Source organism: Argiope bruennichi, chromosome 2 (genome assembly GCF_947563725.1).
Source record: "Argiope bruennichi chromosome 2, qqArgBrue1.1, whole genome shotgun sequence".
NCBI classification, from domain to species: domain Eukaryota; kingdom Metazoa; phylum Arthropoda; class Arachnida; order Araneae; family Araneidae; genus Argiope; species Argiope bruennichi.
Genome location: NC_079152.1, coordinates 53,962,458 through 54,106,636, shown reverse-complemented (window position 1 = coordinate 54,106,636; position 144,179 = coordinate 53,962,458). Strand labels below are relative to the sequence as shown.

The window sequence follows — 144,179 nt, the reverse complement described above, 5'->3', positions numbered from 1 at the left end:
AAACTACATTTTCAAAAAGAAAAAAAAACTATTGTAATTTATCTGAAAAATCAAAAAGCTATTTTACTGTACATTTGAAAAAAACTTCTAAATTGAAAATTCACATGGAACTGCAATTATTTACCTCACAATTTTCTTCTTTTCCTTATAGTAAGCCTTTGTTTTAAGATTTTCAAACTAATTATTACTAAAAATGATTCTACTTTTAATCATTTATTTACCATTCCTCTAAAAAAAATTTCAGCACGAATCCTTCATTTACTGACACTACTTTTCCACAAAAAAATATCCAGCTGGCCTCTATAAATTTTTCGAATACCCCTTCCCTTACATAAAATTGTGCACTGAGAATAAGATGGCGAATACATTGCATGATATTGGCGAACGATAGTTATAAAATAGTGATCTTTGGCACAAATTTGGCATTTTTACTGAATCTATATTGTGATCTTTGGCGATTAATCTCTGGCATTTACCGATAGGTAACCGAAAATCTAATAAGTGTTTCCAACTGATTGAAACCAAAATTTAAGACAGAACTAAAATTGTAGTCACAAAATCATTTACGAAATTTCATAAATTTCAGTCATTGCATTTACGAGTTAACGCGTTTACACGCCAGTGAAATTACAGTCCGGTGATAAAAAATCAACTCTTTGACGGATTTAATTCCAAATCTGATATGTATTTATATTTTATATGTTAAATATATATGCCAAATTTTATTCATCTAGCTCTCTTCGTTTTTGTAATTATCTTATCAAGTTATATTCGAATAGCCGTACAGGTAGATTTCTTCAACATGGATTTAGATCAAATAGAGATCTACAAAATCAGTCTAAAGATCATGAACAAAATTTCATCAGTCTAGCTCAAAACATTTTTGTGTTATTTTTGTCACAGACAGACGGACATAATGCCAAAAATATGCTGTTCGAACACATGGAGGTGTAAAATGTTAAGTTTTGTCAAACATTCAAATTTGGTTTTTTTTATTTTATTTTTTATGATTACAATACATTATCTATACTTCTTATGCGAGAAAGTAAAAAAGGGCGATTAAAAACGTTTTAGATTTCTCTAAATTAGTCCTTTTTTTTTACTGCTGGTGCAGAACGCTTGTGCTTGCGGTTACTATATCTGTGGTAGCTGTGGTTATAAATATTTTTTTTAAAAAATTCATCGTAATCGTGAGATAGTTTTTAACCCCTTGCCTGCCGGTGGCCTATATATACGTCTCACAGTTAACTATATACGTATATATACGTGGCACTGGGGACCGAATCTCGCAAGTTATCCTCGGCAGGTAAGGGTTTAAAAACTGATGAAATATTGTGTAAGATTAGATTATATTTCTTTCAAATTAAATATTTTTGTTTGTTTGTTTGTTTAACAGGTCAATGTGTAGTCTCAAAATATTAAACATTAATACCTAGACTTTAAGTTGAAATGATCGTCATTTTGATTTTTTTTTTTTTTTGAATTAATGTAAAGAATCTATGAGTAGTCTTTATTTTTTGATATTTTTTCTTTTAACATACTTATATATAAAAAAAGGAAATCTAAAATTGATTTTTCAAAGAAAAAAATCTTCAATATCACTTTATAGTTATCTTCATCTTGTTGTTTTTAACATATTTTTTTAAAAATTATTGCAATTTTTGATTTAATAATTTAAATTTAGATATGTTAATTATTAGCTATTATAAACTAATAGCTGTTAGAGCTTTTACTTTGGCGCTAATAGCTTAAGTGCAAATTGGCGAAGTTCACCGGTAAATGCCAAATCACTGAAGAGGCAGAACCAAAATAGCAGTTAAACATTTTGCAAATTGATAAAGAATTGTTTATTCGATATCAGGAAGAAGAACGCGAAGCTTATCGGAAAAGTGCATGTGGCTGAAAAATTTAAATTTAAAATAATTTTATCTTGAAATACTCACTCATAATGATTTTATTACAAGTTTCAATCATGTAATAAAATCATTATGAGTTAGTATTTCAAGATAAAAGTATTTCAAGATAATCATTATGAAATCTAGCTTTTATTTTCCTATGCTTCTTTTAATAATCTATACTTATAATAAAGCTCAATGTGTGTGTGTGTGTGTGTGTGTTGGCGCTCTACAGGTCAGGTCATTTGACATACACCTATCAATTTTGGTACATGTATACCTTAGAGGTAGGGAATGTGCACCTGGGGTTCCTTTTTTTGTAATTTTAATTAGAATTTTAATTATTAGTTAAAAACTAACTTTCCCGCCAAAAAAATCTTCCATTTTCCCCACCGCCAACTTTCAGTTATTTTTTTCTCCCAACAGAATTGAGGCTAGGGTTAACATTTTTCGGCGGATTATTTCAAACGATTCTGTTTATTTTCTTAATGTTTTATGCATTTAAAATTAAACATTGTTAATTAATCCATGTTTCACATTCATTCTGAAGTACTTTTGAATTAAAATAACACAGAATAAAGGAAATTAAAAATGTATAATCTGCATAGCGTTACCCCAACTGGCGTAGAAAAATTCACGCACTTGCGTTAACGTAACTGGCGAAGAAAATTCACGCATGCGCATTGTTTTCTGACTGTTGACATGGCAACCAACGGATGATTTAAATTATTTTTAGGTTAGTTGCATGCTTTTTTAAGTAAATTGTATTTATGTTAGTTACATATTTTTTGTATATGCTTATAGTTTTAAGTACATCGTTTTTTAAGTAGTTTTTTTTAACCTATTTTCAATGATTTAAATTATTTTTAGGTTAATTGGATGCTTTTGTAATTAAATTGTATTTATGTTAGTTATATACTTTTTTGTATATGCTTATAGTTTTAAGTACATCGTTTTTTAAGTATTTTTTTAAACCTGTTTTCGACCGATTATTTTAAACGATTCATTTTATTTTTTTAGTGTTTGATGCATTTAAAATGAAACATTGTTAATGAATCGATCTGTTCATGATGAATCTGAGAAATTTTTGTTGACAAATTCTTGAGATATTACATAAATTAAGAAAGATATTCTTTAGTGCCCATAAAGTCTAAACGCTCAGTGACTCTATTATCAGTAATCATAGTATTAAAAAAATGCTTTGTTTCAGTAAAAAATATTATTATATTAATTGCAGATTAATCATTTACACTTTAATTGAAAGCATAATTTCTACGAGGGGTAACAGAAAATTAGAGAGATACATATCAGGCTATGACTGAAGGCCCTTATAATATTATGAGTGAATTATACGCCTATCAAAATTTGAAGTTTTAAAATATTTTGCTGAAGAATCTATTAAAATTGGAATTGTGTAAAATATTTAATGGTACGACCGGAGTTTAACCTCCTGCTTGGAGCAATTTTTAAAAATCGCCAACAACGACCTTGCGAAATGTTCAAAAGCAAAGGAGCAGATGTTCAATTATAGTGCATAATAAAGATTGCCAGCTTTGGAGCGTTATCGCAACTTGGCGAAGAAGGGGGTTAAACTCTGGTTCAACCTATTTAATTATTAAAATTTAAACGAACATTAAGATTGGCGAACCGGCTGGTCGCCAAAGGCGGCTAGTATATACATAAGACGTATTATATGCCAAAAAAATCCTCCAGGAAATACATTGTATAATTTTTATATTCTTTGTAAAATATTTAATATTTTTTCAGCCTTTATTGATATGTTTGATAAAACAAATCTTACAAAGAACAAATGATACATTGACCATCTTTTCTTAAACAGCCGTAGTTGAAAGAGTTTCTAGGAAAAATGAATTAATTTTAAAAAAATGATCCTTTTTTATAATATTATAGATTTTTTACTGAGTTTTTTGCGACTTACGCATATTGGGGCCAGATTCGTATTCTAGAAGGAATCCTCTTCCGGCAGCCATGAAATCCGTTAGAAGGAGAAAGCGAATCTCGTTCTCTCCTTCGTTGGAAAGGATGGGTCTGGGGTTTTCGAAACCACTGAAAGAACCTATGACTGATTGCTTATCCTTACCATAGACATAGAGCTGGTCTGGAGGCTCCAAATCAAAATCTTTGAAAGTTATTTTGATTCGCTGAAAAAAAAGTTACAAGTATGGTTGTAAGATGGAGAACAAAACAAATCATTCAAATTTGCTTTCTCTAACTTAGGAATCTATATCTAGTTTTACACAAAAACAACTATTTATTTCAACATACGAAGGCTAATAGTAAAAACATCACAAAAAAATGCACATAAAAATTCTGTACGCAAATGAAATTGCAGTTAAAAGTCGAAAATATTAAATATGGCGAAAAAATTTTGTAACATAAGTTAGAAACAGCTTCCAAAAATATATTTAATTTTTTTAAGTTTAATATTTTTCGGTTAAAAAGAGTTTCTCGACCATTAATCAACAATGCAGTTGATTGTATTTTAGAATTATAACCAGATTAATTGCGTTTATTTTATGATTTTTAAAATTACTTTTCATAGAAGTTTTGTTCATTTTCTTATAGATGAAATTTTCTAATTCATTCTTTTCTATTCTCTTCAGATTTAATTAATAGTTATTATATGGCTAATAGATATAGTAATGACATAATTAAATTTATTACAGGCCAGAAAAATTTTAGAAATTCGAAGGCCAATTCTAAGTAGCCTTCTAAGATGAATTCTTAATGCCATGGCTACTTCCATTTTCCACCAATAAGTTTAATCATTAAATTCAAAACAATTTAGGAATAGATTGATTCTACAAATTAAGTATTTATAAAAAAGTATTTTAAGATATAAGTTTTATTTCGAGCTATTTAATCAATAAAATATTGAAGGCTGAAAAAATATATGAAAATTGAAGACAAAATATTTAAAGATATTTTTTTTTCTTGGAAGATGTAGATATTGTTACATTTTTTTTTCTTTGCATATCAAATTTTGCTTTTATTTATTTATTTGCATATCAAATTAAAAATGTTATTGTTTCAGAATATATAAGAGATAGGAATAATATGATATTGATATTGCATATATATTAATACTGATATTGCATTTTGCAATCGTCATAGAGTCGTATTTTTTAAAAATTTCCGTTATCATCTTTTTATCAACAGAAATATCAAACAAAAACTCAATAGTATCAAGACAAAAAAAAAGTTAAAGCATATAAGAGTGCTGACTGATTTTATACTGAAACATATTTTATTTCAACTTATTCAATAAATTTCATAGGAAAGCAATAATTTGTAAATTATTCCATTCTATTGAAACATGTAGTTATTTTTCATACACATAGTAATTTCATTAATGTTTTTAGTTTTTAACCTTCGAGGTGGCGTCAATTCTTACATCAGTTGTAAAATTTAAGATTTTGGAGGGAGCATTTTATGGTGGACACACCATCTTAAAATGCTTGAATTCTTCAAAGGTATTGACTTTTTAAAGAGTAACTTCAATCTTAAGACGATATATTACTGTAATATTTAATTTTGTTCTGTGTAATTTTCTTCTGGAAGTTTTTGCTAATTTCGGTCATCAAATCAACTTCTATCTCACACAGTGTATCAGAAATCTCAAACGGTACTTACCTCTCCTACTAAAGGATAGGATGTTGGGAATTCAAACAGTGAAAAACATGTTAATTTTTCTTTGAAGGATCCCAATATATCTATTAATAAGTTGTAATTATAGAAATTAATAAGTAATTTATTGTAATTTTTTAAGTTACCCTGGAACTCAGTCTCTGATATAGAACTCTTGCATATTAATAGAAAAAATGTAATATGAAATTAAGCAGAGAATCTACTCTTTTAATAGTCTAACAGCTAATTTCTGAACTAGTAGAGACAGGAATGTATTTGCAATTGAAAATCTGCTTTATATAAAAGTAATGTATTTCTGAACGTATTACGAATTTTAAATTTTTATAGTATCCCCATGGTTCTATCAGACATATTTAGAAAAAACTGTTTATATTCTACGAAATATAATCAAAACCCTCATTATTTTATGCCTAAAATTGACCAAGTTATAGTTGTTTAATTTAAAAGAGTGCCGTGCACAAATTTATTTTAAAGATAAATTTGAAAAAGAAACACAACAATATTTAATTTCAGTTTGCAAACGATCCTTTAAGATCTCTCCAGAAACACGCAATTTAGCAAAAAATTTGTCTAAAATAGTGATATTTTAACATTTCTAACTCTATCAGTTTTAGCCGCTTAAGAATGAAAGAATTATGTTTAAAATGTTACAGTGTCAATAATACAAGTTTTATGAAATATAATTGATAGATTAACTGATATAATGTTTTAAAAATCAGTTATTTGATCACAATGAGAGTGGACATTTTTTATATTTAAATTAGGCATTAAAAATTCATTAATACTTCAAAAAAACCTATTCATTAATACTTTTAAGATCGGGATTTTCATTTGCAAGATAATGACCAATATCATTCTACTTCAAATTTCAAAATTAAAAGAATGTATTATTATTATTTTGCTTCAAAAAAATATGAAAATTTCAAACATAGCTTTAAAATTTCTAGTATGTCACTATCGGAATTAAGTGATTAATGAATAAGTAAGAAGCTTAGAATCTTCCACCATTTCAATAATACTACAAAAGACTTTTTATTGCTAAAAAAATTAATTAAGTAATAAGTTTACTTACGGTGCCTTCTGGTGATCTTATTCTATATTCACACCATAATCCATTATGATACTGCCTCTTGCCATAGAAAGGACTTGACATAGTTCCTTTCACGGATGCATCGTATTCGTAGAGATCGTGGCATTGATATTCGTCTACATCAGCAGCTGCAGTTAATTGTTATATTAATTAATTAATTAATTAATTTTACATATTTTTTTTAATATACACAATATTGCATGATAAGTATTGAAAGTGGAAGGTTTAAGAAAAAAGTCCAGAAAAGCGTAGCTTTAACGGTCCTTAGAATTTACTTCTAAATTCTTAGTTTCAATCTTTAAAGAATTCTTTAATAAAAGTCTGATCAAGATATAAACATTTAAATATATTTTTATTATTTCTATCCAATAAAAATTTAAGTTTTTAAATTTGTACTGTTGATTAGAATGTGAAATTCAAAATTATGTTTGTTAATTCTATTTAATATGACCAAAAGTGCCATGATAGTGCCATGATAATAAAAAACTAGTATATGTAATCAAATATTTTATTTATTTAAAGAAAATTTTAGGCCAAAACAATTTCCTGAAAAAGATATAAATCTTTAATTATTGAAAATTTTTGAAAATTCAAAATAGTAATAATTTAGTACTTTAAAAAATATTTACAGTGCCTTACTTTTTTTTAAAAATTTATTTGGTTTCTTTAGTATTTTTCGTTTAATACCTCCTTCACATGTTTTTAAATATTTTACAAAGATTAATTGACGGTAAATGCAATTAAATAACTTATCTAAATTATAATATATTTTACTTACTTTAAAGAATGATTACATTCATCCCATACTTTGAATAATATAACTTTATTATTTCCTTATAAAAAATAAACGCTGAAATAGAATAAATCCGTAAAAGAGTTTTTAAATTAAACTAATTAAATTTTTTTTAAACGGAAAGATATCATTCTTACTTGCTATAGAGACCAGCAAAGCCAATGCTGTTGCAAAGCAGAAGATCCCCGACTCAAACATAACTGTTTGAATTTGTTCCAAGTTATGCTAGCCGAAGCAAATGATCTAGCGAGCTTTAAGAAAAAGTTGTGTACCAGGTGAACTTTTTCTCACAAGGATTTGATATTATTCAGAAATTCTACAGATGTCATTCCAAGGTTATATCAGAGCTCTATTACTCCAAGCTTCTCTTTAAATAGATAAAAATGTATGCTGAGGTTTGCATTTACATCAATCGTGTTTACCTTATCATTTAATTTTAAATGATCTTAACAACAAAGTTGAAGAAATATGATATCTTAACCAGCAATACATTTTTACAATAATAAATGCGTTAAGAATAAAATACGCTTAACTCTTCTGATAGTAAAGAACGCCACAGTAAATTTAAATCTTTGGAATTTTATTACAATTATTCTTTCTTTTTGTTCACTTACTACGAAGTTACATAGTTTAAACATTTAATCACGACTTTTCTCACTTAACTACTGATATAATCCAATGCATATGGCAATAATTTGTTTATTAAATATCACTTTATCCAATGAAATATTGATTCACACATTCGGAGTTATAAATTTTAACAAATGATAAAGATCTATATTGTTACAAATTATAAAATATTTTATTGAAAACAATATTTTCATTCCTTTGACCATCCAAAATTGTGATTCTGATTCACTTTTTCAAAGTTATTGGAATAATTTTGCAAATTCAAAGCTTCAAATGCCTTAGAATAAAATTCGTGAATTATATCTTTTATTTAATAAAATTGATCTAAAGTCAAACAGTTTGAAATGAAATCAACGATTTCTTTCTTGCTTTAAATTCTCCCACATTCAATAAAGCAGGAAATGGACACATATTTTTTTTACAACAGATTATTACTACCATTTGTGTTATTACTTATCACTTAAATTCTCACAGCCATCTTTAATGTATTTAGTTTCTCTTGTCTCAAACTTTACGAAGAATATGTTATTTCATACAACATTTACAAGTAGTATATTCTGAAGGAAATATTTTTGACTGCTTTACATACTAAACAAAAAGTTGCTAATTTCCGTTACTTTGTTAAAGAAAAGGGATTGATTAATTATTATTAAAGCTTATAAAAATGAAGCATTTCCTTCATTTGTGTTTATTTTAAATTTTAATTAGAGATATTTAGAAACATTTCACTAAGATTATGCACTTATAATATATTCAGAAAAATTACTTTTTTTATTATTAATACAAAAATTATCAGCAAATTTTTAAAATATCCCTGCTTTCTACCTCTTTTTTTTTTTTTTTTCACCCCACGAGAAAAGAAAAAAGGTCCCTTCTTTCTCCTTTCTTCATGGGAGGAAAAAGAGAAATATCTAAATAAACAAATTGAAAAATACAGTAATACATAACCATTACTTACAATTAACATAACCACCCTGGACTTCAACACACTTTTCCCAACGTTTCACAAGTTTTTCTATTCCATCGAAAAAACAGTTTTTAGGTTGTTATATGTAACCGGTTTTATACAGCATATATGACGTCTTCATTGATTTCAAATCTTCTTCCCAAAAACGCTTTTTTCAATGGTCTAAATATATGAAAATCGCTTGGATCCAGGTCTGAACTATATGGCGGGTTTTCCAGTACTTCGTATCCCAACTCTGTTGTTTTGGCCGCTCGTGGGCAGAATATGGCCTAGCGTTGTCTTGCTACAGGATGTCACCTTTTCCAGTTTTTCATGACATTTGATCTGATTCAATAGTTTGCAACTCATCCCAATAGTTCTCAATGCTCACAGTTTCGCTTATTGAGGTGAAATGAACGGCTACTACGCCTTCCATGCCTCAGTATAGTTTTAGTATTATTTTACTAGGTGATGGTTGATGTTTAAATTTCTCAACTTCTAGTGATGATAGTTGTTCCCGCAGGTTTAACACCTTCTGCAAACAAAACGTGAATCACTGCCCTCATTTCTTTCTTGGTGCAGATGAACAATGGAGCGTCCATATTTAACAGTCTAATACACTCCAACGACTAAGCGTAACTAAGAGGGACATGTTACATAGAAATGTTACCGACTACACTAATTCAGTATTGGATATTAGCAGTGTTACAAATCCTTGGAAAGAGAAATTGGAAAAGTCCCTTTAATTAAGCGCTTTCCTTCGTATAATTAATTTGTAGAATGCTTGATTTTTAAAAATATTTGTCGAATGTTTCGATTATCAGCATCATATAAGTCTGGTTTTAAGAATGTCAAATGTCCTCATGCTAAATTTATATTTTGTGGGATCGTGACATAAATATATTTAATGCAACCATCCATGTCCAAGTCTTCCTGGGGATTAGGTGACGTGCAAGGGCGAAAACACTTAAATTAGTTTAAAATTTCTTTTAAGAAAAATTTAAGAAGTTTTAAATAGTTGTTTTTATATAAAAATGAATAATCAAAACACTAGACATCGTATGAACAATCATGGCGCAGGTTTGTTATTTCAACTATCCAAGTTGATTATTTGGGTTTCTGTAATGATGAATATTTTCAGTTTAAAAAGTTGATCCCAACCTAAAATTATACTGTCGGCTGAAAACTGCAAAACTGCAATAAATATCAAAGTGTGCTTAAGTAAATTCTTATTTCGTGAAGTGTTTGTGATAAGTTATCTCTCACTGACTTGAATTTTTCTTATCTAAAAATTTACCCACTTTGAATTGAGATTATTTAAATCATTTTATGTCATGTTATAATTTGATATATGTTGAAAACTGAAAAATATTTTAATTCCTCATTGCATCAAAAGTAAAGTTCAGACGCACAAGAACGAAAAAAAGGAACGCTTACTTGGAATTACAAAACCATTACAATAATTTTTCAAAATGTAAATAAAATTCTTTTATAATCACTAAAAGATCACTTTATGACATTGTGATCTATCACATAAATTGAAAAAAAAAATCTTTTACGGATAAGTCACCTTGATTTTTCCTATGTACAAAGCATACATAGAAATAAGTCACCTTGGTTTTTCCTATGTACAAAGTATACATAGAGATAAGTGACCTTGGTTTTTCCTATGTACAAAGCATACATAGAGATAAGTCACCTTGGTTTTTCCTTTGTACAAAGCATACATAGAGATAAGTCACTTTTGGTTTTTCCTATGTACAAAGCATACATAGAGATAAGTCACCTTGGTCTTTCCTATGTACAAAGCATACGTATAGATAAGTCACCTTGGTTTTTCCTATGTACAAAGCATACATAGAGATAAGTCACCTTTGGTTTTTCCTATGTACAAAGCATACATAGACGTAAGTCACCTTGGTTTTTCCTATGTACAAAGCATACATAGAGATAACACATTAAATATCTAAAATTTAGACTTCAAGATTAAAATGAATATCCAAATTTTAAACTTCCCTGAAATTTAAAAAATAGAATCGTTTTTGAAATTGTGTCTGGATGCATGTAAATATAGGTATCAAAAACTATGGAAATAAATGAATGGCATATGGCACATTATCATTAAATTGAAAATTCAAATTTACATCAGTTTATTGACAAAAATCCTTTACAGAAGAACGTCTTCTTCGAAACTGACTCTCTTCACTACAATTCAAGACTAAAAGAAATGGAACTTCAATTAATATTATTTTTTTAATGAAGCCATGGACATTGAATAAAAATTTCACAATCATTTATCTGTGTATTTATTGCATTTATCTCATGATCAAAGTGAACAAAATTTTTTACATACATCTTTACTTTCTCTTATACGAAGCATAAAGAAAATATTGTATCAAAAAATTCTACAGAGGAAGTAAGAATCAAAAAATTCGAACTCGAGGTTGATGAAATTCTACGTTTCAGATCTCCTTCAGTCCGAGAAATAATTTTTGGTATTAAGATTATCTGCCTGTGAACATGATAACACAAAAACGCTTTGATCTAGATGGCTGGAATTTGGCACATGAAAGTACAAATAAATTTATTGAATTAGATTTCTATCAATATAGATTTCTATCTCTATTATATTTCTATAGATTTCTATCTATATTTCTATCTATTAGATTTCTATCTATATTATATTTCTGTAGATTTCTATCTATATTTCTATCTATTAGATTTCTATCATCATTATCATTCCATCTATTAGATTTCTACCATCATTATCATTCTATCTATTAGATTTCTATCATCATTATCATTCTATCTATTAGATTTCTGTCATTATTATCATTCTATTAGATTTTTATCATCATTATCATTCTATCTATTAGATTTCTATCATCATTATCATTCTATCTATTAGATTTCTATCATCATTATCATTCTATCTATTAGATTTCTATCATCATTTCTATCCAGATTTCTATTTCCATTCATAGAAAGTCTGGCTTGAAGTTCGAGTACACGTGAACTCAATAATCACAAAGCCCAATGAGAAAAGTATACAAAATTTGGTACACAGGATTAGCATCTGAAACATATATACTTAATTTTTAACTAAATCCGTCAAATGATTGACCGTCTGTCGGTCTGTATTTCCACATACATGTAAACACAATGACTTAAATCAATGAAATTCGGTATGTTATATTGTGACTACATCTGCAGTTTTGCATCAAATTTTAGTTTTAATCAGGCGGCAAAAATGCTTCCAAAATACATATTATCGCAATAGATTCAATAAAAATGCTATATCTCATTTCTATATAAATGCTAAATCTATATTTCATAACTATCGTTCACCAGTGGCATGTAATTTTTTGAGGCGTTATCCAAGTTCTACAATTTTATGCGGAAGAAGGGAGGTTGAAGAATATGCCAGAAAGTTTCGGAGAGACCAGTCCCATTGGTTAATTATTGCGCATATTTATGCATATTTTTTATTTCTTCCAATAAAAGTACTGAAAGTATTGCCTGTGCTTAAAATATATTGATTATAACTAAAAGGAAATAATAAAATAAAAAAAATTTCTTTTCTATGAGCTGGAAGGCCTTTCATCTAAATTACTATCTAGCAAAATAAATTGTCGATGTTAGAAAGATATCGCAATTATCGAAAACGCTTTAAATACAAAAGTAAACTTACTTAAGTACTTAATGAAGCGCTAATTCGGCTATTTGGATTTATTTTTTCTATCTTCAATATCAAGAAAATTATAGCGAAATGAAAATTTGAACCTCTTATATTCCCTCTCCTTCTTTGAGTTAGATGGCCATTTACGAACTCGTCCGAGATTTTTACATTTCTAACAATATAAACAATATTACCAAACAAAATTACTCCACTAATCCTGTTCACAACATAGGCAAAACATTATTCGCAATATTATATACATGAGAACCATTGCAATATGTAATCTTTCTATAAAAATCTACCTAATATGGAAATCAGAGAAAAAAACCAGACGTGATTTAGCTATTCAAATATAACCGCATATTTTTTATAGCGTTAATTTCTTTTTCTAAGTAATGGCTTCGCCATTAATAATTTTCAAAACATTAGAAATGGAAAAATAAAATTAACCAGAATTCAACGAAACATTAAGTATTGCATATAAAAAATAAAGAATCTCATTAATATCAATTGCACAATCATTTTTAATTTGTTTTAGTAATGAGAGGAGCAATAAGGATGATTTTAGAAGAACTTTTTAACTCAAAACTATTTATTATCAACGAACTATAAGATGCACGGATATTGATTCTATCGTTCAGACAGAAGTAAAAACATAATTATCATTTAATTCAATTTCCCTCCTGAAATGATAGTTTTATCAAAGTTATTTCTTCTATAACTGAATTATTTTATTCATACAGAATTTAATCATCGTTTCTTGAAAAAGGGAAAATTACTTTTTGCTTAGCATTCCTAATTTCTGTCACGATTTTAAAATAAAATAAGAATTATCAAGTATAAATTTTTTATTTTCAATGCATATTGAAAAAATATGGCTCTTATTCAATTGTCGAGAGAGAAAGTTTAAATTACATCAATCACTCAGTTTGTGGTACTTTTAATCTATAGCCGAGGTACAAAGCTCTTAATTAACTTTCATTTCCCATGTGTCTCGCTAGATGGCAGCATAATACTTAATAGTTCTGCTCCCATATTCGACCATTATGCTCATGAGCGAATATGGGAGCTCGAAACACAAAAAATTTTTCTGCAATTTTTTCATTCTAATTAAATATTTTTTTAAAATTTTATTTATTAATTTTTTGTAAAGAATGTTTTTTTCAGTCCATTTAATTTTAAGCAAGCGTTATCAGAGTATTTAAAATTTTGCGCTGCAAAAACAAGAAGTAAAGGTATATGTACAATTGTAGCAGTACTTTCTCATTACAATTCAATGCATCCCAAATAGAGTATTCAAAAATTAATTTTTTCATAAAAGAAAAATAATTGATTTAAATTATTTAATTATATTCGTGAATGAATCTTTCATAGTATAGAAATATATTATAGCAATTAATCAGTAAATAATATATATAATAGCATTTGCTATTATATATTACATTGCATTATACTCATATTTTATAATACATTTCATATATATAATACATTCAGCACATATTAAGATTTAATTCATACAGATTGTGCAACGATTAATCCTATTTCATTGTACAAATTTCGATACATCTGTTTTATATGGATTTAAGATAGATATTGAAATTAATCTAGAACAGAAGAGAGAAAAAGAAAAACATATTTTTCCTTCATTGGTTTATACAAGGAAATTTTGATAGAAATTTCTTCGACATGTGCCAATTTAGGCATCTTTTTAAAAATGTTGTAAGCATTAGGGCATTTTATTCCTCCTCTCAGGACCAGCTAAATTTAGTTTTATAAAAAAAAAAAAAAGTTAAAAATAATTAAATAAAAGGTGGAATTGGATCAGTAAATAAGAGAACATTTTAGAATGAAATTAATATGGGTTAAATTAAGATAAAATTAGGTAATTAATTAGAATTTAGATTAAGAGAGATTATTGCAAACACACACCTATATATGTGTGTGTGTTTGCAATAATCTCTCTTAATCTAAGTTAATACACACACACTACTACTACACACTAATACTACTAATACTACACACACACACACACACATATATATATATCATATATATATATATATATATCTGTGTGTGTGTGTGTGTGTGTGTGTGTGTGTGTGTGTGTGTGTGTGTGTGTGTGTGTGTGTGTGTGTGTGTGTGTGTGTGTGTGTGTGTGTTGAAGTGGTTTATATACTTAACTATTGCAATTTTTAACATTTATTAATTATTTTATTAATTGCAATTTTTAACATTTCCTTCCAGTTACAAATTTTTATTAAATATGGTACCCAAGTGCAGGGAAATATTTTGGTTTCTGTTGACGGTGGGGGAGGAGAAACCATAATCCGTTAGCTCAAACAGAATGGCAATCAAGACTAGCTGGCAATTTATTGTTAAAACTGTTCATTATACTGTTGTGCAAGATGGGACTAACGAACGAGTTTCTAAAAGTGAAACACTGCACATTTGTAGAAAGTTGCTATTGTTGCTTGACCTTTTATATGAAGAATGGATATTTTCCATTCTAAAATTTACAATTTTGAAAATTAACATTTCTATCCTAATTAAAGCAATATTCATCTGTGAAAAGTGCATTTATCAGAATAAAAGGTTTTGATTTCTCCTAAGATGGGGTTCGATTATAAAATTTTGATAATCTATCATACAGTTGTCCATGTAACTCTTGTACAAGTTCATTTACTTCCCAGATATTGTATGGATGCTAGTTATTACGTTAAAATTCTCTTTAGGCTTTCGGTTCTGGACTGTCGAGTTTTAGACCGATTTTTCGTATATTAGCATGAAGATAAAAAAAAAAATATTAATTTTTACATTTCCCATAAAACACCTCATCCAACCCGCTCCTGTGTGGGGAAGTAAAGATCCTGCTTCAGGATTCCTATTAAAATTTCTCAAATTTCTCTTGCCTTTTTTATAAAGTTAATGTTGCAGCTGACGATTTTACGCCTGATTAATAAATTTTCTCGATGATTACATGAGGTAATACTTGACATTCATTTATGTATGACAATTTTTCTTTATTGAATAAATGTGCACATCTGAAATATATGTTTTCTTCCAAATTTTCGGTCAGTCCTTCTGCATATAAAAATTGACATATTTCTGAAAATTTTGTATATGGAAATCTGAAATTTTATATGCCCATAAATGAATTAACGCTTTATTTTTTATTATCTCCTTCTACGGAATTTTCTGTACGGCATTTTGTAAAATTTTTATTATCTCTCTCAACAGAAGCCATTTTTTTTTCATATAACTTCTCATCTTATTTAATTAAACTTTGTAAATATATGCTTAAGTGCAATATTTAAGGAAATTAGAGCTTGTTTTTTATTTTGGGGACCCCCTATATAATATTTTTGATGTCAGTTTCCTTAAATAAAATATTACAATGCTTGAAATCTCTACAGTGTCGATATATATATATATATATATATATATATATTTAATTTAGATTGAGTAATCTGTAGCATCGAAAAATTAAAAAATCCCACGTTATTCGAAAAATTGCAGATTGTTCTAACCTATTTTTATAAATGGCAGGAAACTAATTTTTTTATATATATTATTAAAAAATTTTTTTGATAAGGATAGAAAGTTAACCCTTTGGGTACATTTGACATATTTGAACGTTCCGTATTTGTTTAAATATTTTTTTTTTATAATTCTAATTAGCTTACCTCAATATCATGTAGTAGTATATATTTTGAATAATAAGAAATAAATGAATTCTTACATAAAAGCTACTGCCTGCAAATGTTCAAAAAATTAAATGCGCTGCAAAAACAAAAGTCGTTTCAAATAAATGTGCAGTCAAAGGGTTAATTACACATTACGAATGGCAACTTAAATGTGTGTTTCAAATTTTAAAGCAGCTTTTCTCAGTAATAAATTTAAATATCCATTAACCATTAAAAATACAATGGACACCGCTTGTGGTGACCTCTATGTCTAAGCCAAAATGATCGCTACATTCGAATTCAGAACATCAAAAATCCTTTAAAAATAATAAAATTCGATACGAATAGAAAGACAGGAGAAAAAAAACATCACCCATTCATGTCTAAAAGGGTACATTGTGGACAGAATTGAAAAATATTTATACATATTTTATTTTTTAAACTTATTAAAATATTTTAAAAAGTTGTCTAGACTGTTAAAGTTATTAATATATAATGCATATTATTCATACATAATACACATTCATACATATTACAAAGAACAGAAAGGTTTAAGGAGTCTATAATATACGAGTTATATGACCATCAAAATTTGAAATTTAAAAATATTTCTTGAAGGAGCTATTGAGGGAGCAAATTACGTAAAATATTTAATTGAAAACTCCAGTGAGCATTAATTCCGAACAAGATGGTCGTAAAAGACGGTTAGTTTTTAATAAAAATATAATTTTTTGAGGTTCAAAATGGTGACGAAGCAGAAGTAGATTTTTTTTTCAGTAGTTATATTGAAAAAAAAAACACCTCAAAATCTTGTTTAATTGTAATTAATTAAAATTCTAATTGAACTTTCCAAAAAAATCTCCCCTTTGTGCACATTCCCTTTTTTCAAAATATCGTTCGAGTTTGTAGTTTTAAATCAAATGATGTGGTTTTTGGAGTTCCATCAAAGAGACGCATTCACTTTCCCCTTTATTATAGACTAGCCGCCTTTGGCGACCAGCCGGTTCGCCAATCTTAATGTTCGTTAAAATTTTAATAATTAAATATTTTATGCAATTCCAACTTTAATAGATTCTTCAGCAAAATATTTTAAAACTTCAAATTTTGATATTCATATAATTCACTCATAATATTATAAAGGCCTTCAGTCATAACGTAATATGTAACTCTCTAATTTTCTGTTACCTATCTTAGAATTTATGCTTTAAATTAAAATGGAAAGAATTAATCTGCAATTAATATAATAATATTTTTTACTGAAACAAAGCATTTTTTTATAATATGATTACTGATAACAGAGTCACTGAGCGTTTAAACTTTATGGGCACTAAAGAATATTTTTCTTAATTTATGTAATATCTCAAGAATTTGTCAACAAAATTTTCTCAGATTCATCATGAACAGATCGATTCATTAACAATGTTTAATTTTAAATGCATCAAACACTAAGAAAATAAAATGAATCGTTTAAAATAATCAGTCGAAAACAGGTTTAAAAAAACTACTTAAGAAATGATGTATTTAAAACTGTAAGCATATACAAAAAAATATATAACTAACATAAATACGATTTACTTACAAAAGCATGCAACTAACCTAAAAATAATTTAAATCATCCGTTGGTTGTCATGGAAACAGTCAGAAAACAATGCGCATGCGTGAATTTTCTTCGCCAGTTGGGTAACGCAAATGCGTGAATTTTTCTACGCCAGTTGGGGTAACGCTATTCAGATTATACATATTTAATTTCCTTTATTCTGTGTTATTTTAATTCAAAAGTACTTCAGAATGAATCTGAAACATGGATTAATTAACAATGTTTAATTTTAAATGCATAAAACATTAAGAAAATAAACAGAATCGTTTGAAATAATCCGCCGAAAAATGTTAACCCTAGCCTTATTACTGTTGGGAGAAAAAAAAGCTGAAGTCTTACTCATTTGGCGGTGGAGAAAATGGAAGATTTTTTTGGCGGAAAAGTTGGCGGTGGGGAAAATGGAAGATTCTTTTGGCGGGAAAGTTAGTTTTTAATTAATAATCAAAATTCTAATTAAAAATTCAAAAAAAAGGGACCCCAGGTGCACATTCCCGACCTCTAAGGTATACATGTACCAAATTTGGTAGCTGTATGTCAAATGACCTGGCCTGTAGAGCGCCAACACACACACACACACACATTGAGCTTTATTATAAGTATAGATTAGACACATGCATATATACTCCTGATTCCATCCATTACAGTTTAATTTCTTCACTTTTGCTCCAGCAAATTTCTAATCCAAGTAAATAAATTTAATCAGAATTTTAGTAGCCATTTAGGCCTAATGTTCAACTAATTTATCTCTGTTCAAGACTTATCAGTTACTAAAAAAAACTTGGGTGATTTGTTTAATTTGAATGTTTTTACTTATAAATTTCATTTTTTTTCAAAAAAAAAATTAATATGAGAAATAAATTGCAATTTCGCTTTAAAATAAAAAACGTGAAAAGTATTTTTGTATCAATATTGTTGTTGTTGTTGCTCGTGGCACTTGCCATAGACAAGCTCACCAGCGATTTTAAGCCGACTTTTAGCGTCCCTTGTTTCAGTAGCGCCATCCAGGACCAAGAGCATGTATTATCTATACATGCTTCACAGTCCTTTTCACAGGGGGGACTTCATTCTTACATTTCATTCACATTCACAGATCGTAATTTAGACCTGAATCAGAGAACGATCACCTATGATCCAATACCCTCAACATTATTCTCTCGACTTGGATAACTTTGCGGCTACAACAGATTTATCGTATCAATATTGCTAAATCAATTTATTATTCATTAATCGATTTATGTTTCGAATGTATCTCAATCCAAAGAGGGGGAAGCGCATTGCGGAATGTTCTTAATGGAATGTAAGGTGTGCGAGTCAGTTAAGAAAATTCATCTTTTGTAAATAACTAGGTTGACATGATATTTGCCTTTCAAAAACAAAGTGTTTGAAAAAGCGGTAATATAATAATGGTAATATTTTAAATTTCAAATAAAATATATTTTTTAATTTAAATATTTGTATTGATTTGTGCTGAGAAGTTTATTTAAGAACACATCATCCATGTACTGGATTTAGACATTTTTCATGAAGAATACTGGAGCTTCCGTATATCGTGAAATGATATTGGTAAAATTAATATACTACAATACTGTCCCATTCTATTGGACGCATATTCATTTCATGACTATTGAACGCTATTCCTCTTCCCACTCAAACAAATTTTTGAGTGGGAACTTAGAATGTTTCGCAGGAAACTTAGAATGTTTCGCAGTTTAGAAACAAAAGAAAATAAACCAATTGATTGGGACAAGTATGTACTTTCTCTATTTTTAGCGTATTCCATTTATGACTATTGAACACTATTCCTCTTCCCATTCGTTAGTGCCACATGGAAATAGAAAATAAATCAATTGATTTTAACAAGCATGTACTTTTAACATATTCCATTTATGACTATTGAACGCTATTCCTCTCCTCACTCGTAGGTGTCACATGGAAATAGAAGAAAATAAATCAATTGATTGGGACAAGTATGTACTTTCTCTATTTTTAGCGTATTCCATTTATGACTATTGAACACTATTCCTCTTCCCATTCGTTAGTGCCACATGGAAATAGAAAATAAATCAATTGATTTTAACAAGCATGTACTTTTAACGTATTCCATTTATGACTATTGAACGCTATTCCTCTCCTCACTCGTAGGTGTCACATGGAAATAGAAGAAAATAAACCAATTGATTGGGACAAGTATGTACTTTCTCTATTTTTAGCGTATTCCATTTATGACTATTGAACACTATTCCTCTTCCCATTCGTTAGTGCCACATGGAAATAGAAAATAAATCAATTGATTTTAACAAGCATGTACTTTTAACGTATTCCATTTATGACTATTGAACGCTATTCCTCTCCTCACTCGTAGGTGTCACATGGAAATAGAAGAAAATAAACCAATTGATTGGGACAAGTATGTACTTTCTCTATTTTTAGCGTATTCCATTTATGACTATTGAACACTATTCCTCTTCCCATTCGTTAGTGCCACATGGAAATAGAAAATAAATCAATTGATTTTAACAAGCATGTACTTTTAACGTATTCCATTTATGACTATTGAACGCTATTCCTCTCCTCACTCGTAGGTGTCACATGGAAATAGAAGAAAATAAACCAATTTGATTTTAACAAGTATCTTCTCTCTTTAAACATTTTAAACAGCTCCTAACTGTGCTAGGAGGCAAAACAAATTCCTTATATGTTTCGTGTTGTATTATATAAGCTTCAGTTAACCCTTCAGCTGCTTATCCCACGATTTCTGCGGGTTGGCAAAAAGCTCATTTTCTATTGCATCCCACGTTTTTCGCAGTTTAGAATGTTTATTTTTACGATAACAGATTTTTATTACATTATATTATTATAGTGTAACATAGTATCAGTTCACTTTGTTTGAAAAACATTTGAACGTATTTGCAAAGAACGCATCTAAATTGTGATTTTAAAATATTACGCAATCAGAGGGTTTTAAAGGGTTTTTAAGATAAAAGAAAAAAAAAATTGCAATGTCTTTGTTACGTACCACAACTATTCTTTGGCATAGGCGAAAGTAAAAGAACGAATACTTGCCTGGTTGCCAAGGTCATAGCAATGACGTCATAACCATGAGCAATCTATTTTTAATTTATCCCCTTACACATGCAATATCAATTTAATTTCCGTTGATTTTGTTAATTGTCCTAAAAAATTATGATAATTTTTTGTTGAACAGCCCTAATATATCATGTTGATATGAACTTCTTGATTATAGTTGCTATTAATAGCAATATCTGCCCTTAAAACATCTTGTTTCTCTATAGTCAACTCTTAGCTTTATATGAATACTGTTCAGTAATGCTTTTATTCTTAAAGTTTGTATTAGATGAATTGTATTAAATTATCTGTATCTTTTCAGTAGGACGTTTATGTTCTGCTTTTAAAATTCTTTTTTAGAAATCAGGAAAAAGTTGCTGAATCGAAATTCTGCTCTTGCTAAGGTAACCCAGTTAAATTGAAATGTCTCATAAATCAACAAGAATAATAAAAAAAAATTATATAATTGTATCATAACTAATTTACTTAAGTAATTACCATATTTCACTCGCTTATGGGTACTTAAAAATTTCGAAATAAAATTCTCTGAAAAATCGAAATCAAAAGCCTGCAGGATTTAAATGTATTGGTCACAACTTTTGAGACATGATTTTGATGAATTTATAATTATTATTAATTTACCCTCAATTTATAATTATTATTGAAGTTACCCTCAATTTACAACTATTTCATTCGATTTATTTTAACCACTCCAAAGAGAGTCGTATTTCTGTGCTTTTAATTTTTCCTTAATTTCAAATTATTCTATTTGAATTACTAAAAAAATCTGCGGGAAAAAATTCAGTCTAGAATTTTTCAGGCTCTAGTTTTACCTTACTCACTTAATTACTTTCAAACGATATTAACAAATTAAAAATATTTTAATTCCTTACATTTAAAAATTAATTATTTAAGAAATTCCAAGCTAAAAGATAAATTTCAGGCAAATAGAAAAGTAAGAAAACATGCACAACAATAAAGAAAAAAAATTATAAACTGAAGAAAACAATCCTATTTTAAAGCTTCCTTTTGCTACGGATTTTTTTCCTTCTACCAAGAGAAAAAAAAATCTAGAAAAGAAAAAGAATACATGTACTTGGTTTAATGTTTGCTTATTACAAGCTGGATACATTGTATTTTCATAGCGTTTATCTTAAAATGTTTTGGCACGATTTTTTTTCTTTGGCGCAATATATCATTATAATTAGAAAAATTACAATGGATTTCTCTATCAGTATTTATTTCTTATTTGAATTTCTCTATCAGTATCTAGAATTGAAATTAACTTTGTAGAATTGAAATTAAAAAAATGTTTTTTTTATATATGTGTTAAGATGTCTTAAAACAGAAGTCTATTTTTTTCTTCCCTTTTTTTTTAATTTTTAGATGCTAGTATAAAACAGAAGAATAATTAGAATTTTTAAAATTAGAAGAATAATTAAGAAATTTTAGAAGCAATTATAAATAATCATTATATTTAATATCTTTTAAGATATTGTAAACCACTTGGTTAAACACTTTAATCAAGCTGGCCTAATTCCAATGACATCGTAAAAATATGCTTTTTCTGTGTTTAATTTCGCCAATCTGTATGTTTAAATAAATTTTGGAGGTTTGTTGTCGAAATGAATTTAATTTAAATCTACCGAAATGAAATTAACTATTTGATACTTGTTATTAGATAGCAATGATGGCAATATTTTGTTTTAGAAATACATTAAATTATTATACAGTTTCTATCATGAAATGTTAATAACGTATACACTCGACTATAAATTGGCCTCTTCAATTCTTAAATATAACTCTAGAAGAAAATTATTATCCCTATGTATATAAAATCAATTTAAATATAATTCTAGAAAAATATTATTATTTCTACGAATATAAAATCACTTGTCTGAAACAATGTTGGAAAAGTTTTTGAAATCTAGGATTTAATTTTATTGCAATACAAATTATTTATTTTCCAGAGTTTTCAAAGTAGTATGGGATAAATCAATCATAGCCGAGTGGATTATAGAATCATGAAAAAAAAAATTCTGATATAAAGTTGAAAATATATTTTAAAAAGTGATGCCTTCAATTTTATGGATGACACAATAATGGTTCCTGAATATAAAACTTGAATATGAAAAAATCTACAATGACGAAATAAAAGTAATAAAGGATTCTCATTTTCGTTAAATATATGAAACTTCTGAATCTGAACAATTTTCATCATTTTCATCAATTTTCTTCAAAGATAGACAATATCCCTTTTTAATTGAGGTCTATGGAGGTCTAATTTTTTATTGTCTTCATAAAATCGTGATTATTACTGATAAGGAAAGGATATAATTATTTTTATCACTTATTGCATCAATCGACACTCTGTGCACATCTACCTTTCTGATTCATTTTTTAAAAATTCTGCTATATATATATATATATTACGTAATTTAATTCCTCAAGTAAATTGCGATGATAATAAGCAGAATCTTTCCTATAACTTTCAATAAGAGAAAATCTGCCACGATTTGATAAAACAATGAAAATTATGTGAATTTCATTACAACCATGAAAACTTCACTGGAATTTATGTAAAATAGAAATATTATTTAAAAAAAATGACGAAATCCAAGGAAAAATTTCCCGGCAACTAAATGGAACGCATTGTGAAAACAATTTTTTAAATAATTCTTTAATATTCTAATTAAAAATTCTTTTCCGATGTTATTAAATCTGAAAATATTTTTGTAAGAACTGTTAAATATGAAAAATAAAAAAATCGAGATAAAACTGCATTTTGGTATGAAATTCTATGAACAAAAATTATGTTCACAACAATAAACTTTATTATTTTGTATAAAAGTTTCTTTGAATATTTAATTTCAACTATCCAGTAGAAGACGAAACCAGGTTGATGGAAAGGGGAGGGGGGGGGGTGAAAGTGCGAAAGTTACGCACGATCATGTATATTTGATAAATTATTGTTCTTGGAAAACTCTGAAGAAATTTTTGGGTGGTTCATTCGCTAATCGTTTGAATACAAATAATTGAAAATTCACACTAAAAATTAAAAGTTTTTTTTTCTCAGCTTAGATGTTTTTATTTAGATGCAAAGGTACAGCACAATAATTTTTCATCTTGTAATGTGAGAGTTTTCTCTCTGTATATAAGCAACTATTATTTGTACTTTGAATAATTTCATTTTCTTTCAATTAGTTGTCTAACCATACATATTCATCAGTTTCCTGATCCAGTCTCCTTTGTCTGCAACTTTGGAATAGACGACTTTGGCGTTCGGCACGCCGCACAAACCGCTCATGAAGTTGCTGTGAGTTCCAAAGCTGGTAGCACCCATTACGAACCACTGTCCAGCAAGTTTGCACACCAATGGGCCGCCACTGTCACCCTGTAAAGAGTTGATAAATTAATTTAACGAAAACAATAACCAAGTGTTTAGAATCGGATTTGATTTCTCATAACTTTAATGAAGGATCATGACCTTATTTCAAATCTTTGAAAAACTAGGTTTTCTTATTAAAATCCCCCCTTTTTTTTTAGCCAAGCGGTAATCTTTTGATGATTTATCTGAAAAATGTATTTTTAGTATTTAATAAAGACATAGATTGCAGCACTATTATAATGTTTTTTTTAAATTTATATGTCCGTAACATCGTTTTCAGATAGAAAAATAAAAAGTTTGTGCCCGTGAAAGTGAAATGAGGAATATGATACTAAACGCGGCACAGTTGAGCAGTTGAAAATCAACAATAATTTAACTGTGTGTAATTTTTACCACAAAAATTTTAATCAATTGTAATCTGCCTCAGAGAGACTCTAGACTCGTTAACAGACTATTTATAATAATACGGCAACTAATTTTTGGACAAAACAATATTATAATTTAGTCCTTACTGTTTTCCGTTGATTTTTATTTCATAATTGTATTTATTACTCATTTTGAAAACTGCAGTTCTTTCAGCAATGCAAAGAACATTTTATCTTTGGTGTTTATTTGTTTATCTTTAGTCTCAAAATGGAGTAGAATTAGTTAAAATATTAGATATTTTGTTAAATATTTGATTTGACGATTAGTTCAAATATTTAATTTATGAAGAAACTATTTAAATGGAAGTGTTAGAATAGAATAAAATCGTATTGGTTCCAATATACATAAATACTAAAAAAATGACATTAATCTTACACTGCATAATTTTGTTATTTTTCCTTTCAAACATTACAGAATAACTCTATTTAAATCTAATAAAAGCACAAAAATTAATTTTAAAATTTTAATTTTGAATTAAAATTAGCAAATTGTTCATTAAATTCCTTTAATTAATTACTTTCGTACAAGTAAAAAAAATATATTAATTCAATATTTTTACAAATCAAATTACCTAATTGTTCAAAATTTATTAATAATAAAGTACTTTTTAAATAATTGTTTGTTAATATTCTAGAAATAATATTTTTATTTATAATTCATTGTTATAAAAATAATGGAATTATGAAATCAACATTTTTTTCCAAAATCAGTATCAAATGTAACATTACATATGGAATTAAAATTTAATCATATTGATTGAATAAAAAATAATGAAAAGTCTATAAATATATATAAATAGAGACATCGAGAACACACAAGTATACAAATTTTCTGTAGCCCAGCAGGAATTTAATGATAAATCATTTGCAAAATTCTATCTTTAAGTACAGTACACTCCCGAGTATCCGGTTCACGACTCTCCAGCCTAGTTTTCTTTTATTGTAATTAAATGAGGAAGGCAATGCGTCTATTAAGCCATACATTAAAAACTTTTTCAAAACCTAAAAACTGCAAGATTTGACTCTTATCTTAGGGTTACCTTTTCATATCTGTGTAATCATTTATCAATGAAAAATCAAATCAGTTTGAGTCAATTTTCTTAAGAATCAGACCTACGATTTACGTTAATGTTTTGTTTATGTTTCCTGCATTTAAGTCGGGTATTACAGAATTTATGTTAATATGTGAACATTTTATATCCTTTAACTTATTTTTTCTCTAATAAATTCTTGAAACGTGCAGTGCAGTATATAAACATATATAAACTACAAGTACAGAGACTTCTATTTTAACTCGACACGTCATTGAAAAATGCCTCTATGATTCAACGGTCCACGGCTGCATTCACATTGAGATAAATGGAAGGCATAGTACTGAGTAAGTGTTAAAATACTTTTTATAACAGTGAGTTTTTGGTATAAAAACTTTGCCTTCTGATATTGGTGGGCAAAGAAATGAATTCATACAATTCCGGTCTAATCGGCTTTTTTGTTATCCGGCCAGTCCTTCCGCCACGTTAGGCCGGATACTAGGGAGTGTACAGTATATGAAATCAGCAAGTTTTTAAAAAAAGTGGCAAATGTAAAACACTGAGTCTTAGAGAGAAAATATAGATCACTAAATGGTACAACACAAATATAAATCTATTTGTATAAGATTAGAATATATACATTTATATAGAAAGAAAGAAAGCTTACATGGCACGGAGAATTGTAAGTCTTTTCAACACAAATCTGTGTTTGTTCGTTGTGGGTGCAATTTTCTTTGTCAAGGATCACCTGTCGAGTCTGTTTGAGTTCATCTGAGAAACCAGACCCTAAAAATGAAACGGAAGCAGTCAATAAAATGCAGGGGAAAAAACTAAACTATCTTTAGTTGTAAGAGAGTAATTGATTACGTCTCCATACAATACTACAACGATTATCATGCATTATGGCTTTTTGGAGAAAAAAAGAATAACATTTTAAAATTATTTAATCTTTATATTACAGATGACTGAAATCATAAGGACCGCTCACTAGTTTTCTCGTGTTTCGCGTCCCATCTGTTACGGACCGCTCACGAGTTTTCTCGTGTTGCGCGTCCCGTCTGTATTGCTTCATAAATAACAAAGTTATGATGATTTTAGAACTTATAAAGTTTGTCCAACAACATGCGGTCCCAGCCGTATGCCTTACAGATTTCTTTGCTGTCCTTAATGTGTTAAAACAACTTTTAACGACTATCTATTGTCGGAGGATCTGGACGTTATTTTCCATCTTTCCCAGGTGTAATATTTCTTTAAAAACATAGCATTTCCATTTCCACATTATCCAAAAAGATAACATTGTAATAAAGAGAAATTTTCAAAATTTGTCACGTCAACAGTTTGTCATTATAAAAATAATTTAAAAATATTTTTAAATTGTTTTCTATATATTTAGAATGGTGTGCGTGCAGGTGAATGATTAGAGTTGTTGTTTAAAATTAAATTTATCTCTATCTCCATCCCCATTCGCTATTGCGTCTATTCTACCATCCCAGCTACTTCCACTCCAGCCGTAATGCTATTGAAATAATATTTTCACAGATTTATCTTTTATCTGAAGTAGGTCCTAAGCCCCTTTCGACGAGCTGTGGCCTTACGGAGTTGATCATAAATCTGCGAACTGACCGAATGTAGGACCAACCACGCCTGTTGGCTTTGGTCGGGAACTTCCTGCAAATTGTCGGTAAATTGAACAGACATCAAAGAATCCCGGAAAACCACTAGAGAGTGGGAAAAAGGCAAAATGTGACAAACTCAAGGCGGACATAGGTCGTCGGAAAGCGGCTTTAGAACCTAACAACTCCTCCTATCCATCCAGCCTCAGGGTCGTTCGATGCACCCATTTTCAACAAATCTATTTTGCTCTTGTTCGAATCAAAAACTCAATTACCCACATGTTCGCCTTTTACTTACCAGTTCTAAGAAAAGGGGCGATGCCTATAATGAGCCTCATTAGGCCTGAGGTGGGGGGGGGGTTCAATTTGAGTTCTCACTCCATTTCTCATGTTCCTCGCATACTTACCAAATCGTCCATCCAGACCCATTCACTATTAATCATCTAGATAATTGGATGCTAGTCACTACACATAGGATAATCAGAAAAGTATTCTCTATCGAATTTTATTCTATTTTCTCTGCGTATAACAACAACTTAACTATCCCTGCTTTCTTTTAATTCATTATAAATAACGACTATATATAATGTAATACCATAGGAAAAAGCATTAAATCTATTGCCAGAGCATTAATTGACATTCATATTGATTTTGCTGTGGAAGTCAATCCTCAGGATTTTTCCCAATATTTTAATGGAACAAGACATGAGCAAAAGTGGATTTCTAGTTTACTGCTCGTAAAGTAAGTACACGATAGCTGTAAAATAATTTCCCATGTTTGAAGGCATCTGCAGATGAAACTAATATGTGGAATGAAACCAAATTTCATGTGAACTAATTTCATGAAAACTAATGTGTGAAAACTTATCCCATATCCACACACACACACACACGAGCGCGCAAAATAGAGGTAAAAAAATAGGTTATTATTAGGATAGAAATCAACGCTAACGAAACAAAAACACTAAATTCAACGCTAACAACTGATGAGAAGAAAATCAATTATGCGAAAGTCCATTAATGTTCCAAGAGATAAAAAAAATGCTCATCAGAAATGAATTAACTTTCTGAAAATATTCTTTTATTGTAAGCATTAAACGAACAGGGAGACACATCAAATATGAGAATGAGAAGTACGGGGGTGTTGTGGTTGGCTATTGACATTCTAGAATATGTTGAAGTGGTGTAAGTTTGGTTAGACCCTATTGATGATGGTACAAACCCCCTAAGGGAAAGTCTGTACAGTGACTGATGATGGCATTTAGGATTCAAACATAGTTTCGTTCAGATCATTCAATTTTTCCGCATTCCTGAGTGCGGGAGAAAGTAACTAATTTTTGGTTATTATAAACATTAGGATTACATTTCTAGTGCACTGATCTTGCCTTTATATATAAAATCAGCAACTTTTATTATGGAGTTCATTTTACCATAAGTTTCATAGGCTGCAAATAAAATCTGACGTTATTCATTTCATTAGTTTTGACTGCTGATATCTTCGAACAAGTAAAGTTATTTTATGGCTACCTTTTATTATTGCTATAAATGAATATTTAGTGTTTATTCAAAAAATGTCAGGTGAATGAAATCGATGATGAAGTTGATGACAATGACTATGCCTACATGAGAGATTATGAGCTATGTCTACATCGGTGTCGAAACACAGGAGAGAATATGCAACGCTTCAAAAAGATTTGAACATTGATACGAAAGGCAGCATTTGCAGATATTTAAATTTTGCGGCATCAATCCATGGCATCTAGCATTAAGATATATAATGCACGAAATGTTTTGGTGTTTATCAATGAATTTTTCTCTTTAGCAAAAGCAAAAAGATTATTAAATAATGGAAAGGTATTGTATTTCAGCACCATAAAAATTATGACAAAAACACCTCAATTTTCTTCGCTAAATTTTTTTCAGTTTAGGCTGGCTTTTCCTAGTTTCTCTGATAAAAATTATGATGAAACTTTTTGATATCCAAATTTTCGATAGATTAGAATTTAGTTTGGTTATATTTATATCCTGCTTTGAAACAACATCAGGGCAACTTTTGGGATGAACTGTTTAATTTTTTCCCGTATTCAGAAATCAATGACGATACCTGAGCCGGCAAATCTCTTCCCAAACTTCTGCAATAACGGAAACGCATTTTACCTCGAAAAATATTACTAGAGCAGTGCCTGCTTACAAGAGTTTCATAGGTGAAATCGGGTTTTGAACAAGAAAATATACGATCAGTAAGTCTATACTTTATATAAGTCAATGTAATAATAGTAATTTACAGAAGGGAGAGCTGCTTCAAATTTCAAAATATTTAACTTCCTGCCATAATAGTCTTCATTTTGCTTCTGAAGGGAAAGTTACAATAAAAAATGATTATAATAATAAATAGGACAAAACAAGGAGATATACCCTTCAAAAGATCAAGTGAAAACACAAATATTATCTTCCCATGTCTTGAGACGATAGAAAGTGAGCATTCTGTTTCTTCGCCAAAATTTCCGTTTTAAAAGGTTATTTGAGATTTGATCTATCAGTAATTTAAAAGTTAATCAATTTGTCATGAAAGATATGAGTTATTTTCGTGACTTACCTCTGGTTTCGCCCCATCCAGTAGCATAACACTCCCATCCAGCCCTCGCATCCCATCCCAGGTGGGGCAAGCAAGCAGGCTGGATACCGTCGTTGTATGTAACGGGGGCATTCAGTTTTATCAATGTAATATCGTGATGTATTTGTCCTTTTCCTAACTGAAATGCAAGAAAAAAAGGGATTTAATTCCAATGATTCTTTTAAAGGCAGGACACCTAATTAGCACAGACAAGGGCTAACTCTAACGATTTTTGGAAAAATGCTTGTACTTTTAAGCGTATTTGCAATTTTTAGATTATAATAACTCCTTTTATTATTTATCTATACATTCATAATATGCATCAAGAAAAGATTTTACAGTTTCGTTGGTTTTAACACCAGACTTTTTTTTTCAAAAATTGTTTGCTGTTACAACTTGCTCCGGATATGGAGGAAATTTTAACAAACGAGAGGGAGATTGTAACAATAAAAACAACGATATTCAGAATTATTTTCTCACTGCCATTCTTTTATTAACTAAATTACATAAGTAATTTGGGAATTGATATCATTTAGTAAGGTAAGAAACTACCAATCCATAAATAAACAATGTGCAAAAACACCTATATAAATTTTCTGAATCTATATAATAAAATATAAAATATACATTGTATTAGAGACACAAATGAACTTAACCAAATTAAAATTAGAAATAAATATTAAGTTAACACCAAAGAATCAAAAAGAAAGATTAAATGAATCCGGCCCGAAGACTTTCTCAAGGGTCACCTTCAGGCAAAGATTCAAACCAGGGTATATATATAAGATATATATATTTTAGCAACAAACAATCTCATTAAAAACTTAACTATTAACGAATTTCTCAAAAACTTTTGCAATATAGAAGTTTTAATAAGAGAGGGTCTGTTTAATTTCTGACTTCCTCCAGTTTGTTAGCTTTGAGTTTTAACTGATAAGATGGCGCTTCAAGATGACGATGCATTATGACGAAACGTGGTAGGCATATATAGCTTTAAACGTGGAAAAATTAAAATTTAGTTTAGTTTAACGAAATGCATCTACAATAGCTAGTTTTAACCTCAAGTAGTTTTCTTCGGATTTGTACTTTCAATTTGTAAGTATTTAGCCTTTTGTTTATATTACTTTTTTGGTTCTATTTTCATGTATTTTGTGGTTTGATTTGCTGTGGTCTTATTTGGAATGTTTTTTGCAAATGTTTTTACTTGTTTTAATCTTGTGATACTAATTTTATCTCCAAAACCTCAATTTTCTGGGATTTTCGGGTCACGAGGGGTCAGTTTGTTGGACGAAAGTCAGACCCCTCACAGAAAAAATCCCTGGTTTGAATCCTTGCCTGAGGGTGACCCTTGAGAAAGTCTTCGGGCCGGATTCATTTAATCTTTCTTTTTGATTCTTTGGTGTTAACTTAATATTTATTTCTAATTTTAATTTGATTTAGTAAGGTAGTAATAAATAATATTAAATGGTTTACAGTAAAATTATTTAACCAATCATCATAAATGTCAGTCTTTATTAGAACTGCAGCTAACACAAGTAATTTATAAACTACTACTAAATTTTATTTACATTTTTGCAAATTCAACATTTAACTCATTTTCTGTAAATATATTTGCTGGTCAAGTTACCAGTTTGCCATGCCTAGGCTTGAGTCTGTGTGTTCCTAATTCAAACTCCAATGTCGCAAAAAAAAAAAAAATGAAAAAAGTTATGTATGCGGTCTTGTCTTGCACTAAATATTTCGTTGCTGAACGCCTCCCTCCTCAGCATGGTGCTCATGGGATACTAAGGCATGTCAGCCCAGACACCGTCCCAATCATTTGACCGCTAATGGAAATTACATGGCCTCTCCCAAAATAACACAAGCATTTCATTCATCATGGGGTGTTTATGTAATATGTTATAACATGATATATCGCCGAAGTTGCTGTACACATCTTTGAGAGCAAAACAAAACTTCATTTTTAGTATTTGAATGTTAGTTCGAAATCCTATTCTTCTCATTTTCCTTTATTTTTTTATTGGGATTTTTTTCCCTTAAACCTTCTTTCCTTTTCTACAAGCATTGTTTTCATATCTTATTAATTATATCTTTCCTTTTTCAGATAGATATAATTTCTTTTTCAGATATACAAGTCAGGAATAATTAATTTTTTAAAATTTTTATTATTATTATTATTAATTCAGCCACTATTAGATTTCTAGAGATCAAATCTTTGAAGGTGCATGTTAATATTTAAAGTAGAAACTTTAATTCCTGAATCAAATCAAATCGAGATTAATCTCGCAAACTGTAATATGTTACAACTTGCCCCATCGCAAAGTTTCGGACATTTTTGTTAATTCATAAGGAAAAAATATTGTAATTAGTAAAAGACAAAAAGCAATTATATGAAACTTAATACATATTCCATTGACTACCAATTCCAATGCTATAAATAACAATTAAAAACAATTTCAATTGAATAATATTTCATATGTTTCAAACATTTAGACAATTTCAACTGCAATTATTTTTTGTAGCAATATCAAAATTCGAATATTTATGGCGTTATAAGCAGATATATTCTATTAAAACACTAAAATAAAAATAATAATTCAAAAACTTTCATACGAAAAAAATATCTATAAATGAATTGAAAGCAAGAAAATATTTTATAATATTGATATAGCCCAGCTGTAACTAGTTGGTGGTTGTTATATAAAGGTAGTCTGATATCAAACGATTCTGTTTAGATAATTTAATTGATTGGCCTGTATCGAAGTTTGCCATATGTATAATCGATTTCAGCAATTTAATAAAGAGAAATAAGAGCAGAGGGAATACATCAACTTTAACACAATCCTATTCATTACAATCTTATTATTTTTTCCAAAATGCTCTACATTTCAGACTTTTAGGATTCAATAAATGCTTTCGTTTACATGAAACTGTACAGGATTATTTTAAATGAATATCAGGTCTGTTAAAACAAAACAAAACAAAACACGGTACAACCTTGTTGTTCATCGAAAATCAAAAATAACGATAGAAAGTTTAAATTCAGTTATAAATGCTCAATATGAACCCCTCAAAAAATACGAAGGATATCGAAGTAGTGCAGCAACTTATCCCACAATTTTTTCTGCATGCTTGATGTAAAATTTTGAAAGATATGCGTGTATTGCAATACACGCATACCTTTTTTTTCTGGGCTACATTAAACAGTAGGTGTTTGTTCTCTCGCCACCAAATGACTTTGATAAACGTAAGGCATGCATATTTGCAGTCTTTCAAAGCATTACATCTGAGATACTGAAAGTGTATTTGGCGTTATCATACCGTCTTGATGTCACTCGTGTTTTTGGAAGCGTTTATAATGAATATTTATAACTATTAAATTTAAATTTTCAACTGTTACTTGTAGTTTCTGATGAACAATAAGATTTCTCTTGTCAAAAGTTGGATTTTCATTTATAATCATATTGCAATTTAGCCGCCATCTCGTCAGAGACATACTATATCTTAGAACTTACATCGTCTCCTTCCAAGTCAGGGTAAGAAATGATTCTCTCGGCGATTCTTGTTACTTGGTACTTGGTTTTGTTGAATTTGTTGTGACTTCCGAACACGAGTCTAATTGAAGATGGATAAGGAGAACTAGGAAAAAGGGAAAATTATATTATTCTGCATGTTTTTTCATAGTTCAGATACAAATACAATTATTCTATATCTCCCAAAGCTTAATTCATTTGCAATTTTTACCCATCTGCCTGTTTGTGCTGTAATAGAGTATAGAAATTTCCCACATTATCACCTTGATAAAATTATTTTGATGATAATCAATCAAAATGATAATGTGGATCAATGATAACTGTCGACCTTTCATGTCTCTCTTCGGTCACTTTTAACATTCCATTTCAAGAAGTTATTGTCTGTAAATAGATAGCCATTTCAGAAATTCACGAAATATTAAATAATTTATTTCATCAAATTATAGAAAATTTTTTTAATTCGGTATTTCTTAAATTACATACTAAGCTAATAATTTAATATACTATTGGTACATTGTGTCTTTGATACCAAGTCCAAATCACAAATTCAAAAACAAACCCAGAATCGAATATGGTGTCCTAATCTGACATTTAAAAGACCTGATATCTGCATATGTATGGCAATTATCTAACTAAAATGTTTCCAAATTTGACTTGTCTGTTTTCTTAATTTGAGAGAAAATAATTCAACAATTAAATTTGGATTGACAGAATATTAAAAAAAGAGAAAAAAGAATTGCAATTCCAGAAACACAATTTATGTAGTAAGACTAGTCTATGCACATGATATTTTGGAAAATAAAATATGAATAAATAAATAAACAAATATTTAATGATGAATTCATTCACACAGTATGTACAGATGGAAAAACGTATGGTACGTACAGATGGAAAAACGTATGGTATGTACAGATGAAGAAACGTATGGTACGTACAAATGAAAAAATGTATGGTATGTACAGATGAGCAAACGTATGGCATATGCAAATATTAAAATTTAAATGAGAAATAATTAAAAGTGTTAGAAAAGTCTTATGAACCTTCATTTCTTGAAAGTAAAAATATTTTAAATGAAATATTCATTACTAAAAGCATCAAAGCATAAATTGCAGCAAATGCATTTTTTTAACTAACCCTCCGGAGAAGAGGAGGAGAAAATCTGAAGACGCTTTCTCGATTCCGAGATCGGAAGCTCATGCATTTCAGAAAACTCATATACAGCGAAACTTTATTTAAGATCATATTAAGTAAAAGAAAATTAATACTAAAACATTTAGGTTATTATCATGGGAGAACATGATGATGTTTTAGTTTGAGGTTTTTGAGGCCACAAATTGCAAAGACAAAAAATTGGCGAATTATCACTTTTGAATGCAGCAATTTTTCGCTTTTAGGGTTATTAGAAAATGATAAAAAAGTTTGTCATATCTAACGACTTATCGCCAACAAAAAGTTACAACTTGACTCGAATGTCCACCATGTACCCGATTCTCCTGTCTTGCCAATAAAGGGAAGGGCCGTAACAAATTATCGCCTGAAAAAGCACAAAGAGGAAAACGGAAAACGACACGAAAAAGCGAGGGGAGGTATCGAAAGTTGGGTGTATATATATAAATATATATTATAACGATAATAATAATATAATTTTTTAAACTTTCATTTTTAATTTTTCTATCTGACGAAAAAAGCTTTGGAGCCCGAAAGCTTTTGAGATGACAAAAGAAAAGAAAAAAAAAGGAAGAAAAGAACTAAAAAAAAAACCATCGCTTTTTTAAAAATTAATGATTGCGCAATACAATAGTCAAGTGATCATTCCAGACCCGTTTAAACCAGACTTTCGCAACAAAATCTTTTTCTGGCCTTGAGAAAATGTTTTGGAGCACTCAACCACTTTTGAGAAAAACTATCGACGCATATGTAATCTGATACAGTGATTGTTTCAAACCAGTTTAAACTGGTTAATGATTTGAATTAATTAAGACAAACAATGACTTAAAAATAATAATGTTCTCACATGATAACTTGAAATTTGGGATAGCAGATTTCAATTTATTTTAATATATTTTTGACAAGCGGAAATGATTGAAACAAAATGATATTCTAAAACACTGCATGATAGGTTCATATTTTGATTCTTAATTTTGCATTATTTTAAATCATAACATTTCACTGTAGTAAAATTGTAAGGAATGAAAGAATTCTATATGCATCAGAACGTGGTTTAATTTTTGCTCTTACTTTCCAAAACAATGAGCAGCACTAACAACCCACTGTGGGCTGATGAGGGTACCTCCACAAAAGTGGCCGTTCGGTTCGATGTGAGCTCGTTGGATGGAGACTTGCCACGGCCAGCTGTTGGGCACAGCAACTTCGCCACCAACCACCCGGTCTGGGCCACCGTAAATTGTGTGAGGTTTTATAGGAGTTTTTCCACAGTCGTCGGAGAGTGCAGAGGCTGCTTTACCTACTCAAAACAAGGGGACGGGGAGTAAGCAATAACCTGAAATACCCGAAATCTTTGAGAGTCGATGGTTAAAATTTAGGTTCTTAAGACATTTCAGAAATGCTTCATATAGAACAATGGAAACTACATAAATCAATTCTGATTCGTTTTCAATTTGCAGCTAAGGTAAAAGACTTCTTTTATTAATAGCCTATCTATGCTATCATTCATCATGTATGCAGATATTTCTTATCACGTAAGCTCTAAAATGTCTCGACTTGCTTTAAATAATTTGTTAGCGCTCTCAGTCAAAAAGTATTTTTAAACAGTGGGGGTGGTCACCCCAAAACTTTCTCGCATATTCTCTCGTAAACTTGTAGTGCCAGAGAGCGTTTTACATGGCATTGGTATATAATAGTATTAACTTTTGCCTAAATATAGCATTTTTGCTGATTCTAACATGTCATCCTTGGTGAGTTTTTTGATGGTGACTCCTTGGCATTCCGTTAAAAGTATCCAAAAAACCGAATTTGTGTTTTAGATGCATTTTTTTCAACCGACTGAAATAAAAAAAAATTGACCTTAAATTACACTTGTAGTCACAAAATTCCACACCAAATTTGATATATTTAAGTCATTGTGTTTTTGAATGATCACGTTTATATGTTTCTGAAAGTACATACCGACTGACAGACAACCCGGAGTTGGATCTGTCTCACTATTTGATAATGTCTTGACTATGGATATTATATATGATTACCGAATTTTATCGATCTTGCTCCTTTAGTTTTCTAATTATCGTGTTAACTTACATTCGAACAACCAGACAGACGGACTTCCTCTGAGCCGATTTTATTCGAAGTTCGACAGAAACCTGCAAATTCGGTGAAAAGACTGTTATACCAAATTTCAACCTTCTAGCTCAAAGTGTTTTTAAGTTATCTTTGTTACAGACAGACAGATGGGCGGACATTTTCCAAAAATATATTTTTCCAATTCAGGAAAGTATAAAATGTGGAGATTTGTCAAAATCTCAAGTTCGAATTTTGGAACGATAACTATAATTTTTTATATACTACGTATACGAGTATATAAAAAGTATATAAAGTAAAAAATGTATAACCTATTTCCTAATCATTGCCTTAAAGGATTATTTAATGATTGGACTTGTTTCTGGATGTTCATTTTTAGAAAATTCGGAGGCACTAATGCGATACATTGCTAAGCAAGACATTGCCAAGTCATTAAAATAGCAACCAGCTTAGTGGATGAAATTTGGTATATGATTTAATTGCTAAAATAATAAATATGTAATAAATATTAGCATTAATTTGTTTTAAATATTTGAAAAAGGCTAAAAGAAAAATTATTATAAACCAATTTTAATTGTTTAATAATTTTCTGTTAGTCGAATTCATTGATTTTGTGTCAATTCATTGATTTTGTAAATTTGTTTCAAAAGCTAAAATTATCTTATTTGCCGGCAGCCGTTTGGTACCTACCACAGTCTTCTTCGTCAGTGCCGTCACCACAATCATCCACATTGTCGCATCTTTTGTCTTGATGGTAGCAATTTCGATTGTGGCAAATTCCTTCATCCGCCTTGCATAAATCTAAACACAAGAATGATGTTACATCAATACTGAGATCAATAACTAAAAATTAGAATTTTATTGGCAAAAAATAAGCTTCGCAAAATAAGAAAATAAAGACAATAGGCAAGAAATACTGGATGCAAAAAGGATAGAGAAAAAAGAGGGGGAAGAAAATAATTAAAATAAAGAAAAAAAATTAAGAAGAGAATTAATGAAGGGCGAGGGAGAAAAACAGGAAAAAAATGTAAATGTAAAAGAAGGAATGGAATAAAAATGTTAACTTTAATAATTATGGGGTTATGTTCCTTGCTCGTTTTCGTTCGCTTATCTGATGTTGTCCGATACTGTACGAGATGTCCATCAATTCTAGTTAGCAAGTTTTAACACCACTAGCCATTTGTTCAATGCTGGAAACTTAATCTTTCCATAACCAGAACATACATTTTCGAATTGTCCTGTTTCCGATTCAAAACTTAAACCTCTCAATGAGAACATTATTTGATCATATCTCCAATATTTAAATATTGTTTCAATTTTTCACGTTTTGCCGCCAACGTAGCAGTTTCATGATCAGCCTTTCATTCGAAATTGATAGATTCCCGCTTGGTCTTTCGTTGCATTTTTTCTCTCATTCATCTGGTATCACTGGAATCTCTATTACTATTTTTTGAAAAAAAAATGAAAGGGTAGCACGTGTATTGCTTCGATATTCAGACGATTGCTAGCCAAGAGATGAAAAAGTTCTGTTCCTTGAAAAAGGTAAATAAGCCGAAAGGTTATTCATCAGTGTTGCCACAAACGGTGCGTCTAAAATAGAATTAACAAATAATATTGTTTTAAATTCATTTACTGTGAATTTGGTGTTAGTTACAACTTTACTTTTCCTTTTTTGTCGTCATTTCACCATCAAGTGCAATATAAATGCTTAATATGAGCTGATAATAATTTTCTTTAAATATTTCAAATAATGCTAGCCAAACAAATTTCAAATGTCATGGGTCGGGTGACTTATGTATTATCAATCACAAAGCGAATAGAACACAGTATTTACATAAAAAGAAATTTATATAATATTTAGTTGGATAGAAAAAAAAGAAATATAATAAAAAAGAAAACGAATTGACTCCATTATTGTTAAAAATTCAAAAGGTGGTTTAGACCAAAGCAGAGCACATAACAATAAAATATTAAGCGACTTAGACAACAGTAACGTTTACTAAACCGTGATCAGATTCTTGAGGGGCTAGGGTAAATTGCAAAGTTCGTTTACAATAAATTGAATAGCAAAAAGTCTTTCGAACAAAATGTAAAAAATTATTTTGTTATTACGTGAAGCAACTTAATAACCAAGGATGGATGCATCAACGACTTCTTATTTTTGAATCTCAGTCAGTAAATATGAAAGTATTTGAAAATTATTTAAATAATATAATACATATAATTTAAATCCAAAACAATCAATAAATGGGGGAAGCAAAAGATCTTTTAGTATTCATACTTGAGCAGTTTTAATTTTTAACACTGATAATGCCTGAAATTTAGCTACCAAATTTTTCAGAATACTCTAAAAGGCAGAATATTGTACTTAAATCTATCAAATTTGACACGTATTTTCTGCTTGGGCAGCAAGTTCTCTTTAAGAAATTAATTTACGAATTTTAATTAGATTTTCATTTAAAAATTAATTGAAATTTTTAAACTTTCCTCAATTATTTCGAAATAAATTATAGCACAAAAACTGTTCCCAAACCACTTTAAAATTTAAAAAAAATAGATTTCAAGTATGTCCATTTTATTATTGTCTTATTTAAATTATTTTTCTTAATAAATTTTGGATATATTCTAAATATATTTTACAGAAATATTTTTATTGATTTAATTACAGCATTTATACCACCACGCAATATAACAATATAAAATAGATTTTTTTGTACCCGCTATCGTTGAGATAATTACGTTTGAACTTTTAAAAATAATCTAAAAAAAGAAGTCTAAAACATTATTGATTTCGGTCTTGAGACTCGAATCTTCTTTTAATTTTTTTAAAGATTGCATCTTCTTTCACTTAAGAGTGCTCTTTTCCAAAAATAGAAAATAAAAAATACCTTATTCATATTTCAAAATACTACATAACGATAGATTTATTTTACGTAGCACACTACACTTAGAAAAGATGTCAGGTGTTTGTACACAAGCTTTAACGGTGTACTAAAAATCGTTATATAAGTTATTCCTTGAATGACGTCAAGAGATAGAACTTTCCTAGGTATAAGAAGCCTAGATGTAATAGCCTATAATATTTATTTCACCAAATTGCTATTTAAAGTAACATAATTTATAATTATTAATAATCATACAGACATTATTAATATCAATTTTTCATTTTTCATTCAAAGAATTTAAAAATTAACACTTATTTATAATACTGTCACGAGCATCAGTTTTATTAGCAAAGTAGATTTATTTACAAAACGCAGAGAAAGGAAAAAAATTGCAGCTGATCTTGAAAGACCATAATTCATAGAACTAAAGCACGTGTTTCTATTTATATGTTACAGAAGCTTCTACAAGTGGAATCGTTTTGATTTAAAGATAGCTGATTCCAGTAATAAAAAGTCTTAAAACGCATGATTTTAAATCTACAGTTTTATTCCTTTTACGTTAAAGTGGCTAGGCTTTTTTTAAATGTGGAAATACTGATAAAAATGATATTAAGTTCAACCAGAAATAGGTTTATAATAAGATTGTATCAGTTATATTTATAGTCAAAAAATAAAAATAAGATTTGATGTTGATTTAAACCACCTTTCAAAACATAGCATCAGGATAATATTTTTGGATGGATTCAAATTATTTTTTTAATGTACTTATGATTGATTATAGCACTTTAAATGTGTATATAGAAACATGTGCTTAATATGGTTTCTACGTGTGTATATATATAAATGAAATTATTAAAGCAATGAAAAATAATGTAGAATATGCTTACAAATATTTTTTTTTAATTTTGAAATTAAAAAAGAATGCGTAACAGAGATAAGGGCAGAGAGTATAAAATTGATTTAATGAAGTCAATTTCATACTAAAAGTAAAATTTTTGAATTTTTAAATGGTGTAAAGACAGATTTTATTCGATTATAATCTCTGAGGCTATTTAAGAAATTAAAATGCGATTGATTTTTAATTGAAAATCTTAATAAATGTTTGAAAAATGCCTTCCTTACTGTGCACTTTCGTCCCAAGAAGTAACTACTCACTACTTTCGATAGCTCTAAGCCCAGTAACGTGTATATATTTTTCATAGATCTCTCGGTGATTCATTTTATTCACCATACGTTTGGCGCAGAATAGCCACTTTTGGCTTTTGTGCCATTCAACTCCAACTGTCTAACTGTCATTCATTTGGTAAGGTTTTTCCATGTTGCTTGAATAGAAGTCTTACAAAACAGTTTTGCAGTTTCCGAATAGTATGCCATTCTTTAAACTTTGCAATGTTAAAAAAAATAACATGACTCTGTGTCTGGTATATAGCGCTTAGTGAATACTTTGCTCCATTTCTTATCTTTCTCCTAAAATATTTAGAATTATGCTTTGAAATGATGACTTGAAATGATTTTCTTTTCATGATAATCACTGCTACTGCGTGACTAAGTATTTGATACAGAATAAACAATTTGCTACTCTAACTCTTTCACAATTTAGAATACACAATACGACTTCAATTTTCCAGGTTAATCGGAACCAGATACGATCCAGATTATCGAATATCCAAATAAAATCTTATTTCTTAACAAAGAAAAAAAGATATTTACTTAGATATGTTAATTTTATGACTACATTTACATTTTAATTATTTAAAATGTACTTAATTAATTACTTAAAAGTTAAATACTTAAACTGTTGTTTACTTACATTAAAATATTGCTGTTAGAACATATTTTTCAAGCATGCGATCGAATTTCAATTTTTCAGATTAATCAGGACCAGATCCGACCTGGATTTTGGAATATCCCGCCCCAATAAAAAGAAAAGAATAATAGAAGGGAAAAAACCTTAGAGGATAAGGGAACGAAATTTGCCCATAGCATATTAACCTTCCATTGGGCGCAACTAATCTGTGAGATGAAGTCACGAGTGAGATGAAGGCACGAAAAAAGTGTTTTGGAACAATTTCATGATTTGTTCAAATTTAGCAATAAAAACAGCAAAGAAAAATTAAAATGTTATTTAAATGCCTAAATATACTCAAATGTAAGTGAAAAGTTCTTTTTAATATGTTTTTTTTCAACATACATTCAAAAATTGCATTAAGTGAGTGCATTAATCTCTTAGATGAATTGTGCCCGATCGTGTTAGGATTTGCATTGCGCCCGACGGAAGATTAATTTAATGATTACAAAAACCACGTTGTTTACATTTTATATATTCACATATCTTATCAAAACATCATTCCTAAAATATATCAAGCATATAAATATAAGAACTCCAACTTGTCAAATTAATAGGGATCTTCTGTTCATGACCGAATTCAGTTCGATGACCAAGTATTCCAATAATTTGATGACGGAAAGGAAAAGAAGTTTTATTTTGAGGAGAGGCGAGAGATTTAAGCAAAATCTGTGTTGTTTACATTTTTTCTTCGTATATAGATATCAAAGATATCGAAGTTAGTTATTTCTTGTCTTTATTCTAAGGGCTTTTTTCTTGCCCTCAAACTATTCGGATAATCGGCAGTCCGACATCCGAAATTTGGATAATCAGAACTCTACTGTACATTATTGCTCCACTGTCATCACCATATTTCAAATGAAGTAAGTGTGTTCATAAAGCGTCGGTGAAAAGTAATCAATAATCACAGAACCTTTCAAGACTGCAACCTCCCACGCAGAGGGACACAAATCCTTAATTAATTCGATGTCGCGAACAAAGGGGGTGAAGGGAGGGTGAGTCACAGTTTGCTTACCTAGATCAGGCCCCGATTCGTACTGCAGGCGGAACCCCCTACCCCCCACCATGAAATCGGTCTGGAACAACAGTCGAATCTCACTCTCGTCCTCGTGCGACATGATGGGATTTGGAATGATCTGGCCGCAAAAGATCGCCAGCACGCTCTCTTTCTCTTTACCGTACACGACCAGCTTGTCCGTGCCGCAGCTCTCGGTGGGATCGATGTCCATGTCTTTGAATGTTAATTTGATGCGCTGCAAAAGAAATGAACAGAATTTAATCATTTATGTATATGGAATCTTTATTTACAGCAAATTTTACAGTATAGCCGGCTTAGTGTTTACAGACTGATTTCAATAAATTATTTTATATAGTGGCACATATTTAATACATCATTCTTGTTTGTGCGCTATTTTCCGTTGATTTGATATCATTCCGATTCATGCAATATTCAAACCAAGGGGAGTTGCCTTTCTTGCATACTCTTTTATAAAAGTGAACCCCACCTCTCTCCACCATCGCGTAAAATTGTGGATATTTTATAAGACCCCAAGTGTTCAGATTTTTATTTTCTCACATGAAAGTTATGTAAATTATTGCATAGTAAAGAAATTCGGTACATGTGTATGAATTGCATGGTATGAGCGTCAATACCATGCAAATAATGCACGTAAACCAGTTTTCACGTGTACCGATATGTGAATATTGAATAGGGCCATTAATGCCGCAAGTGTTCAGATTTTTATTTCCTCACATGAGAGTTATGTAAATTGTTGCATAGTAAAGAAACCCGATACATGTATATGAATTGCATGGTATGGGAGAACAATACCATGCAAATAATGCACGTGAACCGGTTTTCACGTATACCGATATGTGAATATTGAATAGGGCCATTAATGCCGCAAGTGTTCAGATTTTTATTTCCTCACATGAGAGTTATGTAAATTATTGCATAGTAAAGAAACCCGGTACATGTGTATGAATTGCATGGTATGGGCGACAATACCATGCAATTAATACACGTGAACCGGTTTTCACGTGAACTGATATGTGAATATTGAATAGTGCCGTTAATGCCACAAGTGTTCAGATTTTTATTTCCTCACATGAGAGTTATGTAAATTATTGCATAGTAAAGAAGCCCGGTACACGTGTATTCATTGCATGGTACTGGTGAACAATACTTACAAAATATTAATCTTTGATGTGATTCTGTTGTTTTTAATTAATTTGGCATGCGATCTTTGGCTATTTTATAAGGCTATTAAATGCTATTTGTGGATAATACACAAGAACCAAAAATTGTTTGAATAGGGCCATTGTATTCGGGTGCCTTTCTTTAAGACCGATTGAAAACAAAATTTGACACATAACTACAACTGAAGTCACGAGATCACATACCAAATTTAAATTATTTAATTTAATTATATTTATTCATTTGAATACATATGAAAGCACAAAACAACGATGAGCTATTCCTTCGTCAGATTTGGTTGAAAGCTTAATAAGAATCTACGCATTAGATACTAAAATAGGAACCAAATTTTATCTGTTCATCTTTTACGTTTTAGTTACGGTATGCATTTGTCCTCAGACACGGGGGCAGACAGATTTTTTTCTGAATGGATTTCGTTCAAAATCGAATAAAAATCTACAAATTCAGTGTCTTCAAGTTCACATACCAAATTTCATTTGTCTCGCTCAAAACGTTTGTGAGTTATCATTTTCACAGGCAAACATAAGTCCAAAAATGTGTATTTCGGATTCAGGATAATCTAAAAAGCGGAGAAATATCAAAATGTTTTGTTTTCGAATGTTTTTGATAATTCCAATGCTTTATATATTTCGTACGGGAGAGAGTAAAAATCATCATAATATCGCAGGTAGTCGACGGTGTGACACGGAGAATCGGGAAAGCAAAATATTTAAGGATATAAATTTAATAATTAACTATAATGGTTAATTGTTTGTTTGTTTCTTATGGCACTTGCCACTGACAAGCCCACTGTTACGAAGACAGCGATTTAAGCCTGAGGGGGAACGTCTCTTATTTTTTATAGCAGCGCCAACTAGGGCCAAGAGTACGACTTTGCCACTCACGCATCACTCATTCGCTTGCACAACCCCTTTTTACAGGAGGGCACATTCACACATCTCACAGATAGAACAACAGAAGAAGAACCATGCCCAAACCGGGACTCGAACCCGGGACGCCCAGATCACGGGGAAGACGCACTACCTCTATGCCAGGACGCCGGCATAATGGTTAATAATATTTTAAAATGATAATGAAATCTTATTAAAATTATTATACAGAAGAAAAAAATCAATTTAATATTTTTTTAATCATATAAAGAAATTAAACGGCATTAAAATAATTAGTATTATTAAATCAAGGAATTGATGTAAAATCATGAACAAAATATATATTTGAAGAAATAAATCGCTAAATGAAAAATGAAATAACGATACTTTAATTTCAAATTACTAACACAGAAAGATTTCCTACAATTTTTGGAATATTTTTATTACTTTTATATATTTTTTAAAAACGTACATAGGTACATAGATTACTTAATAAATAAAAAGGTAATTACTTAATAAAAATCCAAAAGGTTCTCCATGGGATTAAAATGTAGACATTTAAGAGGTCAGTTAAATACTTTCACACGAATAATTTCAAACCTTTATTTTGTTCAATACGAAAAGCGAAAGGGTTCAGAACAAGTAATGTAATTCCTACAATTATTCAATTAAGGCTGCATGAACAAATTAGTCTAAGATGATGAAAGTGAGTTTTCATGCAACATAATTTCTGTACAGATATTTAGGTGTACCTCCGAGTCCATATAAGTGCCTATGAAAACAAGAGTCATTTCTTCACCAAAACTTCTCCACTCCAGATTTAGATTATAAAAATACCTATTCTCTCTCATGTATATTAAACCAGAAAAAAAGCATAAATTAAACAGGACTTTTACCAGAATAAATAAGACCCAACTGTTTAATATTATAACGCCAAAATCTAAACGTTTTCGTTATTTTTTTTCTATTTATTGCATTTACTGTTACATCATTTAGTGACAAATATCAATAACTATTCAATTTTCAAACGTTTAAGTTACCGAACTACTTTATCAAGAAAACACGTGAATCAAAAAGGTAACATGAATTAGGTGAAAAAGTAGGCGATGCGTTTGGCTCGACCGTTGCCTTTCATTCATTGTTTGCCCTGAGGATATTTTTTGTTGATAACAAGGCAAATTACATCTTTCTTGTACGATATTCATGAAAGACGACCTCTTTCTACCTCGCTGTTGTATGTTCCGCATATAAAGCATTCAGTTAATTAATTAACGGTTTTGAGTCTGCTTCATCTTTCTGCTGTAACAAGGAAACACCAACTATGTTTCTTGAACAAACATCTTTCTCTGTTTAACAATAAAGTTTTATTTCTGCTTCATATTTTAAAAATTCTAGATTTTGATTCACCGTAAAAGCTTTTATTCATTTATCTAGTAGAATTTATAATGAGCTATGATCCCAGCCACACATTTATCTGCTTTTGGTATCTAAGTAAACATATCTGGCAACAGACAGTTAAATGCGCATTTAATAAAATAGATTTAGTTCCTGATTGACGCTTATCTTGTTTATCTTGTATTTAATAACTTACAAAGTTATTAAAATATATAACAAGAAAAATGTTATTGTTTGAATTTTTAGATTCTTTTTAGTTTGAAATGCTGACTTTCAGATCTTTTCAATTTCGATTTTTAAATGTTTTCCCTCCTGAACTCAATACTTTGTCCAAGATTCTCGATTAAAGTTTCCAGAATAATTAATGACTATTAAAATGACCAGATGTTCTAAATTAGCCTGGACAGCCCCTGTGTTTTCTTTTTTAGATTTGAAAAACAGATTTCCCAACTTTTTTATTTTTACTCAAATAATCCCCTTCAAAAATTTGGCCTGTGTTTGATGGTTTAATTTTTAACAAATAGTTTTCTGAAAAATTGTCTTTTCTAGTATTTCTATCATATATCTTGCCACTTATTTCAGTAAGTAATACCAGTTTAATATCCTTAATCTTTTAGTAATTATTTATTTCTGTTATTTCTTGGCTTCTATTTCATTAATATCGATTGCAATCGTGAATTAGGTCGCCACTGAATTGTGATTAATATCACGTCTTCTTTGAATATGTAGGACATTCCGAGTTGAATATTAGAAAAATAAACCGTTTCAGTCACGAAGAAAAATTCATGTCGAACTAATAAGACATGGATATATTTGTTATTATTATTAGATAAATTTGGTTAAGAAAAAAGTTAATTCAAAATATTTCGTAGAAATTTATCAAAATAGCTATAAATAATTTAATTGTATTCATTAACGTAAACGATTCTTCATTTTATGTATCGTTATATATTTTGCGTATAAGTAAAAAGAAATAAAACATTTTTGAGAAAAAAATTGTTTATCATTTAATATCATTAGAATTTAGCGTTTGTTCAATTTCCGTTTCGAGAGTATGAAGGAAGAAAAGTATGACGTCATACGTAACTCGGCTGAACGAACTTGCCAACTTGCATAAACTTATTTTATTAAAGAATTTATTATAGTTTATTAAAAAAATTTATTAAAGATAAATTTTTTTTATTTATTACAATCAACCCTAAAATTTTGCTAATATATATGATTTCTGAGGTGTACTATATTCTTGCCGGTCAAAACAAGTAAAAAGAATAACAAATAAAAACTTAAAAAAAAAAGAATAACAAACAAAGAATCGTAAAAACGAACAACATTATTACGATATAAAAACTGATGGCAATAACTTGTATTGATTCATTGACTGCAAAGTAAAAATAAATACGTCTATATAAATGAAACTGAAACACTAAATTTTTTTGCGATTGATAGAAATAACGAAGATGGATTAGTCGCCATCAATTAAATACGCGTTTTTATTAATTAAAAACTATGCTTCCATACAATTTGCACAGTATTACGCAAAAAATAGAATATCCCCCCCCCCCGAGATTTGTCTTGTAACTGAATTTACTACAACTGAAACACTGATTTTGAAAATTCTTCTGAATTATTCTATTATTTCAAAATAGATATAAAATCTGATTACTTAGTTTTTTACCATCGATAGAGGTTGTAATTCTCCGTTAAATATGGTCGTTTTAATATTCCATATTGTAAACATGTGTTTAAATTGCCATTTACACAAGTTTTTGTAAATATAAATTTTGAATTTTTCTTCGTACAATCTATACTACTATTATAAATGTGAAAGTTCGGATGGATGGATGTTTGTTAGTCAATCACGCCAGAACGGTAGAACTGAATTGGATGAAATTTAGCACAGAGATAGATTATAGTCTGGAATAGGACATAGGCTACTAATTATTCCGGTTAATTGAGTGGTTAATTTTTTTATTAATTAAAAACTAACTTTTTCTCCAAAAATCTGAGGCAAAATCCCGCCAAAAATGAGTAAGGCTTCAGTGTTTTTTGTTTGTTTTTCCATACTAATGAGGTTAAGCTTAATATATTTTAGACCGATTATTTCAAAGGTTTCTGTTTATTTTCATGGTGTTTGATGCATTTAAAATTAAACATTGTTAATTAATCGATCTTTTGTATTCATTCTGAAATACTTTTAAATTAAAATAAAACAGATTAAAGGAAATTAAAAAGTTCTAATCTGCATAGCGTTACTCCTACTGGCGTAGAAAATTCACGCATTTGCGTTACCCCAACTGGCATTGAAATTTCACGCATGCGCAATGTGTTCTGATTGTTGACAACTGTGTTTTCATTTTAATTAGAAGTTAACAAATTATGTTTATTATACTGTTGTAGCTATCTCAATCTCGATCGATAAATAAAATAGACTTGACTTGATTTTAAAGAAATACGGACTCGCGGTTTTGTTTTATTTCAGGTTACAATATAAATCAATTGTTTTTAGGTTAGTTGTGTGTTTTTGTAACTAAATTGTATTTATGTTAATTATATATTTTTCGCATATGCTTATAGTTAGTTATACAAGTTAATAGTATGGGACGAGTGCACAATGTCACACAAGCATGCATTAGAGGCGTTAAACCGCAGCCTGCTGGATATCCGCGGCAATCAGGCAGTAATAGACGGCTTTGGACTTTCGCAGGCGATTTTAGACAGACACTGCCGAGTGTTGATCAGACCGTCAGTTCTCATACATACATATTAAAATTTCCAAGCGAACGAAGTCGCGGGAAAAAGCTAGTTTTTAATAATTTATTGAAAAAATGCAGCTTTTTGTATTTTTCGAGTAATTTGGAATTTTTTGCGAAACTACAAAATATCAAAATTCTTTGGCGCAGTATTTTAGTCAGATCAATTAAAGTTACAAACGATTGAAAGATATTATATATCATGCACTAATATTATATAATATTATATTTTGCAATAATTTTAAATGTTTTTATTGTTGCGCATACAATGCTTTTACCATGTAGATCTCAAAGATTGAGACACAATCATTTTAATGTCAGCTATTATATAGTCTGTGTATTTTCTGTAGCGGTTCAAGGCCACATTTTCTACCGCGTTGCTGGTACCAAACAACTAATAACGAGGTAGAAAATGTGACCTTGAACCTCCTACATAAAATAAACAGACTATAATATGTTTCATGTTATAATTGCTACAACTTTTGCACTTAAATTTTGAAATATAGACAAGATTTTAATGGAAATTTTTTGGAACTTAATTAAATTGTAAATTTTTGGTTTGCAAAAAGAAAAAAAAAGACAAAATAATAATAATATATCGTTTTTAAAGTGGATTTATACTAAGCCAGTTATAAGACAGCTAGTAAGACAACGCATGCGCAAAAAGGAACATTTATGTTTGTCACAATTTCATAAGATAAATTCAGGCATTCCATGCTTGGCTATAAATTGCCATTTTGTTGCCCTCGAATTTTTCTTTTTCACTGCGTATCGTATTAAAATGATGGATATTTACACAAAGAAACAAAGTGGGAAAAAAATGTCAACATACGTAAATTTGGAAAATTATAGAAAAAAAAATGGTAAATAAAATGAAAAAATAACATAACCTTGGATCAGAAAGAACAAAGAGCAAAAAAATGTTGGAATTAATCTATCCGTGATCAATTTTCTCATGCAAAAAGAAGAAAAAAAAATGTTCAAACGCATGCACAGTAAAAAAAAATATAATACAACAGCATGTCCCGCTGGGACAAGTACTTGTCATGGACGGAACAAAATTTTTCAATCTTTCTACGCATGCGCTGCCTACTAGCCGTCTTATAGCTGACCGAATGTAAACTCATCTTTATTTCAAGCAACGTTGAATATATCAGCTAATAAATAAAATAAAAATAAATAAATAGCAAAGAAATGTAAATAATTAATAAAATAATAAGAATTAATAATAATTAATAAAATATTATATAGATAAAAAATAAAATAAATAATAAATCAATTAGTAACTAAATAATAAAAGGATAGATAATAAATAAACAAAAATAAATATATATTAATAAAACAAATAATTATAAAGCACTACAATAATTACAAGACAAAAATGAGCTGTGAAAAGAATTGTGAATTCGTTTGAATGATTCACCCCATATTTGTTAAATCCTTTCAACTGTTTATTATCTGCTTTACCAATGATAGAAAAAAAATTTTAGTCTTTCGAAATTAACAAAAATGCTCTTTAATGTTTCTAGACTGTTTATAGAATGAATTTTCTTTCATTCCAAAAAAAAAAAAATTAAAAATATTTAAAAAAATATTTTTAAAAAGTTTTAAAAATAGTATCTGAGATTTTTTCCATTAGAAGAAAATGATTAAAGAGTTCAGTAAGAAATCATAAAAGATAATAACTTATGTATTAAAATGAAGTATACAATACGTTCATTTAACTTACATGACCTTCTGGGGCTGTTATTTTATATTCGCACCACAGATTATCTGGATAAGAGCCTTTTCCATAGAAAGGGCTGGTGATTTCTCCAGGTACTTTTGCATCATATTCTTCTAAATCGTGACATTGAAAAGGCTCATCAACTGCTGCCGAAGCTAAAAGTAAAAACAAAATAATAAACGAAAAGGTTTCATTCACAAATTAAAATTGGTGCACGCAAATTTTAGATTTCAGTTTACTGTCATGATTTTCAGTGGGCATTTAAAATGACCTCGAATTTAATAATCATATGCAAATTCATTTGCTGATTTTAATAAACTATCTAAAAGTAAAATACAGATAAGTTATCCTAGCTTAAACCGTTAATGATATCCGTTAACTTTCAAAACATTCTCTGGAGACAGTTCTTGAACACCTTGTATCCATATCTAAATTTATATTTTAATTTTTTTTTTTTTTTGCAATTCATTCACTAAGATTTATAACCGTAAACATTATCAAGTCGGTTTCCTCCAATTAGACTGATAATAAGATATAACATTAACCTACAAAAATTAACTTTTTTTGTCAGAAGATTACAAAATTTATGTAAGTTCTGAAGCCATCTCAAAAATAATGACTATTTCCTATATCGTGTAGTATTTTTTTTTTTTTTTCATATTTAAGAAACTAACAATAAATTCGAAATTCAAACATTTTTCAACATATTCGTATCTACAATTTACAGTTTATTACTTTGATAAAATTAAGCATAAATATATTAGGAAAAATAATATAAATTATAGTGAAGTCATACATCTGTTAATGTCAATGGGAATATTCAGATATTATTAATACTAACCGGTCATTATTAATAATTACCAAATAAGCCGGTTAAAGTAAATAATTTATGAGCATTTATCACATTAACCGTTATTATTAACAATAACCAATGAAATTTGGGCAATATCAGTTTTTCGCATTTGCATTGGCAACAGCTAGACAATATTCATTGATTGTTTATTTTACAAGTGAGGCTCCCAATTCTTTCGTTGTCAGTTTTTGGCGTTTATATTATTGTATCCGTCATTAAATCCATCCGTCTTTTTTATGCCTCAAAATATCTTTTTTTTTTCCTTCAAAAGATAGATAGTGGTATTGTTCAATGACTTATCTCCCCATCCCCCTCTCTCTCTCAAAAAAAAAGACGTGACTAATTAATTATGAAATAAAGAAAAAGTGGTTAGAAAAAAAATATCATAGAAAGTTTGTTGCTGTTGTTACTTATAGCACTTTACAAGCCTGCTGAAAGATCTGTCAGCGATTTCAGCCGATTGAGCGTCTCTTGTTTTTTCAGTATCGCCAGCTATGCCAAGAGTACGACTTAGCTACTTCATGCGTCACATTCGCTTGCACAACTCCTTTTTTCAGCTGGGGGGGGGGGCACATTCACTCGCCTCACAGATAGAATATAGAAGAAGAACCATGCCCGAACCGGGAAGCCCATATCACGGAAAAGACGCGCCACCCCCATGCCAGGATGCCGGCATAGAAAGTTTTAAAAAACGTATACAAAAAGGCACAACCATGTCCCAATTCTATATAAACCGTTTAATCACACTGGCCAAACTTCAGTGAGATCTATTAATAATAACCGGTTAAAGTGAGTAATTTGTGATATTTCTCACTTTGACCAAAAGAAGCGGTTATTATTAATACTGACTGGTTAGTATTAATAGTAAGCGATTATTCAAATTGACCGTAATATATATATATAATAAGAAATTTGGTTATAAAAATTAGACAAGTTTTCGCTAATCTAGGTCTTAAGTAAGAAATACAAAGATAGTAAATTAGAGAAATATACTAGATTGGATATCTAAAGATCAGGAGCGTTGCTTCGAAGGTGCGTTACCTTTTAAGGTTGTTTGATAGCACTCAGAAATTTAAATCCAAATTGGAAGATGATAAGGAATTTTTCATTATGATATAAAATATGGATTGGTGATGCTACAATAGCTTTTAATCTTTTCTCTAAGATTCAAATTTATCTATCATTGTCCAATATTAAAATTTTTTTTCCGATTACCCTCGGAGACCAATTCACATATTTCTGGAAGATAACACTTATTACAAAGAAAAAATGCTGCAATAAGGGATAAGAATTTAAAATTTAGTTATTTGAACTTTTTATAAATCACATACATGAAAATTCCGAAAAAATTTAGAGACAAAACAAATTTTATAAGGAGATAAGAAAAAAAAATTGAGACTATATTCATTTATATTGTTCAATAAAAAAGCTCCAACACTACATTATAAATTGATTTAAAATAAAATCGTTGCATCAATAACAACTGCAGTAGTGTTGCCACACCATCAAAAATACAAGATAAATCACATTATTTAACAAATGAAGATTTTGTGATATTTATTATAAGTAGAGTTTCATTTGAACTATTGAACACTTTCTTTAAAAATATATTTTTTATTTTTAATAAACTTACGGATTTGTTTCATTTATCACTGGTATCTATTTTTCAAAGTCAGTTGTAGAATTGAAAACCAGTATTTCAATTTATATGAAAATGTTTTAAATGCTATCATATTGGAGAAGAATGATATCGTTATTTTGTAATATATCAGTTACGATAAAACTAACTAAACCTTGTGTTATTGCTTAATTATGTTTTATAAAAACTATTTTAAACCACTATTATAATAAAATAAAAAGCAAGCATTTTAAACGTTTTGAAATATTTCCAATTTATTCTGCATTATTACTCATAAAAGACATTGTATGACTGTGCAGATTTTCTTAATCCTTGTAAAATCACTGCGTTTATTTAATATATTTTTAGACTTACCTTGTTGATGAAAGAGAAACAAAACAACAAAAACTGCCCTAAGAGCCATCTTTTGCCGAAAGAAAGTACAAATCTGGATACAACGTATCTTCTCCATAATCAATTTTTCTTTATTGATAACAATACTCTGCAAACAGATGTTATTACTCTCATTTCTCCTCCGATAACAATTTTTTACATCTGTCTGGAGTTTACCTGAACATTTAAAGCAGATTTTGTAAATATGCAAAATAATTCTTTTTTCTTATTGTGAAAATACCTGAGATAACCATATGTTCGAACGGATTCGCAACAGTCGCGGATTTCGCAAGTCAGCCCTGATTTTATAAGAAAGTATTAAGAAGATACAAATTTAATTTTATTACAGATTAATTACAATTACATTATGTCTGATAAAATTAGAAATTAAATTTTTACTTTTATAAGCTTCGCTTCAAGGTACATATCTACGCTGGGGATGGTACGCTTGTGATTTTTCATATTGTTAAATTGTTACATAAATTGAATGGGAAAAAAAAGCGTACAGAAGCAAAAATGTGTCAGATAATATCTAAACACAAAATGTTTTGAAAATTGAAATAAGTGTGTGTGTGTGTGTGTGTGTGTGTGTGTGTGTGTGTGTGTGTGTGTGTGTGTGTGTGTGTGTGTGTGCGTGTGTGCGTGTGTGCGTGTGTGTGTGTGTGTGTGTGTGTGTGTGTGTGTGTGTGTGTGTGTGTGTGTGTGTGTGTGTGTGTTTCTTAATACCAATTAGTATTAAAAAACAAAAACTTTCATGTTTAGGAAGTTTATTAAACAATTTCTTCAAAATTTTGAACATTCAAACTTATTTCTTTTATTAAAAAATAAGCTCCATTCTATAAAATTTTTAAATATTAAAATTCATTTGTATAGCATTCATAACATAAAATTTTCACTTTTTTTCCCCGCATTTCGAAGCATCAAAACGCTGTAATTTTTAATGAACAGAATGCTTATTCTGCTTTTCAGGAACTGTAGAACACATTGAGGAATTATTTTACAAAAGCTGAAAAAAAATTATTTCTGGTAATACAATGATAATCGATATTTCTGGTCATTAAACTTTCGATAGAAATCAGGAAAAAGTAGTATATATATGCGTGTTCTGGCACACCTTAAGAGCCATCAATAATTTTAAAATAACATCAAAATTTAGAGCAAAAATAGTGTAAAAAGGCCATAATTAGCACACCTTAAAATCCATCAATAATTTTAAAATAACCTCAAAATTTAGAGCAAAAATAGTGTAAAAAGGTCATAATTAGCACACCAAAATAACATCAATAATTTAAAGTATCAAGTCAAAATTTAGAGCAAAAATAGTGTAAAAAGGGCATAATTAGCACACCTTAAAAATCCATCAAATAACCTCAAAATTTAGAGCAAAAATAACATTAACAAATAACATCAATAATTTAAAGTATCAAGTCAAAATTTAGAGCAAAAATAGTGTAAAAAGGTCATAATAAAATAACATCAATAATTTAAAATATCAAGCCAAAACTTGGAAAAAGTTAACAAATTAACCGAAAGGCTATCGTCTTAAAATCAATATAAATTCATGCGTTGTTCACATTATTATACACATTAAAAGAAATAAAAATATAAGAATAAAAATATAAAAAAAGAAAAAATTATTCATAAATACTGCACGCACCCCATTGAAAGAAATCTTTATGTTCTGTTAAAGGTTCGCCGTTTAATTTTATACATTGAAATCTAAAACCATATCGATCTACTTCTGTTATTTTAACAATAAAAGGTTCACCATATTTACAAATAGGTGTTACAGTTATTACAGGATGAATTCTAAAAGTTTCTGTAAAACTAACGTTTATTCGATCACTAGTACAACTACCTGTTAATATCTTTGTTTGCTTACCACCCATTTATAAAGATTAAAAAAAAGAATTATTATTTATTCAAACACGTTCTTGCTATATACCATAATTTCATCCTTCTATAAAGTTTATTAAATTCTTCATCTGAAAGTTTCAGATTTCTCATAACTCTACAATCTGTTATTTTTTCAACATGTTTCATTATAAATTCAGAGGTTAAATTTTTCTGATATGAATAAATTTTATTCCAATTAACAGTTGTTTCTAGTTTTTCGATTATATTCATACTCATTTCATCTTGATACTGAGAAACTAAATCCATATCTAGTTTTCCAACATTTTCAAAAATAAATTTATCACTTAAAGTTTGATATTGTGAAATTGCAGGCCAGTGTACTTTATGATCATGCATTAAAATAAATTTTTCTGTTAATTTTTGAAATTTCGATATGATATCCCATTCAACTAAATGCTCATTTTCACTTATAAATTTTTCTGATAATTTTTGATAAGCTGATATATTTTTCCAATCAACTTTATCTTTGAACTCTAAAATGAAATTTTCTGATAATGTTTGATATCTAGAAATTAAATCCCATTTCACTTCATCTTTTAATTTTCTAATCAAACTTTCAGGCATACCACGTTCTTTTGAAACTTCATCCCAATTGACTTTTTCACTCATTTATTATAGGATGAAATTCTCTAATTAAATCTTCACTTAATTTTTACTTTATCTTGAAATTCTCTTATAAAGCTTCACTTAATTTTTGATGTTCTGATATAAGTTTCCAATCTACTTTATCTTGAAATATTCTTATGAAATCTTCACTTAATTCTTGTTTCCATGATATACCTTCCCAATCTACTTTATCTTGAAATATTATTATAAAATCTTCACTTAATTCTTGTTTCCATGATATATTACCCCAATCTACTTTATCTCGAAATTCTCTTATAAAATCTTCACTTAATTTTTGGTGATATGATATATTACCCCAATCTACTTTATTTCGAAATTCTCTTATAAAATCTTCACTTAATTTTTGATATTCTGATATATTACCCCAATCTACTTTATCTCGAAATTCTCTTATAAAATCTTCACTTAATTTTTGATATTCTGATATAAGTTTCCAATTAACTTTATATTGAAATTCTCTTATAAAATCTTCACTTAATTTTTGATATTCTGATATAAGTTTCCAATTAAATTTATCTTGAAATTCTCTTATAAAATCTTCACTTAATTTTTGTTTTATTGGTTTTATTAGCTTTGCTGCTAATATTCGTTTTTCTAAATAGTTAGATGAACTCATTTATTTAGAAAAATTTTATAAGTCGAAATCTAAAATAAAAAATCAAGTTTATCTTGAAATTCTCTAATGAAATCTTCACTTAATTCTCGATATTCTGATATATAATACCAATCTACTTTATCTTGAAATTCTCTTATAAAATCTTCACTTATTTTTTGATTTCGGGATATACACTTCCAATCTACTTTATCTTTAAATTCTCTAATAAAATCTTCACTTAATTTTCGATAAGCTGATATATCATACCAATATACTTGATCTTGAAATTCTCTTATAAAATCTTCACTTAATTTTTGTTTTACGGATATATAATACCATTCTACTAAATCTTTAAATTCTCTAATGAAATCTTCACTTAATTCTTGATATTCTGATATATAGTCCCAATTAACTTTATCTTGAAATTCTCTAATAAAATCTTCACTTATTTTTTGATTTCGGGATATACACTTCCAATCTACTTTATCTTTAAATTCTCTAATAAAATCTTCACTTAATTTTCGATATTTGGATATATAAAACCAATTCAAATCTAGATTTTTTGACTTTTCTGCTAATATTGGTTTTTTATAGTCTTTAAAATAGTTAGATGAACTCATTTATTTAGAAAAAAATTATAAATCAATTTCAGCTAATTTCTCAATATAAAGATAAGATTTCAATAACATATTAGACGTATCTTGATTATTATTAAATAATAGACGTATTATCAATTGAGAGTCAATTTTACCGTATGTTATAAAAATAATAGGATTTAATTTACCAATTTTGTCACCATATATCATATCAGTTGATTCATAATTTTCAATACTGATTGATATGTAAGGATTAAAATTAAATCTCTTTAAACAAAAGGTAATTTTTACCAGCATATCTTTCGTAAATCTCAGATCAGGAGTTAATAATGATGAAGTGAATTTATCAAAAACAATTGTAAATCTTTCGGGATAAGTATGATATTTATATTCTTGAGTTGCTAAGAATGTTTCAATTTTATTTAAGTTAGGAACATATAATCCATCATGGTCTCTAGTTAACATATTGTCAGTTTTTTTATCATTTATTTTTGTTTTTTTATCAACGTATTGTTTAGTAACTGCATCGTTTTTATCTTGAGGATTAGAAAGATTTTTATAGTCGGAAAGACTATCGTCTTAAAGAAATACCTTTCAAATCATAAAATTCTTCAGGTGGAACAGTATTCTTTTGACTTAAAGTTAAAGCATTTTTTTCGAAATATTGCTTATTGACAACATTCAAGTTTTTTATAGGATCTTTCACATTTCCGATAATTTTACCTTTAGCATCAAAATCACCATGTTCTGAATGAATTAAACTTCTTTTTTGCAATTCTACAATATCTTCTTTTAGTGATATTTGATTCAAATCAACATAAGATTTAGTAGCTGCATCACTTATATCTACAGGTTCATCTACATTTTTTAATTTTTTCTTTTCCATATCATAATCACCATTATCTGTTAATTTAGCTGAAAGCTATCGCTTAAATCCAATTCCTGGAGGTCCTATACGTCCTTCTGTCATTTCATCATCAAAAAGTGGATAATAAGCAGCCATTTATTATAGGATGAAAAGCGACTATCACTCTGAATGATCTTTTATACTAAATGTAAATTTATTCTCATACATATTTAAGTAACATTTATTCCTTTCCTTCAAAATAAAATAAAATATATAATCTTTTTGGGTATTATTTTCTAATTTCCAATGAAATATTAATTCTCTGGAAGATACAGAAGTAAGATTCTTATGAGCAGATAAATCTATACAGAGAAATGGATATAATTCTCCAAAATCTTTATATCCAATCATGCAACCTGTTTCTGTATTATTAGCATTATATCCTTCTTTTAAAAGAGCTGTATATGCATTATTATAATTTTTATCCGAAAAATTTACTTTATAATGATATTCAGGATAATCTTGTCCATTTACAGTAACCCAATATTCAACTATCCCTAAATTATCAAATATTAGATTATTTTTAGTATAATCTCCATTTCTATCATTATATTGGGGAATTGCATAAAATGCTGAGACTTCATCCCATTCAGTTGAAAGTTTATATGATCCATATTTTACTTTTAAGTTTATATCAGATTTTTCTATTCTATAATGATCCCAATATATATCTATATATGAATTTAAAACTTTCAATTCTGTAAATTTCAAATTTGCGGCATTTCTAAACTTTACATAAGGTAAAAATAATGATATTTTCTCAACTTTTACTTTAAAATCAGGGTTTGCATCATCTGTAATAATCATATCCTTACTAGTATTTCTCGTAAATTCCATTCTAACATGAAATCCAGTCAATACTTTTCTGTATTCATTAAAGAAATCGAATATATATTTCAAAGGAATCCATATATTAACGGTTTTACTATTTTTTGTGAAATAATACCTTTTATCAAAGCCTTTGTTATAATTCTCATTTATTTTTAACTTATTAAAAAATTCAGTTATTTTAGTTGTATCTGTTAAAGTTCCATCATATTTTAATATATTTATATCCTTCGTATCTGCTGTATCTGAGTAAAAAAACATATTTTGAGCTTCAGATTTTGAATAATCACTTGTAAAATGAATATGTCTTAAAACTTGATCTAGAATTGAACAATTTTCATTAATCGATTCGAGTGTAGTTGAGCCAATTTGCAGTTTTTTACCCTTAAAAAAACCTCCTCCATTCTCAAAAGTTGCTTTTCTATTTCCAATATTTAAATCATTTTTATCAGTAATTTTCATTTCCAGATGAATATAGGCTCCTGAATAAAATATATTATCATTTTCACCTTTAATACTAAACTTATACGTTACATTTTCATCATAAGCATAACTTGGATTTTCACATTCTTTTTCCTTATATTCAAATTGTTCGAGATCATTATTTTGAAAATAATGAGTATCTGTCAAATCATAAATCTTTTCCATTTATTAAGGATGAAAAGTGTAAAGGCGAAATCCTTCGGTTAAAAATCTCACTTGGAATACTTTTTAAAGCCTCCTCCAATTTTATTCTTCGATAAAATTTCTTCTACTTTATCATGAAAAATTTTCTTTGTTTTATCTTCTAATACTGGTTTCACTCCTTTAATAGCTGCTAGAAACAAATCTTTAAAAAATCCTTTTCCTTGAATTTTTTCTCTTTTACTTCTACGATATAATCTATGTTTATTCATTTATTATAGGATGAAAAGACTATCATCTTTAAGGATGAAAATCCTTCGTCTTTAAGGATGAAAATCCTTCGTCTTTTAGGGTGATAACCTTTCATGCATCAAATTGTAAATTTTCTTTAAATAATTTCCCTCTTCTTCATCATATACAGCTACAAAATTATATTCAACTCTTCCTTTATTCAAATCTATTAGTTCATTATTTTGATTAGTAATTCTCATTCTTATTCTATATATATTCTTCTTTTCCACAGCTGAAAATATCCAATTATTAAAATCTTTAGTTATATTACCACCATGAGGAATTTTACTAACGAATGAATGAATAACATCTGAATCACAATTATTAATTAATGAACCTTTTACGATGTCACAATGAATATAAATATTATCGATTCCATGTGTAATATCTGCAATATATTCACCAAATTGATTTTCCTGATCTAATATTTTAGATTTAAAACCTAATAATTGATGAAGATTTCCTTCTGTTAAATCCATTTTAAAATTTTTCTTCAAATTAACAGAAATTAATTCTCTTTCTTCAATAATACCAAATTTAATGGGTGAATCTATTCCGAATAGTTCAATCATATAACGATTTAAACTTTTAACAGTATAACTACCATTTGGAATTTTAATGATCCTTTCATTGTTTCCTTCAATCAATTTAAACTTATTATTATTAAATTTTTCACTTATGTTATGCCAAGTCTTTTTAATAGAAAACGACTCTAAAGCTAACTTTTTAATCTTCAAAGGAGGTGAATATTCAACTGTAAAGTCTTCAGATTTTTCATAATTATCTGATGTCAATTTTAAACGACTCATTTATTATAGTCGAAAAGACTATCGTCTTATGGATGAAAGTCGACTAATTTCTCATTATAAGCACTTGGTTCTTGAGTAAATGAATATAAAACTTCAACAGGTGATTTTCCTTTATTTCTTTCAGTTATGTATTTCATGCAAAATAAACCACATTTTACAGAAGTAGGTTGTTGTAAAAAACTAGAATTATATCTGATTTCTTTCTTAGATGTTTTAAGATAATTTACAATATTTTTAGGAATATCACCTTCTTTGAATTTGATCCCTTCATATTCATATTCACCAAAAGAATCAAAATATTCAACAAATTTATATTTAGGATCATTATAATAACAGACCCAATGAGTTCCAGATCCAGTTGAAATATCAAAATTAATTATCCCATTTTCAAATTTTCTCATTATTTTGGGTAATGTATCTATTGTAAAAACTCCTCGAAATCCTTTCTCTTTTATCATATTTTCATTAATCATTGCATCGGATATTCCCTTGGTAGATATACTCCCTTTCCATTCTTTGGTTTTTGATTTTTTTTTTTAGGGTGCCAACCCTTCAGTCTAGGATTACCAGAGCCTGTTACTTTATCTAATACTTTTTTAGTGCCCCAGGCTCCTAATCCTGTTGCTGCACCAGTTAAAAGAGGAATAAGAAATTGTAAAAATCCCCCATTTTTATTCAATTGAGCTTTACTGATTGTAATTCTTTTACCTTCATTAATTCGATTAATATTTGTTTTTGTTAAATACAATTCATAATTCGGTGATTTAGATTTATCGATTTGTAAGGTAATTTCCTCATTTTTTCTATAAGCCGATTTTAATTTATCTTTCTGCCCATCACTTAAAAAGACTTTCTTTTTAATATAACTCATTTATTATAAGAGAAATTTATGATAATATCGTATTACTTGATCATTAGTCATAAATCCTTCTTTATGTAATCTATCTATTAATATAACAACTTGATTATATATTTTTGCAGGAATATCACTTTTAAATTGACAAATTTTATCTGTTAATTTATCTAAAAGCATCTTTTTATCTTCTAAACCTTCTCCAATATAATCTTTACCTAAGTTTATAAGACTCAGTGCTTTTATGTATTTTTTCATATTATTCATCTTTTTATCTGCATCTTGTATTTGATCTGTTTTCCTATGTTTAGACGCATTTCCTTTTGCTCGTTTATATTCATCTCGTCTATCTTTTGCTTTTTTTATTATTGTATTCAGTTCATCTGCACTTTTATTTACTAATTCTGACGGTAATTCAAAACCTTCATTTTTAATAAAAGATGTATCTAAATCTTTATTAAAATGCATCTTAAATATATCGTCAGCTCTCTCAAACATATTTGTAATATCTGACGAATAATCAGGCTCAATTTCTAAAGGAATTTTGGATGATTCATGCTGTGGAATGATTGAAAAATCACTTACAATATTTTGTATAGCTCGTATTTGCTCTTTCGTATTTATTTCTTGTTTCTGAAATTCTTCTAAAATAGGCTTATATTTTTTCTTTAAAGATTTTTGTATTCCAATTTCTTCTTCTAATTTTTCTTCATTTATTCTTCTTTTTTCTTCATCTAATTTATTTATATGTAATAAATCTCTTATTTCTGAACTTTTCTTTAAAGGGGTAATCTTTTTATTCGTTCTATTTAAAGGTTTAGATACCTTTAAGGTGATAACCTGTCGGTTTAAAGCTTCTTCATTTATTCTTCTTTTTTCTTCTTCTAATTTTATGATACGTTTTAAATCTTTCAAGTCTTTTTCATTCAAGTCTTTTTCATTCATTTATTATTGTTGAAAAACTTAAGATTTGCAACGAGCAAAAGAATATTTGCAACGAGCAAAAGAATATTTGCAACGAGCAAAAGAATATTTGCAACGAGCAGACCTTTACACTTTTCATCCTATAATAAATGATAAAAATAAAAAATTATAGTGAAGAAGAAGAATTTACAGATGAAAACCAAAATCCATATATACCAAAACATCCATTTCGTTTATTAATTACAGGAGCATCTGGTTCAGGAAAAACGAATTTATTATTGAATTTAATCTATGATTATTTAGATTTTGATGCTTTATACGTATGTGCTAAAGATTTATTTGAACCTAAATATTCTAAATTGCAAGAAAATTATACATTGTTTCAAGATCTTCAAAAAGAAGATATTATTAGCAATATTAAAAATCATAAAAAAAGGGAAAGGTTATTAAAATTGTACAACAAATTCAAAAAGAAAGAAGTCTTATTTTCATCTGATTTGAATGAATTTATTACAGTGGATGATTTAGATCCTGCTATTAAAAACTTGGTTATATTTGATGATTGCGTTACAGAAAAAAATCAAAAATGTATAGAAGATTTATTCATAAGAGGAAGGAAAAAAAATGCATCAATTATTTATTTATCACAATCTTATTATTCTACACCAATCAATATTAGAAAAAACTGTAATTATTTCATTTTTTTCAATCTTCAACCAAGAGAAATGAAACAAATTATTAGAGAAATAGATGGTAAATTAAACACAGAAGAATTTAAACAATTATATAATAAGTGCATTCAAAAACCATATGATTTCTTTATGCTAGATTTAGTGAATCCAAAAATGAGATACAGACAAAATTTTGACTATATTAAATGGACGAATATTTAGAAAAACGGATCTTTATTTACAGAAAGAGCTATAATTACTTTCACAAGATAAGCATTTCTTTATCTGTCAGTAAGTTTATTTTAAGTGGAACAGGCTTATCAGCATTTGTTTTTATTCCTTTAGCAGCATTAAGTTTAAGTGCTGGAATTGTTGAAATTATTGAAAAATCGTTAAATATTTTAGAAAGAAAAGAAGAATATAAGCAATGTTATAGATTTTATAAACAATTGTTAAATTTATGGAAAGCTAAAGCAATTTCTGAAGAAGAAATATATCAAAGAGAACAAGATTTTATTAATAGTTTAAACTATTTTCCTGTCGAAAAATATGTAAAAAAGACTCAATTGAATGGATATAAATATGTTAATAACGTATGATTTTTTATCCTTAATAAATGGTTTGTGATAAGAAAAAGACACCTTGCAACTGTAAAAAATTTAAAGGATATTGTCAAAAATGTGAACAACTAATAAGTAATCCGGAATCAGTTAAATATGGAAAAGGATTTATAAATTCAGCTATAAATAATTTACCATTCGAATTGCATTTACCAGGTCATAATTTTACTGGTCCTGGAACTCAATTATTATGGGGAAAACATAGATTAAATCCAGATTTATCATATAAAGATTTGAGTAAACCGATTAATAGAGTTGATAAAGCTGCTTATAATCATGATGTTTGTTATTTAAAAAATAAAGATACAAAAGTAAGAAATGAAGTATGTGATTCAAATATGTTGAAAGAATTGGATGATATTGAAAAGCCAACTATTAGAGAAAGAATTGAAAGAGCAATTGTAAAACCTATTATTAAAACTAAAAAAAGGTTTGGAATGGGAGGCGTTTTCATGATATATTGTGTAAAATGTAAAAAGGAAACAGAAACTAAAGATATGAAAGAAACTGTTACTAAAAATAATAGACCAATATTAAAAGGAATTTGTATACAATGTGGATCTAAAAAGTGTCGTTTTTTAGGATTAACAAAAAAGAAATCCTAGAAAAAACATATTATAATCCAGAAACTGGTTATTGTGGAATTAACGAGATAAAAAGAAAAACAGGGATAAAACAAAAAGAAATTGCAGATTTTTTACATTCTCAAGATGTTTATACTAGATATAAACCTGTTATAAGAAAATTTAAAAGAAGAAGAGTATATGTTTCTCATATTGATGATCAATGGCAAGCAGATTTATTATTCATAAAAAAATTTAGTAAATACAATGATGGAACTAATTATTTATTAACTGTCATTGATATTTTTAGCAAATATGCTTGGGCTATACCAATTAAAAGAAAAACAGGAGAAGAAGTTACTGAAGCATTTAAAAAGGTTTTTAAAGGCAGAATTCCTGAAAATCTTCAAACAGATAAAGGAACTGAATTTATTAATAAACATACTCAAAAGTTATTCAAAGATAATAATATTCATTGGTTTACAACAGAAAATGTTGAAATTAAATGCTCTATAGTTGAACGGTTTAATCGCACTATTAATACTAAAATAAGAAAATATTTAGCAGCTAACAATACTAAAACGTATATAAATGTATTACCGAAATTACTAAAAAATTATAACAATTCTTACCACAGATCTATAAAAATGACACCTATAGAAGCAAGTAAAGAAGAAAACGAATCATTAGTTTATAAGAATTTATACCAACAAAAAGTGATTAGAAAACCGAAATTTCAAGTAGGTGATAAAGTTAGAATATCTAAATATAAAGAAACTTTTACACGAGGTTATGATCCTACATTTACTGAAGAAATATTTCTAATCTCAAAAATATTAAAAACTGACCCAATAACATATAAAATTAAAGATTTAAATGATGAAGAAATTAAAGGAACGTATTATGAATCTGAATTGGTTAAATATAATAAAAAAGACAATGACTATAAGACTATAAAATTAAAAGAAAGGAAATAATCCGAAAAGATTTAAATTATTAGAAAAAATCGCAAAATAGCCCGCCAGATTCGATGTATGGAACTTCAGTTTCAGAAATTGCAATAAGACACTTCTCGAAGCGATGATAAGAAACCAGGAAGTTACGTAAATATGAATGAAAAAAGGCGTCCTTCAAGACTTTGAAGGACTTTTACAAGGTTCGTCAAAAGCTTTTGAAAAATATTCGTAGCCGTCCATCTTAGTTAACAAACTGTTTAGTGGCTCCATCTTTTGGACTTTTTATATTATTTCTTTTTAATATCTGATAGGTTCAAAAAATTCCACGTACACTAAAACAGTGAAAACCTAATAAATGAATACTAATTTTTTAAAAACAGGCTGCGTTATTTTAATTTAAATTTTACTAACGAAGCGGATGAATTACGGTTTTTTCTTTAAAAAAATTTGCGAATTATGCAATATACCACACACTTTAAAGATCTGGAATGATTTTATGAAAAGCCTTAATAAAAATGTGTCGTAATAAATGGAAGTGCTAAGAACTTGTACATACTGTCGAATTGTAAAACCATTAGATGATTTCTATAAACATCGTAATTATGGTAAATTTAATCGAGATAATATATGTAAAACATGTAAATCTGTATATAATTATACAAAATATGATTGTGAATGTGGTAAACAATACTCTATGGGTCATAAAAAAAGACATGAAAGTTCAAGATATCATATTAGTCGTCTAGCGCAAAGTCCTTTAAAAAATGTTTCCTAATAAATGGAGGTGCAGTTTAAGTCAAAGACTATCGGTGAACTTAGAAAAGCTGTAAAACAGTTAAAAATTAAACAACCTAGAGGTTGTAAGAAAGATGAATTGATCAGATTATTAAGGAAATACATTAAAGAAACAGGTGAATATAAACCGGTTTTGGTAGATTTATTAAACTTGGATGTTACTGATTATTTGAATAAATGTAAAAGAGACAAAAAACCAGAAAAGCGTGATAAGATTAAAAGAGATAGCTTTTCAGCTAAAAAAATATTTGATTCTTTCGTAAAAAATTTATATGATTTTGATAAAGGTGAAATTGAAGGCCAGTTTAATCTTGATAAGTTATTTACAGTGGAAGAAGATAGAAAATGTTATATATGTGGCAAATATTACAAAATCGAAGATATAGAGGAGCATATAAAAAAAGACTTAATGAATAAAAAATCAAAAAAGAAGAGAAAATGTATGATTTGTGGTGAATATTATAACATAGCACATTTAAGTAATCACATATCAAGTCGAAAACATCTAAAAGCATTATCAAAAATAAAAGATGGAGAAATTATAGAATATGACACTGCTTTTGAATCTAGATTAAGATCTTATAGAATTAATAATTATAATAATATTATAATCCCCTTAGAGTTTTTACAAGAGAAAAGAAAAATTGTAATTGATAAAATAAGACAAATTTTGAATGAATTTAATGGAATAAAAGTCAATTTAAAATTGTTTTGTTTGTATAGGTTAGATGATGAAATTCAGGAATTTTCATTCAAAACTGAGAATCAAATTATATTAAATTCTAATGATTTACATACTTTTTATGATAATGCTATTGACAAATTAATTAATGAATCTGATGAATTTATAGCAAAAGGCTCTGGTTGGAGTCTTGAAGAAATTAGATTTTTGGAATTGAGAATAAATAAATATCAACCTTTGAGTGGATCAAGTTATATTGATTTACCTGATGAAATTAAATCTAAAAAAGCTATAATAAATGTTAAAAATACAGATAATAAATGTTTTATGTGGTCTATATTATCAGCGATTCATCCTGTAAAAAAGAATCCTCAAAGAGTGTCAAAATATGAACAATTTAAAGATGAATTGAATTTTAAAGGAATTAATTTCCCTGTTTCATTAAATAATATTAAAAATTTTGAAAAACAAAATAATATATCTGTAAATGTTTACAGTTATGACAGTTCGATTTATCCACTTAGAATAACTAACAATAAATTACAAAATCATGTAAACTTGTTTTATATGAAAGATGAGCAAAATGATCATTATTGTTGGATTAAAGATATAAATAAATTGGTCGGATCCCAAATTACTGATAATCATCGAATATTTTTATGTGATAGATGTTTAAATCATTTTTATTCTGAGGAAAAATTAAAAATGCATGAAGAATACTGTAAAAAGAAAGAAGCTGTCACAATTAATATGCCAGAAAAAGGTAAAGTTATTCGATTTAAAAAATATAATCATAAAATGAGAAATCCATTTACTATATACGCAGATTTTGAGTGTCTTTTACATAAAATGGATACAAGTGAACCAGATCAAACTAAATCGTATACTATGAAATATCAGAAACATGAATCTGATAATTTTTGTTATTATATCAAATATGAAAATGAATATTTTAAACCTCCTATTCATTATAGAGGACCTGATGCAATAAAAAAGTTTATATCTATGTTAAAAGAGGATACTCTCGAAATTGAAATTTTTATAAAAGAGAAAACTGAAAAATATGAAAGTCTTAAATCAATGATAGATTTCGATAAAAATCATTACAAAAGAACTAATATTTGTCATATATGTGAAAATGAAATCTTAAAGGATTCTCCTGTTGATGGGGAAAAAAAAGTAATTGATCACTGTCATTTAACCGGAAAATATAGAGGTCCAGCTCATAATATTTGTAATTTAAATTATAAAATTCCAAAATTTATTCCAGTAAAAATCCATAATTTAACAGGTTATGATTCTCATTTATTTATAAAAGAGCTCGGATTTGATAAATCAAAAATAGATGCTATACCTAATACTGAAGAAAAATATATATCTTTCAGCAAAAAAATAGGAGGAATGAAATTGAGATTTATTGATTCATTTAAATTTATGTCATCCAGTTTAGATGAATTATCAAAAAACTTGAGAAAGATGCCTGAAAATGAGTTGAGTAAATATCCGTCAAAAATAAGAGAAATGAAATATATTAATTATTTAAAATCGAAATTTAGAGAGACATCATTACATTTTCCTGATGACAAATTAGATCTCATAACAAGAAAAGGTGTATATCCGTATGATTATATGGATTCTAAAGATAAATATGAAGAAACAAAATTACCTCCAAAAGATAAATTTTATAATAAATTGAATGAATGTCATATAACTGATGAAGAATATCAACATGCTCAACGTGTTTGGAAAGCATTTAATATAAAAAATTTGGGTGAATATACAGATTTATATGTTAAAACAGATGTATTAATTTTAACAGATGTATTTGAAAATTTTAGAGATGTTTGTTTAAAAACTTATAAATTAGATCCAGATTGGTATTTTACTGCTCCTGGTTTATCTTGGGATGCAATGTTAAAAATGACAAAAATTAAATTAGATTTATTAGATGATTATGATATGATTCTTATGTTAGAAAAAGGATTAAGAGGTGGAGTTTCGCAATGTTGTAATAGATATGGGAAAGCAAATAATAAATATATGAAAAATTATGATGAAAGCAAAGAATCCAATTTTTTAATGTATTTAGATGCTAATAACTTATATGGATGGGCAATGAGTCAATATTTACCTTATGGAGGATTTAAATGGATAAATACAAATGCAATACAAAATATTCTTAAATGTCCTGATGATTCAGAAAAAGGGTATATATTGGAAGTTGATTTAGAATATCCAAAAGAATTACATGATTATCATACAGATTTACCATTATGTCCTGAAAATAGAATTCCTGAAAAATCTAAACAAGGTAAGTTATTAACAACTTTATACGATAAAGAGAAATATGTAGTTCATTATAGAAGTTTAAAACAGTATTTGAAAATGGGTTTAAAAATTATAAAAGTACATAGAATATTGAAATTCAAACAATCGAATTGGTTGAAAAAATATATAGATTTAAACACTGAAATGAGAAAACGAGCAACTAATGATTTTGAGAAAGATTTTTATAAATTGATGAATAACTCAGTATTTGGAAAAACCATGGAAAACATAAGAAAACGAATAGATATAAGATTATGTTGTAATTATGATCAAGTTAAAAAATTAATTGCCAAACCTCATTTTAAAAGTCGAACTATTTTTGATGAAAATTTGGTTGCTGTTCATATGAAAAAGACAAAAATACTTTTTAATAAACCAATCTATGTTGGAATGAGTATATTAGATTTGTCTAAATATTTAATGTATGATTTCCATTATAATGTAATGAAGCCAAGATATAAGAATAATATTAAATTATTATATATGGATACAGATAGTTTCATATATGATATTAAAACAGATGATTTTTATGAAGATATGAAATCTATGATTGATTATTTTGATACTTCTGATTATCAAGAAAATAATCTATATAATATGCCGAGATGTAATAAAAAAATATTGGGTAAAATGAAAGATGAAAATAGTGGTGTTATTATGGAAGAATTTGTAGGTTTAAGAAGTAAAATGTATGCAATCAGACTAGAAAAATGTGAAATTAAAAAATCGAAAGGAGTTAAAAAATCTGTAGTTAAAAATAGAATATCATTTGATGATTATAAAAAATGTTTATTTGATAAAATTCATCAATATAGAACACAGAATTTAATTCGAAGTATGAAACATGAGCTGTATTCAATTCAAATAAATAAAATAGCTTTATCAGCAAAAGATGATAAAAGATATATTTTAGAAGATGGAATTCACACTTTAGCATTGGGTCATTATAAGACGATAGATTCTTAAAGGAAATAAATGGAGGATCTAGAACAACTTACACAAGAACTTATGAAACTAAATTCAAAATATTTAAGATCTGACTTGCATGAATTAATAACGAAATATGTCAAAGAAATAATTAATTCATATACAAATAAAATATCTAATGCATTGGAAAATATCGATTCAAACATACAATTAATCAACTCAATTGAAGAAATAATCGATTCATAAGATGGAAGTCATTCAACTTGTAAAATTTTTTTCTAAATAAATGGAAGCTTTCAATAGACTTAAGCCACTTGTAACATATAGATTAAAAGATTTAAAGAATGGTGAATACACTCTATTATCTTTGAAAAAAATTCAATCTGCTAAATATGGATATATAGTTATTGCAAAATTACAAGTTGAAGGGCAAGAAAAAGAATATTTTCTCCCTAAACATAAATCTAATATATCTGATGAAGCAATTGATATAATTAATGAAGGCTCATATATTTTTGGTTATAGAGGTAAGGTTGATGGTAAATATGATGATTGCTATATCAAGAAAATTGAATAGTGAAAGCTTTTATTTTTATATTTTTATTCTTATATTTTTATTTCTTTTAATGTGTATAATAATGTGAACAACGCATGAATTTATATTGATTTTAAGACGATAGCCTTTCGGTTAATTTGTTAACTTTTTCCAAGTTTTGGCTTGATATTTTAAATTATTGATGTTATTTTATTATGACCTTTTTGCACTATTTTTGCTCTAAATTTTGACTTGATACTTTAAATTATTGATGTTATTTGTTAATGTTATTTTTGCTCTAAATTTTGAGGTTATTTGATGGATTTTTAAGGTGTGCTAATTATGCCCTTTTTACACTATTTTTGCTCTAAATTTTGACTTGATACTTTAAATTATTGATGTTATTTTGGTGTGCTAATTATGACCTTTTTACACTATTTTTGCTCTAAATTTTGAGGTTATTTTAAAATTATTGATGGATTTTAAGGTGTGCTAATTATGGCCTTTTTACACTATTTTTGCTCTAAATTTTGATGTTATTTTAAAATTATTGATGGCTCTTAAGGTGTGCCAGAACACGCATATATATACTACTGGAAAAACAATATTATTTTTTTCTTTATTTTTACTTAAATAAACTTTTAGTTTCATTTTTAAAAAATGTATTCAAGTTTATTTCTTATATAATCAATTTAAAAAACGGATTTGAGACAAATCCGGATTACTTTTTAAATCCGGTACAAAAGTCAAAATTCGAGAATTTTTTCCCGTCCTATCTGGACTGTATTACGACTTTAATTTTACAAAATTTTGAAATATCTTTCTCATTGCTCAGTTTCATAACATAAAATTCATGGTTTTCAGTGGATTTTGGTTTAGTATCTGTTCAAAGAAAAAACACTTTTCAACTTTCAAGTTTTAAATGTTTCAAATAGCATGTAATCATTAATTATTCTCTTTAAAAAACAGCAATATGCATTTCGATATTCCAGAATTTTATCTATAATTATAAAAGACAACAGAAAAGCCTCATTTGCTAGCTTTAAGTGAGAAATAATTTCCAAATAAAAATTGATTTTGGATTTTCAAAACCTTTATTTTAATTTGATTTTTTTTAAATAATTAATTAATTAAAAATTATGACAAATCATATATTTCGATTTCATCTCTTTAAAACTTTTCATTTACAGATTAAATTCTAAAGTGAAGTTTTAATAACGAATAAATTTTGATATTTAAAACCATAAAAAATTGGCGCAAAAATTATTTTTGTGATTATATTTGAATGTTTCTATACACTCAAAGATTTGAGTATTGTTATATTTCTCTGCCTGAATCTGAGTAATATAACTAAAAATGTTAGATGCTATAAATTTGATTTCGATATTTTCACCGGTTTGTTGCTCGATATCAAATTTTAAATCACATCCACCTCAAGAAAAAAAAATCTTTTTCAATTAATAAAATCAATAAAAATTTTTAAAGATCTTTTACCAATAATATAAAATTAAAACATTTCATATGTGTTTAATTATGATATTTATTTGTTTGCACGTTATCATTCTCGTCACAGAAGAATATTGCATGGGAATTAAAATTTTTGCATTGATTTTCCATGTCCTGTGGAAATAATATTTTCATTTATTATGTGTAATTTATCGTGCATATAAATATTTTTCTTAATGTTTTGTAGAAATGAAAAAGATTATGGAAATCAAAGTCATGTAATTTATTTCCGTATTTATCTTCGGAATTGGAATCGGATTTTATGTTTTACGGCACAAAAGTCGATGTTGGCTATCTACGTCAAACATAAGATTAAAATATAAAACCATGTAAAATGACGTAAGTAAATAATATTAATTACTGTCATTCGGAAACTTTTAGACAAGGTTGCAACTTTATTAACTTTATTAAAAATCAAAAGCAAAAAACAAATACTGTTACAAAGCTTAAAAGAAGGTCAAATCCTAAAAAATTAGTAAAAACAGTTAGTTAGCCCTAATTGGTTAAAACCTAAATTAGGGATAAGAAATCAATATTTCTAAGGAAAAGGAACAAATTTGGATGGGATTTGGGTCTCTCTCACTATATCCTTCATGTCTAAACTAAGTTATCTCCTGGAAAGTATTAAAATGATAGCAAAAATTAAACGAATAGCTACCGAAAAAGCCAATTTTGGATACATAGAATGTTTTTTAAGCTCCCATTTAAGTTAATTAAATTGCGAAAAAAAACCTAGTACAATTTTTATCGCAAGATTATGGACAATTCTTAGAATTGTCCATAAGTGGAAACATGCCAAATAATCGATAGAAGAACAGATTCAGTTTTTGCTTTTAGAATAAAGAGAATGTTTAATGACTATTTAAACGTTCACATGTAATACATTCTTTTTGATGATTTTCAGTGCTGCTAAAAAATTTTCAGTGACCTTGCTAAAATAAATTTTTTTTTAAATTCTTTTTAGAAATGTTGCTATTTTAAAACTTATTTACAAGTGAACCTTTTGTATTATTGATTTCTCTGCGTGCTATTGCTTTTCCGTCGGGTTCATTGATCTTTCTAATTCACATTTTAAACGCATAAACATTCATATTTAAAATGAATAGGTTTTATATCATAGTCTTTTTTTTTAATATCTGACACGACAAAATTTCACAATAATACGTTGCGATGCACGATGATAAGCCATGAATAACAACAAAAAAAATTAGCATTTCTCAAAAACTGATTTTAAAAAATTCCAGCATATTTCAATTGCTTTTATATCCAATTCATTATATTCTCTTTTCCGGCTTAACCTTCCGGAATTATGAAATAGCGCATGCGTATGAAAGCAATGAATGGACAGAATTGCTCCCCTTTATTTCCTTTATACCCTTTATTCACTAAATTCAGAGTCAGAAATTGAAAGCATTTCCGAAAAAATTTCATTATCACAACATACATCAACCAACTTCTTTGCTGTTCACAGCAGAAATATCATAGGTAAGCTACATAATTATTTTTCTTTTTTTAAAAATTAATTATTTGAATTGTTTTTATAAAATTTCAATCGAAATGTTTTTCTAGACAATAATTTTAGGCTCAATACTTTGTTTTATTTGTAAACAAATATTTATGTTTTATTGAGTTCTAATCGCAAGAAAGAAAATATTTGATATTATGGTTGAAGTTTGTGAACAAGACTAAAAATTATCGTATGCAAATTTTAAAATTGATGAACGCAAAACTTATTATAAAAGAAAGCAGATAAATTTTAAAAAGAATGTATGACGTGCTTTACTATATTCCTATATATTTGTCATCCTTAATATTCAAGTAATTACGAATTAAAACATTCTTATAAAATTTTAAGATTTTTTTTCCCTAAATAAAACTATTTCGCTGAATCCATAATATTTCATGTACTAATATATATCAGAATAAACAAAATTGTATTTTTAATTTCTTTAAGTAAAATAAAAATCGATTAATTTAATGATTGATGATTATTAAAAAAATTGAATCTCATTGTATGCAGCATTCTACGTAATGACCGAATTAGGAATAAATTATTATTTCGTGAATTTCGAATTTTATAAAATAAACTATATATAAATGTGTATGAATTTTTGATTCAAAGTTGTGAGACATTAATTTGTTGATAGATTTACAAATAGACAATAGATTTTTTCTTATAAAATATTGAGTGATTGTATCAACTGTTCGTTGTTTTCTTTACAAAAAATGTATTTGAAATTTAGAGCTGGTTACTAATCGCATCAATTCTTCTGATTTAAACAAAATTTTCAAGGCCGTTAACTACAACAGCAATACTAAAAACATCGAAGAAATTTAATACACAAAAACAAGAGCTAAAATTAAGACATCCATGTCACTTGCAAGGTTATTATATTGATTTATCTTTGAAGCAGCTGTATTTTTAGGATTTATTATTCTTTTTATGTAGCAATCATTCCGCTTATTAGTCGTGGTTTCTGTCAGCTTTTTTAATGTTGCGACATGAGTTTGATTAATTTTTCTTAATGGTGCCTTTCACTTCGAGGATTAATTAATTTTCATGTAAGAATATTTCCCGCTATTAATTATAATTTTCAATGGTTATTTTTTGTGAAAAGAAAAAATATATGTGTAAGTATTTACAAATAGATGCCAAGACCAGGACTTCGAGTAAACGATATTTATAGATATTATTCATGATTTAATCTAGTTAAGTTGTACTTTGTATTCATTAAAAGCATGAATAAGATCGATAATTACTGAATTCGCAAAATGGTGTTTTGGTTTTTTAAAATAAATATGATCGACATGGTGGAGGGAGGGGGTCACTTAATAAACAGGCTAGGTCATGATTAGAGAATTTATAAAAATTATAAGCATTTTTCTAATAAAGGAATGACTGGTTAAAAGTGTTTGTAGTTCTGTATTCAAAAGAAAAATTCCTACAAAAATGTCGAAATTTTTTTGGAAGTTTAATTTAAGAAACTAACCAAATATTGACATGACACAATGAGTTCTAGAAAATGATGGTGTGGTATAGAAATATTATCTATAATCAGCGAACACACATAACAGTTATAAAAGCTATCTAATTATCTTAAGCTCGTCCTTATCCCTAAAATGCTCAATAAAATATGATGAAGTTTTTCGGTTTGATAGCAACATCTAATAAGATGTTTATTTTCTAACAATTATAGCCGCGCCACCCTCGAAAGTCCTATGAATCTACACATTTTAGATCTAAAATCCAAAAAAGCACATTTTTGGAATTAATGTTAACTGTATAACTCTAAATATACTTTCTCAAAATCGGAAAAAAGGACGAAGAATGGATTTTCATATGAAATTTTAATATCATTCTGACGAATCTTCAGGTTTTCAACCTCCTGAGTTCGAAAATCATATTTTTTTTTACTATGCTTGTCTGTCTGTCAGTGAATTATTTATTCAAAATTCAAATTAATTCAAAAACACTGAGCTAAAGGATGAAATTTGGTATAAGAACTTTCAATCAAATTCGTAGATTTCTGTCATATTTTGGATAAAATCCACTCAGAAAATGCCTGACTGGTTGTTTGTACACGTGAACTCGATAACTACAAATCTTAAAGAGCTAGATGAATAAAATTTGGTACACAGGGTTAGCATCTAAAATGCTGATTTGTATCAGATTTCGAATCAAATTTCCCAAAAGGTAATGTTGTCAAATACATGAATCTGTAGTTTCGCATGCTAGAAAATCCAATAACGCATAAATGCAATGGCTTATATCAATGAATATTAATTTTTTTGGTATATGATCTTAAGACTACAATTATAGTTCGGTATCAAATTTTAGTACCATTCTATCTGCAAAAAGGCGTTAAAAATATATATTCGCAAAATAGCATTCATAAAAAATCCAAGATTCATGGCAAAGATCTGTATTTCATTACTATTTTTGAAAGATTTTGGTGGTGTTATCGAAAATCCATAATTTTTTTTCTGGAAGAAGTAGAGGAGGTATATGGACAGACCATTATTTGTGATTATTAGGGATTGCAATACCGGTATACCGGGATACCGAATACCGGTATTTTGAGCCATTTGTACAATTTTGTAATACCGGTATTCACAAGTTTAAATACCGGTTTTTCGGTATTTACTAGACATTTTTAAAATTGTCTCCACTATATGTTCAGGGATCGCCAACATAGCAAAATAGTATACATTTTTGTTTTTATGTCTCCCTAACGGGCGAAATTAATTAACTAATTAGTGGCTTAATTAATTTCTTAAATCTAAATTAGGTAAACATGGATTATCCCTGAAAGAAGAAATTGTATCCATAATGACTGATGGAGCAACAGTTATGAAAAAAAGTTAGAAAGTTGATTGGTGCAAATCAGCAATTGTGCTATGCTCATGGAATGCAGTTAAGAATAATAGATGTATTATACCAAAAAAATAAAGAACAGAAGAATCCAAATACTGTGGATATAGAAACTTCGGATTCCAACTTTGAAGAGAGTAAGAGTGAGAGTGATATTGACAATGAAGATAATAACAATGTTATTGTTGAAGAAGTTATTACTAATGAGGATGAAATATTAACCCATCAAGAATTGCTTCCTATAATTTATAAAGTTCGAAAAATTGTTACGATATTTAAACATTTCTCTATAAAAGATGACATATTATTAAAATACATACTAACTGAAAATAAAACAGAATATATGTTAATATTAGATTTTAAAACACGTTGGCACCGTTTACTCCTAACAGCACACATCACACTAGAACAGCACACATCACTATCTGAAGATTATATATTACATTCAAAAATCGCACAGAAGAAAGGCATATCGAAATAGAAAATGTCAAATGGTATTTACATAATTATAATGATTTTTAAAATGAAAATCTAGAAAAGAAAATAACCAATTCAAATCTGATTAAGTTTATAGTAAATTTTCTTAAAATTTTTTACCCACAAACCTATCCACATTCAAAAGAATTCTGTTCAGTTATCGAAGATGCTGATGACACTAATGTCGATAGTGAAAAGGAATTGTCTCTTGAACAAAAATTAGAATTAGCGATAAATAAGAAAATTTCAACGAACCAAAATACAATACAGAAAACCATCCGATAAGAAATCGATTTATTTGAAGATGAGGGATTTAGAGGTAAATACTTGGAAAAAGTATATCGTGCATTGCTAACAGTACCACTAACTATCGTAGATGCCGAAAGAGCGTTTTCGACAGCTAGTAATTTTTGCACAAAATTACTTTTCAGGCTTAATGAGAGAACAATCGATGCATTATGTTTTTGAGATCACATTTCAAAAATTTGAATTAGTACCACGGACTGAATAATGATAGTTACAATTTTTTTGTGATTTAAATAAATAAGTTGTTCCTTTACTTTTTCGTGATTCTTTATATACTGTTATAATTTATAAGTTACAAATTATTTTTTGTCCTATTTATTTACCCTTTCTAATAAAACTGGCAAATAAAACAAAGAAACACCTGTGTTTTCTTTATTTTTCTAAAATTTCTAATACCGGTATTAAAACCGGTATCCCGGTATTAAGATCTAAAAAATACCGAATACCGGTATAGTGATTTTGGTCCGGTATTGCAATCCCTAGTGATTATGCGAGAATTTTTCAGATTGACTCTCTCGCTAGTATATTAACTGTATCCCATCGATTAATCACTAAAAAAAAATAACTGAGGATATATTTATCCGGAACAATAATATATACCGAGATCTCAGCCATTCTATAATAAACAAATTCTATAGAAATTGTCAATAATTTTTTTAAATAATTAGACAAAAATGATAATATTACAATCCATGAAATTGAACCCTACAACCGCAAGCTCCCCATGGACAACAAGATTCCGGCGAAACCTCTATGATTGAATGTATCTACAGTTCTATCATGCCAACTTTCTTTGGACCGGTTTTACCAAAGTTTTATAATGTAAAATTTTATCTCCTTTCACATTTTTTTATTTCCCTTTTTCTCAAAGCTACTAAATAATTATTATCCATACCATTAATGCATCTTATTAACTATATCCAACTAATTAAATATATCTACATAATCTACAAAACTATGTACCAAATTTTATATGTCTAATTCTTTGCGTTTTGTATTTATCGCATTCCTTTATATTCTGACAAGCAGACAGACAGACTTCCTCTGAATGGATTTTGTTCAACGTCTGACAGAATTTTACAAATTTAATGTAAAGACCATATACCAAATTTTATTTGAATTATTATGTTCACAGGCATGCATAATTCCAAGTGTTCTTCGGATTCTGGGAAGTCTGAAATCTGGATGCTCCTCAAAATACTGAGTTTTAATTTTTTTTATGATTATCATACTTCGACATATAGGAGAAAGTAAAAATTCAAAGGATTTATCGTGGGAAGTGAGACATGCCCCATTTATTGTTATTTATGCATACGAATATTTGTGCTTTGTAATTTTCTATTCAAATAAATTTGTGTTCCACATTTTATCCGCGATATCTTGACAAAAATTGAAAAGGTCTTTGGGCTTGCAATTTCATATCCTACAACAAAAATGGCTTACTTCTATATGCCTTGACATATTTAAAGCTTGTAATAGACCTTTCAGAAAGCTTATTATTAACAAAGATTAAAAATAATTAATTTGTATTCCACGTTTTATCCGCGATATCTTGACAAAAATTGAGAAGATCTTTGGGCTTGCAATTCCATATCCTACAACAAAAATGACTTACTTCTATATGCCTTGACATATTTAAAGCTTTTAATAGACCTTTCAGAAAGCTTATTATTAACAAAGATTAACAATAATTAACAAAATAGAGTCTTAGTAAAATAGAAAATAAAGAAAAAAAATAAAAGCAAGTAACTTGGAAGTTTCTCGAAGCCACAACTATTCAGTGATACTCAGATTTAAATACTTCACAAACGGAAAGAGTATAATTCTTCAACAGTAATCTAGTTGAAATTTAAAGGCCACCTAAATTTTGGAATCTGGTAATTATTCCTGCTAATCAGAATTCTTTGCATAATTTAGATAATCCAAAATTTGCTACAGGTATATTCACAATGCCTTATTTCATTAGTGGCAATGAAAAAGCAGGCGCAATGTGGCTTTCATTAATCGTTTTACACGATCCAAGCTTTACATTAATCCTGACTAAATTTTCAAGAATTTAATTAAAAGAACTTTTTTTTAAAAATGGAAATTGTGTTATGGATATTAATTATTGTGTTCTAGAATAAATTATTTCATTTAAAAAATATTTACCTATATGCTTTCAGTATCGCAGACGTTTGTTGCTTTTCAATTTCTTAGTCAGAAAATATGATGAAATCATTAAAAGCAGTCACCTGACTGAATTATTGAAGTAATCCGCCACCTTCGTTCCGGCCATGATATTTTTAATCAATTAATCCATTTGAAAACCTAATTGCATCCTAAAAGAATATTACTGAGCCATGAGGACACTATTTATTGTTTCGTAAGGTTTGCAAATTACTATAACAATTATTCATTCAAATTATTCACATTAATATTATTGAAATGCACTAATTTAGATAAGAAAAAAATATAAATATTATGCTGTGAAAATATAGGTCGTGTTTTACAAGTGCAAATTCCTCAATATATAATTTCTTCTTTAATGAAACCAGAAAAATAATATTACCAACTTACACTCCATTGTATACTTACATTACTTTCAATAATTCATTTTTTTTTCATTAACATTTTTAAGAACTATTATACCAAGTAAATATTTCTTACAACTTATAATTACTCAGATTGTTAATATTGCTGTGGATAAACTTGAGATCAGCTGACTAAATCATAGATTTTTGTTGGAACAATAATATTTAACAAAGAGTGTGATCATTTCTTATAATGAATATAGAAAGTCATCAACGTACTCTTCTTATTTATAGAATAAAGTCTATCTTATATGGCAACAGTGGAAGATCACTGAATAAAAAATTTTCTATTGAGCTAACTGGTTTATTCTGTAGAACAGTTTATAGAAACTGCAGCATTCGGATTTGATTTACCAAGCTTTTCGATATGATGATATCGTGTCCGCGTTGCCACTGAAAGGGGTTGCAGTAGCTTCTGAAGGTAAATACCCCTGAGCACCCGAGAGAAGAAGTCTGATTTCTAGCTCATATGATGATGAAACTCACACACTCGCTTGCGCAACCCCTTTATACAAGGGGGCACATTCACACACCTCACACATAGAACACAGACGAAGAACAACTATGCCCGAACCAGGACTCGAACCCGGGATGCCCAGATCACAGGGAAGATGCGCTACCCCTAGTCAAGGACGCCGGCAGCTTTTCGATATATAAAGCGCAATTAAATAGTACTGAAAATCGTTCGTGTTTTAAAATTGAAACGTATAAAACCATTTTATGGTTCAGAAAAACAAAATTAAACATTTTTAAATTACCATACGTTTTATAGCAAACAAAATTCCTCATTTCTTGTTTTGATGACAATTTTGAAATTTTCTTGTTTATAGGATTACCTCAGGCTTTTTAAAAAATTCATTATTTATAATGAAATTTTATGGCAAACCGTGCTGACATAGATTAACAATGGTTGGCAATTTTTATTGAAAATCTACATTTCTCTTTTTTCTTAATCTACATGTTAACTCTGTGTTCACACTCTCCTATCCTATCTAATGGCAAATTTAAGTATTTTGTTCCTATCCTAGGGAATTCATATTTTGAGGTGCTTCAAATAAACTTGTCGGTTAAGGTTCACATCTTTGGTTTAATTAGTATGTTAATGACTTATTTTAGGTTATTTTCATTAACTTTGTGAAAATATATATACTATTATTTATTTACTGAGATTCACGAATGCGTTATCACTTCACGATTGTGCACAGTTACATTTAAGAACGTAGTTTTGTTTATAAGCAATAAAATAACTCACTGCACGTAATGAAACAGATTGGAATTTCAACAATTATATTTAATAGTGCTATTATCAAACTAATATTTTATAATGCATAGAACTTTCTGTTCCTTCAAATTTATTTATTTGGAAACTAAGCTTATAATATTTTAAAACTTTCTTCTTTTGGCACTAGGCAACTCCCTAATGATTAATTGAAAATAGGCCATTTCTCCTAGTTGCTAATCTGCCATTTCTCCTTCATTTATTTGTATTCAATTGTTACGTTGCCATCAAGTGAGATAGTAACAGGAATAAAATTGTTTATATTTACTTAAGTCTTTACTTCATCTTCACAAACCCATTAAACATTTTTTTTTAACTCATGTGGTTAAATTTCGGATTTAAATATCATCAGAAGTGTTATTATTTTGGTATTGCAAATCAATTGATTTTGGATGCGAAAGATGTTGCTGTATTTTCTTTTTAAGTTATATTTCATTCGATACAAAAGAAATTTTTGTGAAGAATGTCTCGTTTTATTAGGCTAATTATCAACCAATTATAATTTATCATATTTATATTATTTGAAACTAACTTTTTAAATTTTCTCACAGCAGCAAAAAAAAAGAAGAAAAAAAGGTTGAACTTTATAATTTTTAAAAGAGAACTTTCTTAAAAATATTTAGGGGTTAAAATTATATTCTTTTTCCTAGAATGCTTAATAACGTAATTTAACTTTTAGTGAGAATTTTTTTTAATTATTACCATTTCTTATTTAAAATAATTTAACTCAAATGTAAAGCAAAACTGCTCAGCATTTCCTTTTAATTATTTGAGAGAGAAAGAAAATTTTTGATAATTTTTTTCCAATTAATAAATCTTCTTTTTTTTTTTCTTTTAGAAATGCTTTATTATAAAAGAAAATGGTGGAAAAAAGAAATGTTACAAATCTGCATTTAACATCTGCTAAACAAAGAATTGTTTCTTGCGTTGTGCGTAACAGATCATACAGAATTTTGCTGCTGTCAACAATTTTATTTGCCTTGTTGCCTTTTGGTTTAGAATTATTTGGGAAAGCCAAAAACACTGCTTTGATATTATGCAGCCATTCTGAGTTTCAAGAATTTAAAGGAAAAGAAGTCATTGGGCAAGTTCGAACAGTGAGAATTAAGATCAATAAATCTGAAGAAAACAAATTTTCTCCAAAATTAATACTATTGTGGACGACTTATTTCAACGAAATATATTCGAAAGATTTTTATTTCTTCCAAGAAGGTCGGGAAACATTTGATCGTTACAACTGCCAAGTAAGTAATTGTTACGCTACAGCAAATAAATCTGCAGCACATCAAGCCGATGCTATTCTATTCCATGCACCAGATCTCAATTCTTCAAATATACCTCAAAGATTCCGAAACGACCAAATATGGATTCTTTATAGCATGGAGCCTCCACGGTATGCAGTTCTTAAATGGCGTCTGATTAGTTCTCTTTTCAACTGGACCATGACATATCGTTCCGATTCAGATGTTCAAGTGAAATATGGTGAAGTCGTTCCTAATAAAAATGCCTGTCATGCCAGCGTCCCCGCACGCGGAAGCATTATAAAAAACAAAACAAATAAAGCTTTGTGGATGGTAAGTAATTGCCGAACTGAAAGCAAGCGTGAAGCTTACATCCGAGAACTTCGAAAACATTTCAAAGTAGACATATATGGCAAATGCAGCCGTAAAAGAAAGTGCGAGCCATCTCAGTCTGAAAAGTGCTATCAGCTACTGAAGAACTATAAGTTTTATCTTTCCTTTGAAAATTCTATTTGCAAAGACTATATAACTGAAAAATTCTTCAATGTTTTGCAGTATGACATTGTTCCTGTAGTTTTTGGTGCGGCTAATTATGAGGCCATAGCACCTCCAAATTCTTATATAGATGCAACTCAGTTTCCTAAACCTGAGGATCTTGCTAAGCATTTACATGGAGTTGCAAAGAACCAGTCTTGGTACAACAGTTTTTTTGAATGGAAAGGCACATACTCTGTCCATTTATATCCTTGGATGTGTGACTTATGTCAACGTTTACACCGACCCAAAACAGAGTTGAAGACTGTTCCAAAAGATTTATGGACTTGGTGGGTACGGAATGCTACTTGTCGTTTATGGACGAAAACTAAAGGCTTCCAAAATATTTTTCCAGCACATAAGAAACAATGACTGGTATAAAAATGTACGAAAACAGAATACTATTGCAAGGCATGAAAGGTATCATCATAGATGATTAAATAATAATGGTAAAATATGCAGTTGTAATCTGAAATTGTTAGAATAGAGCAGAAACCGTTGAAATTTCTGTAGTGAAGTAGCCCATTATGTCATCTCTCTACTACGTGAGTAAATTATCGATAGTCAAGGTTACAGTTAAGAAACTGAGTGGATAAAAATGTCCGCCATTCATCAAAATTGCTTCTATTCCTAGATTGAGCATATCAATTTCTATCGTCGCAAAACTGCCTTTGTTCATCAGACACTCCTTCCTTCTCTCCCCCCCCCCCCCTGTAGTTTCTGGCTTTTATGCGAAATATTCAAACTGCCAAGTTTGAGAATTCGTGATAGATTTTAGAAACGATTTAGATTTTCATATGGAAATGTTTCATTTTTATCGTTTGTAGCAAACGATTTTTTCATTAGGTAAAGAAACTTTGAAGTTGTCCAAAATATTTCAGGGAAGAAGAAGAATAAGAACAAAATCCGAAAACCATTGCGGTGATTTTTTTTAATGATAAGTAATGTAGTATATAATATCATAATGGACGAGCTATAGAAGACAAAGATAATATCGTATTTTACAGAAATTTCCTTTAATTTAAAATGATTAATTTTAAATAAAAGGAAAATTAACTGTTTGTTTGAAATGTTTCGAGATTAATTTTCCAATTTAAGGCTTAGCTTCAGTAATTTTTTTATATACAATTGGGTGCAATACTGTATTATTTTTTTTATATAAATACGAAATTAGCAATTTAAAATTAAGTAAAAGTCCACGCATTATTCCATAATTCTTATCATTATCATTTAAAAGCAAAAGAAAGCAGAACTTGAAATTTCCGAGTTTTCCTGTTAATAGTGATTCGTACTCGAATAATTATGGAAAATATTATGTAGAATTATATTTTATGTCGATAAATTAAACTTTTGTGTTCAGAAGTGGTGGTCTGCCCTTTTTTAATATAAATGAAAGCATTAAAAAGTATCTATTTTCTAAAATACAAAATTGTAGTGATTGATTTACAGCACAAGCAAGATTTAACATTTTTCTTTTCTGAATGTATATCATTAATGGATCTTATTTATTTTTTTTTCATTTTATTTTGTTGGCAACATTTTGTTTTAAAATTTATATATATTTTTTTCTTATTTTAGCTTTCATGACTATCCACTCTGGATAAAAATGCATCTAATAACTCCATTAATTGGACGAAATTGACCACTTTCACTAAACAACAAAGTTCTTCACCATAAACAATTCCTAAGTACTTTTATCCGAAACTTACTATTAAAACGCATCTCAATGAAATTCAAACTACGGAAAGCAAATTACTTAGAATTATCACAAATGCATCATGGTTCATACACAACTAAGATCTCCATAAGGATTTAAAAATGCCAAAAATCGAAAATCATATTAAAGAATTTTGAAGGCAATTTTTCAGCCAACTTAGCAACAGTAAATACCCAACTAACAAAGATCAAATGCAGTTTACTCTATGCTCCTGAAAATATCCTATCATAAACTGCTATTAAATGTAACGTAAAAATTTAAAAATTTTCTCAATACTTATCCTCCATTTTATCAGTATTTCTTAAACCATCATCGTAACTAATTATATAATTATTTTGCTTGTCATTGCTTCACATTTCAACTTTCACTGTTCACTTCAGAGAACTTTTAACCGTTCAACCTTAATTATTTCTTTTGCTTCGAATAAAACAGGAGTTCAATGATTAATATTTTAAATCATCTTTAAATTTAACCTCAATATAAATAAATGTGATTGTAGTAATGTATGTATTACCTCCTAAGTAATTTGGATGAATTCAACAAAACTTTATACGTTATTATTTAATATAAAACAAGAATAATTACTGAAAACTTTAAGTAGATATTCCATTAATAAGAAATGAATCAATATTTTGAGTTTTTAGCAATCTTTTCTGAATAAACTATTATCTCACAAGTAATATTTTTATACATCTTAAAGTTCAAAATTTTAAGCTTTTTAGTAAAGCAATTTCATTTCCGTGCGATTTTGCTTTTGTTTCATTACTTTTTCAAAATTTAATAAATAATCTAATATGTGGAGTTAACTTTCAAATAAAGAAGTTTATAGATGCTCCCTTGCAAAGCAGCGGTGAAATTTTTAACTATTTCACCTTTATTTTCTTGATATATCTGTTTTAGTTTTTGAAAATATTTTTGGCAACATTTTCCTATGGTTCTAAAATACAAGTTGTTCAATATTTGTATTTTTTATTGTTAAATAGCTGACTAAAAAATGAAGAACTGTTGCCAGAATGCATTTATAGAATTCTGGAAATATATTAAAAGAAAATCAAACGATTAATAATTTATATAAAGAACTTTTGATTCGTTTTATTGATATGGAAAAAAATCATTTCTCGGCAATTGAATCGTCAGGTCAATTGATATTAAGCTTTTAAATAAAACGCATTTTAAACTACATAAAGATGTTGCGTATTATATTTTATACAGAAGTAGTCTTTACATTAAGATAAATATGAAATCGAAAAATCCAGAATATATTAACTAATTATAATTAATATATTATTTAACGACTTTTCTGTTCTTATAACCAATTAAAAATATTTTTGTTTCTTAGTTAAATTGTTTTTAAAAAGTCTTCATCGAGTAGTTTAACATAAAAAATGGAATAATTTACTAACAACCTTAAAAAAAGTTTAATGATGCATAAATGTGAGATGATTCATACTTTCCTTTTAATTATGATGAAGTAAGAAATTGTATTTAATGCTCATTCATTTAATATAATTTCATTTCATTTTAAAAATTGTTTGTTTCGATTTTCTGATTTAAACTGAACCACATACCTACATTTCAAATCAAATTCTGCTCCAATTTTATTACTTGTTTGTACGTTTTTTTAATGATGGAATAAGAATATATTTTTGTTTTGACTAAAGTTTAATATTACAAACGATAAATAAAATTAACCTTTACTTTTTAAAAATGTTTCATCACAAACTGAGTTTAATGAATAAATACAATTTATTCAGTAAAAATATCAAAAGTAATGGGGTAAATTAGTAATTGTATTAGTGTTTTATTTTTATTTCATGAATATATAATATAATTTGTGCTTAAAACATATTTTTTTTGTATTTTATTTCACATTTAAAACGAGCATTTTTAATCTTACATATAAAATTTTCTTTCTTATTTTCTCTTCATAAATATCTGTATGATTATACCAGAGCATTTCAAAATTGGAGTTCTATAGTTTTCCGATATTGAATTTATTATTTTCTTTATTATTATTGAAAAATGTCTGTACCTTAAATATTCGATGCACTAAACAATGTAACGAATTTAATGTCTTTTATCTAATCTCAGAAAAAATTATATTCAGAAAAATGACAGAATTACAGAAGTTACATTTACTGGTTTGTCAGATACTGAACATTTAATTTTGTATTGTGTCTATTTTGAATAACATCTTAAGAATTCCAATTAAAAATTTAATACATCAATGAATGAAAATGGTTCTCTTCAATTTCAAAATAATTATACTTCACTATAGTTTCTGATAAACTTTCGTTAAATTGATTACAATTTATTAAATGATAATAAGTTTTTTATTTATTCTCCTTTAAGAATGAAGTTTGTCTAAATATATCTAAATAACTTCAAAGGTTTTAAATAAAATATTCCACATTTCCATTATTGTCAGTAATATAAAATTGCTGTGTAGCAATTGCATAAACACATAAAAAATAAAACTCGTTTTGTTTCCCAATAGGCGGAAATTTATTGAATTTTTTAACATGCAAAAGTACAAATATTTGCAAGACAATCACCCTACGCAGTTTGTTTTTCCTTTTTTTTTATATATCATCAGCATCAGCACAACCTGTGGCTTTCCAGCACTTAGAGCGGGCGATTTTCGACAACCTATTCACTTCTGTCTTATTTCATTAATTTAAAGAATCACTTTTTAGCAACGAAGTTAAAAATAAAATAAAACATAATTATTCCAAATGATAGAAATACAACATATTTCATTTAAATTGAAATTATTTTAGATGAAAGACCAGAAGTTCGCTGAAATCTCTCAGCCCTGGAAAAACTTTTCTGCTTTGCGTCTGTTCAGAATAACAAAGAAACAACCAAAGGTTGACTCATTTCTTTCCAACCAGGAAGTCAATTACCAACATTTTGATAATAACTTTCTCTGTAATGCACAAATAAATACCAGAGGTATTGTTATTTTCACAAACACTGATTGTTATTTTTTTTTCAGCACATGAGTTTCAACCTGGTAACTTTTAACATTCTTAAAGTATTTGATACAGACTCCTGTTGAAAAAAGCGAATTATAAATCATGATAAGCAAATGCATATTAAAACTGCTCGGAGTGGCTAACATTGAAATTTGCAAAATTGAAACAAATGTTTAATATAATGCAAGACGAAGTATCAGTTTCTCATCAGCACCTAAACTTTTTTGCGTTACTTGAATGCTAAAGATCACTATTAAACTTGGTAGAATAATTTTTATGATTAATGTATTTTTTCCTAAATATAAGAGTTATATAATTTTACTTATAGAGCATAAATGGAATATATTTTTTTCTGGGCGATCAGATCTCAACTATATGCCGCCTAACATTAATTTTGAAATATTAATCCATTGTTTTACCAGAAATATGCAAAAAAGCCGATGGAGTTGTAGGTACTTAATCTTATTACTGTATAAGTTTAGGGAGCTTGTATAGAAACTGTTACTTTGTGACCAAATTCTACATCAACATATTGAAAAGTATGCAATCACATGATAATAAGTAATAAATTAAGTACATCATAAATTTGACACTAGAAGCTTCTAAGTGAGCTTAATAAATAACAATAAAACGAATAGTTTCTATACTTAGTATACCTACACATGCACAAATAATTGTAAAAACGCCACAGATCCATTGAAAACAAGACAACATTTACAAATTACATACTTAGCATCAGGAAAAATACGACTGAAAATGCTACAAAATGTACAGTTTTAAAAACAAATAAAGCAATTAAACATATAATAAGTACACATAAGTTTAGCCTCTACATTTTTTTTTATATATTTTACTTAGACCACTCTCATTCTTATTTGTTGAAAAATCTCGAGTGTGTTTCCAAGAAGCACGAAGAAGTAAATAAATATATTAACGTGGAATATCAGGAATAAATAACGATAAATACAATAAGTTAATTAAATAGGAGACGGCAGAAATATCCCAGAATTGAAATTACGGTGTGCTGTTTTAGTCCTTGTTATTTTAATTATCTATTTCTAATTATACATCGTATAAAAGGAAACGTAAATATATCCGAAACGTTTTGAGCGACTGTTTGTACATGAGATTCTGAATGTATTTGTACTTTATGCAACTGCTATAAACGACTTCTTAGTCATCTCCTTCTTTTCTTTAATTTTGAGAAAAACACATCAAATCCTCTAAAACCCGTACTGAATCGAATCTATAGCTTTTAGTTCAGGATAATGAGGGATTTTAAATTCAATGAAAAATAGTAATTTGATTAATGAGCACTTTAATTAATCAGCTCCCGTTTAAGTAATGGGAATTAACTTTTCGAAAACAGTAACAGTTTATACATGTGAATGTTTTTATTGAGAGTTAAACCTGTATATATAAAAATAACGAACACCCTTTTATTTCAATTTTAGTATGTTTCTGCAATCAATAATAAATAATGAATAATCATGACTAGAGGTTATAAATAGTATGTAATATATTTATAAATGGAATGTTTATAATCATCATTCACAAAGTGCTCAGAAAAAGCTAAGGAGAAACCTAGCACTAAATATATCATTATAATCTCACATTTAGAAAAAAGTTAGAAAATAAATTATATCATATATGAACAGTTAGAAGAAAAGACTAAGTAGGGATAGCCTAAGAAAAAACTGATCATATATCGAACAAATCCTCGAAAATTCTAAAATTGTCATTTCATTGAGGTATTTACAACTAATCCAGCGGTATAGTGGTAAAAATGGCGTCCATAAACTTGGCCGCCAGGTTGGAATAGATATAAGGAAGATAATCCGCTTAGAACTTATCCGAAAAATTTTAAGTATCTAATGTACAATGGTAGCAAACTTATCGCAAGCTTTAAAAAATGGCATACGCACATAGAATGTTGAATTTCGCTCGCAATTTTCAATGCAATAAATGATACCATCTAACATTAGAAACATGCTATTATTATGCGATTCATCCAATAAAAACCAATTGATTTCGGTTTTTTTGCCATTTAAAAGGAAAACATCGCATTAGATATTTCCATAGTCGCAAAAGATGTCTCGTTGATTCATTTTTTTAGTATTGATAAGAACTGTTGTATTAGTTCATCTCGTATTTGAGTATTTAGAGAGTTAAGAATATTCAGAGTGTAAACAAAATACAAATTTTTATTCTTGCATTTTTTTTCCTCATTTAACAGTTATGCATTCTTTATGAATGGCATAGAGAGTTATTATATAAAGTATTTATTATTAAATTTTACACAGATTTAAAAACGATAGCTAAATTTCCGGAACAACTTACTGTTTGAATACTTACGGTTAATGTAAATAAAACATTTAAGGTATTTAATTCCATTAAATTCATAGTGCGACATTTTTCCAAACAAAATAAGAAAAATGTTTTTTTTTGTACCTATTTAATTTAAATTTGAACAAAAATTTCACCATTTTAACCCGCACTTTTTATGATGCATTTTTTATCTCTTAATAATTCCTAAGCGCTTACCTGGAACAGTATAATGTTCACATTTTTTTCTTACCAGAATGCCAGTTTAATTCTACATTTTTTATTAGTTTGATGATTTGGAATATTTATTCATAATTCTTAATGGCTATTCCAAATTACAAAAATTTCATTTGGCGCTATGAATAACAATCTCAAATTTTATTTTGAGATCAACTGTCGAAATTTTTACTCAGAAAGTTGCTTTTGTTTTTTCTGCTGAATATTTTTCACTCATGTCGCAATGTCTTATTGGAATTCTTCAAAGCAATGAGCTCTGTTTTCTCAACGATACAGAGAAGCTTTCAATACTTTGAGAATTGAGTTTTAAAATCGAGATTTCAAACAAGCAGTGCAGGGGTAATGAAACCAAAAGGCCACATTAAAAGAGAGAGTCGCGTTCTATACACATAAAAACTAGTGCGTGATTATGATTTCGGTTGTTGATCACTTTTCACTTTTATTTTTTTTATTTGCCCAAACATAACTAGTCAACATTCTGCTTCTACCCTACTTCTGTGCGATACACAATTTTTTTTTTAAGTGAACAACAATAACAACATTTTATTTATTTTTTTTCCCTCCTCTCGTCTCTACATCTCCTCGTTCACTTGAAACAAACAATCTTCCACTACTACTGTTGCACCAAAAGGCTATGAAATGGCCTTTATTTTACCGATCTCCCTTGTCGCTAAATCTAAAAGTCCACATCGAATATATCGTAAAAATACAGAATTTTATCGACATTGGTTTCTGTCGCCTTCTTTTGGTTATCACATGTTAAAATCTTAAAGCATTTTCTGTGAATTTTCTGTCACCTCACGTTCATTAAAATTGTGCAATTGAGTTAACCGGCAGTACAGTGAGGAAATGAAATGTTTGAATTGATTTGAAACCGAGATGGTATTAAAATTTTGACTCTGGATTTGGAAAAGCGACAAGGCAAAATAATAGAATTCTCTCGCACGCGCGCTTCTGTTCTTTCTAGAACAAAGCATTACTCCTCGGCACTCTTCGTCACACCTCTAAACAGTTCCGTACAATATTATTGCCTGTGAAAGTTGGCGACTTATTTCGTCTCTAAAAATGCCAGTTTGAAACGAAATATCGAAAACTGGGACCATTTACATCACAACAGGTATATTTATACCGATAGTAAAAAACTTTAATCAAAAGTTTGTTTAAAACCTTTAACATCCCAGGTGAAGAGATGGTATGATTACTTTAGCTCTAAATATAAAATTTCATAAAACTGCAAATAAATTTTAATTTGACCTTTAAATTATTCAGCATCCATCATTACAAATATGAAAACCTCAAAGCACATCTTCTTATCAAAGAATTTGAAATCATTTTAGACATAGGTATTTGGAATTTATTGCTTTCCATTTTATTTCTGAAATTTGAACTTTTTAAGAATATGAAAATCAACACGAATTTCAATTTAAGAGAAATCTGAAGACTAAAGAGATATATCATACACAAAATGAGCTTGCATTTTACGAAAGCATAGATTCAATTTCTAACCAGATCTTATTTCTCTCACTAAAACTTAAACACCCAAAGTATTTTTGACAAAAATTATCATCCCTTATAAACACAGTCACATATATATTTGCAATAAACTGAAATTTAATGAACCCACTGTCAAATTGAACTCACACCATCTGTTCACCTGGAATAGTTCCAGTTCATTTAGCATTACAAAGTAAAAGGCAATATTATTACAACATCCTTGATAAACGACCATCATTGGTTATTGTGATGTATACGAACAAGAATATATATAATATATATTTATATATATATATTTCTAAATATATATAGAGAGAGATTCATTCATATAAAAATTGACTTTTTTAGTTTTCAATTATGTACTGAAAAAGTCTCGTAAACATTTAGCAGAAATCGCGTACAGTGGTGTGTTGCCTTTGAACACACCTTAGGAGCACCTGCGATATTGATAGACCGAGCACCAGCAAGGATGTCAAAAATGGTTCCTCTGTAGCAAAACTAGAAGAAGGAAAAGTCACAAAAAACACATCGGAGGAAGTCTATGCTTGTGGAAATTTAGGAAATCTTAGATATATCATCATTTCATAGGCCGCGGCCAAGACTTAATGATACGACTACTAAGCAATTTTCATTCTTCCCCAAAAATGTTATCACAATTCTGTATTATTTTTTTTTATAATTGAATTATTCCCTAAAAATATTTAAATTATTCATCTAATTTTGGAAAAAAAAATGTCAAAATTGGCAAGCCAAGAACGCATTTTGTAGCTTTTAAGATTAATATAAAACTTCACATCAATTATATGTTTCTTTTAATTCTACCTCCCAATAACCAATATTCGTCATAAAAAAATGACGCCGGAAATTTCTGATTCTGTAGTAACTCCAATTTGAAAAAAAAAGTTATTTTTAACCACGCACATTACAAAAGAATCTTATAAGATTTATTCCTTCCTCAAATATTTGTTTTATTAAATAAAAAATCTTTGATTTTTTTTTATTACAGAGGTAACCTGTGAAATGAGACATAATCCAAGATCACTCTTAATCTGATTGATGTCGAAGTGTCACGTTTGGGACAAATTGTTTTCGAACAACTGTTTTAAACTACAACTATTCAAACCCTGTAACATACAGAGGGAATGACACATAACAGTACCTTGTATCAAAAAAGTTTTAAAATGGTACACCAGCTTATATACAATTTCCGATTTTTTTTTTTTATATATTTATATAAGTATACATGTCCCCAAAGCGTGCTACACTTGATCACGTGATTTTTCTAAAATAGAACTTGGTTACAGTTAAAAGTTCTTTAAATTTTTTTTAAGATGTTTCTTTTTTTGGATAAGAATTTGGAAGCATCATTTAGAGTCAAATAATGCGCTTCGATATTTTGTAAGCTCTTAATTTCTCAACAAACTTTTTTTGCGTGTCATAGTGTGCCAAATTTAGAATCATCAGATAAATAATAAGTTTGAAATCGCATATGCACTGTGCAGGAAGCTAAATGTGATACCAGATTCTTTCTGAATATGCCGTGTATTTAAAAAAAATGAATGAAACACGTGTGGTGTAGTTCTTGTGAATTTCACTAAACAATTTTTACGAATTTTAATGAAAAAGTGAATTTGATTCACATCGAAACATTAAAAATGAAAAATATTGTGTTTGTCCAAATATGTTTTGCAAAGCACTAGTTTACTTTCACGAGTGCAAGTGCAGTACGTCTTCAATTATAAATTCCAACATGTCCCACAACCTTAATGATTCTGGTTTAGCACATATCTTAGCATTAACTTTACTTAGGAACGACAGACAAATCAGTTTACATGTGACCAGTTATGAGAGCCTATGTCAAAAAAGCAGGCAATGTATATCTTCATAGAATTATTGCCACATCATTATGGAAGATTGGGCACATAATTCCTCCCCAAATCAACTACAATATGTCAATAAAGGCTGGAAATTTGAAAAAAAAAGGCAAAATTAAACAATTAATGGCAGTTTATAGGAAAAGAATGATAATATTTAATTGATTTAAATAAGGTAATAAAATGCTTTTGCTAATTATACCTGTAGTCTTCCTGATCTGATTCTGTTTTAGCAACAGATAGCTGAAAAAGTTAGCTATGGTTAGTCCTAAAAACTAACCATAGCTAACTTCATAGATTTCAGCTTTTATGAAAACTACACGTGTTTTGTTTTTTTTTGAAATATTATAAAATATTAAGGGAATAATAGATTCAAAATAATTTAAATCAAGAATTAGGTCTTCAGATTATGCATTTTTAAATTAATGTTGGGAGTTGAGAATTGTCCAGCCTTTATTGCATTTAAAAATGAGCAGATGATATCAATATGTAATACGAATTATTCAATTTTAATGAATGGTTGGAACTACCTTTGTTAGAAAAGAATAATCATTAAAAATATTTGCATTTTGGAAAAATTTTTCTATGGGTAGTACTTTAAAGTACTTTGATACAAAGATATTAATTCTTGAAAATTATATCAAATTTTTCGACTCCATTGCATAAAGCCCGGCCAAAATTGTTACAAAACATTATTGAGCATTAAGTAATATTGTTTCTTTAGAAATAACACAGAAATAATAGTATGATAATATATGAGAAAATTTTTCATGACATAATTCAAATATCATTGAAGTGAAAGAGAAAAACAAGTAAAATAAAAATGTAATTTATGTAAATAGTGAAGGAGGTTAGTATGATAATGAAGTAGTTAAATTCTGAATTTTCGTTGAATCTGAAAAAAATTATAAGTAATTTGATTAACATGCACATTTACGTTTGGTTGTTCGGATACATGCAAAAAATAAAAAGGTGAAAAAAAAATTTAAAAAAAAAACAAACTCAAAAATATTTAACACCAAATCAAAATCAACAAAAGTTTAATTTCCAAAAAGAATTCTACATCGCAAATAAAGCAAACTAAAATACAAAACCATGCAAAAGTAAAATCAAAACGAACTAAAAATACTTATAAATTAAGATAAATCATTTGAAATAATAATAATTAAAAAAAACTAAATGCGTAGACTAGAAAAACTAAATTTTAAATCAAAATCATAATATTAACTTTTTATAAAAAAAATCAGTAAAATCAACGATATGTAATTGAAGTTATATATTATAAATATTTTTTTCATATTTAAGTAGAGATAATAACATTTCATAAAAATATAAAAATAAATACAATGAAATATGATGATATTTCTGACTTTTAAATGAGTGCATGAATTATGGCAGAATGTTGATCCATCAGATGATGAAATCTAACAGATGATTGTATCTTATTTATAATTTCACTTACAATATGCAATTAAATCATTCAATATTTACATAAATTACTTTACAAACCAAATTCTGAACATGGGTCTAACAAAGACTGGAATATAAATAACTTTTAAAATTCTGTATGAATTTCACTTATTAAGTGAATGAATGTTAAAATGTTTCTGTAGTTCCAACTAAAATTATTTACTATCTTTATGAATTACTTTTAAAATTTTCAAATCAAAATCCGCTGTATTTTGTTGGGAATTAATACATTAAAATAAAACTTATATAATTATCTTTTCCGATTTTTACTTAATTTTTATGATTTTTGATTAAAAAAAATCAAATAATAGCAGTTTTAAACAAACGTCATACAACAGGAGGAAGAATTAATCAGATTAGGAGGATCTACAAGTCATTAAATAAATAATGACTCTCATTTGAGAGAAAATAAAAAGCACTAAAGAATAAGTTCAAAAAAGTGCATATATTAATTAGCAACTATATTTTCTTACAAATTTTCACTTTTAAAATGACTAGAAATAAGTTAGATCAAAAATAAATATAATAATTATAAGATATAATCGTCACGGTCCTCCATTCAAAAATTAATTGATCAAAAAGTAATTTTTTTAATTTTGAAAATTAAAAATTATAAAGACCGTTAATAGAATAATTTTGATAGAATTTTTTTTCCGACAATCGAGGTAGCGTTTATGTCAAACATTATATGGGTCATCGTCAGTGTTTATGATTTGCACTTGTTTGTCTTAAAGGACACCTGAAGCACGCGATTGCCCAGAGTATACCCATTTAGACTCTGGATGGCAACCAGTGCTTCGTCGTAGTTAGTCATGGTAACGAATCCGAATCCTTTGCACTTGTTGGTCTGGAGATCTCTGATGACCTTGACGCTTTGCACAGCTCCAAAAGGGCCAAATAACTGCCACAGAAGATTCTCTTCAGTGTCTGGAGCTAAGTTGTAGACAAAGATGCACCAGCCAGAACCGTTAATGGCAGTACCAGCAAGCAGAGGATTGGCCAACAGATCTCCAGCAAGTGGAGAATACCTGAAAATAAGGACATAGGAGTTTTCGAGGAATATTAGTAAGGCCCTCAAATTGAACAATGTTACAAAAAATACAGTATTTCACTTCACTGGCACAGCGAGAATTAATTTCCCCTTATATTATATAAATTGCAAATTTCTATGAGTTCTTTGTCAATAATGATAGAAAAGAAAATATGAACTTACTATAAACGGATGCGTAGGTAAAAAATTCTCTAAGTAACTTATTTTTTGTCACATTAACACCTTCTATGAAGTGGTTCATTTCAATTTCATGTAAAGTATTAAAATCCACTCATTCACTCTAGCATTCAAAGGGGGGTCTTAAAATAGAGTCCCCGTCACATTCCAATAAAATAAAGTTTGAAAAAATAATTTTAGAAAATTTAGATTCCCACATGTAGGTTTGATTCTATTGAACATGCATATTGCAAACATGCTCCACAGAGTCCGGATGAAATAGACACAGATGAATTCAAGTAATTATGATTTTGAGTCATCACGTATACAAGATTCTGAAAATACACACTGATATACGGTCAGCCCCTTCTTAATTTTAGCTCAAAATTTGATATGTTTCTATACTATAGATGTTAATTCTGGGTATCAAATTTTATCTATTTAGTTCTATTTATTTTGTAATTATTGTGTTAAATTATATTCGAACAGTCAGACAGACTTCCTCTGAGCGGATTTTGTACAACATTTGATAGAAATCTATAAATTCGGCATAAATAAAAACTGAGAAAATAATTAATCAACACATAGTAAACATTAAATTTCTTCAGCAAAATTAATAAAGGATTTTTACAAGATTAAATTTATTTCCTTAAAAAATTTGATTAAAATTTTAATTTAAAAATCTGAAAATTTTTATGCTTTTTAAAAGATTATTTTTATGCTTTTTAGATGCTAAAATTCTACAAATAAAAAAAAAACACAAAAAAAAATAATTTTACTTCCAAGTTTTTTTTAATGTTATATTTTTTATTTGTTTATTCGTTCGATGTGCAGTTTCTTTGCTTCGTTATATTACCTATAGTATCTTGATAATAAAGCAGATATTTAATTTGTATTATGCATATTTTTCTTCCCTAATCCTATTTTAGACTTATATATTTATTGAGAAGCTGGCATTGTTCCATGTTATAAATGTTGACTAAACAAATTATCATATAATTTGAAAATGTTGAAAACTTCATACACAGTTTTACAAGGCAATTGAAATTCTGATAAACATTGTAAATTAGAAAGAAAGCTTCATAAGACTAAAAATAATTTGCCTGCAATGTTTCTAGTGTAACTTTTTTACTGTTTAAATTCAGTTTTCTTAAGTATATACAAAAAAAATCATCGTAGCAGTAAATCATTTAGGGCGCCAAATTTCAACTGCCTTGCAAACTAAAATCTTAATTCGATAGAAAAGAAACTGACTCGTAGTAACTGATCCCTAGCACTAAATGCAATGTCGCTTTGAATAATTTTGAGAAATGTTTTAATGCCTTACCCTTAAACGCCTTGATAAAATCCTTTAATATTAAATAATCACTTTCTGATAACAGTGGATTAAGCTCAGTTTCAGTGCGATGGATAAGATAAAGTTTAATACCAGAGACAGAGCTCCTAGCAAATAATAATTAAAGAAGAAAATTTGTAGTTTTTATTTTATTTATTGACGAGATCTTTTTCAGTTCTTCGAATTAAGAAATCATTATTTACTAAACAAAATCAAAATATAAAAATGAAAACATAAAATTATGCATAGATTTTTACACTAAATATAAAAAAAGAATAAAAAAATAAATATTGCTTTCGTCAAGATAAAAATAAAATTCTTATCTAAGCTTTACGCCAAATAAAAATACTTTACCTCATCCATAAACGGCAAAGAACCAATAAAATAAGCAAATTCGGATGAACATAGGAAAATTGAAGTAAATAGAAGTAAAATTTGACAGAAAAAATTAATATAAAATACTTAACCAATAAAAAAAACATGCCAAGAATTTGAATCATTCTATTTATGAAAAGCAGCTTTCAAAGAAATAGATTTTTTTAAAAAAAAGATAAAAATCAAAATTCATCTGGCACAAACACAGGAAATATTAATCGAAATCAATCGAAGAAAATAAGTAAACCTAATAAAGTGTGTAACACATCATAAATTTGAATACACATTCAATAAATTCACATTTAAATATTTTAATACTTCTACTACAATTCTATCTAATACTAATGCACTACATAAAAATTTTCAATGACAAATATTTAGAAAAATCACTTCTTAGTTGCAATTGCTGCAAAATAGAAGAATCAAGAAAATAATATGAAAAATAAATGCGTAAATAGCAGAAACAACGAAAATTCAAATCATCCAATAAAACAAAGCTGTGCATATGAAATGACTCTTTCATTAGCAACGAAATCCTCTAATAAAATAATTTACTTCACTTAACGAAATAAGCCATTTTATATATTAAGGAGTAAATCAGTTATAGCAGAAAATTAGCAATAATGAAATTTTTGCAAATTCATTCGTAAGATTTCTGATAAACTAAATTAACAAAAATATATATTTATTTTCTAATTAAGTACGATATTTATGCTTTTTTTACAGCGATACGGTTTTAACAAATATATTTTTGCATTCATGAATTAAAATTTTATTTCAAGAGCAAAATAAGGCCCAAACTCGGGCTTTTTATTTCAAAATTTCACTTTTTTGTTACTTTTCTTACGAGATATCAATGACATTATGCAATTAAAAATAAAAAAGTTATAATTTTGTAGGAAAATAACGACAGTTTAATTGTAAAAAGCCGTTACATGATATCTCAACTTAAATGGAAATTGCTGTTTCCAACAGCAAAATATATCAAATGATACTTATACACATGGCGAAACTACTTTTGCATGAAAAAAAAGGCATTTTAACATCCCTACTAGAGCTTACTAACTTACTAAGAATTATATATTCCTTATTTTTTTAGATAGGAAAATATTCCTTTTTAATTACCGCTTGTTTCTAAATACAGGGTGGTTATAATTAAAGTTCCACTTTGAAATGGTCATAAAAGGAAAACTACTGGACCAAACGTTATCAAACTTGGTAATGATTTAAAGAAGGTCAAAGAGAAAAAGAAAATTTCTTTTCCGCCAAAAAAAAAAAACTCATTACTAGTGGGTAAATGGCGCTGTGTGCAGTATTGTTAAGCAAAATAGAACAGAATGTGTTTAATCGTTTCTGAAACGTGATACAAAGAATGTTCAATTTTCTGAATGCAAGTTAAATCGCACTACTGCATTCTCAACAGTAGCTCTTTGCATATCAGGAGGAATTAATTGTTTAGATTACAACCATAAACAGTGCGTTTGAGATAAAACACATTGAACATGCTTTGTAACACGTTTCAGAAACGATTAAACACATTTGAAACCGGTGTCTTCATGTCGTATTTTGCTTAACAATATAGGATACATACCTTGCCATTTTTCCACTGTTGGTGAAGTTTCGAACTGTTTTTGGCAGAAAAGAAATTTCCATAGTCTCCTTTAAATTATTGCCAATTTTGATAACATTTGGTTCAGTAGTTTTCCTTTTATGACCATTTCAAATTGGAACTTTAATTATAACCACCCTGCATACAGCCATTGCATATAAGTATGAAGTTTCAGCCAGCATTATAGAAACAAAATTAATACTTATCGGGAAAATGTATGTAAATGGGATTTAAAATAATATGCTGTTTGATCAGAAAAAAATCATTTACTATTAATGATAAATATTTAAAGTTTGATCAGAAAAAAATCATTTACTATTAATGATAAATATTTAAAGTTTAAAATATGAAAATATTTGCATGGAGTTAAACGTTAGGTGTAATGATAGCGCAACACTTTTACTGTCTTAGTTACAAATGCTTATAAATTAAACTTAAAATTTTAATATGGACATTAAAAATAAAGCAAATGCGAGATTAAGGGTAATTTATATGGAGTTTATGCAGTTACATTTAATTATGAAGATCTTGCATATCCTCATCGAAGTTAAATTGAATTTAAACAGATATTTCAAGCGCTACATGATTTAAAGGGAATTGTAAATTTAAAATCCCGAAGAGTTCCTCGAAATGTATCATTACTTAAACCGAAGAATAAATGAACGTCAGATGTATGAAAAAACATAATAATGCAAACCATAATAAATATTGAAAAAGGAGCAGCGTCAAGCTAAAACAAAAGTCCAAAAGCTATGATCAAAAACGAAACTATATGGAGGAAGAGGAGTAGGAGGCAGCCACAGTTCTTCAGTTTTAGGTAATTAAAAATAAAGAAATAAAGGCTGGTTAAATATAATTAAAAACCTTAAGTAAAGGAACTGAATGAATCATCGACCACTTTTTCGCAGAAGGAGAAGAAGAAGAAGCAAAAACCAATACTGGCTGAGACTGGAAGTTCTTGAGAATTCCGTTTATGGATGGAGGATGGCGTAGTTCTCGTACCTTGACGAAACAGCAGGAGTCACAGGTATATACCTGAAGCGGTTAGCAGGGTGGTGTATGGGCCCTGGGAACCTGCGCTGGGGCGACAGGTAGGCAGCCAGAGGAGCCAGGGCCTTCACGTTGTTGCTAGGGTTGTTGGCGAACTTCACAGTGATAGGGTCCGTGGCACCTTCGGGTACGGTGTTGTTAAGATGCTTTATGGCACGTTCAGCTTCCATTCTCTGGTCGAAACGAACAAATCCAACGCCTTTAGACAAGCCTGTGGAGGAAAAAAAAAGAAAAGCACTCATTAAAAGAATACACACACTGTCTTCCTTCCATTAAAGTTAGGGGCATTGCAAAAGCAAATGGAACACAAACGAGATGTCATCTTATATATATCAACTCAAATGCAAGATTATTTGGATATATCTGCCACAGATAATAGAAACCACTTCCAAAATACAATTTTTTAATTATGCCGAATTTCGCATAGTAAAAAGGTGTTAAAACAGCACAGTTCCAAGATGCAAGATAATCTGGACACATCTGGCACAGATTATAGAAACCACTTTGCAAAATACAATTTTTGAAGTATACCGGATTTCGAAAAGTGAAAAAGTGATAATACAGCACAGTTCTAAAAAAATTATTGCATAATATTCTAATAAACTGAGCAGAAAACTATTCAAAAATAACTTAATTCCTAGAATCAATTAGTTATTTTATCTATAGAAAATCCCAAAATTGAAATAAATAAATGTAATAATGGATTTTAATTGAGATATTAATTTATATGAGATTAATAAACAGGTATAAAATATAAAAAAATTATTGAGAAAAAAATAGAACTATAGAGTAAAAATAAAACACAAAAAACCTACACAAAACACAACAGAATATGAAAAACATGAAAAAAGTACATATATAAACCACAAAAGAATATAAAAAGAAGCACAAAAATATATATACAACACAAAACATATACATATTAAAAGGGTAAAATATAATTCATGATATACTAAAATATAAATCAAAGCGAAATAGGATAGTTATGGCATTTGAAATAACTGAAATAAGGGTGAAAATGCTGGGCCTTTTTTTATAACAGACTTGAAACATTACATTATTCTTCAGTATATCGGATATATTATGTAATTTGAGCCTTTAAAGAAAGGGCGTCTGTCATCTCTAGAGCAAAATTAAGGAATAGTGATTCTGGATTCCTCTGTAATGATTTCAATTCAACAGATTTAATTGCACACTTTGGCATAACTTAGAATTCCAAGTTCCGTGAAATAGCAATTGGCCCTGATTGCATTATTTCAACATTTCTGATTTTTACTCTGCCCTTTCAAAGCTGGTATCATTAATTACTAATTCCTGTTCTTGAACTATGCCAATTATTAAGGAATAGCCTCGATCCAATCAATATCTTTAAAAATTCTTAAAGGCATCTTCATTTTTTATTTATTTTTAATCCCATCATATGAGATCAAAAATTTTCTTAATCTAGTAAATTGCTTTAATAGGTAGAAAAAAAATCTTCAGCTGCAAAAAGAATGCAAACTAAAATATACGAAACGTAATAATAAAACAAAATAAATCAAACCAATGCTGAAAAAAAATCTGATCAAAGACAGACAGCAAGAAAGTGCTTGAAAAAGTCAAGTCATGCTGCAAGCTAATTTTATAAGAAATGCACAAGGAAAGCAATGAAAAATTGTAGAAGAACGAAAATGCAGATGTGATTTGAATGCAGAAAAGAGAGCTGATCAAAAACAGAAAGAAATGGAAGAGCAACAACATTATATAAGAATCCATACTGAAAAAAGAAGTCAATCTATGAGAAAAATTTTTTTGTTTTCTCTACCATATATTTGGAGTATAATAACTATAATTCGAATTATATTTTGAAAATGTGAAAATATAATATTATCAAATTCGAGTATTTTTTTAACGTATGGTGCGTAAGAATGATTTCGAGAAGCACCCAAAATGTGTTGTTATATTTGAAATGTGCCTTTGCTTCTGCTTCTAAAACGGCTTAAATCTTTGAAAGAGTATTTGGTTTGAAAGGTTTTATAGAACAAGAATGTATTCAAAAGAAGTGTTCTGTTCGTTGGCGACAGTTAATTAAAATTTTTAGATAAATAAAAATAGAGGGATATTTCAAAGTGGTGCTAAAGTAGCCAATAATTTATAAATAATGAAAATTATTTTTAAATTCTTTTAAGTTTAACATTAATAGCGCAATGAAAGAAAAATTGCTGTACAGTAAGTACTGCTAAATGTCATATTTATTGGCGTTCAGTAAATAGTTCCGTTTAAGCAAAATTTTATTTTTCATTTTATACCTAATAAATTATTACTGAATTGAATTTAAATATTTCGCATAAGAATTGTATCAACCACATGCAATATTTAAAATCAGAAAGAAAAAATATATAGTTACAAGAAACAATGATTAAAACGATAAAAATATACAGTTATAAATATCAATAAATTATACTAATAAAAATATGCAATAACAAGAAACAATAAAATTAGATAAAAAATATAACAAATTCACAAATTCAAAGAAAATTCATCACAAACATTATATCTCAAATATAATAATAAAAATAATAAAACAATACATTCATAAATACAACAAAAAAATACTGATAATTTTAAATTACAAAACGCCGATCGGTGAAAAAAATTAAACCGGTATTTAATTTTAAAAAATAAAAATATGCCTGTATTAAAATATTTTTATATTTAGTTTTTTTTTAATATGATTTAAAATTAAGAACATTATACTGACTGTGACGCACGTATGAAGCTTTTAACTTAAGAGGTGTCTTTATCTGCAATTTTTATGTGCCCTGAGAAGTTGTGTTCTACTTAACAAAGAAAATCAAAAGGTAATGGTCGAAGCAACATTTATTTCGATAAAAGAAAAATATTTAAACCCACAAAAGCATGAATTAATAACTAATTATATTCATACTCAAACAGAAGCTCCAAAATTAAAACTAATGTCGTGTTGCTCGTCAATATCATAGACCCAAATAACATTAATCACAATAGTGAAGTCTACATTAACTTAATGTCACTCTAGTAGCTAAAGAATACTTATTCAGATTTTATACTTGGGCAAAGTGCTCGTCATAAAAAGAACAGACATAAATCACACTTATCCAAGTAAACCTTTATGTAACCTAGCTGGATCATTTTCAGAGATATTCATAATCAGATAACATATGCTATAAGAATTAAACAGAAGTTCCTGGTTTCCAAAATTAAAACTAATATCGTGTTGCTGGTCAATATCATAGAACCAGAGATAAAAAAAATAACCTTAATCACAAGAGTGAAGTCCATATTGACTTAATGTCACTCTGGAAGCTAAAGAATACCTATTCAGATTTTATACTTGGACAAAGTGCTCGTCATAGAAAGAACAGACATAAATCACACTTATCCAAGTAAACCGTTATGTAACCTAGCTGGATCATTTTCAGGAGGTATTCACAATCAGATAACATACGCTATATGAAATTGCCCACTGTTTTGCGTCACTGCCATTTTTTAATGGGCTGGATACCCCCCCCCCTAAACGCGGCCGATCGGCATGCCTGAAAAGCAATGCGTCGTCAGAAGGGAAAAGTGAAAGATTCTACTGACCGCCTCCATTACCTGTGATGTTATCACACAGAATTCGAGAGGTGATAATGCGCCCGAACGGGGAGAACTGAGCCTCCAAGTCCTGTTGAGTGAACGCCTTTGGAAGGCCGCTCACATACAGGTTGGCACCCTTGATGGCTTCGCTGCTCGGACGGGCATACGACACCTGTGAGGGGAAAAGAATAAAAAGATCAGTGATCATTTCTTAATTGAAATAAAATTTCTTTTGCACTCCCCAAAGACCGCACCTCAACTTATACAACCGCATTCAGTTTGATAATGTGGAACCAGCGTTAAATCCAGCGAAGGTGGTTTAATTTAATTTAGTTATATTAACGTCCCGTTTTAAAACAACATTAGGCTGTTTTGGAACGGACATCGTAATTTTGAATCACGGTCAGATGACGGGGACGGCACTTGAGCATGTTACTCCTTTCCAAATTTCCACTCCACACCAGCGTCCACTGCCGACATTGCTACTTGGGTAAGACATTCTAAATTTTTCTTACTTTTGAAAAAGTTATTTTTTTTATCCTAAAAAGATTTTTAATTAGACTCTCTATTATTCGGAAATCTCTTGAATCTTCGAATGGTATTAGACAGAAACAAGGTTATTATGAGCTAACTATATTTTAATCAAAGTAAACACATTTCATTATCAATCGAATATAAATAACAAAAAACGAGATTTAAAAGAAACACTGAAAGCTGATAGGCTTACCTTAATTGTTTTATTCTGCAGGCGCAGGCCGTTGAGAGTGTTGATAGCTTTCTCTGCATCTTCAGCTCGAACGTAATTTACGAATCCGTAACCCAGACTCTGACCTGCTAAAACGACAAAGCAAAAACATTCTAGTTACAGGGAATAAAAGCCGTAAAAGTGTGCGATTAAATTGTTTATCAGGACACTTTTGATAAAAAACAATCTTTCCAAGCATTACTACTAAGACCTTGAAAACTCAAGTCGATTAAACCAGCAATAATTTAAGCAATTATCCTTTATATACAGTCACAACTTACAGAAACACAGAAATGAAGTTCACCATTAGGCAAAGTTGAGGGGATAATCAGACACTTTTGGGAATTATTCAATCTGGGTTATAAAAATTTTTATGCATATGTATTAAAATATAAATATGTCGAATTTCTTTTAAAAAATGTATTATTTTAAAAAAATTTAAAACATACACAATTTTTTAAAATTTTACAATATTCCAGGTGACTTCATTTTTTTTTCTTATTACCCAATGTAAATTTATTTGGAACAAAACTACGTATAAGCTTGTAATTCCGATTAAATTCTAATTTTTTAGAAATATTTTTATGCACACTTACTGAATTTTCATTGGAATTTTATTTTTTCTGAACTAAAATTGAATTTTAACGAGCCAAAAAAAAAAATCGAAACATACGTTGTAAATTGCATACCCCATTTTCTTTTAATGTTTGACCGAAATCTTTATTATCAATTTCATTTAATTTCTTCAAAAATTAAAACACCTGGAACATTTTAAAGGTATTTCAATCTGATTACAACATCATTTTGAGAAAAGTCATTAAGTTGTACCTTTTTTTTCCTCTTAACCCTTCAAATATTTATTTCATTGAACATACATTTTATAACACTATTTTAGTTGAATATAAACGCATATTTTGGTGACGAAACGATAAAAATAAAATTGTACGTTTTTGTGCATCTTTGCTTATTTCAAAGTTCACTGTCCTCTTAAATAGTCTAGAATTTGATCCTGTTTAAAATGTTTATTAGATGTCAAATAGATAAATTTTAAAATTTATAAATCCTATGAATGATAAAATATTAAGTATTATATTAATATAGTGTCTAGGCAGTAATTAATTATGAAATAGGCAGTTGCCTAGGGCCGTTGGGTTGAGAGGACAGTAAACAGATAGATAAAAAATGTTTATTAATTTTGATGTCAAATACATAAATTTGTAAAATATACAAATCGTATTAATGATAAAATATTAAGGATAATATTAACACTTTAATTAACTGAAGTATAAATAGGCAAATACCACACATAATATTAACTCGAGTATAAATGGGCAAATAACACACCCAATATTAACTCGAGTATAAATGGGCAAATAACACACCCAATATTAACTCGAGAATAAATGAGCAAATAACACACCCAATATTAACTCGAGTATAAATGGGCAAATAACAGACCTAATATTAACTCGAGAATAAATGGGCAAATAACACACCTAATATTAACTCGAGTATAAATGGGCAAATAGCACACCTAATATTAACTCGAGTATAAATGGGCAAATAACCGACCTAATATTAACTCGAGAATAAATGGGCAAATAACACACCCAATATTAACTCGAGAATAAATGAGCAAATAACACACCCAATATTAACTCGAGTATAAATGGGCAAATAACAGAGCTAATATTAACTCGAGTATAAATGGGCAAATAACACACCCAATATTTACTCGAGTATAAATGTGCAAATAACACACCCAATATTAACTCGAGTATAAATGGGCAAATAACAGACCTAATATTAACTCGAGAATAAATGGGCAAATAACACACCCAATATTAACTCGAGAATAAATGAGCAAATAACACACCCAATATTAACTCGAGTATAAATGGGCAAATAACAGACCTAATATTAACTCGAGAATAAATGGGCAAATAACACATCTAATATTAACTCGAGTATAAATGGGCAAATAACACACCTAATATTAACTCAAGTATAAATGGCCAGGTCTGCTTCAGTATTCTCATTTATTTATAACCGTAATTTTAAACACAGAGAGACTACTTAAATAATAATGTGTACAAGCATGAATGAGAAATTCATGCACCATAATAAATAAAAAAAATGTCACAAATTATTAAAACAAAAAAAATTCTAAAATCTATCATTAACATACTGTTAAGGGTTCTTTTAAATTAAAAAAATAAACATTAAAATTTTATAACAATAATAACTGTAAATCATTTTCAAATGAGATCTATCTGGTCTGTGTGTCTGTATATAGGGGAATCGATATGTTCAAGAATATTATCAAATTGTTTCAAATTCTTTTATATAAAACAGAAAAAAAATTAACAGAAAAAATTTCAAATTGTAATAAAATAACAAAATTGTTCAAGATTATTGATAAATCAATTTATTAATCGTTTTAATAGTTTGAAGGATTGGTTAAGCATTTTTTTTTCATTCGTACAGTCGCAAAACAATTAAATTTATGTACAAGTGAATGACAAAGCAAAACGTTTTTAGACATTTATGAATAAATAAAAGTAGCAAAATAAAATAGGTTAATGAAGTCTTTATAGTAAACAAAAAATGCTATTTGCGTGCTATGCTTAATTGGGACGTCGAATTTTGTACGAGAAAAAATATTAGCTTAAAAATTACACATTAAGTATAGAAGAAAAGCACCCAATAAGTAACCTAAAGTAAAGGGACAAATGAAATGTATTTCACTCCATTTGCAATGCAGGGTATAAAAACAATTTTTCCACAAAAGGAAGAGAAATTAGCATGAAGAAATTAGCATAATTAGCCTTATTTGGAAACCAATGCATTGTTTTTACTTTTTTTTATCAATAGGCATTAATACGAAAGAAGTAAAACTTAAGATAAATATTTTCAACACCTACATTATGAATATTATTATCAGTTAAAGTAGGTAGATTTCGATAAAGAGATAAATAAATGGAACTTTGCATCCATTTTTTTTTCTTTTCGATTCTAACACTTTTATTCATTTTTTCTTGTGCCCATGATGAAGTAAGTATAAGTACATCGCTGTTATTTAAGCTGATATTACTGAACAATAGTTGAATGCATTCCAAAGAAAGTAGAAATTCGTAAAAGATTAGCGATAAACGAATTTTCCAATCAAGATTATGGTTTATATTTCTTTTACTTCTTTAAACTTCTTTTAATCCCTTTACTCTTTTCTTCTTTTAGATTTTTATTTACGCAGTAATAAAAAATAACGAAAATGGCATGGAAAATAAGAATGAAAAAAAAATGAAATAAAATTCTCTGATGAAATTAAACAAAAGGAGAGGATACCTATAACTTCTTCGAATATTTACTTTCCCATCATTCCGAAAAAAATATGCCAAATTTGCAAAAATATGCCAAGTCCATATTTTTTATGCAAGTTTGGCTTTAGAGATAAAGATGTTTGCTGTTTGTGAGCCTCGAGAATGCATGCCTCGAGTGTCCAATCGTTTTATTTTCTTTTAGTGAAAATACGCCAAATTTGCAAAAATATGCCAAGTCCTTATTTTTTATGTAAGTTTGGCTTTAGAAATAAAGATGTGTGCTGTTTGTGAGCCTCGAGAATGCCTCGAGTGTCCAATTGTTTTATTTTCTTTCAGTGAAAATTTCACAAAATAAGAGTTTTGGATCTCATAGCATAATATGTTTTTGGAAGCTCTTTTTTTAATCCACTGAAGCCAAAATTTGACACTGAGACACTATTTTAATAACGAGATCACATATCAAAATTCATATATTTAAAGCGTTACGTTTATAAGTTATCGCGTCAGCAGGCATTATGAAAGTACAGACAGACAGACAGGTTATCCTCCGATGGATTTTGTCCAGATTTGATAAGGATCGATCCTTTAAATACTAAAACAGTGCACCAAATTTCATTTACCCAAGTAATTTCGTTTTTAAGCTATCGCATTACATGCACGCAAACATACAGATAAAAACACGCTCATTCAGTTCACTGGTTTGGTTCACTATTTGATACAGAATTGCTACTTATATACTAAATATGTGGCCCAAATTGTTTTCTGTTTGGCTCTTAACATTTTGTAGTTATCGATCTTATTGCGACTTTCAGACTTGTGAATGAATTTCTGTCAAAATTTGATAGAAATCTGTAAATGAGTACAACCCACATACCAAACTTCATCCATCTATCTCCAAGCGTTTGCTCTATTTTACATGCATTGCTACAGAAAAAATTGTTTCACTCAATGGATGTTTAGCATTACGAGTAAAATAGGCAATAACAATGCTCTTTAAGCCAGGTTCCATGCTTCTTTTTATATAATCCATCCTCAGGCTGATTTGCTACCAAATACGTTTTTCTGATTCAAGTAATGTCTCAAATGTATAAATAGATTTAACATAATCTGGAGGACAACGTTTTCGACAATTACTGTACTTTCTCTCTATATCCTTCTTTACACCGTACACGATAAAGAAAAAGCGCAACGAGTTAGACAGTTAAAATTTGGCGCATAGTTTTATTGGCAAAAATTTTATATGTCAATCAAATTTTGAGCCTAATCTATGAAAGGGTTGACGGTTTATTATTCTATCCAATCGTGGATTTGTGCGCTGGATTCTTGGATATGTCAGTACCATAACACCAAAACACGAAATCTAGAAAAATAGAATTTGGTCTGCCTATTCTTGGATATGTTCATAATATAACTCCAAAACACGAGAAACAAACTATACAAATAGAATTTGGTGTACGTGTACAAGAAAGCTTAAGGGAAAGGACAACAACAGCTAGAACTCGACAAAAGCAGATTTCTCATTTCTTATGAATACTATGAGGCTCCACGTAACATGTCACAGAGTAATAATTAATGTCATTAAACGCAGGCTAGTTACTAAAACGGGTAAATTAGCTTTCTTAAAGTGATTGGGAGTAAATTACCCTTCCAAATAAAGAAGTGAAGTGTTTACCTGTGACTTTGTCCCTAATGAGTTTGCAGGATTCGACCTCCCCAATGGAGGAGAACAGTGACCTGATCTCCTCCTGGGTCATGGTCTGGGGCAGGTAGTTGACGATCAAGTTCGTCTTGGAGTCCTCGCACCCACCATTCTGCTGACCGCCACCGCCGCCCTCCATTCCGTTCATGAGGCCGGCTGCAATGAGAAAGAAAAAAAAATTGTTCAAATTATAAATGAGCATTGAATAAGACAACACTGTATGCGAGAGCATTTATTATAGTTTTACTGAAAAGAAAAAGGAAATGTGCAAATGTACATCCTTCCCCATTTACAAAAGTTGCACAAAAACTTTTACATAGTGGCATGCGTTTATTTCTAAATGCTGTAATCGAGTTTGAAACAAGTTTAGTTTAGTTACATAAACGTCCCGCTTTAAAGCAAAACTAGGGTCTATTTCTGGACGGACCTCGCAATTTTCAGATGACGAGGACGACACCTAAGCTGGCACCCCTCTCCAAACTTCCACACCACCAGCGGAAGGACGTTTGGCCCCGACGAATTCAACGTGCACCAGATCTATCTACACGACATTTCCTCGGTGGAATCGAATTGAATCATAAAATAATTCATTGAATCATAAAATAAATCACGCTTTTTTCATCAAAAATATTTGCTTTGCTTTACTTTGCAAAAATATTTATAAACTAGTTTTCCATCTGTCCGGTGATAAAAAAATTTTAAAAACAATATTAAAAATTTTATATTCTCTTTAACGGTTATTTTATCCTACTGTTTTATTATCAGAGAAAGATTGTGTGAAATGCTCAGTATTTTTAAAAGTAAAGTAGAGATATAGGTAAAATCCATAAAACATGATTTCATTCTAACAAGATTTGATTTTCTTGTCTAAAATTAGAAAAAAAGCTTTCAAAAAAATGCAGGAATGCAGTATGTAATTATTTCAAAACATACGAAAGCATATAAAACTGTACTCATTTTCTTCTGCTACATATTATGCCTAAACGTATTAATGGCTGTTATGTATTTGATATCAAATTGAAATCACAAATTCACTGTTTCCAGGCTCAAATCAAGAAGAGAAACAGCAATCGTAATATTTCATTTCAGCCACTTCTTCATTCTTTAAGACAGAAATTCTTAAACTGTTAAAATTTTGTACCACATAAATATGAGTCAAGAATATGTGTTCCATCTAAAAGCATTTTCTGACTGAAAATTAATGCTTTCTAAATGCGATATTTATAATCAAAGAATAAAGCACATTAGACATATTATTTAATTATATTCTTGAATAAAACTTCCACATCATAATCAAGTAAAGATATTTATATTGATCAGAGTAAATTATATTAGGTGCTTGCATGCATTTTAATCAGCGACATCTGTTCGTAAATATGTGAAGTCTATATAAATGACAATGGTTTTTGGGTTTTACCAATTTACTATTACTTTATTGTTATATCCCAATTATCGGTTCTCATTAAGATTTAAGAGTGGTGATTTCGATGTCAGTGATAAAGAACGACCTGAAGGACCAAAAATATTCGAAGATAATCAATTGTAAGACTTATAGGGCGGAAATGGGAAAAAGTTGTAGAAAATGATGGAAAATATTTTGATTGATATATATTGTACTAATTTTTCTCAATAAATGCCTTTTTAAAGAGAAAAAATGATCAAAATACGTGCAAGCGCTTGTATTTTGATATATCTAATATGAATATTTCTAATACGATTAATACGATGAATGAGCCTGCTTCATTGGCGCATCGATACGATAGGATTAATCTTCATTTATTTCAAAAATAAATTAAGGTTTGAATTGCTGATCTATCCTATATTTAATTTTTATTAAGATCACGGATGAAAATCCATTTTCACTAAGATATGATGCAGTAAAAAGCGTTAAAATTTTAGTCGCTTTTACGGAATATGCTTATATTCACATTTTTTTTTAATTTATTCATACTATTTTTATTATATGAAATGTCTAAAAGCTAATACCTTTCTTCAACTGAAATATTATCTATCACAGTATCTAAAATAGAAAGAAGATTTCGTATCCAACGTATATTTTCCCATCTTTCAAAGACAGATTAATAATATAAGCAATCAACTTGTGGATATTATAAACATTTGGAATTAAAAAATGGGCAATATGGCCACTGCTATAAGTTTCCCATTGAGAATATAAACATAAGATGTAAGTTATATATACTCCGTAATTTCTCAATGCGAATGATAAATGTTACTTTTACGATAGATGATATTACTGTTTATATAGATGTTATCTTACGGATTTGATTAAGCAACTATCCATTTAATTAATTAATTAGTAAGATTCACCATAAAAAATGTGCTAATGGATATGCCTTGTTTTCGCTATTTTAACAATAACAAAGATTGCAAATATTATAAACATTTTGATGGATACGATGCGTAATTTAACTGTCACAATAGTCTTTTTTTTTTTTTAAGCAAGTTATTCGCATTCGATGGGAAAAAACGAGCACCAAGCCAATCATACTTTAATGAATATCCACATTCATGCAGGATTGCTTGGTATGCCCGACAAAACTAAGGTTTAACTCCCCTCCCCCCTCCCCTTCTTTCAAAATAGATTCTTTACAAATGAGGTAAACAGTAATGATTAATTCCATCAATTTTTATTCTTTTTTTTTCTTACACTTAGTTCCATTACAACACATTCATGGGTAATATTATTCGTACCACAAAACTTTTTTACGTTTATTATTTTCTACACTCTTTTGTCTTTAAAATATTTCATAACTCATAATTATAAATATTATGGAAATCTAAAAATTAATGTTTTTCAAATTAATTTCTAGATAACGCCGAGAAATTTTTTAGCTAAATTAATGATTTAATGGATGATTAAGAGTAATAAAGTTATTAAAATATTCCATTGCCATTGGGAAACAATAATAAGTACATTTTGCTACATCAGCAAGAACGTCCCAGTGTCAACAGTTTATTGAGATTGCTTGGGTCTCCTTCAATGATATAGATTAATTCTCATTAAATACATTTAAAAAAATATTCAATCACAATATTTAATTTTTTATTGTTCTTTTAAGATAAGTGTTTACAATTTTTAAATGTCTAACATATTAATATTTTTAAGATTGATTGCATTTGGTCTTTGAATCCGTGAGTATTTGTATTTTTAAAATGTTTTTAAGGTTGATTGCATTCAAATTTTAAATTCTTAATGTGTTTTTAATGATTTTAAGATTGGATCTATTTAAATTCCTCTATATATATTTTTATATTTTTCAGGTTCAAAGTACACTGCTTCTGGATTCTTAATATGATTTTTAATATTTTCAGAATGTCTGTATGTTAATATTAAACCCTTAATAAGATTAACTCATGTTTTTACGATTCACTAATAATAATAGCTTTTGTTTTTTATATGTTTGATAGTCCTTTTGTAATGCACTCTGTGGTACACTTTTTTTAAACGGGGAAGTGAAGAGATGAATGAAATATCAATTACAAATTTCCATTCATTCAAAACGAAACTGCGAATCAGAGTAAAACCATTTAAAAAGGGAAACATTTTATAAAAAAGCAAGATTAATACATGAAGTCTTTATTGAAATTCGTTGTTCAATTGTTCCAGTTTATCAGATCCGTTAACAAGTAAAGCAAAACGTGATAAACGTTTCTTTTAAATATTAATTCAATAACTGAAATTCAGTATTAATTCTAGTTAACCGAAATTCTGACAAATAGATAAAATCTGAAGTCCCAGATAACAAATCGCTTTAGTAAAACTTAAATAGAAGGATTAATTCTGAAAAACTGTTATAGTCCAATCTAATTTCAGATATTGTATGATCATAGAGAAAATTGGTTAGATGCAAGAGTCGATTCAAATGAAAATCCAGCCGAAACACCTGGAAGCATACATTTCTTTAAAAAAATAATTTAAATTTCAATTCAATAAAAAATACTTAATTAAATTAGAATCAATTTTAATTCAATTAAAACATTTAATTTGAATTAAAATTTATTCTATGAAAAATATTTTTTTTAATTTTACCAGATGTTTAATTTATAATTCTTTAATATAAATATATTGGATATATAATATAAATATATTGGATATATATATAATATAAATATATAGGAATCTGGAAATCAATTTTTTTTACTACCTTCATTCTCAGATGACATCATGCTTATAAAATTAATCTTTTATTAAATTAAACTTTAGTTAATTTCTTAATAATTAAAGTGATAAAGGAATATCTTATATCAAAAGCACTTTAATTAAATTTTTTTATTAATTATCTAATAATTAAAGTAGTAAAATAATAAAGAATATCTAATGTTCGCCTGAAAACATACATTTATTTGAGAAATAATTTAAATTTGATTTCAATAAAAATATTAAATTAAAAACAAATCTTTATTATTCTGTTAAAAGTATTTTTTCTTTTAATTTTTCCAAATTTTTAGTTTTTAACTTTTAATTCTTTATTATAAATATATTAGAATTTTGAAATCAATTTTTTACCGCATTCACTCTTAGATGACACCATTCTTATAAAATTAAATTTTTATTAATTACCTAATAATTAAAGTGGTAAAATATGAAAGCAATATCTTATGCACAATAATTAAATTTTTATTAATTACCTAATAATTAAAATAATAAAATACTAAAGCAATATCTTACATTGAGAACACACAAATCTATAAAATTTTATAATTTTAATAGCAAGTTAAGTGAATTGGAAATCAGTTACAGGATTCCAAATTAGAAATTTGGAAAGAAGTCTCCAGGGGAAAGGTTGGAGTGTGACGGGATTTTTATATATCTTCTTAAAATAATGAACAATTACTGATAAAGAAAGAACTCCATGCAACGTATTTAGACTAGTGAAAACCTAATCTAGGAGAAACGTCACGTAGAATAATAGCAATGCAATTTAAGAAATGATAGCACAGAGGAAAATTAAGTTAAATATTTAAGAAACCAACGAGAATTGTCTCCCTGGAACTTTCTCTTATATTTTCTCTAATAAAAGTGTTATTAGTCCTTCCCTGATCCCACATAAATTTGTGAATTGTGGGTAAGCTCGTGAACACCAAGAATGATCAGACATTTATTTTTAGTCTCATTCGTGAGATTTATGTACTTCATAATATAATAAAGAAAACTTGTAATTGATTATTATTAATCACGTGCCATTAACGAAGAATAATTACGAGGCAAATTTTTGGCGATTAATCGCAGAGATGCATTGAATATATATTTACAGAAAACCAAATATGCATTTTTGTCGCCTTTTTTCAAACCGACTGAAATCAAAATTTGATACAGATGATACTGTAGTCACATCATCACATACCAAATTTAATTTATTTAAATTTTTGCATTTTGGAATTATTGCATTAACATAAGTACGTTTAGGTGTTGACAGTCAATACCTAAACGTATTTGGTTCAAGATCGGATGCAAATATGCATTTTAAAAGCTACATCGGTGTACTAATTTTTTCGATGTAGCACTTTTTGTTTGGTAGTTGTCTTATTCATTAACATGCGGATAGACTTTCTCTAGACGGATTTCATTCAAAATTAGATAGAAATCTACAAATTTAGTGCACAGACCATAAACGAAAATTCATCTTTCAAGCTCAAAGTGCTTTTGAGTTATCATGTTTGCATACAGACATAATTCCAAAAATTATTTTTAGGATTCGAAGGGGGAGGGGGATATTAGATGCATTTCTCGGATTCGAAGTTTTTGCCGATTACGATATTTTCTCTTTGTATATTTTATATACGAGAAAATAGCTTCCCAGCCTTGATATGGACAGATATTATTTAATATTAATTCATACACTGTACTTCAGATAAAAATTGCTTTAATGAAGTTATTTCCTGTAATTATGAAAAGATAATGGTATATATATTTTTTAATTTTGAAGCTTAATTCCTTTTTATTGATCTAATTCTTCAACAAAGCATTACCATGAATTTGCAGGAACAACAAATGTGCTGTACGGAGTTAGCACGCACCGTATAATTTGTTTAATGTTTAAAAAGTTGTCCCCTAGCAGAAAATCAAGATGACTCATAACAACTCCTTTTGAAAGGTTTTGGACGTATATTTTTGCGATAAGGTTTTGGATGCATATAGACTGGATTGAAAACGCTATTTTTATAAGCAGTTTTGAAATTAAATAAATAAAAAAGAAAATGTTTTGTAATTAGGTAATAACTATGAAGAAATATATATGATTCATGCATCATTTGTTCTTCAGCATGTTTTTATTATTTTTATTATTATTATTATTATTACAATTTTACGTGAAGAATACAGCTTCATTATAGAACACAATGCGCATTTCACCACTAGAATGTAATTATTAGAAAACGTTAAATAGAATATTAAATATAGAATAAAGTTATTCATGATACATTACTTAATTAGATCAATTTTAAATGCTTCTTAATTCAGTTGTAAACAATTTAATTGATTTTAGCTTGAAATTCCAATCTAACTAAATGAATATTAGTTGTTTTTAAAATGAAGTAGTATTTAATTAATAATACAGTTATTTTAATTATCTGTAAATTCTGTGGTATCGAAATACGGCTGTCAATACGGATACATTTTTTTTCATTAAAATACAAAATTACTTATGAAAATATTTCAAAATCATTAGAAGTTAGTTAATGGGAATGAAAATTTCAACTTTTAAAAATAGACAAATTCATCAAATATTTCGTAACGTCAAATGTAGCATAAAAGAACGCCCTTTTTTCCCCTAAAATATGCTTCACTAAGAAGGAAAGTTTTTTACCTAATTAATAATTTATAAAAATAATTCAAAACATTCTAAATGAAAATGTTTTTTCCTTACAATAATTTGAATTCAGACATTAAAAACGACCGAGTAAATTGCTCAACAACATAAAAAAAATTGAAACCATTAAAAACTGATGCATTTTTTTTTTTAAAAAAAAGGTAAAGGTATGTTCAGTATAAATAAATGTATATAAATTGTTAATTTACCATTAAACTAATGAAAATATTCAAGATTTTTCTCATTAGAAATAAAGTTGACGGCAAAAAGGGGGTGAGGGAAAAAGAAAAAAAAAGGCAGCAATAAATTTTCCCGAAACGAGTATGCTAAGTGATGATTGTTAAGTTCCATTCAGATTGTTTTTGTGGGTACGTCGCCATGGCAACGCTGGCGTCGTGAAGACTGCCAACGTTGTAGGTCACGATATGGCGGTATCGAAAGAAATGAATTTGTGTCTATGTTAAGCCTCGCGTGAATCATAACTAACGCCCTTTCATCACCTGCTTTATTATACTCGCCTACTTTGATTTATATCTCGTTACTTAAGAAGAGTTGTAATAGTGATTTTTGGATATTTATTAATAAAATCGTGCAAATTCTTGATGACACATTTCTATTTTAAAGTACTTAAATTGTAAAAATGGAATGAATTCATTTGAATTGTAACTCTTTTGTAATGAGTGCAAAGATAAGGTCATGGTCATTATGTTCATTTTTAAAACTTCTACTAAGAAAAGAGAATTTATTTAATTAATTAGATTATTTGTAATTCAACCTAAAATGCTAAAAATATTAAAGAAAGAAGATCATTCAAAACACGAAAAAAAAATTAAAATGCTAAATTGTTTGAATTATTGTGTCATCTCTGGGACTTACAACATCACTATTTATACCGTCAGCATTTCCATGTGGAAATGATGACAATAGCAATTCTGAATAGTCAATATTGACTATTAATTTTTTACCAAATTATTAAAAGCCTTCTAAAATTTTAACTATATTAAATTGATAGTTCACAATACTTTTTATTTAAAAAAATTCTATTCTGATAGCATGATTGTATAAAGAAAAAAAAAAGGAATCATTAATTTTAAAATAGGGACAAATATTTGACAAAGGGATTCTGAAAAAGCCCAGTAACTCTAAAATGGTGAAAATAATATATAAGCATATATTTTTTTAAGATTTACAGTTTATATTAATGTAATTTAGACGATAGCTTTCCTGTTTTAGGAAATTGTAATTAACTACTGAAATTTTCTTTAAAAAATTGCAAAAGAAACCGGTACTTTAATTCCTAAATAATACATTAATAACAATTTTTTGATTCTACTTCTCTGGAGGGCTGACATTTTAATGATCTCACTGTAAAACAATTTATGGTAAAAAAAAAAATCAAAAACTACAGATATATAATGCTCATAATTGATGGTTTTAGCTTCAAAAATGAGAAACTCATTTTTTAAAAAATCTATTACTAGTTCAAAGAAAGATTTTAAAAAGTTAATTACACCAAAGAGACTAATACTCTTCTACAAAGAAAATAAAAGCAATTCCTACAAAACTATCTTTTTATTTAATTCAACCACGGTTCAGTTTGTCTGTAGTCAGATTTTAAATTAGATCAGAAAATTGCCCAATAAATTGATTGAACAATTCGAATCGGGTTTATCACTGGAACAAGATATATATATTAAAAAGTGAAGGTAAAAGGATAAGGCAATACTTCTCAAATATTATTTCGTAGGAAAGCAACATTAATATTCGTTTTAACCTACTTTTAATATGATGTGTAATATAAAAGGCAATGAGTAATTTTATACTTATTTTAAAGATAGTATGTATAAGAAAATTAGAAAATCCCAAATGCAAATTTGATGGTGGATGAAATGATTTTCACAATTGCAGATTTTCAGAGTAAATTTTACTTTTGATGGATTTTTACTTCAAAAATCTACGTAGCTCTGAAAAAAAAGTTTTCAAAAATTCGTCGGTTATTTTAATTTAAAATTTCAATTGGAAATGGTGAAAAAAATGTAATGAAGGATTTTTGGGATATATGATATGTAGTTTTAAATGGGATTTTTGGGAAGGTTATGTATGATATGTAGTTTTTAATCAATTAAATAATTAATTCTTAGAAAATTTTGTTAATTAATTTACTTCTCTTAATTTCTCAGTTTTATCGTTCAGTGTGTAGTGTCAAGACGTTATGTAGACTTTCAAAATTTTTCTTAACTAGCATAATAAATTTTGCATGAAATTATTAAAAATATCTTCCATTATACGATTAAGGCTGTAAGGAACCTTAAATATATTTAGACGTTCACTGAAAAGTTATTTACGTAAAAGCATTGATAGTAAAATTTTGAATATTACTGACTTGTTGCTAGCAATTAATTTCAAAACCCAAAATTAGAAAAATGGGAATAATCGCTTTGTTGTGTATACACAGTTAAAAAACAATGTATCTCATTATTTTTTTATATTGCCCATTAACTTTCAAAAGAGAAAATGCATCAACGTCTTCTGTTGAGTTAAGATGGCTTTGTTTCAATCGCTTCGGGAATGGAAAGGGTGATATAAATGTTTAAATTTCATGTAAATTTGACCAAATGATGACATAATTGTTTCAATTTATGTAAATTTGACTAAATGATGACCAAATTGTTTAAATTCATGTAAATTTGAACAAATTCAGACAAATTTTAAAAAGTTCATAATTTAAACAAATATTTTCCAAATTCATAATTTGCAGTAAATATATTCATAAATTTCTCAATAACTCTTAGATTCAACAAAAGATTTTAGAACAGTATTTTAACTAATTTACAATTTTCAGGCAAAAATGTTTATTAACTATTAATGCAGTTAATATTCAAATAACGATACCCATAAGGAATATCTGTAATTATAGTGTTAAAATTTGATCCAATAATATTTGAAACCTATCACTAAGAACATCTTAGTACGAAAACAAGTTGAACTATTAACTTTCTAAAAGTATTCATGCTTTGAAGCTGCTGTTCCTCATCTCGCATAAAGCATATATTATATATGAATATATATAACTTTTTTTCTCCAATGTGATGCAAATGCAAAAGTTATGGAACACTGATAAAGTTGTTTTCATAAATTATAAAAAAAAAAAGAGAGAGAGAGAGAGAGATTAATGTTTTAAATCAGAATTTTAACGGTTTAAATAACTAATTTTCTAAACATAAAAAAACTACAAAATTTATAGACGAAACTATATTTAACACTAGAAGGATACTAAATATAATAATGTAAAATAAATACACAAATCTGCATACATATAAGGTTGTTTGAAAAAATATAATCACATAATTTTTGCAAACAAATTTGATGAAAATTAATGAAAGTAAAAACGCATTTCAAACTAAATTAATGACTAATGGCTTTAAATAAGATTCGAAGTTTTTTAAATGTGACCGTTGAATTTTTGTGTGGTCAGACGTTAATAATTTGTCAGAAATTTAATTAATAATACTTTTCCAAAAGTCGAATTCTAAAAATTTAGTAACTAAAATAATATCTATTTTATTAGTAGATTTTAATATTTTGGCAGTATTTTGAAACATTTAAAATATATATATAAAAAAATCTCGATTTCTCTAGGAAAACATTTGGTGCAATCTCCACAAATGAAATATAAATAACTTATCATTAATCATTGATGAATAGTATGAAATTCAATTTCATGAAATTATTTCGCAAATCTTAGAAAAATTATTTAAGTAAACTATTTCTTGATTATTTTTAGCAGTAAATATTAAATAAAAATGGCAACCATGTCGAAAATTTTCATGACTGTATTAAATCTGAATTCGGGTCTAGACTTTTGATTTACGAAATATTTTTTGATTTTGAATAGTGTTATGATCGCGATTTTTTCAAGAATTGTTTAGGAAAATTTAAGTTTAAAACTAAAATTCGTTACCTTTAATTCCAGTCTCAAAAACAATGCGTTGGCATTGAATGAAAATTTTCAATAGCAAACTCTGATGAATCCAATAATTTTTTTTAAATATAGAACCTTAGTATACATAATATTGTTATTTTGTATAGAAATGACCTCTTTAAATTTAATTCTTTTAAATGTATTTTGTAATCGTACAATCTGGATCTTAATAATCTGTTTTTGAAAAAAATTTCAAATATGTTTTCTATATAATTTATCAACGGACAAAAATGATGTTTTCATTCACTTTTCAAATCTCATTACATTTTTTACTGGATAAAATACCATCAAAGAAAACGCAATTAAACGAAAATTTCAGAAGTCAAAACATTTTGAAGAGTCAGTCCTATGTTTTATCTGTAACAATTATTGGTCTTTTTTATTCTCAATATCACAAATCACTTAAAAACGTGCACAATATTTCTTTTTTTATTATTTCTACTTATTTATTTATTAATAATACATGTATTTTATTATTTATCACTATTACATTAAAAATTGGAATGTTGCACGTTGTAATATCATTAGTTCAAAATAATTATACGGAAAAAGAATTCGTAGATAATGACACTAAAATATATGAACAGCTAATAAAATCTGAAATTTGGTTAAAAAAATAAAACGAAATATTGCATGAAATATTGCTCTAAATATATGATGATCTATTTAATTAATTCTTTTCATGATTATTCAACTGGAGGGTTAAAATGAATGAAAAAGAAATGGGCACGAAAAGAAATAAAATGTTAAACGAATTTTCTTTCAAGTGCGCTTAAAATCAGAAAGAATAAATATTTTCTATTCAAAAGTGTTCTATGCGAGAAAAGTGGATTTCAAAATAATAATTAAAAAAATTGTGAAGTCAGGTAGAAACAAGCTATTGAATAATGTAAGCTATCAACCGCGTCCCCATCCCTGAAAAGAACTCAAAATCTTTTGTGACTGTGAAAAATGATACAGCGGATAGTATCGTCTGCCCGATCATCATCCGTGACGTGAAAAGAACGAGTGACGTCATTTTTCCAGGTCCATCGCCGTTCTTTTTTGGGATAGGTTGCCCAGAGTAACCTGATACCATGTTAAGCTGTCACTGCAAACTTCGTTTTTCTGCCCCTGCGGCCAGTGGCATCGACAAAATCATAAGTCATTTAAAGCAATTAAAAAGTGCACTGCTACTGCGCATTTAACAAGATTTAATCCTTTTTTTAAACCCAGGAAATAACTAATTGTATGTAATAAGAAATATAAAATGAATTTTTAAAAAATTTAAGAGGAAGTTAAGACCGAATATTAGTTGTAAAAGTCTTAATCTTGCTGAAGTAGAATTTTTCCCATTCTGAACACAAAGAAAAAAATCCAAGACATGATAGATTTCCTGAGGAATAGACTGAATTAGCATGAAACTATCAAAATAAAATTCATATGTATTCAATTAAATAATTATTTTTAAAATTTGGAACAGTTTTTTAGTTAATAAAAAATGTTCGCAAAAAATGAATGCGGAAAAATTTAATATAATTTTTAATTTCTAAATTCTTTGCATACATAATAAACTTAGATGTTTCTAAATCAAAGAATAAATTAAATAAATATTCTTATTTAATCTTGAGCTTAAAAGTATCTAGTTTAAAAATCTTAATCGAATTAAAGAAAATTAAATTTTAATTTTTTTATCCTAATTAATCTTTCAAACGCAAAGATCCATCCTCTTGCAGTTAATTAAAAACATGCCATCACTTCTTTAAAAGAATTTTAATTTAATAAAAGAAAATTCAAATCAACTATGGAGTTTTGAAGTATAAAACTCCATTAAAGATTGTGATAAGACAATTATATTATCTGAAATGTCATTTTTAAGATGTTGTTTATAACTTTCTTAACAAAAGAAATATAAATGAAATGCGCAATAAAATATCTAAAATGTTGGGTACTGTGTAAGTTATGAAATGATTGACCATATATTTGAAATTAATAGATAACATCATAAATATTATAACCTTATTGCAAACTTACACCTTCATAAGCAAATCAGTATAGGAAAATTACCAAATATTGGTAATCAAAATCAAAATCCAATATCCTATCTCAGTCTTCGACATTTATAAATATTCGACAGATCAAATTTAAAAATTATCTGTAAGTAGTAGAAATTCAATAGATTAAAAAAAAAACGTTTTTTCTCCTTTGCTTTAATCAATTTAAAGAAATATATTGATGCCAAATAATTTGTTGTAATATATTGGAATTTGAAATCTGGATCATTATCAATAACTGTAATCAGACATTTCTATGAAACGGCAACGAATTACAAATCGCCCCTTTACTGAAAATTATTGCAAACACACTTCCACTTTTTTTTTATTGAAATTGCATAGTTCGAGAATTTCTTCCATGATACGAAACATGACATGAAATTATATTCTAACTTATAAAAATTAAATAAAAACATTAAAGCACATGGTGGTAAAATAAAAATATTGAAAATTAATGCTTCATTTTAAAAACTAAACTATTTTAAAGAGCAAAAAATCGTAACGAATTCTCAAATAGATGATAAATAAGAGGAATTATAAATAAAAGCAAGAAAGAAATAAGCCCACGAATATTTTAATTTAAACATTTAATTAGAATGAACGTCTTTATTGCTTAAAAATTTGCAAAACTTTCGCTCAAAAGCAGCTCTTTTCATTCAGAAGAGTTTTTTATTAAAATAAAATTAATCAAACTAAACAAAACAAACAGAAAATGGAAACATTTTGTTCTTGTTCCTTAAATAATTTCCAAAATAATTCGTTTACAAATCAACTGTTGGAAATAGATACGAATAGAAAATGGTTTTTAACATATCATAACTGTTTTTCAGTTTTATGACAAAGAATATTATAGATTACAGCAATACTTATATTTTCATAATACGGGAAAAATTCAACGCCTATGAACTTAATTTTGCATTATAAAAAAACAGTTTTCTTGAGAAAAAGATAATCGTCTAAAATTTAATATAACAGCATGCCAAAGCACATCTTAAATAAAAAAAATATCCATGTTTCCTTATTTAACTATGTAATATTGTCATTATTTAATTTTATGTAAAAAAAATAATGCATGTATTAATTTTACGATATGAGCTTAATGGCGTTTCATTAAGAATACTATAAACTTGCTGAAAATAAAGATTGTATAAAAGCATTTTGCTTTATTAATTAGTTCCAAAAAGGCAAATTACTATAATTTCTTAATATTGGAATTGCTTTTAAATTTTCATTTACAATCAAATAAAGGTTTAGCATTAGAAATTTTTTTTTAATTTAACAAAATGGCGATGTATTAGATAACATTCTTTTAACCCCTTTCCCCCATAATACTATTACAAAATTCATAAGACTACCAAAATAATAAACAAAGCAAACAAAAAATAAGGTCATCTTACCGGGCATCGACATAGTCGATCTTCAGATATAAAAAACTTCCCACAAAAAAAAAACTAAAACATAAAAGTACTTGTCAAGGATGAGTGCAACGAAAACAAAAGCACGCACAAACAAAATACAAACCAAAGAATAAAAAAAGACCTACGAAAAAAGAATAAAAAGAGAAAATATCACGCGTGGTTTATTCTTCGCACTCAAAACTATAGTTTGCACTGCACAGCATTAGGCTTTCACAGTAAAGGAAACCATAAGGCGCTCATGGATTCCATACGCAGTTTTCATCCTCCCCGTGGCCATCATTTGGAGGCGTCCTCTCCCATTTCCCGAAACGAGGGGTGCTGCGAAGTTAGGGGAAGGGTGGAGCAGGGTAGCTGTCATATTATCGACCCGTTATTCCGATGGAGCCGGTTCACGAGGGAAACAGGGCAGTAAATGCTGGCCGCTGCGCATGCCAGAGAAGTGAACAATCAAAATTTGAACCAAACTGGGTAATTCCTGAAATTCGTAGCCATTCATTCACTGTTTGAGTTAACTTCTTTTCGAATTTCAGCTCATCTTTAAATACTATTAAATGGCGGATGATTAGTACGAATTGTGATTGTTAGCATCTATTTAAAAATTGAATAATATAACTTTTATCATACTGAACATAGAATTTATAGGAATTATGATTTTGAAGAATTCAGAGAAGAATAAAAGAATTCTTATCAAGAAAAAGTGTGATTAAAGTTGTTCAGACACGAATTTTTGTAATGAAAAATATTTTTTGCGTGTTTTATTTCATTTCATTCATATAATGTCGGCGACAAATTGATGAATCTGAAAAATCAAATTCATACACCTGCATTTCTATTTAATAGATTTCATTTTTCAAAATAATTATTATTATAAAATAGAATGTTATATATCAATGAATAAAAATATCAATAGAAATTGCATTTGCTATAATCATTTTAAATATTAAATAGAATGACGGATTTTTCAATTTGCATCTAATAATTTATCGCATGGGAACATATTACATCGGTACATTATCTTTGGATTGACGCTGAATCCCATCTTTTTATATTTAATTCACTAATTTAGGAATTAAAATTTGTATCATTTAATATATATATATATATATATATATATATATATCAGCAAATTATAACTTTCAAAGTGTGAACATTCTTTTCGCTTATTTATTATATCAATCATTTGTAAATGTCAGAAACTAAAAGCGAGCATAATGGGGGGAAAAATGCACCTATAGTCTTAATATTTTCTCTATCTATTCATTTAAAATTACAGAATGTAAAAAATATTATTTAAAATTAAAAATTGATTTTTAACTTACATTATTTTTTTATATTGTAACAAACATTTTAATTTTCAAATATTTTTTCATATTTATTCAATAAAATAAGATAAATTATTAATCCGTAATATATAGTAAAAATGTTAAAGTTTCAAATTGATTGAATTCGACCCCCCCCCCCCGTTTTTTTACTAATCCGATTTGTGGTGAAATTCTAATAGCTCTTAACATCTGCAAATTTCCAGAATTAGCTTACTGTCTGGACATGCGCAGACTATCAATATTTACTGACTTGCGAGAACGACCACCATTTTAAAATATTTTGTTGTTTGTGCCGCCGGCCGGCGCGATTGTAGGGAATTTTTTGACGTTATTGAAGTGCGGGTGAACGATTGAACGTGAAAGTGCTGGAATAAAAGATTGTTAGGGAAAGGATAGATAGATTATATACTAAACATTAAGACCTTTTCGCTTTGATTTGAATTGGGAAAACCGTTACTACAACCATAAGAGGGAGGGCGAAGTGGGGAAACGTAGCTAAAAGTGCGTACCAGATGTTTAGTCACTGATAATTTTTTTTATTATTTATTTAAGCTTCACTTTGAGAGTGAAAGGGGTAGAGGGGGAAAAGAACTCTTTGTTAGATAATAAAGAATAACATATTGGTGCAAGTCAGTATCTTTTAAAATTTGTTTTACTTTATTTAACCACATGGTGTTGAAAGGGGGAAAAAAAATTAGTTTCCTACTACGATTTATATCCAGAAAGCATATTTAATAATAACAATATTTGATGGAAAAATTGTTTTTTTTTTCTGTAATAGTTTGAATTTTAAATGAGACAATGTGTTCTACACTTTATAATAATTTTATTTTTTGATAAGAAAGATTTTGAGCTTCTAAAATCAGTATATAATTTTTAGACTGATTAGTATTTATAAAATATAAGTGTTTTTAAATGTTGGTAAATAAAATTATGCTCCATTTTTTAAATAAATAATATTATATTATTTAATTTAATAATTAAATTTGGTGTCTATTAGAGATATTAAGATATTAAAATTAATGAAAAAACAAATAACATTTGAATTAATGAAAATTTTCAAACATTATTACAAATTAAATTTATTTTTTACTCGCATTTTAGATAAGTATTCAGAACGCAATACTAATGCCACCATAATACATTTTAAAATTTCTTCTAATTATTCAATTAGGAATCAAATGAATCGCATATGGAATATAAAAAAAAATGCTGTCAGCAATGTTATTAAATAATAAAACATAAAATAAAAACTTTTTTAGATCCTGCAAAATCTATTTAGTACTAATCTAAAACTGTTTAAAGATCATGAGAAGGTCATTGCTCTCTTCGGCTTAGTCCCCTCTCCTCCTCATTTCCGTTGTAATAAAAAAAAGTAAATACCTTTCATGAAGGCTACTTTAACAAAAAATTAACAAAAAAATTTTCTTTTCATTAATTATTTCAGTCTTTTTTTTTATCTTTGTTTAATTAATATTACTTTTATATCCATTGTTTGAAAATAAATATAAAAAATTTGACAATTCCTACATAGCTTAATGTCATTTTCAAATAATCTGGCGATAATACATATAGCATAGCATAATGTTATTATTTTCAAATAACCTTATTTTAATCTGAAATAGGAGGGAAAAGACTACTATACCATTTTATCACACAGAAATTCACAAGTAAGTTTTATACGAATGTCAAAAATTAAAGTTGTTTTATATCTTGGAAAATTATTGCGGTCTGATTAAGAAATCACATTATAATAATAAAAATAATAATAATTTCAATTTTTTTTTAAAGGAACTAGAGCATTATTCTTCATTCTAATATTTTTTGAACCAATATTTCTTTTTCTCCTCCCCCCTTTTTTTTTCTTTAAGTATCTTTAAGAGATTTTTTTTTCCCGCAAGATTTTTAGATTTATGAATGCACGAAAAAATTACAAAAACGGTGAATTTAGTCGATGTGATAAATTAAAATTTTTAAAAAACTATACAAAATTGTCGTTATTATAATTTTTTTTTTTTTGGCTAAAAATCAAAATTAACAGAAACGTTTGCCATATCTCTAATAACTCTTCAAAACTTTCCAGACATTTTAACTTTAACAATATATTGAATTTAAAAGATCACATTTAATCTTATGAGTGGTGGCTTTCATTGAAAATATTGAGTTTCTTTTTGAAGCACTATAAAAAAAAATTGGAAGATTTGTTTTATTAGTATATATTGTGTACATTAAACACCCCCCCCCGACTCTGATTATTTTCGATGTTGAAAAAAATTGCAAAAACTTAGTTCTGTTCAGAAGATTTTATTGCGACCTCAAATTAATAAAATCTTAATTAAACCGAAAAAAACGAAATTCAATGAAAAAATAATTAGTAAATATTAACGAAATCTTTTAAATTAGGATGATAATATGTATGATATTAGTTGGTAAATGCTGAAAAATATTAATAAAAATCTGTACGAATTTTCCTGATTTATTTCCTTATATGATACCTCTTGAAATCTCAGCTAAGTTGTAAAATCTCTGGTACACATAATTATTGAATTATAACTTCCATTTTCCCATCAACTCATCATTAGTAAAAAATATTAAATACTGGAGGGAAAAAAAACAATTCAGAAATATTTTAAATTTAAAATTATTCGTTCACTGTTCTTTTGTATCCAGATCATGTTGCCATCTAGAAGCATGTAAATGCATGATTAAATAAATGAGTTATATACGATTATAAGTCATGATATGTGTTGGTTATTAAACGCTTATTATTTCGTCAAATAGCATCACAGTAATAAGTTACAGACAGTTATTTTTAATTAATTCATGGCAAACACAGCAGGAAAATTGTGGAAAGAAAATATTTACTATCAGCCGCATATCTTTAGGTAAAAAAACAAAATAAGATAAATTAAAACAGAAAAACTCCGTTGGTCTTCGTTAAAACTGCCCATATCGGAATTTCATTGATTGGCGAAATCAGGTCTAACTGTCGATACAGGAGCAAGAAACAGACACGCAGTCTGCGATGATTCGATTCTAAGCGATTATGGCGTGTTAGTGTAGATCTTGTTGAAATGATTCGTATGAAACCCTACACGATGATTAATATCTTCGAATGATGGAATACCCCTGATGAGTAAGAGTTTTATTTTAGCCCATTTCGGTACTTCTGTCTGCTACGATATAGTTATGACGTCATTTTGCCGGCAAAATGACGTTCCCGGAAGATAGAAAGTTTTTTTAATGGTGTAAGGTTAAATTTAGCCTGTAAGTACCATTTCGAATTAGACAATGTTGTTATTTATTTATTTGAATAAAATGTTATTCAAATGAGGATTTATGATTATGATTTAAATTTAATTATTATGATTTAAATGTTATTCAAAATATTTAAATCATGAAATCCACTACAGCGCACTTTGGTGACTTAAAAAAAAGTGTACATTTTGTGATATGTTTCAAATTAAGCAAAGCTAAAAGGTATAAGAGAAAATATTTTAATACAGTGATTTTTTTGGGGGGGACGATATTCTATCTATTACATTCATAACGCAAATATTTTTCAAAATGTTCTACAAGGAAGAGCATTGAATTTAAGAGATACCACTTCCGGCTTTAGGAAACGAAGTTATTTCTTGGGTAATTAATCTCACTGAGAAAAGTTTTTTTTTAAAAAAATTTAATTTATCAAACTGCTAATTTATCAAATGTTTATGCTTTTTCCTCAATGAATTTGAAACATATTAATGCACTACAAAGTATTTTTACATCACTTTAAAATTCAAAACATTAGTTTTTCAGTAATATAAATTGTAGTCCATCTCAATATATATATTTTTCCTATTTCAATAGTTTTTTTTTTTCACAGATTAAGTTATTTTTAAACATATTTTTCAACAATATTTTTCATTGCTTTAGCTACTGGATTTATACTCATGCGTAACGATGGTATTGAATACATTCTTTCTATCATTGTTATAAAATTAAGAACAAATTTTAAAATTAAGACTAATAAGGTGAACTAATTCAGATCTAAAATATTATCATACTACGATACCTGATTTATTTCTCTCTTTCTCTATGGAGAGATGTGAAAAGCGGCATGCAAGAAGTAAAAAAAAAGAAATTAAGTTGCTTAAAATATCAAATAAGCATTTTTGTACATTCCAATTTAATTTTCTTATTTTTACTTTATATTTAAAAACGCCTACACAAAAATCTTTATTTTGCAAATGATACTTATATAAGTTGCAGCAGATATCTTTTTCTGTTTGAATTTCAACAACAGGATTTTTGGTTTATCATTTGTCGGATGAGACACACACAAACAAATAAACAAAAATACAAATGTCTTAGTTTTGATGTTTCATACACAAACACCCTGGATTTGATAGTTAGCTCCTTAAGTTAATACCAAATTTTCAATCTGTGAGATTTCTACTAATTTCTTGTTATGTACTTTATATTTAAAATCTCGGTTTAGGTGAAGAATGGGTTCTTCATAAACTCGCTTTTTTAAAATTTTTATATGAAATTTTTGAAATCCACTAAACAGTCAACAGGATATTTTTAAGTAAGCACCCTGTGAATAACTTATGAATTTAAAGAAATCTTTATTTTCGTATATTTAAACGAGCATATAACAAACGCGAGTAAATATCCCCGTAAATCACACTTGGCGTTTAGTTGCATCAAAGTAACATGGCAATAAAATAAAATTGCCAGTTTCGGATTAAACTAAGCATTTCTTGTTTTTGACCCTCGGATTCGTTTTATGGTTACAATAGCAATAAGCATATAGTAATAAGCAAGTAGTTCATATTAAAAACAGAAAAAAAATATCTTTCGAGATTATTAGAATCAATTCTTTGATGCAGCAACATTCCTATTCTAGTCAGGACCGTATTATTTAAGAGGCAAAATAGACAACTATCTGCAATGGTTGCTTGGAACGTCGGGGGGGGGGGTAACGAGCTTTTAATTTTTTTTCTAGTATTTTCAAACATTATTGAACAAATTCAAATTAAATTCATGTATCGTTTGAATTTCAAAACATAGCTGTTAGAATATTTTTCATGTTGTAAATGTCACTTGCAAATCAATATACTTTTTTTGTATGAGTTTCTTCTTTACTTCTTTCACCTTTGGCTGATTTCTTCATAAAGTAACATATGTGGCAAATAGTGTAATATGTTGAATAACATATATTCTAATATTTTCTATATTTCATATGTATTTATATATTACAAATTGTGTAATAGATAAAATATTTTGAAATTTTCTTTTTTATCCTCTTATTTAAAACTACTCTGAAATTTAATTTTTTTTCAATTGAGTGTTTAGTTATTTCAGTGTACCGCAATATTTGTTACTTTAAAATAGCATATGCAGAGATTAAATTTAATTTAATAAAAAATATCTAATTTTGAAAAAGGAAAGTGTGGCTCCGGAATTTGCTTTGAATATGGACTTCTATGAACCTGAATACGGCTATAATTCTAGTTTATTATACAAATCTTGTTTTTTCAAACGCAGATGTTCAAAACAATTTTGTAAATATTTACAGATTATTATAAAGATTAAAAAGGGTAATTATTAGCCACGAATAAAAAATGGCACGCTAGCAGATGTTGAGAACGACTGAGCTACAAATAAACTGAAAAACGGCAACACAAATACAATTATAGCGAAGGATTAATTTTAAGAGAATTTCAAAACAATTTTCCTTCTTCCTCTTTATTTCATTTCATACGGGAAAAAAATGATAGTCTTATTACCGTGAATTACGCGCTACACATACGGCAAGGCATTGAACTTCCTGAACAAGATGCAAAAGTCGAAAAGTTTTCTGAATGTAAACAGGAAATAAATTTACACAGAATAGGCCGAGTTTGACTGACGTAACTTGCAAATTCCGATTACGTGTTTAATTCTTTGCCTTATCGGTCTTTATTTTTGGGGGTGTTTTATTTTTAAACCTCTTAGAAAAGTTTACTATGCAATTACTATTTCTGTTGTGAAAGTTGCTGCGCATTTCAAATTTCAACTACGAGAAGTATTTACTACTAATTCGAAATGTGTCTGGCTTTATATATTATGCAACATAGCTTTCTTAATGACAGAAGTTGAGAATATTTCAAGGAATAAAAGAAATGGAACTTAATGCTCTTGTGCTTTTAATGTGTGCAATCGTTTGACAATAAAAAAATAGAATTTTAAAACAGCGTATTATACCGCATATAACATATTACATTATTATTTAGAGTGACTAATTAAATTATTTCATTTCAGAACTTACATCACAATTCATAAAAAACATATTTAGTTTGAAAAACAACTTCTAAGTAGAAAAGAAATAAGAAATATTACAATTATTTTAGACTATTAAAAAGAAAAGTTTGTAAGCTAAAATCTATCGGATCGAAAGCATGGAAGTTTCATTTTACCTAAGGAAATGGCAAAATTAAAAAGCAATATTGTTCCTCAATTTTTTTTTCTTCTTTATTCTTGTTTAATAATTAATTTAATCATAAAAATCGACAGCATTTGCTTGACAGCTCAGTTCATCAAAATAATTAAAGTTCTGTATTCTGAAAGAACTTTTATTAATAATAACCCATGTGATTTGCTTTAGTTAAAGAAAATTCGCTTCTTTAAATCTTTAACCAATTTTTTTAAAAAGTCATTTTGAATCTGAAGTTATTCTGTGATGATACTGTTACTACAAACAAATTGGGTCTTTTTGAACAAGCCTTTGAAATAAATTTTAATTTGACACAAAAAATTACACCTCTTACATGTAGGCTAATGTGATTTGCCATTTATAATTAATAGGCTTGAATATTTTTTTATTTGTTTTTGAAAAGCTTTTTGGATTCTTTAATCAAAAATTTTCTCACCACATTTTATGGCGTATAAATACAGAAATAAAGTAAATATATATATATATACTCGATTAAATACAGAAATAGAATGAAATTTTTAGTGAAAAATCAAAATCAAAAAAGATAAAAATCGTAGCATTTTTCACTTTGTAATAATTCAAAATTAATTCCATAAAAGTACGTATTAAGAGATATGTTTTATGATATCATATTAATTTTCAAATATCTTTTTTATTAGCTTCAAATTTTATTTTTGATCGCAAAATTTCATTATTTCGCCATTTTGTTATTATAAAAATCATTTCGTAACAAAAAATATTTCAATACTATGACACATACAACGAAACAAGCTAACAGCGCCACAAGTGAGAAATTTTATCAACTCTCATTATGAAAAAAACAAAAACACAATTTCCCATCCAGTCATTTTTTATTTCTTTGAATTGAAAATTCTACGAATGTCATTACTCTGTTACTTTATTCTTACGTAAAATGTTAATGATATTAAGATCGTGGAATCTTCTAGAAAGCATTGAATGAACAATTTCTTGATAAAATGAATGTGTGAAAACAGGATGAAAGGAACTAAGCAGAATTCGTCTATCTGGAATTTCGCGGTAAAAGAGGAAACAATCGATCGAGATCGATTTAAAATACACAAGTTTGGGAGAACAGAATTTCATACCTTTACAGAAAATATGAATAATTCATGATATAGTTAGGCCTATCGTGTTTCGTATTTTTTCCCATCAAGTTGAAAATATGAAGACTAGTTACTTATTATTCTTATTAATTACAAGTTTTAATAAGAATAAAGTGCAAATCAAAACACTAGAACAAAATATTTTAAGAACAAGCTTCACGATTTTTATTTAAAATGAAAATAATTTTTTTATTATCAAAAATAGAATTTATACTTGAAGACTATTTTAAAACGAATGAATCTTGGAAAAATGCGAAATAATAAAAACATTAAGTGCTACAAAAAGATCCTATAAAAAAGAATTTTAGCAGAAAGTGATTAAGATTAAACTATTGTAAAGATAGGGAGTTTTTTAAATTTTAAGTAACAAGATGATTGCAATAATTTTCATTTCATTTTATTTTTTTAATGAAACACAGTATTAAAAAATAAAAAAATGAAATTATGAAATTTTTTTTAGTATAATTAATGCAGCTTTCTTCGACAAATCATTATAAGCCTACCAACTGAAACTTCGGCTCAAGCTTTAAAACAGCGGAATTCGACCGAAACGATTCAATAACCAGATTTGATGCCGAGCTTTTTGTCTAATAATCAGATACAGTTTGTATATAAAATAAAATGATAAAATGTGATGTAACTAGAAAAAATAATCTGTCACAGTTTTTTCTTTTTGATATTTTATTTATTTTTGACACTTTTATTTAAAGGTTTATTAAGTTTGGAAGATATTTCAGTTCTTTTATAAAAATATTTTTTGGACTCTTTTGTGGTAATTATCTTTAATTTGGTTGCACTTAATTCTGCATATGTAATAAAATGAAACTATTTACATAAATTATGTAATTTAGAGAAATTAACATGACTAAACGTAAACAGATATATTCTGCATTTTTCTATAATTAAAAGAAAAAAAAATAGTAACGTCTAAACAATATCCGTGAGGAAGAATTCACTGTTAGAACTATTCGTTTATCTTCTTTCTGATTTATATATCATGTCGAAAATCAAAATCACAATGGTTAAATTAATGTGATTAACAACCAAACCAAAGTAAACGAAACAACTCAGGTTTTTAACTCCTTGTTCTGACTATAAAATTTTTTCCGGGTTTTTTTAATATAATTTTTTAGGATTGTCCTGAATTTTAAATATAAGTAAACGTATGATATTTAAAAGAAATTTAGTTAAAGATTTTAGGGTGAATTCTTAAAAATCCCCTGAGAAATTCTCATTGCGAATTTCTATCTATAAACGGTATAATTATTCTACTTTTTGTGATCAATTGCAGTTTTAATGGCATCATAATTTCTTTAAATAAAATTAACTAGACGTATAGTGCGTAATATTGTTTGTTCCGATAGTATAATGATGAGACGTCAAGAACGTGCTATTGGTAAAGAATCAGTTGTTTTTGTTATTTGCCCATACTTGAATTCTAGGTCTTCAATATCTTTGAGCTAAAGCTCTTAAAATGGCACTAATTTTATCCAATAAGAAACTATTTTTGTCTTTAAATTAATATGAAAAATAGAATTAAATTAATACAAAAAACAGTTTCATTTAGTATTTTACCATTAACTTATACTTCGGTTTGGTCATTAGAATTATAGGTTAATAGTAAAATATTATGTCATTCATATGCACGATGTTAATGCTAAGTTCGTAATCAATATCTCACACAGCTGTCATTATTACTGTATGCGACTTTTGAGTTGTGTTCACACTTTAGTTCTTCACCTATCTTCTTTTACTACTCATTTTTGGAATGCTTTAGACCGTTTTTTTCTTTTTCTGATATCTTCATTACTAATGAAATATGATGACTTAACAATCATTAATTTGTAGCTGAAGTTTTTGAATAGAAATGCTTTAATTCTAACTATCTGGTAATAAAAGATTTCCATAAAATTTAATATTTATGATAAAAAAACGCTTCTTAAAAATGCAGATATTTTTACAAGCATTGCATTTAAGATTTCGACAAGCTGATGTATGTTTCATAAAATCTCTTATGTCATCTTTTTCATTTCTAAACATTTTTATTAATTCAAGCATACAATGTATGAATCTATGAATGCATTATAAGAAAGAAGAATATTTTGGAAAATATAAATGTTTAAATGTATTTATTAACAGATTAGCTTTTATTTATCTGTTTTCGTCAATATGTTATTGTTTTAAATTGCAAAAACTTAAAAAAAAAAAAAGGTAAGCTTATTTACTGTGCATTTCTAATCTGGCGATAAATTATAATTTTTAGCCTAAAAATTACTATACAATGAACAGAAAAACAATTTTATATACTTATATACTAATATTGTTGATTTAGACTTATTATTATTCGCTCTGACCAAAACATTTTAATATCAAAAGCGAAAAAAAAAGTGTCTGACAATTTTTGCAGAGATAAAAAGAAAAGGCTAAATGTATATATCCTACAAACTGCAAAATTTGCTTCTTCTGAAGTACTGAGTATGTTGAGATTTTATAATGTGCCTAAAAAAAGGTTTTTAAAAAATATATTAAGGGCAGCATAGCATCATCTTGCATAAAAGACATCATTTGCTACCAAACAGATAGTTGATTCTTGTTCATTTATATGTTATGAATCATTGTTGTTACCTTAATTATTTTTTGCTAATTGATATTTAAAATTTAATTAAAATTCAGATTCTAGCCTGTATCTAACAAATGGGATTTAAATACGATTGGAGGAAGACTTGAATTGAAATTTGCCACATTTGGCTACGCTGCATTCCTTTATAATAGCAAACTTGCCTAAACATCAACAGAGAATCTCAGAAAAAAACACACACAATTATATTTATTATAATTTAATAAATTCTCTATCTGCTGTTGGCTTTATATACATAGAAAGAGAGAAAAAGAGTGAAAAAAAGTGAGAATTTTCTGTCTTTCAACAAATGGATTCGTCTATTAAAGGAAGAAAGTCAACAGCCAATTTGCCAGAGCCAAGCTATGCTATTAAGTTTTTGAATTTCTATCGAATTTTCCTTTTGCTATATGATTTCCAATGGGATTGGAACTGAGAATTCTCTCCATAATTAATGAATGAGGCTGAATATTCACACCATTATTTTTCAAATATGTATTACGCACTTTGTCAGAAATTATATTTAATATAAAAACAGAAACTACAATTCTTTCTCTCCAAGACTGAAAGGAAACATCAAAGAAGCAAGTGAAAAGATGAAATACTAACTGTTTTTGCTCTAAAAATATGGCATACAAAAATATATATTAAAAAACGGTGCTGATCTTTCATATTTAAACTAATATGACATCTATATACATTTTTCAATTTTTATAACTCTAAGCCTGAAATGCAAATTTTGTATTTTATTTACGTTTTTACTGCCAGTTGGTAATTATTCATTTTAGTAATTTAAGAATAATTTTTAATTATTAAATAATTAATAAGAATTTTTTTGTACTTATTCTTTTTAGTAATTCTGTCTTATTTTTAAAACAATAGAATATCTATATATATTTTTCAATTTTTATAATTCCAAGCCTAAAATGCAAATTTTGTATTTTATTTACGATTTTATTGCTATTTAGTAATTATTCTTTTTAGGGCTTTACAGGGAGCAAGAAAAAGATGGATCATTAACTAAACTTATTAATTATGCGATCAGGAACCAACCACCAATATATGCATTTCGGCCACAATATTGTAAACTACATGCTAAATGCGTTTAGTTTACCATTTAAAATGGAACAAGCACAATACATTGTACATAATGTTGAATCCAGATAAATATAGCATTAGAATTTTCAGTAATGCTTTGTAGAAACTACCCACCTCGAATATATAGTTAGCTACGCCTAACTGCAGTCTACTGCATTGCAGTCTTTGTATGATCGAGTAATTAGTTTCAAAAACATGGACCAATAGATTATTTTTTCTATAACACTTATTGCAAATAACAATTTCTCAAATATACAATTTGAAATTGGTTTATAATGACATAACTAGAACTATTTTTCAAACAACAGAGATTCTCATATGTTAAAATTCTTTCAAAGACATGTGCAAGAAATAGTGCAAACATAAACACAACTATCTATAAATAACTTTCGTTACGATAGGCAAAGAACGTTGAAAATAATTCATTTCTATTATTTGAAGCAGTTGAAATTGTTATTTTTTATATATAATTTTACTGATACCTCTAATATTAATTTAGTCTAAGTTAAATGAGATAACACATAGGAGCCAAAAAAGACGATGGTAATTATTTTATAAATACTTTTATTATATTCACAACTTATCATTAATTGCAACTTCATTATATCTTAGTAATAATCACCCATTTTAGACAATTTTTGTTCATTTTTCAACACAATAAGAAGTTTTCACACTAGTAAAATCTCCAATTTATTTCTCATAGCTTATTAAAAGATACTCTTAAAGTAAGTGAAATTAAGTTTGTCTTTTATCGAAAAAACATTCAAAACTTTTTTTCCCGGAGTTATAAAATCAAAATTTAAAATCTTTTTGAACTTCTAAAATTGAGATAAAAATCATGAGAAGACTCAACGTTTCGTATATTTCTCAAAAACTAATTGTTAGCCGTTTATATATATATAATTTTAAATCATCATTGGTTGCTTTTCTTGCAGCTTTACTCTCTATAGTAAATATTCTAGGAAATGTTCCTTGTTTCGAAATCTCAAGTTTTATGTCCGCAAGTCTAATAACTGCAATAAATGAACACTCAAAGTAATAACACACTCTTCCAAATAGATATAAAAAATTCGCAAATGTGAACAATCTTAGTTTTAGATTTTTTTTAAATGCGTAAATAATAAAATTTATTATTTTAAATTGGATGGGCAACTTTAACTGTCAATGGAATGATCAAAATAAAAATTAATTTTTATCCTTGAATAAAAGGTTTTAAAATATCCAGGGATAAATTCAACAGATCAAAGGAAGAATCAATATTTTTTACAGAAAATGAATTAAAATAAAACTTTTATATCATAAAAATAAAAAAATTATTTGTCAAAAAAAATTGTCATATTTTGCTTTATTAGAAAATTGTTTCATTTTCATCATTAAAAGTATTAGTTTTCATAAAGAAACCTAATTATTAAGTTAACAATTTTTAATAAATAATTCAATTACGAATCCATTATTTATCATTCATAAAGTTTAAAAGCTAAATATTTTTCTTTTTCAGTACTTTTGTTTCTAAGCCAAAATTTAAAAACAAAAACGTATTGGTATTGCAAAGACAATTCTTATTTAAATTTAGAGATTACTTGATTCAGACACCTTTTTCTTTAATATACATCTTTAAACTATTTTCATATTCGATAGCTCCATTTTTATTCAAATTAAATTTTTTCACTAATTTGTTATATTTTTTATAATGTTCGATAATAATATAATTAACAGATATTAAAACAATTTTTCTGTCGCTTTCAATGGTTCTTAGTCTCGTTGAACTCATTTGGTCTGATAAATATAGCATTCTAAGTTTAACATCTTGCAAAGAATTGCTTAAATCATTCGCACACGAACCACATGATCTCTCATATTGAAGCATATTAAACAGTGCAAAGAAGATGGTATTTACGCATTTATGAACAAAAAATAGCTATTCAAAATTTAGATAAAATGTGTGATCCTGATAAAAAATAATAATATTATTATTTTAATTTTCAAAATTTAAAATGTTTATTGTCACCTGATTTTTTTATTTTGTAACATTTTATTACTTTTATTCTTTAAGATCATTCTGTTACCAAAGGAATATTTAAAGCATTTACTCTGACATTTTAAATTCACGAAACGATTCAGCCTACTAATTTTAAAACAAAATATGATATTTATGAATAAAGTAAAATTCCAAAAAAAAACTAATTAATGCTTCCAAGTACAATTTAAAAAAATTTAAAACTATAAGTAAAAAGGATTTCTACATGAACAAAATGCATAAATGATACAATAATTAAATACAAAAAAAAATGCAAGAAAACATTAAAAAGACTTGATAATGCACAACATACATGCAACAAAATTGCAACATTTTTCAAATAAAAATCAAATTTTAACTTTATCAAAATTAGATCATTTAAAAACTGAAATGAAAATTGTTTTTACTTAAAAATTAATTTAAAACCTTTCATTACTTGAACAGGAATTAATTATTATTGAGTTGCCTGTTTATTAGATTTCACATATATTTCTTCTATCATAATTTAAGTAATATTATATTTATTGTTAGTTGACAATAATTTTAAATAAATATATAATTCTGCTAAAAAAGGATTTGTTTAAAACTGGAATTACTAATTAGGGGATTAAAGTACAGTTATCCCCTAATCCCCTAATTACTAATTAGGGGATTAGGGGATAACTGTACTTTAAATTTTGTTTGTCTAATAATTTAAAACTCGCTGTGGTTATCTATCATTTTGTTTCGTGTAAAATACTTCAATCAACACAAAAGTTCAAGACATTAGTTATTTTCTTAAAAATTTCTTAAGCTATAATAATTAAAACAAAAATAAAATATAACTAAAAAATTTTCAAAAACTACATAAAATCAGGCTTAATATACTAAATACCATTACATGAATAATTTCCAAATCTTAAAGATTTATACTGAATTATGATATTTAATTATTTGATATATGATGTCATCCAAGGCTTTGGCAAAATTGCTTTACGCCCCCACCAAAAATAATCAAGTTTAAAATTTATAAGTTATATCTATAAATTAAATAAAATAAAATTTAAATAGATAGTCGCATTAAAAAATTTTATGAATAACGTTCCTAAATTTAAAATTTACATAAAATTTAAATATTTAACTCCGATTATTTGCACTGTCAGTCACTGCACACTATTGAATCCAGTTATTAAATTCTTTTTTTAGACCCTTTCGCCAAACAACCCATTAAATTTAAAATTTATGCCAAATTATATTTGGGAAAAATAATTGACATTAAATGAAAGAAATATACAAATATTTTCGAAAGTCTAAAGATTTGCTTAAAATCTATTTAAATTTAAAATTTAAATCTTCTCTAATGTCATTCACTGTATGTCATTCAACTCTTTTCCCATTTTCTTTAATATTTTACTCCAAACGATTCACCCTAGTAAGACGCCAAAAAAGCATCAAGAAGTGTTTCCCAGCCCGCCGCGATAAATCCCAATCTGCAATGGCACCCGTCATCCTCCCCATCCGTAGGCAAGCCCGTCGGCCGCCATATTGATTCTAGCATCACCATCCCTGCCTTGATCCCGACGCATCCCTTTTGCCTTACCTGTCTCGTCCAATTGTTCGTCCAACTCCGTTTTTGCGACTGAAAAGAGGCTGAGCCCTCGACCAAAAGAGAGATGAGGTGAGACGAAGTTGACAGATGAAAGATGATGTTCCTGGAAGACTTTTTATGCGGTAAAATTTGACGTTTTGGCGAGCGTTTTGCTTCTGTAGAGAGAGAGAGAGAGAGAGTGCTGCTTCTTCCTTTTCTGCGCCGCAAAACAAGGGACCGGCAAACGAAAATGTACTTTTTTTTTTTCTGGAACGGAATGTGTGTATTTGGTGAAGACAGAATCCCTTGCGAACGGACACAATACACAGAAGAAACCAATCAAAAAAGTTCTGTTCTTGAAAACGACAAACTGAAGGAATGGAGTGAAAGCGAACCAAGGTGGGCTGAGTAATCGGAATGAACTGACGGACGGGGTGCCGGCGACGATTTTAGGAGCAGACGACTCACTCGCGACCCCTCTCCCCTCTTGCAGGCGGATCTCGGTGCTCTTTTGTCGATCGTTTGGCTGTAGGGGAGGTTTTCCCCAATGTCGTGGGGATTTTTACTACTGGCTGGAAAATGGTTTTCGTCTCCTAATTATCGTTTGGTTTATGCAAACAAATGGTTCAGTTTTTTTTTCTCTTTTATTCAATGAAAATCAATAAAAACTATATATATATATTTAGATTATGTTAATCTAAGAGGAAATTCCAAAGCAATGAAAATTAGTATAATACTTCTTTTTAAAAAATCCACATTAATTAATTTTAATTTTTAGAATTTCTTCATGATTATCGTTTGGCTTATGCAACAAATGGCTGAATTATTTTTACTAGATTAAAACCAATAAAGTATATCTTTTTTTAACTTAAATTTAATGAAAGGGTAAATGAGGAAACTGTAAAAAATAAAGACTATATTTCATTAAAAATTCACGAATCTAATTTAGTTTTCTTCATAATTCATTTGAGATAATCTTTTGGTTTTGTGCAAACAAATCGCCAAGCTATTTCTTTCTGTCTTCATTTCTAGAAGAAAAAAAAATCAATTAATACCATATCTTTTTGAGTTAACCTATAGAGGAGGGGGGGGGGTGGATAAAAAAGGTGGTGGAAAAATTTTCTTTTGAAGTACATAAAGAGGGATCGTTAAAAATAAAAAGTTCGACGCCTTTTTTTAAATTGGAGGCTGGAAAATGGTCTTCTGTTTCCCAATTATATTAAGTTTTTGCAAACAAATAGTTCTCATTTTTTTCTTCTTAGCTCATTGAAAATCCATTAAAGTTACAACTCCTTTATTAATCTTTATTTAAGAAAGAAAATGGAAGTTATGAAAAAATAAGGAATTAGAAAATTAATTTCTGTAAAAATTCTTGAAATATTCTGTGAATTTTTTTCAGCAGATATCAATTAAATATTTCAAGTTCAGGCTCGTATCGTTCATTCAATTGACGATTAAACATATTATTGAATCGAAACTATTGCAATTAATTACTGCATGAAAATCACGAATTTAAAGTAATAAAAGAAATTTTTAAATGATTGATAGCAGATAGACAATAGCAGTTTGAATCACCATTCCGAAACTAATATATTTTAATTTATATAGATGGCTAATCTACAATGAGAATAATTCCTAAAATTGCACCCTCTATTTTTAAAAAATCTAATAATAATTAGATTCTTACGGGTTTTTTTCTCAGATACAAAATGTAGAGAAATCAGGCTTAAATACTAGACCGCGAGATTTTGATGAATTTATATTTTAATCTCCCCCAAGTCCAAAAACGTCATTTTCGAAATGATCACTTGAAATATAAGTGACATGATCATTTGAAAATATAAGTTAAATCAATGAAATTTGCGTGTAGCTTTATTTTCAGTATTTTATAAATTTCCATTTCCATTCTGTATGAATTTTGTTTGTCAAATCTTATAATGATTTACTGTCTGTCAATTCCGGCTTATAAGAATGTGATACCTCAAAAATGTAGCAGGAAAGATCAATGAAATTTGGTATAAGGTCTTCTAGCCAAAATTGTGGATTTATATCAAAATTTTGACGGTAAAAATATATTATTGTACGGATAATCGATTTTCTTGACAAGATTGTGAAGCAGAACATTCATATTAATTTTAAAAGAAAAAAAACGGGAAGAAGAATATGTATATTAACTCAATTTTGTTCAATTTAATGAATAAAACTGAAAATAATTATCTTCATCCGTCGGCATTCTTTGGAAATAATACGATGACTTGTAAATAGATCTGAATAGATTTTTTAGTGAGACTAATTACATTATTAATTAAAATTCTTTTTTTACAATATTCTTCGCAACGGAAAGTTAAAAGTAAAAATACTTCTGTAAAATATTTTAATCGCATCAAAATGCAAATATTTTGATTAAATTTTCGAGTAATTGTTATAAATAATTTCTACTTTTTAAAAATTTGTAATTTTCAATCATATACTGAACAGAAAATTATGTGTAATTAATAATAATCTATAAAATAATAATTTTCAAAGTGTCTAAATTTTTGGAACTGAAGAAAATTCAAAATCTTAACATTAATTTTTTAACAAATATTTTCCACATTGAAATTTTTTAAATATTTTTTCACATTTAAAAACAATAAAGTAACATAAATAAATAAGAGAGAAAAAGTAATTTAAATAAAAAAAGAGGGAAAAATTATTTCATAATTTTCTTAATCTTACATTGAATTTTTTTAATAATATTTTTTTCACGTTTAAAACATTATGGTAAATTTAATAAATAAGAGAGGGAGAAGTATTTTAAGTAAAAAAACAGGGAAGGAAGAAAAAAATTATTTTATAATTTTCTGCATTTTATAATTCCTGCATTTTTTGATAATGATATTCTTAATTATATCTGTTATATTAATAGTTAATTTATAAAGGAATTCTGCGATGTGAAGTTAGTTGTAGTAGTAATTTAATAACGTTTTGTTTGAATATATTCAAGAAACACATATTTAAATACTTTAATATTTTTTATTTACTATGCATCCAAATTTTGAGTTGTACAGTGTCTATTTGAAAAAATAAATATTTTCAAATACAGTAATTTTATTTACATACAATTTCAACATAAATTTCAAATTCAAAAATAATTTTATAAAAACATTTTGCTCTAAACTATTTATTAAAAATATATATATGTATAGTATAAATAATTTTAGGAAGTATAAGAATTATTTACTAATTAGATGAGCATAATTACATCATTATTTATTAATTTCAGTGTTTATTATAACAAATTCAATCATTAAAATTAATTCAGGAATATTTTAATTGGTAAAGCAATTTTTAAAGTGCTGTTGAATTGTATTCAAAGATAAAAATTTTTTTGCATAGTTTTTGAAATTTAGCTTTTAAGTTCAAAAATCAGCAGCAAAAAAAGTCACTGTTAAAACTAAAACACTGTTATTCGAAAGGCTTCTTAAGTTTTAAAAAAACATGCTAAGAAATCCCTTTACATTTTTTCCTTTTCAATTTCTCCGTTCATCGTATGATTCCTTTTCCATTTTATTCACACAAAGGATAAAGTGCTAAAAGGGATTTCTTTCTTTTTTCTTCTTTTTCGAAAAAGAAGACGACGAAAAGTATTTGACAGCCTGCAGCTTTTAAGTAACGTAAAACTGCCGCTTTTCATTACAATGCTTTAAATTTAAAATGAACTTCTATTAGTGTTTATTTTTTTCTTTTCAATACTACATAGTTTTTGAGTTCCTGATGTAAAATTCGAATATTGATTATCCAAATGAATTCGAAGGAAAAAAATCTTTAATCAGCATTCTTGATCTTTTATTTATTTTCGCTTGTAATGTTCTCTGTAAGTGAACGATATTATTCTTT

At 27.9% G+C, this 144,179-nt stretch overlaps 4 protein-coding genes across 11 annotated transcripts in view; 1 reads left to right on the top strand and 3 right to left on the bottom strand.

Moving 5' to 3' along the window:
• Positions 1-7,732, bottom strand: part of LOC129961981 (chymotrypsin-like elastase family member 2A) — a 14,957-nt gene extending 7,225 nt beyond the window's left edge. The window contains exons 1-3 of the mRNA XM_056075635.1: positions 7,585-7,732; positions 6,637-6,782; positions 3,835-4,057 (exon numbers count right to left, since the gene is read on the bottom strand). Coding sequence (XP_055931610.1) covers positions 3,835-4,057; positions 6,637-6,782; positions 7,585-7,645 — 430 coding nt within the window. The 5' untranslated portion in view covers positions 7,646-7,732. The remainder of the gene's footprint in view (positions 1-3,834; positions 4,058-6,636; positions 6,783-7,584) is intronic.
• A 16,369-nt stretch (positions 7,733-24,101) lies between these two features.
• LOC129961980 (plasminogen-like) lies at positions 24,102-53,598 on the bottom strand. The gene is made up of 9 exons (XM_056075634.1): positions 53,443-53,598; positions 50,600-50,751; positions 42,654-42,891; positions 37,598-37,708; positions 35,891-36,116; positions 33,635-33,758; positions 30,102-30,258; positions 26,560-26,678; positions 24,102-24,442 (listed from the first exon to the last, which is right to left on the bottom strand). Exons 1-9 carry the CDS (start codon positions 53,537-53,539, stop codon positions 24,257-24,259), a joined length of 1,410 nt encoding a protein of 469 aa, XP_055931609.1. The 5' UTR covers positions 53,540-53,598; the 3' UTR covers positions 24,102-24,256.
• A 19,780-nt stretch (positions 53,599-73,378) lies between these two features.
• LOC129961845 (alpha-(1,3)-fucosyltransferase C-like) lies at positions 73,379-83,232 on the top strand. Its single transcript, XM_056075429.1, has 2 exons — positions 73,379-73,499; positions 81,860-83,232. Exon 2 carries the CDS (start codon positions 81,882-81,884, stop codon positions 83,166-83,168), a length of 1,287 nt encoding a protein of 428 aa, XP_055931404.1. The 5' UTR covers positions 73,379-73,499; positions 81,860-81,881; the 3' UTR covers positions 83,169-83,232.
• A 3,759-nt stretch (positions 83,233-86,991) lies between these two features.
• On the bottom strand, positions 86,992-140,763 carry LOC129955095 (ELAV-like protein 2). 8 transcript variants are annotated; one of them, XM_056068199.1, is made up of 6 exons: positions 140,313-140,763; positions 109,803-109,985; positions 104,793-104,899; positions 104,072-104,237; positions 100,421-100,679; positions 86,992-95,919 (listed from the first exon to the last, which is right to left on the bottom strand). In XM_056068199.1, exons 2-6 carry the CDS (start codon positions 109,975-109,977, stop codon positions 95,598-95,600), a joined length of 1,029 nt encoding a protein of 342 aa, XP_055924174.1. In that variant the 5' UTR covers positions 109,978-109,985; positions 140,313-140,763; the 3' UTR covers positions 86,992-95,597. The 8 variants fall into 8 exon arrangements, with proteins under 8 accessions (XP_055924174.1, XP_055924170.1, XP_055924173.1 ...); XM_056068195.1 differs by lacking the exon at positions 140,313-140,763 and adding an exon at positions 124,072-124,311 and having other exon boundaries at positions 104,793-104,896; XM_056068198.1 differs by lacking the exon at positions 140,313-140,763 and adding an exon at positions 124,072-124,311 and having other exon boundaries at positions 104,084-104,237; positions 104,793-104,896.
• Between the last annotated feature and the right edge of the window lie 3,416 nt (positions 140,764-144,179).

Coding starts and splice junctions, on each gene's coding strand:
- LOC129961980 (XM_056075634.1), bottom strand. CDS start 53,539: ATGGAGAAGATACGTTGTATCCAGATTTGTACTTTCTTTCGGCAAAAG. Junction 42,892..50,599: donor TAACAGCCCCAGAAGGTCAT/GTAAGTTAAATG, acceptor TTTCTTTTGCAG/CGCATCAAATTAACATTCAA. Junction 37,709..42,653: donor CGAATCGGGGCCTGATCTAG/GTAAGCAAACTG, acceptor TCTTGTGTTTAG/ATTTATGCAAGGCGGATGAA.
- LOC129961845 (XM_056075429.1), top strand. CDS start 81,882: ATGGTGGAAAAAAGAAATGTTACAAATCTGCATTTAACATCTGCTAAA.
- LOC129955095 (XM_056068194.1), bottom strand. Junction 104,900..109,802: donor CATTAGGGACAAAGTCACAG/GTAAACACTTCA, acceptor TTGTCGTTTTAG/CAGGTCAGAGTCTGGGTTAC. Junction 104,238..104,792: donor TGCAGAATAAAACAATTAAG/GTAAGCCTATCA, acceptor TTCCCCTCACAG/GTGTCGTATGCCCGTCCGAG.